At 39.3% G+C, this 144,179-nt stretch overlaps 2 protein-coding genes across 2 annotated transcripts; both read right to left on the bottom strand.

Moving 5' to 3' along the window:
- Positions 1-758: 758 nt before the first annotated feature.
- Positions 759-70,689, bottom strand: LOC124711895 (PHD finger protein 12). The gene is made up of 15 exons (XM_047242143.1): positions 70,020-70,689; positions 69,690-69,880; positions 69,395-69,464; positions 69,206-69,284; positions 68,908-69,117; positions 60,766-60,880; positions 53,885-54,017; positions 40,387-40,557; positions 38,785-38,904; positions 38,505-38,656; positions 35,370-35,557; positions 25,093-25,260; positions 6,742-6,824; positions 5,152-5,382; positions 759-3,723 (listed from the first exon to the last, which is right to left on the bottom strand). The coding sequence occupies exons 1-15, from the start codon at positions 70,065-70,067 to the stop codon at positions 3,511-3,513; spliced, it is 2,172 nt and encodes a 723-aa protein (XP_047098099.1). The 5' UTR covers positions 70,068-70,689; the 3' UTR covers positions 759-3,510.
- An 8,850-nt stretch (positions 70,690-79,539) lies between these two features.
- LOC124712397 (GATA zinc finger domain-containing protein 14-like) lies at positions 79,540-81,639 on the bottom strand. Its single transcript, XM_047242694.1, has 2 exons — positions 80,618-81,639; positions 79,540-79,936 (listed from the first exon to the last, which is right to left on the bottom strand). Exons 1-2 carry the CDS (start codon positions 81,637-81,639, stop codon positions 79,540-79,542), a joined length of 1,419 nt encoding a protein of 472 aa, XP_047098650.1.
- Positions 81,640-144,179: the final 62,540 nt, after the last annotated feature.

Consider the following 144,179-nt stretch of genomic DNA (forward strand, 5'->3'; position numbering starts at 1 on the left):
AAGAAAGAGTATAAGTCTGTAAGCTCAGCTACTATCTTCCATTTCTAATTTGCATTTTTAAAGACACAGTTGTATATCTGGACCTGTATGAAGAGTCAAATTTTAAATCTACCTCATGTCCTCTCAGTGCTTGATCTTTATAACATTCAATTAGTGAAATTTACCTTATCCAAGATTACAACTCTTCAATTATTTGCACCAGTCCTTTTTGGCATAGCCAATCATTACCAAATTTGTTACTAGGTAACAGCCTTTGCAAAGTTTACTGCATGGTTAACTACTAAAAAGTAAATTATTTCTATACTACACATACTGACTGAACATAGAAAACATGGCATTATAGTTATAATGAGTAAGACTGGTTAATTCTAACAGACAAATTGTGTGTACAGTTCATAATTAGAAAGTAAATGATCAAATAAAGGTATTTAACTGCAGCTATGGGAAAAAGCAGTTTCCTGAATCATATCTGTTCAATGATGTATCTTAGGGACAGTGTCATATCTAGAGAGAGAGAGAGAGAGAGAGAGAGAGAGAGAGAGAGAGAGAGAGAGAGAGAGAGAGACAGGGGGGGGGGGGGGGGCATTACTTTTACTGACCTCCAGCAACCATACTGAGGAAGTATAAGCAAATCAGACGTGCATGAAATCTTCATTCACCTTTGTAATAATGGATTCAAACACAGTGAGACAAATATAAACAACAGTGACTCAGGATGTTAAAAATCACAGTACTGATATTAAAAATAAAGATCCATATATCATATAAAAATTATATTTTGTTATTAAATATAAAAATAAAAATACATTACTTCTGGAAGCCTTAAATATATACTGATGCATAAAGTCACAAATCACTATCAGTAAAACAAATGTGACCATTATGGCTCCACTGCAAGAAACCACACACAGTCTCTCTACACATACAATGTCATGACAGCAGCCATCAACAAGGGAAAAAAATTACACACAAACATATTCATTCTTTTGCATTACTGTCGCTGTCTTTTGTGTAATATAACAAATAAACAGTAATACTGCAATCCATTAAATGTGATTTGAATAATATCACTGACAACTGACTAGGTCTACATAAGATATAGCTGCACAAGCATTTCATAACAGCACCAATCATTCCAACATATTGTAATAGTAGCAGACCATTTCTCTTCCCATAGGTTCAATGCTTTAAAAAGATAATAATTCATAATACAATACAAAATATATGTGAGAGTCCATTTTCCAATGACAACCCACTACATAGACAAATATTTTACAATTAGACACAATGCAACATTAATTAGAGATTTTGTCTCTGGCAAAATATACATATCTACACTGTCTCTATTAAGTAGAGTAAAGAAAACCTCTCAGAGGTGTATTACTTCTCCATCACTGTTACTGATGGACTGTATCATAAGTTACAATTAGCATCCAATTTTTTTAGCATAGTTTTGCCCTTCCATAGTTTTGCCCTTCCACCAGAGAAAAGTAAATAAATATAAAGAGTTTTTATAAATAAACATCTACATCAAAATATGACGACTCATTGAAAATCAGTCACTATTTTAATTCTTTCCATGACCAGTACAATTCAGTTTAAGAGTGCAATGGCACATAATTCATGATAAAACTGACGAGGATATGAAGTACTATGTAAGTATATTCTCGGCATGATTGAAACAAAGGGATTGAGTTATAGAAGGGATAAAAGGCCAATGACGAACGGGAAATGTTATGCTTCAAAATGAAGGATATGTCTAAGATACACTTACAGCAATAAACAAATATAAAAATAAGAAAACCCATGATATGTAATTCTGATTTTTCTATGTGCAGTTTAACTTTGATCAGGACAAAGGAAGAAACATAGTCAATTCCCTAACAGTTATCATTAAATATCACATTTGTTCTAAAATTGTGCAAATTCTTGTTTCTTTAGAGTATCCTCACCAGCCTGTTTACTGTGGCTCTCTCTCATAAACTGATCTTCAGTTCTCGTAGCCCTAGGGACTTATGAATAGGTTTCTACTTGTGAGAAAAATGCTTTAGTTTTGCCATAATTACAAACATGTTAAGGTATTTTCTTCGTGCAAATGGGGATGAGGTATAGATAAACACAAAAATATTATAATTTTATTATACTTGCTTTTTTAAAGACAAATAAAAAACTAATGGCACAATGGAATCTTATTTTCAGACATACAAATAAAAGAACAGCCAAATTTTTAATATGAATGAAGAAGATTAGTTATTACTCTCCACTTTGCACTAGAATTTTAAATGAACATTATTTCACATGTTTTTCAGAACAAAATTGTATTAATTCAGGATAGAGACCACAAATTAACACTAAAAGGACTGTCTCCTTCACCTCCCTCCTCCAAGTTTTTCCTCAGTAATTTCCAAAATTAATGCACTGTGACTGACACTAAAAATATGGACATTTAAAGACTTGTCATACTTTCTTTCCAGTGAAAATAAGTGCTAGTTTCACATAAAACAATCATGTAGTGACTAATTCTATTTCACCGTTTCAACAGGAAAATGGCTTCCTCTCCTATTAATATTTGTCTTCTTTCCATGATCTTTCTCAGCTATTAAATCCATCTACCATTTATCAGAATCTTGAAGGAAAAAAAAGTGCACACTTCCATTACACTACACTAACATATCACTGTTCAACATGGAATGACTGTCTAGGTTCCAATTATGACAGCTGACTGAATTATCTTACAAGAATCTCGTACATGACATTTTCAAATCATAGGATCACAGGCGTATAAGCACAAAATTCTGAAATACTAGTTTTTGCGCACTATAACTCCAGAAAAAACTGCTGTATGTATTTCTGAGTATGAAATGTAAAACAAACAAATTCTACAACAGTAGTCATTTTACAATATCAACTGTCAGAATTACAATCTAGTATAGGAAAGCCATCTTAATTCTTCCTGATTAAAAATAATTACATACATCTGTTTCTCAGCACTCTTACATATAACTTCTAAAGATATTGCAAAAAGTTGTAATTTTTGTTTAAAACTTCAGTTCTACTTATCTGGCAGTTCCTGGATTTCTAAACTATGAACTGTCCATTAAACAATACTTATAAATCTTAAAACTACAGCGTCATTGCACATAAAAACTTTATTTTAATTTCCACTGCGCCTGATGAAGAACTTTTCTTTTGAGTGAACATTATTTCTATATTTATAATTATATAAATATAACTACTGAAATTCTGGTTGCTGTTTCATAAGAAAGTCAAAGTTGCTATCACAGTTGTACAATCCACATTGCCCTATGCCCTAATGCTGAAAACAGCTACTCATATAGTTCTCCTGTTTCAGAGAGTTATAAAGTCCACAGAATCCCTTCAAGTACTGAAAACATATCTACACTCTGTAACAATAGGTTGATCCTTCATTTTAACAACAAGCCAATATATCAAACAAGATGACTCTGCTGACAATACTGTTATGTCCATTTTTAGAAAATTCCATTCAGATCAGGCCTCCATTCCTGAAATTTGTTCCTGTTTGACAGACTGCTGATCTGTATCCTTTGTCAGTGCAGCAGCTGCAGTGATGCTGAACACAAAATTTAGACAGCCAAACTTTATGAAAGAGCCGTGGTTTATCAATGCTGTCCCTTCCCAACCAGCTCCAGCATCTCCAATTACATCAGAGCTGCTTCCTCGACAACTGCACTGTATCTCTACCTATAGAAATAACACCAAAGAAATAACTTTTTCTAATTTCTCCTCAAACACTGATAAAAAATTAATTTTAATTACAGAGCTGTGACTAAATTTTTGAATAATAAGTTAACAATGTAAACCGGTATTCAATATCTACCAACTACAATGGGCAGAAAGCAAGTGTCTACTTGAAATGTGTAATAATAATAATAATAATAATAATAATAATAATAATAATAATATATTTGTATAAAAACAATTGTGTTGGTTTCTCTGCAGAAGTAGGTTGACTTTCACGGATATAAACCTGTCAGTGCTGTGGCATTCTGTTGTGGCTGGTGCTGAGATTGTGGTGGACTGTGCATGGGCCACATGTTACTTTGCATCCAAGCACAATTACGATTGTCACACAAAACAACTGTTTATGTGGATTCGTTATGGACACTGTAACAGACAGTCAACCCAAGACATCCATGTCAGAGGAAAATCAGCAATTGGTGTGGAAATGTTCACATCATGCCCCAAAAAATCAACTTGTTACACAGCTCATGACAGTGGTCTAACACAATACATGATGTGAAGATACTTAAAAAAAATGAGTATGAATTTCATTAGTGGAAGCTGCATTACTATTGGGAACTACCTGTTAAGATTGCGATGATCACATGAGATATTATGGAGAAATCATGGTAGACTAGCTCAAAGACTTTCCCCAGTTGTTTTCAAACATAATCTAGTGAGATGAAGCTGTGTTTAACTTGCGAGAATTTGTAAATTCCTATAATTCTCACTACTCGCAAAAGATTTTCTGCATGTGACCACAGAGAAAATGCAGAATCACCTCAATGTAATGGTGTGATGCAGTACAACATTAAAACAACTTATCAGTCTGTTTCTTCTACAAAATACAATGAACTCAGACTTCATCTTTACGCAAGTTGGAGCACCACCACATTTTGCAAACAATCAGTGTAAACAAATGGGTCGATAACCATTTTCTGGGATGATGGTTGGGTTGCTGTGGTTCTCGCAAGAGGCTAACATGAAGACTTTGTCTTACACTGTATGGCTACTTCTTGTGATGATGGGCAAAGGACAAAGTTTATCAGACCACACCATGTGTCTCTGGGTTATTTGTAAATTCGTATCCTGCATGTTCTCAACAATAAACCACAAAAGTTCCAGCAGAAGTCAGTTAAGAATATTCTCAAACAATTGAAGACACTGGTGGAAAATATTGGCACCTATATGGAATATACATTGTGAACTCAATGTACACATTCTGCTGATCATAATATATCTGGTTTCAACAAAATAGATCAAATATTTTGGGAAATATTAGCAGTTTCCAATAGACACTCACTTTCTGCCAACTCAGGAGTTAATGTTGAGCAGCAAGCAAAGTAGAGACTGAAAACTGAAACAACTTCAACTTCAAAAATTCCTCACCTTTCCTGAGCCAGCAATCATCTTTTGCGGTTCTGATTCTGGATCACTGCATACTTGAGTGTCTCTCTTCCTTCGTTTATGGACTACTTCTCGTATCCTCTGAACCAGTGGATGGACAGTATTTGATGATCCGATAGGCGCAGCCTTCTCCGAAAAGTCACATGAATACAGCACATTGTCAACCATTGTGCCATGTTCGCTGTAGTTCAGTAACTCGAACTGTTTTGTTGTCTGAAATTAAAAATAGAAATATATCTTAGTTCACTAAAAGAAAAAATGAGCCAGATGTTTTTTTGTTTGTCCCTATGAGTGTGGCTCAAATGAAAACATTAACTGCATGTTTCTAAAATATTTATTACATTTAAAATGAGTATGATCACATCACTTCTTCAAACAATCCCAAAAATGTGTTAGCAACATACTGCACTAATAAAAAATTTGAACTTATGGGAAGTCACTTTGTGGATGAGAGAGGGGAGGTTGTGGAACTTCAACAAAAGTTGAAAACATTTAGTACCAAATTGCAGGTTAAGACTATGTCTAATGCTTTTCTCTTGGCAAATTCTTTTTAGTCCCTTAGGTCTAGTTAATTGTACTGTAGCAATATAATACATTGAAACTAACAGAAAGTACACAAACACAGAAATGTTTACCTTATCCAGCCAGCCCAGGTGAAAGAATGTTTCTTACTAACAGGCAACTGTATGACAACCCCCCTTTTCCAGGATTAATATTTGTAAATTCTCAGGCTGCACATTTATTATCATCATTTGGAATTTTATGGTGACTTTCTTATTGTGGTGCTTTCTTTTAAGAGGGTATGTATAGGTCACAAGTTCTATAACTGATTCACTGACATTTTAAGTTCGCTTGAATGACAATCAAACCCACAAACAAATAAATCTAGTCTTCTAGTTACGGCTGTAACTACACAAACACTGTGTGACTCATCTAATTTGAGCAGAAGCAACTCCACCAACTAATCAGTAGCTGTGAAAATCACCGAGAGCAAGGTTGGTGCACAGAATGTGTGTGGAAGACACTCAGATTCCATGTTCTGTGTTACAAGTAGTATAGGGACTAGAATTGTCATGCAGCACACAAACATCAGAAGTGTAAAGTCAATGATATTTACTCCTCATTGCAGCCTATGGGTGACTCTAGAAGGCAATTCCTGACATCTGAGACGCTTCAAAGGACAGGTCTCATCCTTGGTACCGTTGCTCACTGTTCTTACAAAATTAATTCTCTTCAGTCTTAAACGAACACAGTCAACAACTGCAACCAAAACCAAAATTTTTCGCAAGTGACTCCAACAACTACATCCTACTCAGATTTATTCTGTTGAAATGAGTATTTTCTTTTTAATTCCCAATTTGGTAAGTCTAGATATCTTCTTAAGGGTTGGTTTTATTGGGTTACACATTTTACCTCGAAACTTTTACATCCTCACAGTGCACATGCCCCTTAACTGCACCAAAACTGAATAAAAATTAGGTAATTTAAATCACACTATATGCACATCATTCAAAGAATTAAATTTAATATCAATTGAACTTTCAGTTAGCTACTCTGACAAAAAGGACATACCTCATCAAAGAATATGCATGCATGTTTTGGTGAGACAAAGTTGCAGTGGCCATAATTTTCCAAGATGACATCCATATCTGCACCTGAGGATAAAATTACATTTAGTAAATTAGAGTATTAAAGCCACAGCTCTATAATGTAAATGAGCATTACGTGGAGAATACCATGCAGTAATATAAATATTAATAAATTTTGTCAATTTGAAATAACATACATTAACAAAAATAAAAAGGTAGCTTTTATCTACTGATTTACATTAAAGTTTCCCTGCCCAAATTTTATTTATGTAGAAAGAAAATAAATACCACCAATAAGAAACTGCCAGATGACATTGGCATGCCATCAATGGGCTGCAAAAGTTTGCAAAACTCTAAATTACTACATAATGTTCTCACGTAACAATTTTAAACGTATCAGTGAATCATAGTACCCATAGTTACCATAGTGAAAGCTCATATTGAACTCTTTAAACACATGTAGTCATGTTAAAGAAGTCAGGCAGCTTTGTGATGAATCATCATCTAATATCAACAATGTAGAAGAAGACAGACTGCTACTTATCATAAATAAGGCATGTTTGAAAAAACAAATATAAGGAAAAATAAAAAATAAAAGACCTGCCTGCAACTTAATGTGTCTTCTTTATGGTAAGCAGTAATCTTGTCTTTTTCTATATTGTTGATATTCCTACATAGAGGTCCATTGTTTAAATAACTACTAATGTTCTATAAGAACATTTATTTTCTCTAAATATTTACCTACATTGACTGAACTGTTCATGATGAAGATAAATGAACTCCCATCTGATACTGATAAAAGCTGAAATAGTTTTGTACACTGTTGATGCAAGCACCATAATTAAGTCCTATAGTGGCACCACAACAAACGGACTGAATGATAAATTAAATTTTCACCAAAAACACTGATTGGTTTGCAGCAGGTTCGGCTACAGCATACCACCCTGCAGACGAAAACTAGGTGTGGACCCCATGTGGGCTGAGGCTTGGCTCAGAAGTACTTTGTACAGTGCAACACTTCATTTAGCACTGCAGTGCAGCACTTCATTTAGCACTCCAGTGCAGCATTTATCCATTGGCACAGTTTCCTTCACTTCGGTAGAATTGTGGTGTCAGCATTGTTTGTGGTATAAGAGAAGTTCAGAGGTCTAGTGTCTGTCTGCCTAAAAAGAGGCAGCCTAGTGATCTATCATCACAAGCTGTTAAAAATGAATGAGAATGACAGACGAGGAGGATATGGATTCTCAGTACCTATACACAGTTGCATAATCGACAAATAGCACAAATTTGCTTTGGAACGACACTACAGCGCTACACAGAAAGAATTTAAAGAATTAGATGACAATTAAAGAGCAAAAAAATTACAATACTCAACAGACGGTATTCAACAAGGAGTCTTATGTGCTAAATTTGCAGGCATGGAGCATGGCAAAGAAACCTCCTATAAGGATAATATCAGGTGTATATTCTCAACCCTAACATTGGCAACTGTTCAAAAATTAAGCACACTAACAACAGCATAACATTATCTTAACCTTCGTATGAATTGCTGTTAGTAATCAAGCAGAATTTGAAAATAAGGGTGGAACCCACAAACATAAAACTTCAAATAGTAAGTAAAGCTGCCACCAACCCACATGTTGCTTTACTGTGCACAGTCCAATTTGGAGATAGTATGCCACTGTCTTTCTTCAACCTTTGAGCTGACTTAGCTAGTTAGTTGTACGGGAAAATATAGCTTAACATACGAAGAGCCAAGATAGACACAAAGCCACGACTACTACAGTAGTACAAGTTTATATGCCAACTAGCTCTGCAGATGATAAAGAAATTGATGAAATGTATGATGAGATAAAAGAAATTACTCAGGTAGTGAAGGGAGACGAAAATTTAATGGTCATGGGTGACTGGAATTCGACAGTAGGAAAAGGAAGAGAAGGAAACATAGTAAGTGAATATGAATTGGGGCTAGGAAATGAAAGAGGAAGCCGCCTGGTAGAATTTTGCACAGAGCATAACTTAATCATAGCTAATGTGGTGTCACCGCCAGACACCACACTTGCTAGGTGGTAGCCTTTAAATCGGCCGCGGTCCGTTAGTATACGTCGGACCCGCGTGTCGCCACTGTCAGTGATTGCAGACCGAGCGCCACCACACGGCAGGTCTAGAGAGACATCCTGGCACTCGCCCCAGTTGTACAGCCGACTTTGCTAGCGAAGCTACACTGACCAATATGCTCTCATTTGCCGAGACGATAGTTAGCATAGCCTTCAGCTACGTCATTTGCTACGACCTTGCAAGGCGCCATTACCCGTTAATATTGAAATTATAAAACATGTACCATCAAGAGCGATATTCTCCAATTATGGATTAAAGTTAAGTATTCCAAGATCTTTGTACTTTATCTGCAATTCTCAAGACATTGTCCTGTTCCAGACCTCACGCCAATCCGCGTGAGCTTAAAAGCGTGCATTTCGGACTCCTCTAGCAACACGGTGTTGGCTCTTCTGCCAACACTTCGGCTAACACTTGGTTCAAGAATCACGAAAGAAGGTTGTATACATGGAACAACCCTGGAGATACTAGAAGGTTTCAGATAGATTATATAATGGTAAGACAGAGATTTAGGAACCAGATTTTAAATTGTGAGACATTTCCAGGGGCAGATGTGGACTCTGACCACAATCTATTGGCTACTAACTGTAGATTAAAACTGAAGAAACTGCAAAATGGTGGGAATTTAAGGAGATGGGACCTGGATAAACTGAAAGAACCAGAGATTGTACAGAGCTTCAGGGAGAGAATAAGGGAACAATTGACAGGAATGGGGGAAAGAAATACAGTAGAGGAAGAATGGGTAGCTTTGAGGGATGAAGTAGTGAAGGCAGCAGAGGATCAAGTAGGTAAAAAGATGAGGGCTAGTAGAAATCCTTGGGTAACAAAAGAGATACTGAATTTAATTGATGAAAGGAGAAAACACAAAAATGCAATAAGTGAAGCAGGCAAAAAGGAATACAAACGCCTCAAAAATGAGATCGGCAGGAAGTGCAAAATGGCTAAGCAGGAATGGCTAGAGGATAAACGTAAGGATGTAGAGGCTTATCTCACGAGGGGTAAGATAGATACTGCCTACAGGAAAATTAAAGAGACCTTTGGAGAAAAGAGAACCATTTGTATGAATATCAAGAGCTCAGATGGAAACCCAGTTCTAAGCAAAGAAGGAAAAGCAGAAAGGTGGAAGGAGTACATAGAGGGTCTATACAGGGGCGACGTTCTTGGGGACAATATTATGGAAATGGAAGAGGAGGTAGAGGAAGATGAAATGGGAGATACGATACTGCGTGAAGAGTTTGACAGAGCACTGAAAGACCCAAGGCCCCAGGAGTAGACAACATTCAATTAGAACTACTGACAGCCTTGGGAGAGCCTGTCCTGACAAAACTCTACCATCTGGTGAGTAGGATATATGAGACAGGTGAAATTCCCTCAGACTTCAAGAAGAATGTAATAATTCCAGTCCCAAAGAAAGCAGGTGTTGACAGATGTGAAAATTACCGAACTATCAGTTTAATAAGTCACAGCTGCAAAATACTAACGCGAATTCTTTACGGACGAATGGAAAAACTGGTAGAAGCCGACCTTGGGGAAGATCAGTTTGGATTCCGTAGAAAAGTTGGAACACGTGAGGCAATACTGACCCTATGACTTATCTTAGAAGAAAGATTAAGGAAGGCAAACCTACTTTTCTAGCATTTGTAGACTTAGAGAAAGCTTTTGACAGTAATGACTGAAATACTCTATTTCAAATTCTGAAGGTGGCAGGGGTAAAATACAGGGACTGAAAGGCTATTTACAATTTGTACAGAAAGCAGATGGCAGTTATAAGAGTCGAGGGACATGAAAGGGAAGCAGTGGTTGGGAAGGGAGTGAGACAGGGTTGCAGCCTCTCCCCGATGCTATTCAATCTGTATATTGAGCAAGCAGTAAAGGAAACAAAAGAAAAGTTCGGAGTAGGTATTAAAATCCATGGAGAAGAAATAAAAACTTTGAGGTTCGCCAATGACATTGTAATTCTGTCAGAGACAGCAAAGCACTTGGAAGAGCAGTTGAACAGAATGGACAGTGTCTTGAAAGGAGGGTATAAGATGAAGATCAACAAAAGCAAAACGAGGATAATGGAATGTAGTCGAATTAAGTCGGGTGATGCTGAGGGAATTAGATTAGGAAATGAGACACTTAAAGTAGTAAAGGGGTTTTGCTATTTGGGGAGCAAAATAACTGATGATGGTCGAAGTAGAGAGGATATAAAATGTAGACTGGGAATGGCAAGGAAAGCATTTAGAAGAAGAAAAATTTGTTAACATCGAGTATTGATTTAAGTGTCAGGAAATTGTTTCTGAAAGTATGTGTATGGAGTGTAGCCACGTATGGAAGTGAAATGTGGACGATAAATAGTTTAGACAAGAAGAGAATAGAAGCTTTTGAAATGTGGTGCTACAGAAGAATGCTGAAGATTAGATGGGTAGATCACATAACTAATGAGGAGGTATTGAATATAATTGGGGAGAAGAGGAGTTTGTGGCACAACTTGACTAGAAGAACAGATCTATTGGTAGGGCATGTTCTGAGGCATCAAGGGATCACCAATTTAGTACTGGAGGGCAGCGTGGAGGGTAAACATGATAGAGGGAGACCAAGAGATGAAGACACTAAGCAGATTCAGAAGGATGTAGGCTGCAGTAGGTACTGGGAGATGAAGAGGCTTGCACAGGATAGAGTAGCATGGAGAGCTGCATCAAACCAGTCTCTTTGACTGAAGACCACAACAACAACAACAACAACTATGAAGAGTACATTTTCTGAAGTCGCACACATTATTTCACTGTCAGTTGCAACAGTTTCCAATGGACGGAGGCTTTAAAAATTACAGTAAAGTACCTTGGTTACGTCAAGGTGCATGCCTGGAATGATTTTTCAATTTAGAATCCTGGAGCAACTCAGAATTTTTCACATATGCAAATCATTGCCAGAGGTGAAATAAGTGATAACTGACACATAAAAATGCTTGGACTATCTGGGGAACAAACCGGAGACATTTGGATCTGTATTTTTGCAATTTAGCATTGAGTCAAACATTGTTCCCACTACTGAAAACATCACTCTTACAATGAAGGGGGGAGGGGGCTTTAAAAAAAATTGAAATCATTTCAGCTTGGCAATTACTGCTCTATAAATTAATTTTCCAACAGATACCTTATCTGTGCAAGTGAGGGGAAACTAAATTTAAATGTAGGGTGCGATTGGGTGTTGCATTAATTGTGTACAGCGGCACAGTGAAGCAATATTTTCATTCAGAGTATTTATTATACTTGTATTTGTGATAAATTCCACATTATAGTGGGACATCATAGATCTGGTGCATGGAACACAAAAATAGCCAAAAGAAACTGACGTGCAAATGACAGTGATACACTATGCCTTTTCTAAATATTTATGTGAAGTGACTGAATTTTTGCAATACAAATATGGAAGACATGTTAGTTTCATCTTATGTAATAATACAAGGAAATGGTTCAAATGTGTGCTTAAGGATAACCAAATGAATAATTCTTGACTGCGGAGAAGAAATTGGCAACAACTATGCTCTATCCTCTCATTCCTTTCCTAGATTTCACATATGCTTTGGCTGTAAGCAATACAACAGCTGCTCCCCAAATGCTGAGGAAATGAATGGCATTCTTAAAATTATATCAATGTCTTTACTTGGTTCAGTGGATGGATAGTCTGAAAATCATTTACACTATCTGCAGACACAGGGAAATGAATTCAATAGTCAAATATCATCTAGTTCAAATCCATCTATAAGCCACACTGTGTGACATAATAAAGAACGAAATGCAGATATAGAGTCAATGAAATTATTCCATACTTCTGAAGAGGAATTTGGCATTTTTAAAGGAGGTCAATTCTGAATTCCGAAGCAGACACAAAAGATAAATGATATTTCTTATGTCACGCTATGTCTGAATAGTTTCTACACAACTACAAAACCCAGTAAATCAGTTGGCTGAAACACTGTATCAGCATTTTCTATATCAAAGTGAACGCTGGGACTATAAACTAATGATTAAGGGCCTGTGCAGACAACACACAACCTCATGGTGCGGTCAGTGACAGTCATGGTGGACATTAACAGGAATCCCTGAAATGCATGCCAATGCACTGTGTTGGCTACATGGAAAGCTCGTTTGATGTGACGCCAGCTGGCTGCTGTTATTTATATTGAGAACAATGTGCTGTCATCCTGCCACAGTGAGTATGCAAAGCTTTTCATGAAAAAAAAATTTAAAGTTTATTTTCAGTTTATTTGTGCCCACAGTATCACAACATTTTAGAGAGGACAACATTTTCCATTTGGACTATTAAACATTTATTTATTCATCACCATTGCGATTTTGGCTTATTCTGTCATTTACAACTGATAGTACACTATGAAATGTGTAAATGAATCATTCTCAACAACTCTCTGAAATAGCAATCTGCAGCTGAAATGTTCCCAATTATTTTGTAACACAAATGGTTTAGTTTTTTTCTTTAACGTACTGTGTCAATACTTTTGTGGCCTACTTTCCTTTAAACACATTGCTGTCACATTAAGCAGAAAGAGTGACGAGTGACAAGGGACGTAAACTGCTGGGTTGAACTCATCTTGTCACAGAAAAAGACAGCTCTGTCTGATGAAGAGGACAAGTTGCAATGAAGACATAAAATACTGTTACCACCAGATTAGCAAAATCTTGCAATTTCTTTATGAAAAAGGACAACACTTTTGCTAGTTGGGATAAAAGATATGGATAATTATGAAAAACAGCAAGATAAATGGAAATGAATACTAGATGTGGCAGAATGGTGTCACATTAAGATATTTGGTAGCCAATTATAATGATTACTTTCTCACAATGGCTGCAAACATTGCATCTGATAATAAATAACCAATTATAGAAGTATTTTAATTTACTTTGGCAGATATTCTTTACTTTGCAGGCAGACTTTACTATCAACAATATACCCTCTTCAATGCTAACAAAAATCATTATGTCCCTCAAATTTGGTAATTATACAGTAGTGTTTTTAGAAGAGTTTTTTAAAAAAATTCTGACAACAGGACTGTCACTGAACTACCTTTGTAATCACCCAATGTCATAAGAGAGAGATTTCAAAAAGCAGCATTGATACAACTGAATTAAAAAATTCACAAACAACTGCAGATCATGTTCACTTCTTTACGTCAATTGGCAACATTTTATAGAATGTCACCTACAACACAATACAAACTCCTTTTACACAGCCTCTAAAGAGACAGCCATACATAATTATAAAAATTAAGTCCTGCCAGAGTGCTAAAATAGAAAAACTATCCTGCTGATACAGTCTGTGACCTTGTCAGATCTTTCAATTGTGTTGATCACAAAATTCTAACTGAAGTGCCAAAGAAACTGGTATAGGCCTGCACATTCAAATACAGAGATATGTTAACAGGCAGAAGACGGCATTTTGATAAGACAAGCGTCTGGCACAATGTTGAAGACTAGTTACTGTTGCTACAACGGCATGTTATCAAGATTTAAGTGAGTTTGAACGTGGTGATCTAGTCGCCACACAAGCGATAGGATACCGCATCTCCAAGTAGCGATGCAGTGGGATTTTCCCATACGACTATTTCACAAGTGTACTGTTAATATCAGGAATCTGTTGAAACATCTAATCTCCAACACAGCTGCAGCCAGAAAAAGATACTGCAAGAATGGGACCAATGATGACTGAAGAGAATCAGTCAGCGTGACAGAAGTGCAACCCTTCCGCAAATTGCTGCAGATCTCAGTGTCATCAACAAGTGTCAGCATGCGAACCATTCAACGAAACATCATCGATAGGGGCTTTTGGAGCTGGAGGCACACTTGTGTATCCTTGACGACTGCACGACACAAAGGTTTAAGCCTCGCTTGGGCCCGCCAATGCCGACATTGGAGTGTTGATGACAGGAAACATGTTGTCTGGTCGAACAAGTCCTGATCAAATTGTATCGAGCAGATGAATGAGTACAGGTATGGAGACACTCTCATGAATCCACGGACCCTGCTTGTCAGCAGGGGATTGTTCAAGTTGGTGGAGGCTCTGTAACAGTGGTGGGTGTGTGCAGCTGGAGTGATATGGGACCCCTGATACATCTAGATATGACTCTGACAGGCGACACACACATGAACATCCTATCTGATCACCTGTATCCAATCATGTCCATTGTGCATTCCGACAGATGTGGGCAATTCCAGCGGGACAATGTGACACCCCACATGTCCATAATTGCTACAGAGTTACTCTAGGAACACTCTTCCGAGTTTAAACATTTCTGTTGGCCACCAAACTCCCCAGACATGAACATTATTGAGCATATTTATTTATTCACATGCCTAGATCACTACGGCCAAACTGAGGAGCAAAACTCCAAGGTCATGGAAAGTGTCAGTACATGAAATTACAACATAAAAGTAATAACAGATAAAACAAAATGTTTATGAACCCAAAAAATGCCAAGCCACAAGTTTAAGTAAACACAATCAACAACATAAAATAGGAATTAGCTATTTTTTTAAAGAACTTCTCGACAGAATAGAAGTGACCCATGAGGAAACTACCTCTTCAGTTTTGATTTGAAATCACATGGATTACTGCTAAGATTTTTGAATTCTTGTGGTAGCTTATTGAAAATGGATGGAGCAGTATACTGCACACATTTCTGCACCAGAGTTAAGGAAGTGCGATCCAAATGCAGATTGGATTTCTGCCTAGTATTAACGGAGTGAAAGCTGCTAATTCTTGGGAATACGGTGTTATTGTTAGCAAGAAATGACAGTAAAGTATACATACATCTTGAGAGGCCAATGTCAGAATACTCAGACTAGTGAACATGGGTCGTCAAGAGGTTCACGAACTTACACCACTTACGTCCCGAAATGCCCGTTTCTGAGTCAAAAATATACTTTGAGAATGGGAAGAGTTAGCCCAAAATATAATAAAATATGACATAAGTGAATGAAAATAAGCAAAGTAGACTAATTTTTGTGTCGTATGATCACTTACTTCAGATACCATTCAAATAGTAAAAATGGCAGTATTAAGTCTTTGAACAAGATCCTGAATACAAGCTCTCCACGAAATTTTACTATCTGAACACCTAGAAATTTGAATTGTTCAGTTTCATTAATCATATGCCCATTATGTGAAACTGAAATGTTTGCTGTTGTTGAATTGTGTGTTATAAACTATAAAAACTGAGTTTTACTATGATTTAGTGTTAGTTTATTTTCTACTAGCCATGAACTGAGATCATGAACTGCACTATTTGAAACAGAGCCAATGTTGCATACAACATCCTTTACTGTCAAGCTAATGTCATCAGCAAACAGAATTATTATAGAATTACCTGTAATACTAGAGTGCATATCATTCCATTCTCAACACTGTGAATAATGACATTTTGTTGTCTGTTTTAAAGTAAGAGGTGAACCAATTGTGAGCTATTCCCCATGTCCCATAATTGTACAAACTTCTGGAGCAATATTTTGTCATCAACACAATCAAACGCCTTAGCAAAATCAAAAAATGTACATAGTGTTCAAAACCTTTTATTTAATCCATCCAAAACCTCACAGAGAAAAGAGACTACAGCATTTCCAGTTATTAAACCACTTCAAAAGCTGAACTGTACATTTGTTAGCAAATTATGTGATATAAAATGATCAATTATTCACACATACACAGCCTTTTCAATAGCTTTAGCAAACACTGATGGCATTGAAATAGGTCTGTAATTGTCTACATTATCCCTTTCTCCCTTTTTATAAAGCTGTTTTACTAAGGAATACTTTAATCGTTCAGGAAACTGACCATTCTTAAAAGAAAAATTACAAATATGGCTAAGTACAGGGCTAACATGTGCAGCACAGTACTTTAATATTCTGCTAGGCAGCGTCATATCCATGAAAGTCCTTAGTCCTCAGCAATTTAATTATTGACTCAATCTCCCCCTTGTCAGTATCACAGAGGAGTATTTCAGAAATCAATCTCAGAAAGGCATTTTCCAGGAGAGTTATACGATTCCCTGTAGAAACTTTTTATTTAATTCACCAGCAATGCTCAGAAAATGATTGTTAAATACTGTACTTATACCTGACTTATCAGCAGCATAAATATTTTTACTACGAACTTATTTACATCATCGATCTTGTGCTGCTGGCCAGACACTTCCTTCAAAACTGACCATATGGTTTTAATTTTATCCTGTGAATTAGCTATTCTATTTGCATGCCTCATACTCTTTGCCTTCCTCATAACATTTTTAAGCACCTTACAGTACTGTAAGCACCTTACAGTACTGTTTGTAATAGACTACTGTAGCTTGACTCTGACTATTTCTAACATTTTGATATATTCCCGCTTTTTTCATGGTATCCTTATCCCACTAGTTAGCTACCCAGGCTGCCTTTTCCTCCTAGTACCTCATTTAGAACGTTCTAATGGAAAGCAACTCTCAAAGAGGATGAGAAATGTGTTAACGAAAGCATTATATTTGTCATCTATGTTATCGGCATTATAAACATTCTGTCACTCTTGTTCCTTAACGAGGTTTAAAAAAACTCTCTATTACTGTTGGATTAGCTTACCTATATAGTTTGTAATTGTACGTGACATTTGTTTGAGTACAAAAGCCTTTTTGTGTTAAAATTTGTACACCATGGTCTGAAAGGCCATTCTCTCTTTACTAAAAGAATGCCAATCTAGTAATGAAAAATGAATAAAAATATTGTCTATGGCTGTGTCACTGTTCCCCTGCACCCTGGTTGGAGAAAAACACTATCTGCATCAGATTGTATGTGTTTAGGAGATTACCAATATTCTTCTTCTTGCACGATCATATACAAAATTAATATTGAAGTCACCACATGTAAATAATTTTTGGTACTTCCTATGAACTCTCTCTAGCTTGAGCAGAAATGCTCTGAAGTCAAGTGTTAGGGGACCTACAAACAACAACAATGAGAAGTTTGGTTTCACTAAATTTAACTGCCCTTGCACATCATTCAAACACTGTTCAGTGCAGTGACGTGATATGTCTACTGACTCAAACGGAATACTGTTTCTTATGTGCATGGCCACTCCCAACTCTACAAATTGTCATATTATTTAAGTGATGCTCCGATACACCAATAATGTCAGAGTTAACATCTATAAGCAGTTCACTAACTTTTTCTCTAATACTTCTTATATTTTGATGAAATATGCTAATTCCTTCTCTAACTGGATACCTTACCTTCTCTGTAGGTCCTCCTTAGTTCCTCTAAGCAGGTATACCTATCAACTGACTCCAATCTAAAAAAGGTGCAGCTCTACCACCAATTACTACAGGAATTTTTCCATGAGTGATTCTACCACCACCCACTACACTGTCACCCATAAGCTTTGCCAGCCTCTCCATCCCATACCAACTGAGGTGCAGGCCATGCCTAGTAAAACCCACTCTATTGATGGACTCAACTTGCACCACTGCAATGTGACCCATGCCCTCTGCCATCAGTGCCCTCTCCAGCCCCATGTTAACCTGCCTAATAGCAGCATTAAGATGAGGCTGATCATGGCACTGAAACAGTTGCACAAAGTGCACATTAGTGCCACCAGTTTGAGTAGCTATCATTACCTGGTCACCACCTACATCATATTCCCCATCCCTATCAAGACTATTTCCTGCTCCACCCACAATCAATACCTGATCCTCTTTCATAAAATTCCTAAATAACTCCCCTATGCTGTCAGTCCCTTGAACCACCCTTGCACTAGGCTTCACAATGTGGGTGACCTGGTACTCACTCCCCAACACTTCCTGCGACTGCTGGCCCACACCTCTACCGTGCGAACTACCTAGCAGCAGAACCTTCTTCTTTCTGCTAGAATTTGCAACTGACATAGGCTTCCTAACCGCCAAGGTGCTGCATGTTTCCTAACCTACAGCTGTGAGACACTGCTCTCCATTCAGCTCTGACAGTTGGTCAAATCTACTGCAAGGAGGGTCTCACTAGAATGCCCACTGGCTTCCCCACTGCATTCCCCCCAATGAAAATACTTTGAACAAATCCCACACCATAACCCACTACTCTCAAATCTATAACGAAGCCCATACTTCTCACTCTTGGTAAAATTTTAAGAGTTACGGAAAGAACTAATGTCTACATTACCTAAGTTCAATTGCAACAGTAGAACTATTTAAAGAACTAACAATAGTGGTCTCAAAATCCTCTCTCTACTAAGAAAGCAACAACTTTTATTAATACCACTAAACCACAATTAATATCAATACCACCAAAACTTCACACAATTTCTTAGCTGAAACCAAAAATTCAAGTGCCCACTAGAGCACTCAACATAAGTAAAACTGTGAATGAAAATCTTACTGAAATATTTCACTAGACACAATAAGAAAGTCAGCTGAAAACTACTGCATGAAATTTATCAAACGACTTCAACATGGAGACAACTCTAAAAAACACAGTGGGTGAATGTTTCCAAGAGTTTATTAACGTGTTATTTCGCCACAAACAGCAAGAGACACCACTGAAAACTACTAAATTTAATACCTCTATAACCATGCACAAAAAACTTTGTCAGAACTTAACTTTTAAGAACGGCTGCAGCTACAACTGCACGCCGCCAAATGTAAACACGCTTCTAATATTTGGACGAATAATTGAAAAATACTAAATTCAATATTTGAGTACAGTGCACAAACAACTTTGACAGTATGTAGCTTTATAACCAGTACAGCTGCAACTGCACAGCACGAAATGTAAACTCACTACTGAGGCCTGAGACTTGGATGACCGACATGAGCACACTCACGAATAACAGACCACTCGGGTCAATAAAATAGAAAGAAAGACTGAGATGAATGAAAAAGACACTAATAATTTTTTTTCACTGCAAATATTAACACAATTAAACTTTAAAGTAAGTATCTGAAGACTAAAACTTTATAAAATATTGGCGAGCAATTTCAACAGCAGTCCATTGCACGTGACGTCACACCAAAGGCGCCTTGCAACGTGTTGTTCACGAGAGGTCTCCACCCCCTCGTACTCTTACAGATTTATGGACAGCCCCACAGGGTTCATGGTCCTAATGCCCTCCAGTACTACTTCAGATATTAGTCAAATCAATGCCATGACGTGTTGCAGTACTTCTGGATGCTCATAGGGGACCTAACAATATTAGGGAAGTGTACCAGTTTCTTTGGCTCTTCAGTGTATCATAATGCTATATCGCTGATAGCACCACACTTGCACAAACCAAGTCGTACCTTCATAACAGAAACCAGAGTGTCACACTGACACACTGTGTCACAGGAATGGATGAACATAACATATAGGGTCCTATGAGGATTGATAGTGAGTCTGCTCTTGCTCTTAACATACATGATTGATCTTCCAATTTTTGAAGAATAGTGCAAAAATTGCAATGTTCGTTGATGATGCTAGCACACCAATCACGGAGCCAAACTAAACCTTATAAGACACAGCTCAGACTTAAAACCGGTTCACTGTACACAGTTTAAGTTTTAGTCTCACAAAGATTCATACTGTGTGATTTAAAACATAAAAATGATCTCCTACCACCAGAAGGCAACATTAATGATCATACTCTAAATGAATCACTGAGTGTAAAATATGTTGGAGTCAAACTGGATAACAAACTATAAGCGGCATTCAAAAAGAAAAACGAGCCGGAGGCATAATTACAGAAACCAGTACCTGTATATTAGAAGTAATGACACTAGACACTTGACCCACTGTCACACAAAGCAGCGAATGACTGTCTCGTAAAATTCCCAAGGCTGCGATATTAACCAGTTCCGCATGTACAGCTGGACGTCGCCATCTGAGGTGAATCGTTTGCCCCTCAGAGCCTTTATTGGCATAATCACTGGGAGAGAGGTCCGGACTGTATGGGGGTGGCTGAGAACCTCCCATTTGAATTTCTGCAGGAGTGCCGTGACTGTGTTGGTCGTATGAGGCTTTGCATTATCGTGGAACAGAATGACCTCACGGGCGAGATTGTCTGGTCATTTTGATTTGATCGCTTGGCGAAGAGTGGTCAAGGTTTGTGAGTAATGCTGGGCATTCACTATTGTCCCATGTTGCAGGAAGTGAATCAGAAGCCAGCTGTCTTGGTCAAAGAAGAATGTCAGTATAACCTTTCCTGCACCTATGTGGGCATTTGATGCGTGCTGCTGGTAGCTCTGTATAGTCACGTGATGTGCACGTGTGCCCTCTAGCAACAGGGCTGTAAACTTCCACACACTTGTCGGAACCACACCTCATGACACACGCCACGATATTACCCTCCTGTCACCGGTTTGTGCATTCCAGACACTGGCTCGTTTCTTTTTGAACGCTCCTTATAAAGTGGCATTAGTGCTTAGATAAGCACAATGAGATTAGGATTAAAAATTAAAAAATCATTGAAGTAAGACCTATATTTTTCCTTTCATTTGTCTGTCATGTACATGTTTAAATAAAACTCTATCTCGGAGTTGTAACACTTTTAGATTGCTGTTTTGAATATAAAACATTGCACGTCTACCCTGAAATTAACCTACTTTTAAAGTTCCTACGATTTGTTCATTTACTTCATGTTTTTGTTTTTAAACATTGCAATTACACTTTGGGCAGATATTGATGCTTTTCATACACATTTTCTGCATACAGTTTTTTCCCATTTCTCACAGATGCTGATGGTCTTGTTTCCTTTGCACCTTCCAATATGACTCTTCTTTTGCTTTTTATATTTTTCTGGTCCTACAGCCACTTCTTTGACTGACTGACTGACTTACTTTCTTCTCCCATCCTGCTCATAGTTGTTTCCCTTACGAGTTCATTTAACAGCTGAAGAATGAATCCCATCCTCTTAGGTTATTTGACTGTAGACAATGCATGCATTTATTGCTGCCATATCTAGGATAGTATGAAAGACATGTATGAGCTATTGCCTGATAGCAATCTTAGTTGAACATTTACGAAACATTTGGTCAATGACGTCCACACCATACTCTGTGGTGTTACAGATGGTATCACTTTTTGGTTTCTTCTTTTTTTCACTCACTGCTAGTTCAGGATGTAGTTGGCTGAGAATAATGGCATTCTTAGGGTCAAATGTACACTGCAGTTGACTTGGAAATCTGCAATGTATAAATGTAAATCTCAGATTATATCACCATGAAGTAGATAAACTCAGAAATCTGTGTTGTATAAATGTAAATCTCATAACTGTGAAGTAGATCAACAATGACTGGTAAAATTTCACAGATCAAGTCAAACTCAATTGGAATCGTCAGTTCATAACCTAATGGCAGTTACAAAACAATGTTTTTGTTTTGCACAAATGAGTTAAAAAGAAGTAAATAACAAAGAAGTCGTTATTAACACAAGTAATGTTAAATAAATATGTGACTTTTGCACACCTCACACTGTTGTTGCTCAATTTTTTTTTTTTTTTTTTTTTTTTTTACCTGTAAGGTTAGGTTAAGATATTATCGGTTATGTAAGTAATGAATGCAAATAATAACTGATTCCATAACAATTTGTAAATAATTTGAGTAGTTGAAGACATTTTATAGATGAAGCCGCAGTGTCAGACAGAGAAATTAGAAACATATGATGTCTGACAGCAGCCAATAAATACTGAAGACCTCTCACAAAAACGTTCTCTAGGCTTGAAAAGTATTAGCTACACAATTTACATTGAATTTTTAACTATGAAATACATGCTTAAACAGCTTCACTAACTGCACACACGTTGATGAATCAGACGAGCACCATGCAGAAGCAAGTTGCTCTGTAACTCTCAGACTGTAAAATAATAACTGCATCAGTTACTTGTGTTTTGATGGTTAACACAATGTGTTTTGAGAATTTATTCTCATTTTCAAGTGCACTAGTTTACATGAATAAGTTTGCATGTGTGATTTTCTACTTCTTTTGCATCTTTTTGCGGTTGGACTGCAATCGGAAAGCCAGACAAAATGAATCTTTGAATGTTTTTAAATGCTAATGTTAGAAATGTACTGCTTCTTTTCATCACATTTTCAGCTTTCAGCTCGTAAGCACAACACTTTTAATGTTCATGTCTACAAAAAAAACTTACCTAGTGTTGTTTTGATAGCCAATAGACATGTGCAATAAGAAACAAAACAAGGCACACTATTGCATCTTGTGCATGCCAACAAAGTGAATGATTATTGAAATGTCAAAGAAACAGAACTGCATAAAAGTATACCTCCATGCAGAACAGATTTCTTGTTTTATTAGATTGTCAGTGTATTAGTCTTACTGTAGTTTACGCTGTTTCTCACTTTGTAATCTTACCTACGATGCATCATTCAGTGTGTGGCCAATAATTGCAATTTACTTACTACCAAGGCATAGAAAGGTAATCCAAATGTACTTGGATGCCACTTCTGCAGCTATTCAAAACTTGAGCCCATATCTGTCAGCTTTGCTTGACATTAATTAATTAACCAGCACCTTGCTTTGTTTGGAAGCAACTGCTCATCAACTGTAATGTCTTCACATGGGCGGTAACAGCCACAGTATTTTTGTCCGAGCTTGTTCCATATTTCAGAAATAAAAGTCAACTTATCAGCAGGGGTGCTCTGATTCTGGAATGACTTCTCATCACAGAGGAGGAATCTGAAAAGTTCACAGAAATTGTGACATTCTATCCCTGATAAAATTGCGCTCCCATAATGCAACCAATGGCCATGTAAGGAAACACCTTTAGCACAAAAAGCACCTATGGTCTCCAATTCCTCCAACAATATGGTCTAAATGGTGCTTTTTATTTCTTCCCAAGCACATGATCTTGTTCGTTATTATTATAATATGCAGCATAAAAGATGCAGCATCATCCCATCAGAAAGAAGTTGGAAGGCAGTGATGATAGTCATCCACTACGTGGCATGAATATTCAGTCGGCGCTCTCTCTGTCTTTCCTTCAGGACATACAAAGCAGCCCCTCATCCAGGAAACAACATGTTAATGACCTCCCATTCCATTTCCAATCACCATCTTCACTGATTTGCATGTTGACTCTTGATACTGTTGTTTGAACAGTTACAATGGGGAGACATTTACTGATTACATCCCCTCAATCTTGCTATCTTCATTGTTACTTGTCTCTGGTAGGAAATCACCATTAGTACCTCATAATTCACTTATGGATACAATGACCAGCATTGAAATCTTTCCGATCATGTGTATATCATCATTCAAGGGAGTGATTGTTGATAAAAACAATATGCGATGCAAGTATCTTTCTAATTGTAAGAACAGACTATTCTAAAAAGGAGTCACTCCACAGGTCAATTGAACCCTCCTACTGTTCTGTGTATACCTAATGAAATTTCCATGAAATCATGAAAATTCAACCAACTGCAGTACAATACCGTCAAAAATAGAAGAAATGAGGAAGTCACAAATTTTGGTGAAAACACGTTAAAAACTGATATCATTAGCGGAAAAAGAGCGTTATCGCAGAAATAAAAGTTTCAAATGTGCCTTTTGACCTCTTTTGTTGTTCTAGTGTTAATGGCATTTGTTGCCTGTCTCAAATGAAAAGTGATTTACATAATATATAAATAAATTCCTTGTACACTTTGCCTCCACATTTAGGTTTCAGAGTGGAGTAATGTATTCTGGAGCGAAAGTCTTCCACAAACTTTGTGGCCATTAAGCAAAAACTGAGAATTTTATAAAAATCAAACAACAGTTAAAAACCAGCCACATCTACTAAAAATTGTCTGAGTTTTTAGGTTTAAAGAAAGAAGATTCCCATTAGAAACGCCCACTGCAAACAAATCTTTAATTTTGTGGCACATTTATTATTGTTCTAAATCAAGTGCAGTGTGGTTGTAAAGATGTTAATCTGGCAAGAGGAGATGAACAGCAGTTATTTAATGTATCTGAGAAAGTGGTGGATAATTTTGTTACATTGGACTTAGCTTGAGCAAGGAAATGGCTTGTAGCAATTTAACTACAGATCTTTATTAATGCACTTTCTAAGAACTGGTACTATTGTTAGTATATAACTTGATTTGTTCCACATCCCTGAATGTTGCCTTCATAACAGATCTATGGAAACAGATAAATGGAGAAATGGGTGATTGTTGTGGATGACGGTAAATTTTGACATATGTTTAACGGTTCAAATACACTAAAAATCTCATACTGACCTGTACCAATTGTCAGTGTCCTGTAAGGCATGGCACAAGGAGGACCTGTTGTGCCCAGTGGACAAAGAATTGCACGTGCTCTCACCATATGATGCTGAGTTGAAGCCCTGAGCTGACTAGCCAACAGCTGAGCTAAGTGGTCATCTGTAGATGAGTTAGGCAAAGAGGCTGCAAATATAAATTTCACATTAATATTGCAAGAGTTACAGAAAATGGAGGTCAAATTTATCTGACTTCCTCTGTCTGTTTTTGGCTGGTGTGAAAATTTTTGCAGCTATGTACTGTAAGAACTATTAATGATTGCACAAATCAACAGATACAAATTTTCCATTTCCCTGAGGCTTGATAAAAATCAAGTGAAGTCCACAGATGTTACTGTCCATTTGAATTTAATAACTCCTCCAATTGTGTTTCGATATTAATGGTGTCAAAAGAAAACTGATTATTTTTATTGCACAAAGATCTTAACTTTTTTTTAATGGAGTAAAATATGCAACTACATCTAATTTAGAGAAAATGTCAAGAGATATTTGTTGAGAAGTATGTGGTTTGATGCAAGGTGAACTGCAGACACACTTCTTCAGCATAAATTACATTAGTACATGGTCTTAATATCTCACGAGCCTTGTAGGGACTACAGTCTTTCTGCCCCATGATTAAATTTATCCACATGCTTTCTTTGCTTCCTTATTTGGGCTTGTTCCATTTAATCTACTGATACTTATTTACTATTTTTCATTGATTACTATGATCAACCATCTCCCCACATATAAACTGTTGCTTCACATGTAGCTCACCAATAGGTAACCACCTGTGCTGTTACGTATTCTGTGGCTTCCTTTGGCACTGCAGATGTAAACAGTTCGATCTTAGAAGATTTTCTTTCTAGCCTTGATATTGTCATAGATTAGCACTGAAAAAATTTGTTCCATTGCCTTGTCCATCTTTTGAATTAGTATTTTGTTTGTAGACAGCTCAGAAAGCATGTGTTCACTCAGTTTACACTTATTGTTCTAGAAGTGAAGGATTTGAAACAAACACTTCTTAAAAAGCTTTCGTATTAATAATTTAGGGGGAATGGAGACGACTCACCTAATAGCAGAAGTGCTGAGTTGCTGATTAGCAGACACACTGTGTGTATGGTACTCCAGCTTGACAAAAGATTTCTTCCAAAAGCTAACAAGTTTTCATTATCTTTTGTGTGTGCCTGTCAATGAGTCAAGGCTTCTTCTATTAAGCGACTGATTTCATTTACTTCGAAATTATTTACATTCTGCCAAAACTGTCCCTACTATATTTAAATCTTTTATGTTTGTACTTGTATAAAGTAAAAAGCTAACTAAAAGTCTATAGCCTGATCCTTGTGTGTCAGGATTTTGAGGAAAAAATTAAAATTTAATCATGAGTAAAAAGTTCAGCTACTGCCATAAAATTATGAGTAGGGGGTCATAGACTGAGCTTTGTAGTGATAGATTTCACAGGGCCAAATGCAGAAAGGAGGCTGGAGCTGCATGTAACGTAGAGGGAATAGAACGATAGACCAGCAGGATGGGAGATTCTGAGCACTTTAGGCACAATTAGAGGAAGCTAGACTTAAACTGGACAGGCTATGGACAGAGAGGGTGGAGAGATGGGAACCAGGATTGGCAGAAATGACACTGGGAAGAGAATCCATCCAAACAGTTTTAATTTGAATACTGACAATAAGTCTAATCAACTATCAATAATACAGTGGAGAGGAGAATTCAAATAGTTGAAAGATAAGGGAAGTCTTCCAAACTATTTTAAAGTTTAAAGTGGCAGAAACGACAACAAGTGTAGCCTTCTGCCATTTTGCAGTAGTCGCAGGCAAGGACTAGGCTTGCTTTGGGTAGGGAGTATCAAATCAACAGGATTTTTAACTCAAGCACAGGACTTAATGGGACATATGACTTACACATATTGTGTGAGGATTCTACATACAAAAATGAAAGTAAATAAATCCAAGATGTTTGCTGGCAAGAAGAAAAACTGGCTGTGGCTGTACATAAAATTTTTTTCCTGTATTTAAAATGATGCAAGAAAGTCTAACAGTCACTCACATGTAACCTTCCCCAGTTGAACTTCTCTCCAAATATTCAATTTTCAAAGGCTTGAATTACTAGTGCATTTAAGTTTTCACTTGCAGAGATACAGCAGAAGTTCAACGTAACTTCAACCCAAAAGTATCTCCGTAGTTATGTGTAAACACACACACACACACACACACACACACACACACACACACACACACACACACACACAAACAACTTCTACCAGCCCTTGTATAGAGACAATAAACTGCAAAACTTTAGAATGTGGACAACAGTTAGTAGAGTTCAAAGAGCAGTTCAGCAGCATCAAATGGGTTATAGTATAGTTAATAGAAGCGCAGCAAAGAAACAAAAATCAAACAAAATTAAAGTTAAGTGGTGTTTTATTATAGAGGAAAAAAAGCAGGGAGGCAAAAAAAGGTGCAGACTTTGCGGCAAACAAGTTTTTTTTTAAACAAAAATCCAGAAATTGAAGTAGTCACAGACTTTAAAAAATACACAAAAAATACTTTATGGAAGTCTTCAGGTGTATGCGCTGTTATTCTCACACAGTTATGAAAAGGTAGAAGGCCTCTGTAAGTGGTTACAGAAACACAAAATTACAGCAAACCCCACTAAAACATGATGACAGGGGTTTTCATGCAAAATTAAGACAAAATCTTCAGAACAATTCATCAGTAGGAAACTTCAGATACGATACTAGCAGTTACAGAGGTCACATGTTAGTGAAATTCTAGAAAAATAACAATATGTGTAACCTTAACATTGTGTATTGAACTGGGGACATATAAAGAACGGGGAGGCTTTGTCCGACCATAGCCCTCAGTGGTTCACAACCCCACAACAGGCCACAGCAATCCACCCACACAATCGGCAACCCACACCAAACCTGGGGTTATTGTGCAGTTCAGCCACCAGTGGGGCAATAGCAATTAATATTTTGGCAAAGTGTACTGCCAAACAGATGTACTTGATAACAATAACAATAATAATAATAATAATAATAATAATAATAATAATAATAATTCACTAATGCCACTAGCACTCTTAACAACTCTCTCATGTCTATGCACACTGCTTCTGACAGGTATTTTTATAAACAGTCTATATTAAAACACACAGTAATTGACAGTGATGTGGTATTTTGTTGGAATAGTCTGTATCGGCATTTGTTTACATGAATTTTGAGAAACTAATAACTTTGACTTCGGTTGTTCATCATCCGATATTCGCAGATTCAATTACACCTAGTCAAAACTGGAGACGTGTAAGCAAGAAATAACAATGTAGACTGAAATCTCGTAAAATATTTTATTCAGTAAACTACTGGGCTCTTTCTGTCGCAATTATAATAAAAATGCTTCTTGAACAAAATAAAAATATAACAAACATGCCTCACTTGTCTTTGTCACCATTTCTGTGACCATGAATTCAAAATTCTTATATTTCCCAGTTACAGGCATACCTCTTACGATTAAGTCCCAGTGTATATTCACAGCTACCATCTACAAAATTTCATGTTGTAAACCAATAAGAAACCAGGATAGAGCCCCAATGATGTGCATACTTTTAAATACTTTTAAATATTTGTAAAAAACAACCTTACAATTTTATTTTATGGTATTTTCCAGTTACAAAATTTACTGAGAACCTACGTGGAAAAACAAATAATTCTATTCAAAACCACTTGACACCTGAAATACATATCTGTCAACTCAATGGCCCTGTATCATTTATGTGTTTATGCAACTGTTTTAACTTAAGTTTCCTTAACCCATAAAAATGCCATACCTTAAATAAAATGAGGAAAATATTTGCTTGACATTACACAGAAAAAAAAAAAAAAAAAAAAAAAAATCAAAAAAGAAAAGCATTTGCAATATATATGCATATGTATAAAAAATAAAAAAATAAAAGTGAAAATCTATCCCCACAAATTGTAGAAATATTCCATCTAAAAGAGTAATGAATAAAAACAAAGATGAGGTGACTTACCAAACGAAAGCGCTGGCAGGTCGATAGACACACAAACAAACACAAACATACACACAAAATTCAAGCTTTCGCAACAAACTGTTGCCTCATCAGGAAAGAGGGAAGGAGGGGGGAAGACGAAAGGAAGTGGGTTTTAAGGGAGAGGGTAAGGAGTCATTCCAATCCCAGGAGCGGAAAGACTTACCTTAGGGGGGAAAAAGGACAGGTATACACTCGCACACACGCACATATCCATCCACACATGTGTGGATGGATATGTGCTGTCCTTTTTCCCCCCTAAGGTAAGTCTTTCCGCTCCTGGGATTGGAATGACTCCTTACCCTCTCCCTTAAAACCCACTTCCTTTCGTCTTCCCCTCTCCTTCCCTCTTTCCTGATGAGGCAACAGTTTGTTGCGAAAGCTTGAATTTTGTGTGTGTGTTTGTGTGTCTATCGACCTGCCAGCGCTTTCGTTCGGTAAGTCACCTCATCTTTGTTTTTATATATAATTTTTCCCACGTGGAATGTTTCCTTCTATTATATAGAGTAATGAATAAGGAAGACCAAAATTGCTAGTAGTGTACTGTGCAAATTATTACTTACCACAGTTCACTTATGTGCAACATCTGTTCGAACCTTACTCAATAACACTACTTTGTTTTCTGTAAAGCTTTATTTGTTTTGTGAATTTTCTATTACTAGCTGATTGCCAGTGTTTCCACAAATGTGCTGTATTATTTACCACAAGAATGCTTGGCATATATTCCTGAGACGTTCATAAAACAACCACTCTCAAACACAACTGAGATTCATCATTTATCTGAATGGCTTGGAAGTAGTCATCCTCTTGGTCTTATTTAGACTGGCTGACATATCCGCAACGGATCACTGAAAATGATGAGCTCAAATTTTCATTACTATCAATGTCACACAAATATTAGTAACACATACCAGTTTTATTGTAATGCTGTATTTAGCACAGCAGTTGAAACACTGGAAATCAGTAATCAATGTATAATGGCAAAGTCTATTGCCAAATAGAAGTTTTTAATAACAAAAATCATCGTTATTATTACTATTACCATTAACAATAAAATATTTCGAAAATCGCACTGGTACTTATTAACGACTCTCTTGTGTCTATGCACACTGCTTCTGGTTCTGTTTCATTCCATATATCCTACGATTTAGTGCACGATACCCAATGTTAGCATTACTTATTTCCTGAGCACTTCTTTTTCAAACTACATTTTGTGGCTTAGATGCACAAAACTACAGGGTGTTTGTAAATAAATATTGGGTTTTTAATGCTTTATAATATTTATTGCATTAAACTTATGGTTGTAAAGGATATGTCAAATGAAAGAGCAACTCAAACAGTTTTACCAAGAACCTTATAAATGTTCAATGTGAGCACCATTTGTGCCATATCCTGGTGGAAAGTATATGGGCCTTTCTTTTTTGGTGAACCTACTGTAACTAGCAGTTCTTACCTTGATACACTAAAGCAATGGCTCTTCCCTCAGTTGGAAGAAAATGAGCTAGAGAACTTCATTTTCCAGGAAGATGGTGCACCACCTCACTGGCATAGCGAAGTACGCAATTGGTTGAACTTCACTGAACCCAAGCGCTGGATAGGCCGCAAGGGGCCCAATGATAGGGCTTGCTTTGTATGGCCTCCACATTCACCCAACCTAACGCCATGCGATTTTTTCCTTCGGGGCCTCATCAAGGATCGTGTGTACATGCCTCTGCTACCAGCAGACCTCCCTGAATTAAGAAACCGGATTGAAGCAGCTGTTGCTACAATCACTGAAGACAAACTTATCAACGTTTGGGAAGAACTCGGCTATAGACTTGATGTGTGCCGTGTGACAAATGGTGTGCCGTGTGACAAATAGTGCTCATATTGGACACTTCAAAGGCTCTTGGTAAAACTGTTTGAGTTGCTCTTTCATTTGACATATCATTTACACTACTGGCCATTAACATTGCTACACCACGTAGATGACGTGCTACAGACGCGAAATTAACCGACAGGAAGAAGATGCTGTGATATGCAAATGATTAGCTTTTCAGATTATTCACACAAGGTTGGCGTGGGTGGCGACACCTACAAAAACAGCAGTTGACCGGCGTTGGTTGGTGAAACGTTGTTGTGATGCCTCATGTAAGGAGGTGAAATGCCTACCATCACATTTCCCACTTTGATAAAAGTCGGATTGTAGCCCATCACGATTGCAGTTTATCGTATCGTGACATTGCTGCTCTCGTTGGACGAGATCCAATGACTGTTAGCAGAATATGGAATCGGCGGGTTTAGGAGGGTAATACGGAACGCCGTGCTGGATCCCAATGGCCTCGTACCACTAGCAGTCGAGATGCAGGCATCTTATCTGCATTTGCACGAACAGTTCGACGACATTTGCAGCAGCATGGACTATCAGCTTGGAGACCATGGCTGCAGTTACCCTTGACGCTGCATCACAGACAGGAGTGCCTGCGATGGTGACCTCAACAACGAACCTGGGTGCACGAATGGCAAAATGTCATTTTTTCGTATGAATCCAGGTTCTGTTTACAGCATCATGAGGGTCGCATCCATGTTTGGCAACATCGAGGTGAACACACATTGGAAGCGTGTATTCATCATCGCCATACTGGTGTATCACCCAGCGTGATGGTATGGGGTGCCATTGGTTACATGTCTCGGTCACGTCTTGTTTGCATTGATGGCACTTTGAACAGTGGATGTTACATTTCAGATGTGTTACGACCCTTGGCTCTACCCTTCATTTGATCCCTGCGAAACCTTACATTTCAGCAGGATAATGCACGACCGCACATTGCAGGTCCTGTACGGGCCTTTCTGGATACAGAAAATGTTCGATTGCTGTCCTGGTCAGCACATTCTCCAGATCTCTCACCAACTGAAAACGTTTGGTCAATGGTGGCCGAGCAACTGGCTCATCACAATAGGCCAGTCACTACTCTTGATGAACTGTGGTATTGTGTTGAAGCTGCATGGGCAGCTGTACCTGTACACGCCATCCAAGCTCTGTTTGACTCAATGCCCAGGCGTATCAAGACCATTATTACGGCCAGAGGTGGTTGTTCTGGGTACTCATTTCTCAGGATGTATGCACCCAAATTGCGTGAAAATGTAATCACATGTCAGTTCTAGTATAATATATTTGTCCAATGAATACCCGTTAATCATCTGCATTTCTTCTTGGTGTAGCAATTTTAATGGCCAGTAGTGTATAAATGTAAGTTTAATATAATAAATATTATAAAGCGTTAAAACCCCGATATTCATTTATAAACACCATGTATATCTGTGAAAATTATCACACTAATGAGTACTTTAAAAAATCTGGATATAAATATATTAAATTAGGGATTTCTCCACCTGTTTGTGGCTACATAATGATGAAACTTTGCTTTGGCTATTTTCCTTTTTCATTTTTTGCCATTTTCTTCATCTTGTGTACCATTGTATACTAATTTGCTGATTGTTATGCCTCCTTTTACTTCTTATAACTTCTTCCTCACTCTCTCTTATATTTAATTAAAGAGCTATACATTTCCAAAGATGGTGAAACTATCTGCTCCTGTATGTGTCTGCTAACCTGCTGCTGCATGTTAGGTAGACTTGTTTCTACATACGTTCAGTTTATCTTTGAGAAGTTAATATGTTTAGAGATGATTGCTATATAATGGAGATTAACTCACTTGTTTTCTTCATCCTTATGCCCATCAAAAACTGGGTGAAAGAAGCTATAATTTCTCTGTGGCTATTGTCTTATAAAAATTACTTACTTGAGACCACTGGTCAATTTCAACACAATGGCCATTACTAATGATGCTCAAGAGAACAAGAATGAACCATACTATAAAGTGATAGTCATGTAGTTATGAATGCTAAAAATAAAACAGAACACTATATACACATACACGTGGCATTGGTAGAGTATACACACTGCCAAAAATAAAATCCATAACCCTCCTCCTTATACATGGATATGTATCTACTTAATACATAAACCTACACCTTACACATGCATAAATATGTACATAATACATAACACGTTAGTACAGATATGATTACAAAATATGTACACCCTGATCTATAACACAATACCTTACCAGCTGATTGTGCATCAACATAAAATGGTTCACATATTGTAAAATACAAATATGTTTGCTCTACTTGCACAAACATCAGACTGGCAGTAAAAGCACCAGTATATTGTCCTATTCAATGTGAAAATACCCAGACATAGCCTGTGTGTGTAACGTATGCAAATATGCCACACTAGATAACAAATTAATACTGACAATCAATAGAATGAGATGTAAGTTGTACACAGCGAACTACCTATGGGAACAACTAAATAAGAGGATAAAAAGAGAGAAGTAGACCACATGCTTATATCTGCAAAACATTTAAATATAACCACTATTAGTGAAGATTAACAGCTTACAACTACATTCAAATAATGTACAGATAATTATTATATAAATGCAGAATGACATTTGTCATGGGTAAATGCAACAAAAACATGACGTGTATAAGGGACACACAGACATGTATTTCAATATGTCTAGATTGTACAAAATTAGCCGTAAGTAGCCAATCTCAACTGCCTGTGGTTATGTGGAGAAATTAACATACATATGAGTATGATGTCCGTTGTTCACTTTCTTCCTTTCTCATGCAGTTGTTTTGGGATATGGTCAGCCTTAAATGTGCACAGAACAATGTTTTTGCATTCTGATGTGTTAGGGTATATTTATGAGCACAATATTACATTGACTTACCGTCAGCTAGTGAAGTTTTGTGTGCGAGTTTAGTGTCAATATCTTTAATATTTGTTTCCATACTATTCTGTGAAACATATTACGTATCCGTATAGATACAGACAAGGACTGTAGCATAAGAAGAGCTCTTGAGAAGATGGGAGAGGAAAATATAAAGAAAGATTTTTGGGTCCGTTTATGAGGTGGGGCCATGGAGGATAAGGAGAAACAAGAAAGAATTGTATAGAAATCCTGACTTGGTGACTGAAATTGAGCATAACAGATTGAGATGGCTGGGCATGTAGAGCTCATGTCAGAGGACCAAGCTGTTAAAAAGGTTTCCATAGGAAATCCAGGCAGCAAAAGGAGCAAAGGAAGAACCCTGAAACTATGGCTGGAGGGTGTGGAAAATGATTTGAGAAAGATTGGAGTCAGGAGATGGAGGAAACAGTCAGAAAATCGTCAGGATTGGGCTGTAATCATCAGAGAGGCTAAGGCCCTACATGGGCTGTAGCACCAAGGAGTACATAAGTAAGTAAGTATAGACAAAGAGTATGATTATCAATTTCACTCTTGACAGAACGTATCTTTTACCAATGTCATATATATGACCTTACGTTGACATAAGTTTCATTATTTTATCTGGATTATGAATAAAAGATCATGTTTGTTTGTATCACTTTACATTACGTTCTCACATGTGTCACTGGTATGTCCACTAGGCATATTTTATACTGCCTATAGGTGAGCGAGTCGAAATTGGGCAGGACAAACACATGCACGCACACACGCACAGAGAGAGAGAGAGAGAGAGAGAGAGAGAGAGAGAGAGAGAGAGAGAGAGATAAAAATGTTTCTAGTCTGGTTACTATCTTTCATTACCATCATCTTGACTACCCACTTCTTGCAATTCAATAGTTACAACAACGAAAACCTCTACACAACTCTCCTTCATGGGCATTTTGGTAATAGGCAACAAGCTTTGGCCTGCATCATTATCATACCTTTAAAACTTTTAACTACATTTGAACTTTATGTGCATATATAAACATTGCTTACAAAGGTGTTGAAAAATTGTGAAATATTACTGACAAAACTCTAACCTGAAATTTCCACACACTCTCTGCCACACTCTGTCATCTGTCTCCCAAAATTGCTATTGTTATTAAATAAATTATAATTAAGCTGTTTCTTTGTACTCATAATATCAGCAGTAGCCACAAATGCGAGAAGCACACTTTTAAATGTTCTGAAGTCTCATAATTACATATTTAGAACAGACATCAGTATCTTAAATAAATGCGTTCAAGGCTCTCTCTTTGGGATATAAATTTAAGAGTGTCTTCTTGTCTCAAATTGCTGAAGATACATTGCACTGAGAACACAACCCATAACATAAGAAAAACAACGTAAGATGTGAAGTACTTACATCCTGCTGTGAGGCCTTTGAACGTATTAGCAACATGTGACTTCTGGAGTCCATTGAGAACAGCATTATCGGTTACTTTAGAATTATCATCCTGAATGTTTTCAGGGGACTCCCTGCAACCTAACTGCTGAGGCCTAACAACAGATGTAAGTGGATGGCCTTGCCTTGGTTGTAAAATTGGTGCCGACCTGCAATGAAAATCAAGAGGGACAATATGAATAATTGTTGCCAACAAATGCAAATGAGTGAGCAATAGTTCTAACTTTGCCTTCTTTGTGTGATATCTACTGTGGTTCAACGTGAGTCAGCAGTTGCTACATGGAAGAGATATGGATTGAAGAATGAGAAATAGGGAGCTGGAGGGAAGAAGAGAAAAAAGTTGGGAACACAGAAGTGCCAGGTCATGAAGGTACAAGCATGATTCTACTAAATGATGGTGTCGTAGGATTCTCTGCCCATGTAAAATCAACAGCCAACATGGCTGCTATTACTTCTACAATAAAAATTCCTTTTGATACAGTCTTGAAATCTGTGGTTGATAAGAAAGAAACTATGACTTAGGCAATAATACACAGAAGGTCTCGCCAAAGCCTTCACAGACAAGCAGAAATAGTCCCCCCCCCCCCCCCCACACACACACACACTCTTCATACTTCTCTTTCTCATCACTGTAGTCACAGTTACTGGCCCATAATCAATTTCTGAAAATACAAAGTACTTGTATAGATACAAAATTTACTTAATCAAGTAGTGGCAGGAAGAAACACATACAAAGGCACTGAAATATGTAAGCTTTCGGAGCCCTTGGCTTCTTCTTCTGACAGAAGGACTGAAGGGGGAGGAGGACAGATGAAGGAAAAGGACTGGCGAAGCTTAGGAAATGAGGGATCAGAAAAGTCGCTCATATCTTTAGGTTTGGAGACACTTACTGGACGAAATGAGAAAGAAAGACTGATTATTGGGTATTACACACGACAGATTTGAAAATCTGAGAGCTTTCAAAGGTGGAAGATAGGGTAATAAGAAAGACAGAGATTATTGACAAAACATTGTGCACAAGTTAATAAGAGTGGAAAGTTAAGTGTACTGTATGTAGTTTGGGAACAGACAGGTCAGAAAATAAAAGATACAGAAAACTAAAAGGGAGTGAAGAAAGGAATAGTTACTAAGGAGCAATGCTGAGAGCAAAGAAATTATCATAAATTAAAGCCAGGTGGGTGGTGGCAACTGAGGACATAATGCCAGTTCTCACCTGCAACGTTCTGAGAAACTGGCATCCAGGGGAAGAACCCACATGGCATATGTGGTAAAACAGGCACCGAGGTCACGACTGTCATGCTGTAGAGCATGCTCTGCAACAGGATATTGTGTGTTGCCAGTATACATCCTCTGCCTATGTCCATTCATACAAATTGATAACTTGGTGGTGGTTATGATGTTGCAAAAGGTCAAACAGTGTTCTATCATTCTATCCATCTATACATTATAATAGAAGGAAACATTCCACGTGGGAAAAATTATATATAAAAACAAAGATGAGGTGACTTACCGAACGAAAGCGCTGGAAGGTCGATAGACACACAAACAAACACAAACATACACACAAAATTCAAGCTTTCGCAACAAACTGTTGCCTCATCAGGAAAGAGGGAAGGAGAGGGGAAGACGAAAGGAAGTGGGTTTTAAGGGAGAGGGTAAGGAGTCATTCCAATCCCGGGAGCGGAAAGACTTACCTTAGGGGGAAAAAAGGACAGCACATATCCATCCACACATGTGTGGATGGATATGTGCGTGTGTGCGAGTGTATACCTGTCCTTTTTTCCCCCTAAGGTAAGTCTTTCCGCTCCCGGGATTGGAATGACTCCTTACCCTCTCCCTTAAAACCCACTTCCTTTCGTCTTCCCCTCTCCTTCCCTCTTTCCTGATGAGGCAACAGTTTGTTGCGAAAGCTTGAATTTTGTGTGTATGTTTGTGTTTGTTTGTGTGTCTATCGACCTGCCAGCGCTTTCGTTCGGTAAGTCACCTCATCTTTGTTTTTATATATAATATCCATCTATACATACAGAAATAGAGGTCCCTCATTACTGTTTCTGTCTGCTTTTTTTGGGGGGGGGGAGGGGGGGGGGGGGCTAACATCAATAACTACTGGAGGGATTTCCACAAATAAACTGACTTATTCAAGATAAAGGTTTCAGTGTATAGAATTTATAAAGGTTTGACGGAAACTGCCTGAGCTACAATGAATTAAAGTCTGCCACTCCTGAGAAAATGATGAAATTGCCATTTAGTGGCGAATGTCAGATCTCATTGAAATCAGGACTGATTCCTGAGGGAGACTTGCAAGCACAGAGCTTGGTGGCATAAGGTTATCCAATTGCAACACTCAGTCGATACAAGCTATCTCAATTAGGAGGCTGGGGTGAGCTACTGGTGACTTCCCAGCAACTGGCACTGAGGGATATATTAGATACTGCAGACATAGCTCATGCCAAACTCTACTGAGGCTGGGTGGAGAGCGCTGCAATTGGTTGGCTGGCTGGCTGGCTGGCATGTGGCCGTATCTCATGCCAAACCGTTGCAGCAATCAGGTGGGCTGGGTAGTGTGATAGCTTGTAGCTCCCATCATTGTCATGAGATATCAATCCAAACACCAATTAAATACTGAGCAGATAACATTTGTGTCTACTGACAACTTTCCTGCTCTGCTTCAACTGTATAAGTTATATAATACTGCTACGCCAGAAAAGTCAACCGGCCGTAGATACTTAATGCTACCCATGCAAAGCTGGACCAGGTTGTTAGTACTATCTATACCACTTCTACATCCTCCTTCATGCTATTTCTTCAGTTGTCTACAACCTCCAGCTGCATACATATGTGCAGAAGGCAGGTTTTTTTGAGTAAGACGCAAGTCAATGCTTTTGTTTCAAGACAAATACAATGTACTAATGATTTTGTATCTTGTTGGATATTAACAGTTACCAAAAATATTTTAAAACAATTGTGTCATCTTTGGTCTTCTATTTATATATTTCATGGACTTATATTTATCGTCTCAGCAAGATTAATGAATACAAACACTTTTTATTATAACTAAGTGACATGTTACAGTTGGCAAGAAAATGATACACGTACCCATATCGTTCTGTTTTCAAGTGAGAGCGACTATGTGACTCTGATGAAAAATCGCCTTTTACTTTCTCCCTGCTGGCTATAGAACCGGAACAGCTGCCACTGCTTTCACTGCATGCAACAGTCATTTGTAGTGACATCACACTGCTTAGCCACTGTAAAATAAATAAGATAAATGTGACATACAAACCTATTAACAGAGTAGCAAAAAGTAGTACATAATAGTTATACATGGCAGCAAATATGCTACTTTCTACACAAGACTGTATGTGGGGTAACAAACCTGCTCCTGTTCATGGGGGGAAGCAAGGCGTGCAGCAACCTCTTGCTCCCTGAGGAACTGACGTAAAGATGGTATCATATCTGGTGGAGAACGATACTGTGCTTTAACAGAGTCTGGAACCTAATGGCACAGTAAACAATTCTATATTATCAGAATTGGAATAGTCGAAGGATTATACAGCACGAAAAAAATAATAATAAATAAATAATTGTAACTGGTGCATGAAAATACAGCAATGTTACACAACATATTGGAAATTTGTTGCAGCTTAAACAACTTACAGTAATTGTAGGTGCATGTTAGTTCAAAGAAGGCTAATTAACAAGACCAATTACCCAGACCTAACTTACATTAACAATATTATATTGGCAATATGCACACATGTAGGAAGTCTTTTATGATTTATGAAGGTCATGTGAAAATTTCCCTGCTTGGCAGAATATATATATATTTTTTTTTTTTTTTTGTGTATAATATGGACCTAGATCAACATTTCTCCATCTCCAAAATGTGGTGTTGGTCTGCCAAATTCTGAACAACTGCTGACATAACTATCCACCTACAAATTCTCTGGATGTGAGAGTGCCAAGGGAGTTAAATTTTACAACAAACTTCTAGAAAACATAAAAGCATTACTGAGATCAAAACATTCAAAACATCTTTTTAAAGTCACATTTACAGGATCACAGCTTTTACTTTACACTTTTAAATTGACTTGTCTAGAGTCATATACATAAACTGCTTTGTAGACAAAAGCACCAATAAAATACAATCTACAGCTTCTTTTCTACCCTAAAACAAACAGTATGGAAAGGTTCCTCTACTGATAAAGTGAATCTTTTTGAGATTTTGTGAGAGGGAAAACCTTTCATTACAGCAATCTTTGGTAGGTGCCTTTAAAAGTTCATCAACAATATCTTGTTTATGTGGTTACTAAATGTTCAACACTTTTTCTAGGTGGTGAATGGTTGTGTTTACTGCAAACACAGTTTGCTTAAATAAAATATTTAGTCCTTCTATAACTCTCGTTTGTATTCAGTTAAATACTACACTCAGGCACAATAATGCACTACACGCTACTTTCGTTGGGGAGAAATGTCTTCACAGCATTTAAATTATGACAATTCAATGAAGCTTTATGTTTCGTTTGTACAGCAACAGAAATATGTTAAATTTTTTTGTTGATGTTGTTGGGCACTTCATCATAGGTCAGGGGGAAAAAAAAATCAGGTTTTAACATTCCATTAACAATAATTATTAGGATTGAGCATTAACTTGGACTGGACAAGGAGGGCGAAGAAAATTGGCTGTGAATGGAATGGTTGTCACCAAAACACTGCAATATTTCAACAAGACATAGGCTCAACATCTTTGGACAACTGTGTCAGCTGTTGGTAGACACACTGCACTGCACTAGCTGCCATAGTGAACTGGAGCACAACCAACAGCTTACTGGTATGTTCCACCAACAGTTGACATCCTAAGCTGCAGCACATAATCAGAATGCTGCAAAGTTTTAGTGACATTGTGCTCATGAAACTCAGCAATGTTTATTATAGTAAGGGAGTATTAAAGAGCACAAGTATGAAACTATTTACTTACCCTGACCCTGTTCCTCCCAGATAAGTGAACTTTTATTCTGAAAGGAGGATACTGCCTGTGTGCTTTGCGCATGAAATTTATTTTTACAGCATCCTGGTCTATTGGGCCAGAATACTGCTCCCATAACTTCAGTCTTTCTGAAACTCTGCATGACGTTAGTAGATGTGAATCCTGTTGAGTATAACAATGACATTACAGAACTGCTAAAGAGTTAATATATGCAAATTTTAGACATGCAACAACAATTAAAAACACAGTAATTAATGTAATGCAACACCAGTTCTAACAATACGTCATCATATGGAAACAATATTTGAAACATCGAATCGAATGTTGGTAGGAGAGTTCTGGAACAAAAGATGTTATTTTTCCAATGTGGGTATTTGGAATAATACAATTAAAGAGAACACAGCTAAGAAATAAGGAAATGGAGTCTTGGAACATTTGAGATTTGGTATTACAGAGGAATGCTGTAGTAGTTGTAGTAGTAGTAGTAGTAGTAGTAGTGTGGTCTTACTAGTAGATGACACTAGTGGTATATTTGTCAAACTGAGCCCAATATCTGAACTTACAGACATTTAAACTGTATTTTGTGAGCTCAATGAGTGACAACATGCCTGACCCATATGAAGAAGAAGCCACAAGAATTCAGCACCGTTTGGAAGAAAGTAATTTTAGTAATTCAAGAGATAGTGCAGACTCTACCAATGCATGTAATTAATCGAAAAATGACGAAAAATAATGTATTTTTGACTACTGGAAATCTGAACACACACAACAAACTGCAGTGGTGCAAAAACATACTGATGAGTAGGGACCAGAAAAATTACCATTTTGTGATATGAAATAAATGCAAATTCTGCCACAAAAAGCGAAATTTTTTAATGGACACTATTTCATGGTGAATTGTATCCAGATGAACTATTTTATCAGACAGCTCGAAACAGCTTATTTTTGGCAAATAAATATCAAAAAGTAACCAATTTTCAGTTATTGGTATTGCAAATCATCTGGCGAAGCCCAATTAAGAAAGGTGAAGTATATAAGAACCTGTTTGCAAAATAAAAAGTGTATGAACGTAACACTCCCAATGATCTGATGCCATGCCAAACATGGGTAGTTGAATGGTCTATCTAAAATACATGCCATGTAATGTAACATACTACTCAGCTGTGGGACTTACCATTTTATAATAAACACACACCTACACTTGCTTGTTAACTTAAGTTCAAAAGATGGTACAATGTGTACACTTATAAGGTGAAAATTTAGGTCGCGCATGTTTTGAACTGTGGTCGTATCAAATACCGCTAGAGGTCGCGCCTGAACTATGTCATTAACAATATCCTGCCAACCTCTACAAGCAACTGAGTGACAGACACCCCTGAATACTTCATTTTGTGCATTGCTAGCTGTTCTGTTTTCTTTTCTTTTCTCATTTTGAAGATAAGTGAAACAAGTAATACTGGTCCACTCCGAATTTCAATTATGAACCTTACAACACCAGAAGAGATTGGCGATTCCTGTAACAATGTGTTCTGCTGTAGGCTGCTACCTTGCGAAAGAGAGGCAGGGCTTGTTTTCCCACACCGCTCCTCTCCCCACTGGCACTCAATGTTATAGTTTGTTTAAGCTCGCAGCCATCAGCCACTGTAGCCTAAAGTGCCCGCACTCTGTGCTATAGTGACTGGAAAACAAAATCTGTAACTTACTTGACAGCACGGAAATTCTTTCTGTTATGTTACAATGTAGTTATTGTACTCCCGGTTCTACTTCTACACTAAGTGCCTTGTCAGTTCTATCTGTAGCATTATGAAGCAAGCGTTGTGCGGCTATGAATTCCTAAGAAAATAGAAATTAATAGTCTGCTGCTTTTTTTAATCACCAAATTGGATGGGAAAAGACAAATAAAATCTAGAACCCCCTTAAATCGGTGATGTATTTAGTTTACCAGTGGAAACTGCTCTCGCTTTTTAATAGAACAATCTTTTTAAAAGGTTAACTGGAGCCAAACAAATTTCATAGAGGGAGGAAAAGGCATTGAAGCTTTTGCAAAAGCAAACATTCCAGTCAAAAACTTCTCAGTCAGCATGTTTCTAATTTTTTAAACATTCAGTTTCAAAGAACTAAGGCTTTGTGTGTCCTCACTCATGCAGTGTGACAAACTTTTAAATTTGTGCATCTAATCATTTAAATGATAATAATAATTAAAAAAGAAGAAACTGGCCCAAATTTTTCAAAAAAATAGACATGTATTTTACAAAAAATAGGTGCTATGCTTTCTGGTACCTATTGATGAGACAACAAAGCATGTTGCAGACTGTTCAAAGGCAAAAGACTAGGTACAGTGAAGTGAATCATCCTAAAAATGATCCCTGTACTGTGACATTTAAAACAGAAGTTTCAATTCTACTTTGGGACAAAAACTGACATAACGTCAAAACATATATCCATTTTTGCTGACAAGAGAAACAAACGCTTATGCAGACAAAACATAAAACACTGGTGTGTGTGTGTGTGTGTGTATGTGTGTGTGAGAGAGAGAGAGAGAGAGAGAGAGAGAGAGAGAGAGAGAGAGAGTGGGGGTGGGGGGAAGATATAGTGATTAAAAATGAGAACAATTCTGGTTTTCTGGGACTCTGGATGAACTGAAAGCCCACTTCTCTCACAGCATCCTTACGTACATGCCAAGGAAATCTTCCATCCAAGACATGTGACCAAGGAGAAAAATAATGAGACTACAGTTTTTATAAAGTATTGACATAAAGATTATTTATGACACACTAAGTATTTGTATTTTGAAACTGATTCACTAGAAACATAACATGATGAACTGAAGAAGTTAACTTTAATAACTTTGCAACTGCTTTGCAATTTCAAGAGAGTGTACCTTCAGATTATGATGATGATGATAGTTTTCAGGCACTCAACGAATCTTTTTTCATTGCTGAATTTGAAATGTGTACATTTTAAGTATAGACAAAAGAAGTCTTTCTGTGCGTAATATGCTGCTGTTGTGGAGTATCTCGTAAACATGCTTGTTGTTTTTTGACACTGTATAACAATGTAAATTTCAGGGAGGGAGTTGAGAACTGCTCTTTTGGTCAGGACATAATGGGACGGCTGACACCAACCAATGCCAACACTGCCCTTTCAATACTGTCTCAACTTAAAAATTATATTAGGCAAATAAGCCTAAACCACAGAAAATATTACTTTTAGTTAATTAAAATTATTTCTAATTTAAAATGATATATTAGGTCAAAGAATAAAAATTTAGTTATCGCATGCATGACTCCATGCTAACTTGACCATGTGTCCACACTTTGAAATAATTTTCTTTTAGTCTCAAAATTAACACTACATTATGAAATGAAGAGTAAATGGATAAAAGTACCAAAACATTGCCCAGAAACATGTAGCTGACTGATCAGAAATATAAAAAATGAGGAAGATCCAGCCATGTGATCATTACAGTTTGTCTTCGAACAACTTGTGGAGGAGTCGTGATCCCTCACAAAATTTTTGAACACTTGCTACACATGTCGAATAACAGATTACGGGGGCATATCTCTAGCCACTCCGACACCAAACAAAGGAGCCTAACATTGTGGATTGGCTTGTGTGCCCCAATGAAGCAAACAGCCACACCATTGGTGTAACAACATCGGAGGGGTATCTGTGGAGAGCATATGGTTCCACAAGAGTGTCAGCAGCCTTTTCAGTAGCAATATGGGCAACGATGTGCAGGACTGACTGATCTGTCCTTGTAATATTTACCACTATCGCCTTGCTATGCAGGTACTGTGAATGGCTAAAGCAAGAGGAAACTACAGCCATTATAATTCCTGAGGATATGTAACTCTACCACATGATTTAATGATGACAGGGACCTCTTGGGTAAAATATTCCAAAAATAACTAGGCCCTCATTCAGATCTCCAAATGGGGACAACTCAGAAAAAATAAATTTGGCATTTTATGGGTTGGCGCATAGAATGCGGGATCCCTTACTAAAGTAGGTGAGTTAGAGAATTTAATAATAGAAATAGAAAAGTTGAAGTTAAAAACAGTGGATATCACTAAGTGTGGTGACAGGCAGAACAAGACTTCTGTTCATATCAGTGCAGGGTTAAAAATACAAATTAAAATAGAGTCCCTGACAGGCACAACAAAAATACTCTCACAATTAAAGCTTTGGGCCATTGTCCTCCGTCAACAATAGAGAAACACATGCGCGCTGCCGCGCGCGCGCGCGTGCGCGCGCGCACGCACACATACACGTACACAAACGCAACTCACACACACTACTGCACTCTCATGCAACTGAAACTACACTGTGAGCAGCAGCAACAGTGCATGATGAGAGTGGCGACTGGGTGGGGGTAAGGAGGAGGCTGGGGTAGGGAGGGGGAGGGATAGTATGGTATCAGTGGGGGGCAGTGAAGTGGTGCAGGTTAGACAGAAGGCATGGGAGAGGACAGTGACTAACTAAGGTCACTGTCCTCACCCATCCAGCCCCTTCCCTGTTCCCATTCCAGACCTACACAGCCATCATTTCACCACCACACCCAGTCTTTTATTTCTCTCCTTTTCCACTACTTCCCCCCCCCCCCCCCCTGCAAACTCTCCCCTGCCCTCCGTCTAACCTGCAGCACTTCACTGTCCCCCACTCCCACCATACTATCACTCCCCCTCCCTACTCCAGCCTCCTCCTTACCCCCACCCAGTCACCACTCTCATCATGCACTGTTGCTGCTGCTCACAGTGTGGTTTCAGTTGCCTGAGACTGTAGTCATGTGTGTGACTTGCGTTTGTTTGTGTGCGTGCGAAGCGCGCGCACCTTTGTGTGTGTGTGTGTGTGTGTGTGTGTGTGTGTGTGTGTGTGTGTGTGTGTATTGCTCATGAAGGCCAATGGCCAAATGCTTTAATTGTGAGAGTCTTTTTGTTGGGCCTATCTGCGACTCAGCATCTCCATTATATGGTGAGTAGCAACTTTCCTTCTCATAATATTGTTACATTTCATCCTGGATTTTCCATTGTTCAAATTAAAACAGAGGTAAATTAGAATGTGACCTAATAATGAATAAGAAATAATAATGAAGAAGAAAAGAGGAAAGCAGGTGAACAGTTACGAACAACATAGTGAATACATTATCACAACTATGATAAGACACAGAGGCAAAACAAACAGTAGTACAAGTTTATATGCCTATTAGATCTTTAGGCAACTGAATACTGAACACTGAAAGAAAGTACGATGAGATAAAAGAAATCATTAAGATAATTAAGGCCAACAAAAACTTAGTTCTGATGGGGGACTGGAAGTCAACAGTATGGAAAAGGAACAGAAGTTAAAACAGTAGGAGAAAGAGGGCTGGGGCGAAGGGATGAAAGAGGAAACTGTATTGATTGGCGACTCCATGTTGTCTTGTGCACTACGACCAGATAACATGTATACTATGTCTATGCGATTGCCGTAAGCTTAGTGACAACAGTGCATCCCAATTTAAGTTATACAATATAGCACTGAAGATGGTCACTCAGTGACAGAAAATCGATTTTGCAATAGTAAAAAATATACGACCAATGCTGTCTCTTTTTTCAAGTAAAGAGGAAACTACCTGGTAGAGTTTTGAACAGAACTTTAATCACTGCTAACATTTAGTTTAAGACTCACGGAACAAGACTGTATATGTGGAAATGTTCTAGAGGCACTAGAAAGTTTAAGATAGATTATATAATGATGTTACAACGAAATCCAGACCATTAGCTGCTTACAGGCAATGCGGACAGTTGAAAATATAGATTATATAATGGTAACACAGATTCAGAAACTAATTTTAATTGCATCTCTCACCATAATTTATTGGTCACGAACAGCAGATTAAAAATGAAGAAAGTACAGAAAGGTAAGAAATTAATGAGACAGGACCGGGATAAGCTGAAAGAACCAGAAGTAGTTGAGAGTTTTAAAGGAAGCATTACGTCAACTAGCAATAAAGTATGTAGTTCGCACTGCTGAACATCTATTACGGTGGGTCTCTTTCAGGTTATCTTCTACCTGCAAAGTGAATCAAAATAGGAAAGCACTCACCACAGCACAGATCAGTGTCTGCTTCCAATGTCTTCCATGGCAGGTGAATAAAATGAAGAGTCAATGGTTGACAACAAACTAGCACTGGGGCTGAAATACACTGCTTTGCCTCTGTTTAGGAGCACAAAATGTGCATTAGAATCCCCAGCAAGTGGTAATGGCCAGAAGAGTTCATTAGCTCTGTCCTCCTAAGGTCATCCAGGAGTCTGAGTTCCTCCATATAAGTTTTGAATTCATTCATGTTCCACTAAGTTACGGAAGTCATCATTCAGTAACTGTTTTCTTTTCCACTGTCACGGTGAAGTGCAAAAGATGTTAGTTCAAAAGACAGTTGGGGGTTTTTACTTCCTGTGGGGGAACCCCTGCCCTTGCTACTGGAAAGTGATAGCACTCTGCGACCTCATGGTTTAAACATCATTCTCTCAGACTTTCTTAAGTTTTTTGCTGTCCTTTTTTTCTTGTATATGGAAGTTGTGGTGTTTATATAGGCAAGAATTCTGACTTTTTACCTTCTTTATGGTGACTACTTTTGTTTGGAAGATCTGCCAGTTTCAGAGCGTTTAAGAGCTCAGAGAAAGATGTCCGCTTGCAAGCAAATCTCCAAGAATACATATCTGTACACCATTCTGATGTTTGAGTTTGTTTGGATGTGTTGCATTAGTGAACACGTTTCTAAAAAGGGAATGGTCTAATGCGACATGACGAAGCTTGCACTGAAATTTTTTTTACAGTAAGAATACAGCAAAAGAAACACACTGCCAAATTTTAGCTGCTAAGGCACAGTGCAAGTATTGCTTTAAAAAGTGTTGAAAATTGCCAATTTCGTAGCTTGCCAGGCAGCGGGGAGAAATGTATACCCCTACTGTAGCTCTGCCAGATAGCACACACACAACACTGCAGGTGCACAGCCTTGGCTGAAAGCACGTCAGTAAACAGGTAACATGGCACAATGTGATCACAATTTATAAGATAATTTCAATTTCCTTTGGTAGTTTCTCTGACAGTTGTTCACAGTTACTATTCACTCAAATTTTTAATTCATTTAATATCCACAATAATTAGCAGTTGCTTTTGCTGAATCGCCGAGGGGTAACGATGGAGATAAATATGAATGAATTTCTCATTGTTTTTTTCTTTGCATATGCTTGCTAATAGCATCTGTCTTTGTGCAGGTTCCAGAGCTTCACAGTAATGTGGAATCCAATTAATATTTTCAACCCTATAAATACAGAATATGAAGAATGTGGTATGCAATTGAAATCATCTACTTCTCATGAAACCTGTGTATCTGTTGCTTATTAGTTTTAATTTTGACATTCATTCGAATGATGTCAACATTTCATTAGAAATCACGGAAACATTACAAGAAACAACAAATATCTCTGATGATTCCATGAATTGTGGTTTGAATGATGACTGTTGCGCTAATTAAAGTCCAGAGCAAGAACACAGTACCTTCCTAGCCCAAAGAAAACATGGACAGTAATAAAAAGCTCTCAGTGACAGAGAAAAGGCTGTAAATCTTTTGCTTAAATGAAGGAGAGAGAAAATACTAAAGTTAAGCAGTGTCAAAAACGGGTTTCATTTTGTACAATCCGAACATGAATTTTATAAATGGAAGAAAGATTTACATGAAGTATGAAATATGAATCAAAATTAAATTACCGAAGGACGTTCTACAGAACTGGAACCTCTGATCACAAGTGAGCTGAATATTACTGATTTCCAGGCTTCTTTGACCTAGTTAAACAGATTCAGGAAATCATATGGAAATGCAGGTCACAAAATTACGAAGGTTACTTCAAGTAAATGTGTAGAGAAAATGTCATTAATAGTTAATACTATACAGAAATCTGAAGCTGATGTGAAGACAAAGCTTCTTGTTATCCCCAAAAATGCTGTGTATATGTTTGGTAGCCAGGTTTAATCCAAGAACTGCAAGCAAACTGCACTTTCTCATTTTGAGAGGGAGGGGGGGGGGGGGGGGGGGGAGAGGGAACCTTGCCTGTGCAGCTGATGAATGCTATGACACATTTGTATACAACAATGCCAGTGATAAGTATCAGTGGATTACTGTTTCCACGACTTTATATCTGTCTTCAGGGATCTCAAGGCAAATTACTACCAAAAATTTAGAAGAGGACTGTTTGGTTGCCAAAATCTTGTAATCCACAAAAGAAAGATACGGAAAAATGGAGAAATAATAATTTTCAATATTGAATCAGAAATTTCTTCTTACCAGTTGTAGAAAATGAGTCATTGCTTTTGTTGGTCTCTGAGCTTCGACGTAACAAGACCTATCTTTAGAAGAACAATAAAAAGACTGTTAATATAATTCAGATTCCACCTGAAAGTGGAGCCTCGCTTGACGAGCACCTCCCATAACACGCAATTTGCATAACAAGCAAAACAAATTGTAAAATACGATACACTTAACGAATGATGTTCCACATTAATGTTAATTATGATTTAGTGTGACATTACTAGCCGTTCACTTGCGGTGGGTGAAACATTCAACAATATGAACATCTTTCATTGTCGGCAGTGGCATATGAACAATGTCTTTAGTATGTACTGCAGTGTGGGTTTAGCACTCTTTCTCCTACCGTCTTAGTGCAACTTGTGATCACACATTTTTCTAAACTTGAGTTCACAGAGAGTTTTTTTGTGCACAAGTTTTAATAACTTTTGTAGAAATGTCCCTGAAGATAAAGCTGCAAGAAGATGACCATAATAGATAGAAAATTACCTTAGAAATGAAACGTAAAATCATTTCAAAACACGAACATGGTGTGAGCGTTGCTGATTTAGCACACACGTACAATCAGTCTACATCAACTATTTGCATTATGCTCATGAACAAGGACAAGGTTAAGGAGCTATATGCTCCAAAGGGAGTGACAAGTGTTTTTCAACAACAGTTTCGTATTCTGGACGATGTCGAAATGGTGTTCCTTAGATGGATAAAATGAAAAGCAATTGTAAGGTGACACTATTAACGAAAACATCATTTGTGAGAAGGTGAGAATGATTTTCACTGACCTTGTTAAGAAGACATCAGGATCATCAACAGCCAAAGAAGTGTTTATGGGGAGCTGTGGGTGGTTCAAGAAGTTTAAGAAAAGAACCAGCATCCACTGCGTTGTGAGCCACAGTGAAGCAGCAAGCTCCAACACAAAGGCAACAGAGAACTTCAGCAGCAACTTCAAGATGCTTGTAGAGTCTGAGATTTATCTGCTACAACAGGTTTTTAATTGTGATGAGATGGATCTATTCCAGAAAAAGATGCCGAAGTGTACCTTTCCAACAGTAGAGAAGAATGCGTTGCCCAGTCACAAGCCAATGAAAGACCATCTCACACAGCTATGCTGTGCCAATACAAGTCGCGGTTTGAAAATCAAACCAGTGCTTTTTTACCATTCAGAAGCTTGTGAGCCTTCACACGATCTTTTTTGTTATTGGATCAATTAAGCGTTTCGTCCTTAGCTGGAAAACTATTTGCTGAATCTGCCACTCCATGTCTTTCTTGTTCTGGACAACGATACTGGCCATTCTCCAGGCCTACAACACCACCTCCTCAAAGAATTTCAAATTCATCAAGGTCCAATTTCTGCCTCCCAACACTACTCTGTTACTCCACCTTATGGAACAGCAGATTATCTCTCACTTTACGAAGCGCTACAACAATGCACTCGTTGAGCGTTGCTTTGAGTGACTGAAGCTACCCATCTCACTCTCAGGTAATTTTGGAAATATCACATCAACATTGTTGCCTGTGTCAAGATGATCGAAAAGATAAGGCATGGGAAGGGGTTACCAAGAGAACTCTCACTTCTGCTTGAGAGAACTCTCACTTCTGCTTGAAAGAAGCTCTGGCCAAAGTGTGTTGTAAAATGTGACTGAGAGGCATTTGGAGCCTGTAGTCAACGAGATTGTGTCTCTGGCCAAGAGCATGGGATTAGAAGTTGATAACAATGATATTGATAAGCCTGTGAAAGACCACAGTCAAGAAATTACCACTGAACAGCTTCTGGAGTTGCAGTGTGTTTCACAGCAGGAAGTTATGGAGAGGAGTTCTTCAGAGGAGGGGGAGGAGGAGGTGCTAACAGCAAAGCAGTAATCTTCTACCACAGTAAGAGAAATGCTGAAAGCATGGTAACTGGTTACATCATACACTGAAAATCATCACCACAATAAAGCAATGGCTACACGCACTACAAATTTATTTGACGATAATGCTGTGTCACATTTTGACTAACTGTTGAAGTGTCAGCAATAACAGATGACTGTTGATACTAGCTAGTAAAAAAGAATTAGTTATGTATCGTGAATAATAAAGTACATAATACTGTATGTACAATTTTCTTTGAATAAATGGCATGAATAAACAAAAATTTTTGTACTTTTTCTGCGTGGAATGCATTATCGTATTTTAGGTTAATTTATATGGGATAAACTGTTTTGCTTAACGAATGTTTCACATTAAACGTAAGTTTCTGGGAAGATTTATGCTCGCTATGTGAGGATTCACTGTAGTGTGATTCAGCTTCTCAATAAAAACATTGTTTGACACCGCAAAGCATTTTTCAGAAAAATGTCAGACAATATAATTTTCAATATCTCGTTTTCTTTTTCAGGTTTATCAGCGGAACAGTATTGTTCAAGTTCAGCAACTTGTTAGTTGTCAATATGCATCACATTTTGCTAATTTGATGAAGAATGTCTAGTATGCAGCACAATATACAGAACAACAGATGACGACATCTTACTCCATTCTAGTTCTGTCTAAATAAAACTAGTAATTACTATAAAATGCCTTGATGCATTCATTTTTCTTTAATCGGGGTGTGCCTGGTGTAAGCAAAATGTTTGTTACCATCATTCGATAGATACTTCGCATTTTGGTAATGACTACAGGGAATAAACAAGGAACTGTTTCATTCTTAACACAATATACACGATTCAAAAATTATCATAAGAACTGTGCTACAGGAATTGTTTTACAATATGTCTTATCAAAAAACTGAAGTCTGGATTGATAGAAATCGTTTGCAATTAACTTCATATAATGCCCTGATTTTCTTCCCTCTGCTGGTTACTTGTGTAACAAGTACATCTGCAACAGTTTAGCTGTCCATATGAACTGAAAGTTATCAAAAAAATTAATGATTTGAGAGGTTTTTGGTATGATTTATGAGCCTAAAATTTGTGTGTGTGCATTCTGGACTTTGCACTATGAGGCTCTACATTCTCTTGTCATGATTGCGTCTACTCATTCGCCAATTCGTGAATTAGGAGGAAGGGTTTACAAACTGCTGTTCTCAGCATTCCTTATGTGGCAAAAATGTGCAACTTTAACATTTTTCTAAAAAAATACTTGCAGTGTGCCTTAGCATATAAAATTTTGACAATATTTTCCTTTCAGTGTAGGACGACGATGATTTTGGTTTGTGGAGCACTCAACGGCATGGTTATCAGTGCCCTCATTCGGTGTATTCTTACTGTGTGAAAAATTTCAGGGTATGTTTTGACATGTCGGATTGGACCATTCCTTTGTAAGATACGGTGCAAAGTATGTGTGAAATGCTGGACACTGCACTTCCTTGATGACTTTCTTAGACGCACCACATGGAACTCTCATTATGGCCTTCACTTCCTAAATTTTTCTTTCCCCAGCATGAACACGACAGTTCATCATGGGATGATGACATGAACTACTGCTAAATTTTGGCGGAAATGTACAGGGTTCATTTGCTTCATATACTTTTGATCTCCATGTAACACACACACACACACACACACACACACACACACACACACACACACACACAGCTTTCCTGTTACAATCAACATCTAATATGGTGGCGTAAGGGTTATAACTTCGCGACATATAAACCCAACTTTAATATACTCTGGTATAATGGGAGAGTTGAATGTTAAAATAAATTATGCAGATTTTTCTACTGTCTCATTTACTTCCTTCATAATGTTTTCACCTCTATGATAACATTTGACCATTCTTCCTCTAATTCTTTGCGGTCAGCTTCCATTATAAAATCGAATGTGACTACCCCATTGTTGAAATTAAGGGTATTACACACTTCAGTTGCTATAGGACAGTTGCCCCCGGGCCCTCTTTTTATCCATAATAACTCTTGACACTTGCAGTGATGCACCTGTTTAGAGCAGTAGAGTGCCAATTTTAGAAGTTATCTGACTCCTTTCAAAGACCCAGCAACTGCTTCTTCAGCTTTGCAGAAAGGGGAGATCTTTCCACTTATATCCTGTTTCCAGAATGAGATTTTCACTCTGCAACGGAGTGTGCACTGATACGAAACTTCCTGACAGATTAAAACTGTGTGCCGGACCGAGACTCGAACACGGGACCTTTGCCTTTCACGGGCAACTGCTCTACCAACTGAGCTACCCAAGCAAGACTCACGACCCGTCTTCACAGCTCATATCCTGTTGTTTTATTTATCGCAATTTTTACTGTGTGTTTTCTCAGGAGGACTTTCCACTTGGTTGAGTGTTAGTCCTCCCTTTCTGCTGAGAATTTGGGGTTTGGGTTTAAGGTGTAAGGACTACTTTGGTCTCATGGGGTACTAAATATCGCCCAGACGGTCTTGCTTGCCTGGATAAGCCTCATACAATTTGGAGTGGAGTGGAATTGTTGCTCCAGGGGTTGCCCACTAGGAATTATCTTGTCTCAACAGTCAACCACCTTGCCAGACATGTAGCACCCCCCCCCCCCCCCAAAAAAAAAAAAAAAAAAATCACTCTCACCCCCCCCCCCCCCCCCCACACACACACTCCATAACAAATCCAGGCAGTTAAGCCTGTTAAGGCACACAACACTCCACTGTCACACTTCACTGTGGGTGTTTATGCATGTCCAAGTTTACAGTAATAAGAGGATTGGTAGCACTGATCAGCCTACAGCTTGGGAACCTCAGGGTTGCCAGGCCTGTACCCTGCAATTACTGGCTTAATCTATGAGGGAGGAATAGGGCAGACAGAGATTAGACTCACAGTACAGCCCAGAAAGTAGTACTGGAAATGCTCAGGACTCCACATTCGTCAGTCATGTACTCACAAATGAGTCGCAAGTGCCAATCACACAGCAGAGTTGGAAATTACAGCAACATCAGAACAACTGATGAGAATTCTGATGAGAAATATGTTCACTACATTCGTTCCTTTGGTTGTTACAGGAGAAACAAGAGGAAATATACGATATGCAGTTTTCACTGTCTCTACCTTTTTCCATGTAACAGTCGGCCCGCTACAGTTTCTGATACTGGTAATTAAGTGTCAATTACCACGGCCCACATTTTTCTCTCTTCTTAATCAACACATTTTTTACTTACAGTTAATACAAAAAAAAGGAATTACTACTTACAATGAAGTTCTGCGGGTGGTTAGGACACATCCAAGTTCCTGATGGTAATGATGTAAGAGGTGGATCCAAGCAGTCTTGATGAAACAGAAGGGGGCAGTAATCACATGCTATTAACGGTGCTTTCCGGCAGCTTCTGTAACATTTAATAACAAATATTTCGGAATTTATAATACAAGTTGCAGGAAGCTACAAAGATATACTCCTTTGTAAATGAACTTCAAATACATAGTAACTGTTGCTGTTCTGTAGCAATCAAATTTATCAAAGTGAAAAAACACAATATATTTACTACCATATTTGCTTTAAAAATAAATAAATAAATAAATACAAATTTCTGCTCTAAGTGATTCTGTTTTCCAATTCTTGGGTTAGTAGACCACTTGTGTTATAACCTATCGTGACTTATGAATCAATACTTCAGTATTTAAAAGTTCAATTTTGTGGGTGAGGAAAGGTCACACAGAGCTTTCTCCTGGACCTGCAGTAACGAAAAATGTTAAATTAACATAAAACACATCAGATACTGAGAATTTGCTTCTACAAAAAATTTGAAGAATACTGAATGTGAGCTTGAAGAAACAAAGCCAAATTGTACTAAAATTATTCAAGTACGACAAAGAAACCCTGAACTGGTGACAGAATATACCATGTCTTACACAGATTCTACAGTTACAATATGCTGCTAAAGTTAGAATGTAGTTATTCAATTGAATTGAATTTACCTGTGAGACTTCAAATAACCAACAGAATTTACTGACTGCAGGAAGTTTTTACTATGGAAATAAGAACTACATTGCAATGATGTTGAGTTTTGTATTAGTATTTTATTGACCAGTCTTGATCACTACAGAATGGTCTAGAAAAATGTAGACATTCTTTGACAATCAATGTTAACATAGCAAAATGACATACCATTACAAATTTTGCACGGGAGGGGGGGGGGGGGGGAAGATAATTTTACGTGTTCAAAGTAACACCCATTAGCAGCCAAACAACATCGACACCACTGACCTGTAGATTGAACTATGGCTATCAGTGTTGCTGGTGTGATACTCATTGGCAGCCAAGCAACGCTGATACCACTGATCTGTAGATTGAACTATGGCTATCAGTGTTGCTGGTGTGATAGTTGCACAAGATACCTCAAATGTTTTTTTAGCTCGTTCAGTATAGCTAGCTTCTGCTGATAACCTTCAAGATCCCCTATATGTAGAAGTCAAGAAGTGTAAGGTCTAAAGGCCGTGGTGGGTACTCAATAGTTATTCTTTGACCTGTCAATTGCACATGTAGATTTTCAAACAAGTAGGCTCTGACATCTCCATGGTAGTGAGACGGAGTGACAAATTGTAAGTAAAATCTTTCACTTCCATACACCTCTCACATAGCAGGTTAAACCAATGTTTGAAGGATATGAAGATACGCCTCACTGGTTAAGGTACCTTCAAAGAAGAATGTGCCAATCAAATCAAGCTATGACAGAACGCACCACACATTTACACCCAGCATATTAACTAATTTGTCCATGTGAACTTGAGGATTTTCAGTAGCCCAGTACACACAGTTGTGGCCATTTACAGTACTATTCAGTTTGAATTACGCCTCATCAGACAAGATAACCATCCCTGCAAGCCATCATCCTCACAAAGCGAAACCCTCAAACTACTGGATGTGCTCCATACTTCAATCCAGGCCGCCCTTTTTTCACAGTGTGCAACAATATTAGAGCGTACACTTTCCATTTTGCAACCTTCAGAATTTGCTGTACATTTTATCAGCTTAACCTGCTTTTGTGTGCACCCTGCTTCACAGATTTTTGAGGTGACCTAGTAAAATGTTGCTGCATAGCAGCAATGGAAGCTGGACTACTTGATGTTTTTGGTCAGCCAGACCTTTCCTTATGCACATCCAGAATAGTTCCATCGGCTTCAAATTTATCCTGAATACGATAAATTGTTGTATGTGTTGGAGGCTGAGTTCTATATACATAACACTATTGCCACTGTACCTCCATCACATTATCCTACTTTCTGTACCACTTCAATAAGATCTTGTATTGCTCAGATGACAATCTTACTTCATTCATCGTTGTACTGTAATCTGCTGGAAAATGTGGGCGAAGATCTGTTGGGAAAACAATGGACTATGCTACCATGCAAATGTAATGTCATTCTGTTCCAAAGATATTAACTAACAAACAGTGTCTAAATTTTTATGGACCCCTATGTATATACAAAACTGGACTGCTACTTTTTAATACTATTGGTATTTTCTTTATGCTCACTCACTATGGTGATAGCTTAAAAAAGCAGTACGCTGTACAGTATTAACACACACTCAAAAATATTGAATAGTAACATTGTATTAGATCTTTATCAAGATACTGAATCAGTATATGATAACGATTTATTGAAATTCTGTGTTAACACCAACAATGAATTACTCTATCAGATCCTGATGAGCATTGGGATATTCATTTGATTAATGTCACACATTAGAAACTGTTAAACTAACAAAATAGCATTTTTCTAAGACTCAAAAAAATATATTACAAAGTAAAAGAATCTGTCCAGCATACTAAAAGGGGCTAAAACTGAAGTGTGACAGGGGACTGGAAGCCATCACAGAGTAATGGACGAGAAGGAAATATGGTACAAGAACATGCACTGGAATAAGGGAACAAAAGGTAAAACTGTCTGATTAAATTTTGCACAGAACACAATTTGACCATTGTGAACTTAGGAATCATTGGGGGAGGGGATATGGGACATCTAGAAACATTGAAATGTTCCAGTTAGATAATATAATAGTAGAACAATAATTTACTAACCAAGTTGTAAGCTACAAAACATTTTCAGGAGCAGATAAGGATGCAAGCTGTTATTTATTGGTTATAAAATGCAGAGATCAGTTGAAAGAAATGCAAAAATTTTGGAGATTAAGGAGATTGGATATGGAGAATCTCAAACAGTTTTTGAGAATTTCATGGGGGACATTGGGCAACAACTAACTGAACCAGAGAAAAGGAATACTATAGAAGATGAACAGGTAGCTTTGAGGGATGAAATAATGAGGGTAGCAGCAGAAAAACTACGTAAAAAGACAAGGTCAGACAGAAATCCTTGGCTAGCACAAGGGATATTAGATAAACAGAGAAAATATTTTTTAAAATAAATAAAAACTAAAAAAAAACACAGTGTTTGCAAACTGACAAAGATTAAATGCTAAGTTGTGGAAGGTAGTATGACCATTGGTAAGGGAGATGCCACTTCCCTGAAAATTAAAAAAAACCTTTGGAGAAAAGACAAGCGTCTGTATGAACATCAAGCAGAGAAGAAGAGAAGGCTGAAAGGTGGAAGGAATATGTCTACATAAATCACTGATATTTTATGAGGTAGTGGATGAATATGAAACAGGTGATGCAATACTGAGAGAATAATTGAAGAGGACTGAAGAACCTGAATTGAAACAAGACACATGGAGTAGATAATATTCCATCATAATTAACAACAACCTCAGAAGAACCAACCATGAAAAAACTTATACCTAGCATGAAAGGTAATGTGACAAGCAAAATATCATCAGACTTCAAGAAGACTTCCATTACCACAGAATGCAGGTACTGACAGGTGTGAGTATTATCTCATCATCAATTTAATAAGTCTTAAATGTAAAATACTAAGAACTATTACTTACTGAAGAATGGAAAGAGCGGTAAAAACCAACAGGGGGGATCAAATGAGATTTTGAAGAAGAGAGATTAAAAATAAATAGAAAAAACGGACAATGCTGACTGGAACACACTCCCTGGGGATCTAAGGAGATCATGGATAGAATACATACAATGAAAGATTATCCACAACCTGTATAGAAACCAGGCTATTGTGCCAAGATTTGACTGACATGAAAAGAAGCAGTAATTGAGAAATGAGTAAGACAAGGTTGTACCCTACACCCCATGTTAGTCAAGTTGTACATCTTCCAAACACTACAGTACACAGAAATTTGGAAAGGAAACCTAGTTGAGGAGGAAACGAACAGCAACAAAAGTAAAACTAGGGCAAGGAAGTGTAATCAAATTAAATCAGCTGATGTTGAGATACTGAAGGTAAAGGATAAGTTCTGTTTTTTTTTTTTTTGGAGGGGGGGGGGGGCATAACTGAGGGTGGCAGAAGTAAAGAGGATAGAAAATGCAGTCTGACAATAGCGCAAAAAAGGTTTCTGAAAAGAGGAATATTGCAACATTTGATCTAAATTTAAGTGAAAGGAAGTATTTCTTGAACGTGTTTGTCTTGCATGTAGTTGGAAGTTCAGACAAAAATGGTGCCAAAGAAGAATGCTGGAGATAAGTTAGTTGTATTGGATAACTAACGATGATGTACTTAATCAAACTGGGTATAAGAAACCATGGCACAACTTGATTTTTAAAAAAGGCTTGGGTTGATGGGACACGTACCAAGACATCAATGAATAGTCAATTAAGTAACAGAAAGATAGGTGAAGAGTACAAACTGTCAAGGGAGACTAAAGCTTGAAAACAGTGAGCAGGTTTAAACAGATAGACGGTGCAATAGTTAAGCAAATATGAAAAAAACCTTGCACAGGAGAGACCAGCGTCGAGATTTGCAGAAAATCAGTCTTAGGACAAATGACTACAATGGTAACAACATGTAAAATATGATGAATTCAAAGAAGCATTAAATGTCATTATTTTCAAATGAATTCAAAGAAGCATTAAAATTACAGCATGTCATTATTTTCAAAAATGCAACTACTATCTGTCTTGCTGCGTAAAACATGACAGTTTCCTGTCCCATTCTTGGAATTGTATGTTCTGGGACGATGAATAGAGAGATGTGAGCAATTGAAAAACAGTCTGAAAACTATGACATCATCATTAGAAAATATTGCTGATTTATAGTTATGCCTTAAGTAGCTATTTTTGGCCATGGGTTTTTTGTTCCTGTAGAATAACTTAAAATCTAAAGCTGAGCTGAAAGCCTGATTTTTATTTATGCAGCAACTGACAGCTCAATGTCTCTCTACACATTGAATGGTTGCCTTTCTTCATTTAACAATTTTTATCTTCAAGACATTGGTTTAACATGTTCACAAAGTACTTGAGATGTAAATATCAATACAAAAGCTACAGTTTATTACATCTAACCAACTCCTCCCAGTACAATGAAAGTTATTTCAGAGGGTCTTAGCACCTGGTCTAATGCCCTGTCACATTTCCTAGTGAATAATTTCCTGATCTGCACACACTTGTGTCCTAAAAGCAGAATAAACAATGAGTCATCAACCAATTAATCATATTCTGTCCCACCAGAAACCTTATGCAGTTAAACAAAATGTAACAATGGAAAATCCAGGTTGGAATGTAACAATACTGTGAAAAGGAAAGTTGCCACTCATCACATAGCGAAGAGTCTGAGACTGTCACTAATAATAGCTTTAGGCCAGTAAGGCCTTCATCAGAATTAGATGGCAAACACATATACACACTCACGAAAATGCAACTCACACACACGACTGCAATCTCAGGCAACAGAGTCCACACTGCAAGCAGCAGCACTGGTACATGATGGGAGAGGCTGGGTGGCGGTATGGAGGAGGCTGGAGTGGGGAGGGGGAGGGATAGTAGGGTACGCGTGGCGGACAGTGACATGCTGTTGGGGAGTGCGGAGGGACGAGATGGAAAGAGAGTAGGGCAGCTATGTGCAGTCAGGAGGTTAGATGGAGGGAGCGGAGAGGTGAAGAGGGGGGGGATAGCGGAAAAAGAGAGAAGTAAAAAGACTGTTTGTGATTGAGGAACGAGGACTGTGTAGTGCTGGAATGGGAATGGAGAAGGGGTTGGATAGGAGAGGACAATGATTAACGAAGGTTGAGGCCAGGAGGGTTACTGGAATGTAGGATATGTTGCAGGGAGCATTCCCACCTGCGCAATTCAGAAAAGCTGGTGTTGGTGGGAAGGATCCATATGGCACAGGCTGTGAAACAGTCATTGAAATGAAGGGTGTCATGTTTGGCGGCGTGTCAGCAACAGGGTGGTCCACTTGTTTCTTGGCCGCAGTTTGTCGGTGGCCATTCCTGCGGACAGACAGCTTGTTGGTTGTCATGCCCACATAGAATGCAGCACAGTGGTTACAGCTTAGCTTGTGGATCACATGACTGGTCTCACAGGTAGCCCTGCCTGATGGGATAGGTGATGTTAGTGATCCGACTGGAGTATGTGATGGTGGGAGGATGTATAGGACACGTCTTGCATCTAGGTCAGCCATGAGCTAAGGGGGTTGGGAGCATGGGTTGTGTAGAGATGGACGAGTATATTTGTAGGTTCAGTGGCCATCGGAATACCACTGTGGAAGGAGTGGGAAGGATAGTGGGCAGAACATTTCTCATTTCAGGGCATAGCGAGATGTAGTCGAAACCCTGGCGGAGAATGTAATTCAGTTGCTCCAGTCCCAGGTGGTACTAAGATACAAGGGGAATGCTCCTCTGTGGCTTTATGGTGGGACTTTGTGAGATGGTGAGAAACTGGAAAGATAAGGCACAGGAGATTTGTTTTTGTACAAGGTTGGGAGGATAATTACAGCATGTTAAGGCTTCAGTGAGGCCCTCAGTATATTTTGAGAGGGACCGCTCGTCATTGCAGATACAACAACCACAGGTGACTAGGCTGTATGGAAGGGACTTCTAAGTATAGAACGGGTAGCAGGTGTCAAAATGTAGTATTTTCTGCAGACATTTACTTATTAAACCTGGCACTGATGATCTCAACCATGGTAAATTTGCAACTATTGAACATGTACAAAATGAACATGATAAAGAACTTTACTATTGTTGTTGTAAATCTTAACACTGATTTATTGGAGACTCACTTTCGACACTCAAAACATGATCTAACAGGTAGTGGCACGAGGCCATTGTCCAACTCATATGGCTTCTTCTTCACAGAGGAGGTTCTGCGTAAATTAATTCTATTTGCTCCTGGACCTACAGGAAAATGGAACATATTTTAGAATCTTACTAAATACACAAGTTAATTATCTACATTAAATTAACAACAATTTTTTCTCATTTTAGTTTATGGCTAGCTGTGACAGAGACCACACATGATGAAAACTATGAAGTTGCTATTAATAAATGACCAACAGGGAACTAGCTATAAATAACATTAGGAAAAGGATAGATTGCTACTTACTGTACAGATGATTCACTGAGTTGCAAACAGGTACAACAAAAAGACCATTACAAATTACAGCTTTCGTGCTTCCACAAAGAAAACACACACACACACACACACACACACACACACACACACACACACACACACACACACACACACACGCGACTGCTACCACTGGCATCTCCAACTGGGAACTGGCTGCATTTCCTTATATTATGGGGAGCAATGCGACTTCTGTGGAAAGTGGCGTTGGTGAAAGGGGGTGAAGGGTGGAAGGTGGGGGTGTAAGTTACAAAAATATTTCCCATATGGATGCTGTAGATTTAGTTACTGAACTAACAAATTCTGTTAACTGTAGAATCTTGGAATATCCCATGTTTTGTAATTAATCTTGCAAAGTAGAAAATTATGAAAAATCTAATATTTTTAGCAAACACTATTTCTATAATTGCTTTGAACCAAATCTTGGAATATCCAATGTTTTGTAATTAAGTTTGCAAAGTAGAAAACTATGAAGTCAAACACACACAAAAAATCTAATATTTTTAGCAAATACTATTTCTATAATTGCTTTGAACCAAAACTATCATTTTCAAGCCATATGAAAGAATACAATGACACTTCCACAAGCATCAATTAGGAAGGCAACAGAGAGAGTGCCTAACTACCGGAAAATAAGACTTTGATCAAACAATGGAACATTCAGGATAGAATGTACAATATTATGAGAAGGAACATTGGTACTCACCATATAGCGGAGAAGCTGAGTCGCAGATAGGCACAACAAAAAGACTCTCACAATTAAAACTTTCGGCCATTAAGGCCTTCATCGATACACACACACACACACACACACACACACACACGTGATCGCAGTCTCAGGCAACTGAAACCAGACTGGTGAGAGTCTTTTGTTGTGCCTACCTATCTGCGACTCGGCATCTCCGCTATATGGAAAATAAAACTTATTTTTTTCCCTTCCAAAATAGGCCCAAGAACTGAATGTGACATATATTGGCAGCAAGTGAGGCTAGGTACCTATAAGCTCCATTTCTTCAACATTTCTGTTTTGGATTAAAGCAATTAATTGTTAGCTTCCTCGTGAATTTTGAGTATTCCACCTGTACAGAGTTCAGTGAATGCATATGCACCTTCATTAAGAGTTGTCATATTGTTCATTCAAGCTTCAATTATTGTTGTGTTTAGTGTGGGTATCCATTTGTGTCATATCTATGTTGTGGTTTTATTTGCAAACTGTGGCTGAAAAACAGAATTGCAGTACTATTGCAATTTAAGCTGCAAGTGATTGCATATGCTAAAGAGCATGGAAACAAGGCTGCAGAAAGGCATTTTGGGTCATCTCCCAATTGGATAAACAATAAGAACTTTTTTAAAGAAAGCACCTCACAGTAAACATAATCTGGTAAGTGGAACTGATAAATGGCCAAACCTTAAAGTGAACTCAATACTTGGTTTTTCAAGAACAGACAACCAAGAATTTTAGTTTCTACAAAAATTATCATTCATCAACCGAAAGCAGTATCCACTATCCAAGGGATCACCAACTTCACTGCATCAACATCACAGTGTTCAAGATTTATGACGAGATACAGGCTTTGTATGCTGACCAAGGCGTCATGCCGACGTCAAGCGAGAGGCTTGTTTGTTTCAAGAATGTGGTGACTGCCCTGGAAAGTGAGGACTATCCTTACAGACATTTGTCCTGGAAGATGTAGCAGATAACTCTGCAGAAATTACACATGCAACATGGGAGGAAAATAAACTAATTAAAAAAACTGCTGCCTTTGACAGTTTCAGGTAGGAGGGCCGGAGATCCAGGAGGGATGAGCGTAGCAGAGGATAGGGCGGATGAGGGATTTATAGGTGTGGAGAATGGTGGAGGGGACCAGAGCCCACGTGTGGCCAGAAAGGAGCTTGAGGAGACGGAGTCGGGAGAGTGCCTTGGCTTGGATTGTCCGGAGATGGTGGGTCCAGGAGAGGCGACGGTCAAGGGTGATGCCAAGGTACTTAAAGGAGGGGTGGGGGTAGTGAGGGCGATAGGACGGCCATAAATCGTGAGATAGAAGTCGAGGAGAGGGGAGGAAGTGGTGGTTTTGCCTACAACGATCGCTTGGCAGCGTCTTGGTCTCATGACATAATATACAGTATAACGTCTTTACAAGACATACGAGCATACGACGCAGTGGGACCAGAAGAGTACAAAGTTCGTATGATTCGTATCCACTATTCTTCATGTTTCCTCCTGAATTGCGGAGACTATTGTACAGAAAATTAAGACTCAGTCTGGTATGACAACTCGCGTCGTTGCCAGCACGCTCCGCCATCCCACGCGCCGTTGGCGGCGGTTTTAACCGCGCCGGACAGGGCAGCGCAGCGCAGTGCAACCAGGTGGCGTTATCTGCCGCCGCAGATCAGTGAAAGCAGTAACACACCATCAGCATCTGAAGAAACTGCAACAACAACACATTGTAGAAGTGAAAGGTTGTGCACAGGCTGAAGAACTATGTTTAGTCCTTTACTGTGATTTTGCTGAGGACCGGTCTGTAATTCTCCCACAAGAAGAACCAGTGTATCATTGGGGTAATGACCAGATTTCAATTTTTACAGGAGTGACATATTTTCAAAACAAGACCACAAGTGTTGCAGATTTAAGTGATGACACAGGACATGACTCGGCACATGCTTTGCTAGAAACGCGCAAAATTCTTTTACTGCAAACAGGGGCACAGAAGATCATCATTATTTCTGATGGTAATCCTAGTCATTTTAAAAATTGTTACCAGCTGTTTGAATTGTGCCAACTGACTGGATATACAGTGCTACCGGTCATAGGAAAGGGCTTTGTGATTGTGTATAAGGCCTGCTGAAGCACCTGCTACAATCAATCTTTCCAGACCGGCAATTCAGAATGCTGAGGATTTTACAAGAGTCACGAAATCTTACACATCCACAGCCCTCATCGTTTTGTCCAAATAGGAAATCGAAGAATTCCATGAGCAAAAAAAAGAAGAATGGTCCAAACAAACCACTCCTGCGAAAGGAATTCAGAAGACACATTTTTGGACTCAAAGTGATGGGCAAACTCATATTGCATGCACTTAAAAGTGCAAGAAAGAAGAAATTTCATTCGTTCAGCCAGCACCTCAGAAACATCAGGATAATATTCAGATTCACAACCTGAGAAGGTTTTTTTTTTATGGTTTTGTGTGTGTGTGTGTGTTACTGTGACTGGTGGATTGCAGAGGTTATAGACACTAGTTATGAGTTAAACAAAATTGTTGTTAACTTTATGCTACCACATGGACCAGCTGCTGGATATAGGTTTCCAGCTGCAGGACAGCAACACCACCATCAGTGCTCACGTCCTGTTCATAATGTTATGAAGATTAAGTGCTCCAGTTCCTATTGGTTCAACAGGAAGGCACCACTCTATACCAAAGGAAGATACTGAAGCAGCGGAATATACTTTTAATTCATTGGCTGGCTAATTTCAGTACAAAACTGAGTGCACAGAAGTTGTATAAATTGAAACTTTTAGTCTTTGGACCTTTCACATATATTTTGGAATCATTTAAAATGAGTCTCTTACTGATCTTCCAAAACTAAAATTATGTTACATAAGGCTGGTTTTGATTTTTATGAGCCTGTTATGTAATAATGTGGCAATAAAACGTTTTATGTATGGCAAAAATTTCAATTGTTTATAAAACCTGTTCAACCTAAAAGTGGAAGCTCTCCTTTTCAGGGGATGTAGAACTTTACGGTACTATTCAACAGAAAAAAAAAATCAAAATTTTATGGATTCGCATTAAAAAAAAAAAAAAAAACATAAATTATTAAAAAAGTTCAGAATGCTATGGTAGAACTTTGACAGCTAAGTCTAAATGGAAGATTTCTTTGTAATTATAAAGCAATTATCTTTCAAATAAAAAAAACAACAAAATATCTAGAACTGTTCCAGAGATACAGCATTTTAAATTTTTTTCCAAACTTCACACCTTCAACGTGGTACACGCAGTGTCATCTTTGAAGGGCTGTATCTTGGAACATAAATTTTTTTGGAGAAAACAAAAAATTATGTGTTCCTTACCTAGTCCTTCATTTTAACATGTGCTAAATTCAATAACATCTGAGACTATGAAGATAAGATTTTTTTCCTAGCCTACCTGAATTGATATGGACTATGCCTGTATTATTATTTTGCATTGAGCCACTGGGGAACATGGGCCCCTTGTACTGAAATGAGAAAACATCACTGAGGAGCCTCTGAAAATTTGTGGATAGAGGTCAGACTTTTCTCATTTAAACTTTCAATTTCTGTGCTAAAAACACCATGGCCAGTTTTCTCCATTCTTATGAGTCACCTAAAACCATGCTTCAACTTACATGAAATAAATTCATTACCAAAATACAATATGTGCAACAGGGGGAAAGTGTACAGGTCTTCATTAGTAATTCCCCCCCCCCCCCCCCAAGCAGATTGCTCCAAGCCACATTTCAATAACAAACATCTATGTCACAACACACATTAAAAAAACACTAAAAAATTACTGAAAGTTAATGCTCACTTTTCTATGACCTGGAACAAAAACTAGGCAGGCTTATTACGCTACAAGTCAATTATAGCGTATTGAACATTATTTTCAATGTATTGATAGTGAAATCTCACATTTTTTATGACATACACATTTAATTTCTGTTTGCAAATTAGTAAAGTGCCTGGCTCTGAAAAGTGAAGATGTCACCACTCTTTCAGTAGCATGTTTAGTATTGGAGTAATTAGTTTATACTCCTGCTCCACCAGGGCAATAGTAAATGCTGTATGTACAATACTAAATGATAAAAATTCTGCTACTTTCTTTTCGATGCAGAAAATGAAGTGTTAAAACATATTGCCCCAAAACTTCTTTTAACCAAGTCGCAAGCCAAGCACTTTAGTATACAGGAATTAAAGAATGAAAGGTTAGGACGTTTGGGAAATACTAAAGAATGGGATACAACTCGTTGACTTTCAATCAAAGACATCATGGGTAAGCCATGGGTAAGCCACAGATGACCAACATTTAAAAGCACAACCGAATGTTCTGAAGACAGACATGGGAATTAGAAGACTTACAATGGGTATGACCTAAAACCAGAGCTAAAAACATAGCCACAACAAGAAACACTAACAAAAATATCAGCAAAACTTATTACACTACATGAAAAATACAACAAATTTAATACTGAAATCCTTTCATCAACTGAGAACAGGATATCTATGTTACTCATGAAGGAAAAATCAACCAACCAAACAAAGCAAAAACAACAACATACCCTGGGGAATACAGAAGCGTCCAATTCCAACCGTCTGCTCTGACCCATGACGTCACCAATATGGCGGAAACGACCATCCACAAGAACTCCAATATGGTGCCTATGATGTCATTACGTAAACATGACAACAAAGACGAAACTAGATCGAAAAACCAACACACACATCTTACTCCAAAAATACAATCAAACAAACAGGACAAGCATGGGAAATTGGGGGTTTATGGGTGGGAGCAAACTAAATATAAACACACACACACAAACACACACCACCATACCAAACGACACAAAACGACGAAATAAATCGACAACACAAAATTTCCCAAGCCCACTACACACAATATCCTCTGGAATCTGTCACTTCCCTTCACCTATACAGTTCAACTGCAATTGTCGATACTACATTATAAAACTCCAAAAATTACATCACCGCCACAACTATTGGCACCACAAAACCAACACCTTCACAAACAAGATTGAAATCAAACACTTCCTGTGACCTATACAGCACAACAGCAGCTCATGATACCAAAACACCCATAGCTATGACCACACGTTGGAATCTGACACTTCCCTTGACTTATATAGTTCAACAGCAGCTCACAATACCAAAACACACATAGCTACAGCTGCACATTGAAATCAGACACTTTCCTTCACCTATATAGGTCAATAGCAGCTCACGATGCCAAAACACGACCGTACATTGGAATCGGACAGTTCCCTTCACCTATATAGGTCAACAGCGACTCACAATATCAGAACACTGATACCACCAACCAAACAACACAGAAGTATCCCACCAACCATCATAACATGCAAAAAATACACCGAAAAGAATGACTACTAACCACAAAAAGTTACGGCGCTGAACTCTAGGTCAGCCACCACAATCACACACACATCACAATCTCTCTCTCTCTCTCTCTCTCTCTCACACACACACACACACACACACACACACACAATCTCTTGCATGCTCAACCTAGACCTCTCAAAGCAGGTACCACACCTTATGGAGCACCATAGGTTGTGCCCACGGCACTGCCACATGTAGCCGTCCCCGGTCCGAGACAACTTTTCACAACCGCATTTCCTGCCGACACACGCTGCACCTAATCACTTCTGCCAGCAGCCCATACAGTTGCAAAAACTTTAGAGGGACAACGCATTGCCCCCCATTTCTGCACGCAAACAAGTGCTGTTAAATTTATCTGTCATATCCATACCTAACAAAAGCAGCCACAAATTAAATTAAACAAAATAACACACGACTTATAGCAAACAGCACTACAATAACTAAATTGTTAACTCAATGAAACCAATTCCGTTCGTAGCACAGTCAAAACCAATACCTTGCAGAACAAGCAGCAACACCACAATGAACCCAATACACCACATAACACGCAAACCACAAACACACCACCAGAGGACACCACCAACTGCAACAAAACATCTATAAACAAAACACACTCATAAACTAAACTCCGCGCCATTGTGACAACACACACCATTACGTCACGGGTCAAAGCTGACGGGCGGGATCGGAAGCATCCGTTGACCTGATATCCTGTTCTTCAAATAACCTATACAGGTCAACTGAAGACCAGGACACTAGTATTACCAGTAGTGAATGGAACATGTACCTAAATTTTGTACCCTATACTGAAGAACAGGATACACATATTACTTATATCGATGAAAACAACATGTCTAACACCAGCAGTCTGTTGTTTTGTAGACAGATAATCTTTTGAGAGCAAAACTACAACTCCTACATTGGTATCCAGTACTTTGTTCATACAGATATGACCTATTGCATAGAAAACAACACTTCTAACACTGGTATCCTGTAACTTAACTGAAAAAGATAACACTAGTATTATACATGACGAACAGAATGACAAATCTGACACTGATATCTTATTCTTTACTCGTGGCTGATACATCGCTAAATTAAAACGTGCACACAAATTCTTTAAAACGATGGACAACAACAAAACATGCACAATTTCTTTTTTTAAATGATACGTTCATTTATTTAAACTTACAATCTGCTGCTTCATTTCCCAAGATAGACTAAGTGCTTCACTATCTATGGCTAAACAAATTATAATCTATGACTTAAATATGATGTCATTGGTCAAACCCAACAAGTTGTATCCCATTCTTCAGCTGACCTGACTTTTATATATTTCAAAAACTTCCAGAAGTATGAAAATTCAAAAAGGGTGTCCACCACAAAAATGTTATAGATAACAGAATAATTTCCTGGTATTATGATAATTATAAAGGAAAAACAAATTATAATCTATGACTTAAATATGATGTCATCGGTCAAACCCAACAAGTTGTATCCCATTCTTCAGCTGACCTGACTTTTATATATTTCACAAAACTTCCAGAAGTATGGAAATTCAAAAAGGGTGTCCATCACAAAAATGTTATAGATAACAGAATAATTTCCTGGTATTATGATAATTATAAAGGAATTACGTACCTTTATCAGTACCAGGAAATGGCAGTGGAACCATCAGCTCTCTGGGAAGTTCAAACTGCTTAGGGTTCATTGTTGACGCAGCCTTAATCAACACATCCATTGCACTTTCCTCATTTTTAACACTTTCAGATAATAATTTGTCATTCTCTATGGTCACATGCTCAGTTTCACTTCCATTCTTTTCACACTCCTTCTTGCCTCTGCATCTCCCTGCATATGCAACAACTTTTGAAATGCCAACTATGGAGAATATTAATTACTGAATTATAAAATCAGTAACAAAGGAAAGAAATATTACCTTTCACATGTTTAAAGACTTTATTCTCACATTTTGTGTTTAAAATACTGGAATTCACGGCAAGTCTCTCAGATTTATTCTAAAAAGTACAAAAAAGTTACAAACACTTGAGAAAATGACATTCACTGCAAGAATTTTTTATTCGTAAAAAAAAACATATGGTAATTTTACTTTTGATAAATAACTTACACCAGCAGTTCTGCAGCAATGACATAACCATTCACCAAGTGGAATGTCCGTGTCATCCAAGGGAGGGTCACTGGAAAGTGGTGAGTTTTGGTGAAATGTTGAACAGGTTACTAATGATGAGGTTAAAACATTTGTAAAATAAATTAAATACGTTGCTTATGGTGAGATTAACACATTTGTAAAATAAACTGCTGTTTATTTACTTAAATCCTTTCAACTACTACTTATGCATTCCTTATATTACATTTCCTAATGCAGCAAATATCCAAGAGGACAGAAATTCACTGTTACTCACTGGCACTGAAGATGAAATGAAGCTGGACATTTATCACAGCATAATAGGTCGCCACCTTCACCGCAAGCATCACAACAATCGTGATTATGTCCTTTCCCTGGTCTCTTGTAGTAGGGATGCAATTCTTTAGACTCTTTTTTCTTTGTTTTGACCTCTTCACTAACTGGAGGCGCTATCAAGGCTTGGATTTGCTAATTACAAAAAGAAGATATTTTAAGAATTACTTACTAACAATCGTTACTACAACTGACGGTACTGTAACGTGCCGTTCAATATATTACATATAACAGAAGCCATTTTGCAACAAATATGGCTGCATTCATTACTTACGGGCATTAAACCTCCAGAAGTGTCTAAATCATACTCTACAGTTGCCATTATATAATTGTTTGAACTTATACCATTAATGAGGAACTTGATTAATGAGAAAACTTCTGTGCACCAAACAGGTCCATTTATATAGTGACTCCACTACCCAAAAGTACTTTTCATCGCTGTACTCGTGCCATATGTATAAGTGACTTGATCCCACGCGTAATAACGTTTATATCATTCATCATGGAGGCGACACAACCAGAACGAATTCACATAACAGCGATTTTTCCTCATGGTAACAGACCTTGGAACACCCAGCGTCCAAGTAAACTAAGGATGGCAGAATACTCGACATTCTCTTGTTCACACGGAATTATTATTCTAGCGCATGCGCTTACGATCAAAGTTAATCGATAAGTCTTTGCTCTAGTACACGTATTTTTCACCTTTCTGCAAAAAATACACAGAAAGCAGCACAATAAACACATCCAAGACGCACCATATTATTGAACATCTGAAGAAATATTTTTTACGGCAAAGAGAAACCGTGTTTTTTGTCACTGGTAAAGCTGTTTGCTTCCCCGACACCTGAACGGTTTTTAAAAACATACACTTGTGCCGCACAGAACAAAATTACGTAGCCCATTAACAAAATAACCGCATTCCAACACAAAACATTCGGAGTAGTTTGTACACTACTTTACAAGACACTGACGTTTTACATCGATACTCGAATAACGAGACATCGATACTTCGATACATAATATAAGCCAGTCGACACTGGAATTCAAGCGGAATCTCTACCAATGATCAGCGTCATCGCAATAAAATCGTTGTGCATTGTTACGCATTTCTATATCTCTCTTTCGAAAAGTAAAATAATTTGTTTCGAAATACAGTAACCTTTGAAATGCTTAATAATTTTTAGTAATTACCAGAAAATTAATTTTACATGTTAATCGAAAAATATGAACTAGCAGTAGAGACCTAATAATCAATACCTTCTCTGAAAATATAAGTATCTAAAACATACTATGCGCACTGTACAACTCAAAAAAAATTTCATTATCATTAATTTATTTACGATAATCGTGACAGAGCTCCGTTGTCATGAAGAGCCACTTTTATGTAGCTTTATTTTTGTAGTTTCACGTTACGGGCTTTCACCCATCTACAAATGACGTTACATAATGGGACACCCAGCGCGTGAGTAGCTGCACCATCTACCATCTCTAGGAAAAAAAGAGCTTCACAGACCTTAAGGCCTATTCATGCTCGCCGTCACGTCACCTCAAAAAATTCCACAGCGCATTTCAAATGGTGGCGTTCACACAGTCTGTCAGTTGACCGTTACATCACGTCACGTCATCTCACCTCAAGATTTCCCTGGAAGAAAGGTTTGACAGTGACGTCGCCTGCTAACATCAAATGTTAATCTATATCCGCCACACTCGCACATATTACACCAGTGATTTTCATGATTTTGTATCCTCGTGATCATTATTTTTGTTATTTTGCTTTGTTTTCATCACAAATTTCAAATGTTCCTTGACGACTTGGAGATTTGTTTTTGTTTATTTAGAGTCGTTCCACAAGAGAGGCCAGATAGCTGAAAGTGACAAACGATTTGGGTTTTATAATGACAGACAGGGCTGACACCTACATTGTGTATAAAGAAGAACATAAGTGGATGAATCAATTTTCATTAAATAACCTTTTATTAAGTGCAACAGTTAGCTATATGAAGGAGAAAAATACAATTGTTGATGACATTATTCGTTACATAAGGAAAGGCAAGGTAAACAGACTCCATGTATTGCTTCTTAAACAGACGCTATGTATTGCTTCTCAGTATTGTATGCTGTGTTTGTGCATATTCACTATCAAATAAATATTTTCACTATCTAATAAATACCGATGTTTTGAAATGTTGTTTTACTTTCAGTTGTTTATCATACAAAATTGTTAAAAAATATTCGTCATGAAGTTTACTTTTGCCATTAATAAACTTGATCGTTGTTAGTTTCTCAATTTCGAGAATATACTCCGACTTTTTGTATCATGGACGGTAACTCATAACCTTAAGCCGGTTTCACACACGCATGTAATGTGCGACCACAGCTTGTTGCTTTTTGTAGAGGCATCATGAGCTGCCATTCACACAGGACGCCACAAATTCTACATGACTACATGGCTTTCAGGTTAACGTCAATTGAAGTCACATGGGAGGTTATGAATGTCATTGTTTTGGTTTTGCCATTAGAATGGTGAAAAGAGATAAATACAAGGAAGCCGAATCATAAATTTTGGCTCTGATGATAGATTTTACACATGGATAAATCACTGATCACAAACACATGTAACAGAAATAACAGCTGGAGATGAAAATGCTGTCTGCAGAGGCAGAGACACCATAGTCTTCCAAGACTTTAGAATGTTATAATATTCGTTGAGAAAGGGATTTCGAATAACAAATTTTTAGTTTAACAGCTGCCGCAACACACTAAGGAGCTGTTTACTGCACATAATCCGCAAAATATACAATGCTTGGTATCTCAAATCACGAAGTTCATATAATTCTCTTTTGTGGTTACATATATTAAGTTTATTTATTTTTCATTCAACAGTTTTTTAAGACTGTAGGATATGCCATTAATTTGAAAATATTGCCCCCCTCCCCCCCCCCCCACACACACACACACTCACTGCTGCAGAAAAGCAATTGTTGCTGTTGTAGTTCCAGAAGCTGAGAAAGTATACGTGCCGACCACTATTTTCACTTTTTTCGGTAATATAATGAAAACACACTGAAATTGAATGGATTACAGCAACAGTTACGACATGATAACTGCGATAGAATACTCGTGTACTGCCACTAGATAGAAGATGTGGAAGGAAAGTGGCGCAACAAAGTACACCCAAATTGGACTTTTTGTGGCATGACAAATGTTGCGTCTTTGAAGTTGTGCCACTAAAAGCTGGGAGTTCACACATGCAACTGGACAGCAACGGCAGTATTCCACTAGCTGTGGCGACACTGTTGTTGTGTATGTGACCCCAGCTTTCTTCCATTTGTCATGTGGTACTGGGCTTGTGATTTGGGCTGTGTCCATTGTGAAAACACCCTGAAGTTGACGTGATGTGATGGTTTAGTGTGACTCGGTTTGTACCCTACCCCGCAACACATACAGGCATCAACTCAGTATTAATTTGAAGAAAAACAGAATATGTGCTGGATAATGTGAAACCTCAAAATTATTTCTCCACTCACTGCAAAACTAATATGAGCAGCCCACTCCCTCCACCCAGCACAGATCCTGAGTGCACTCTTGCGTAATACATTTACGTCTTCATTACCACAATGTTTTACTGACTACATTTTGAACACAGCAGCTATCTTGTGCAAAATAACAATTCTTTTGACTATTACAAGTAGCAAGTGTTCAAAATACAGTCAACAAAAATGTACTAAACTAGAAAACTTGGCCGTGCTTCACAAACTGGTGTAGGAACTGAAGATACATCCTAACCTCCTCCCCCCCTCTCTCTCTGCCCATCTCCTCCTCCATTCTCTCTTTGTTCATCTCCTCCTTCTACCTCCATCCATTACCTCTTCTCCACTTTCTCTGTCCATCTACTCCTCCCCTTCTATACGTCCATATCTTCCCCTCCCTCTCTGTACACCTCATCTTTCCCCTTCTCTCTGATCCTGAGCCTCGTTTATTCAGGACTGGGAACTGAAGTCGCTTTAAGTGAATGAGTAAATCAGTTGGGGTCATTGATATACGGGGTATGAGAAAACCTCTCCAGCTGCCGGGTCTGTGAGTATATTAACTTCAATGACACTACTTTGCCTAGTTTTAATCTGAGAATGGGTAGGATTGTAAGGTTTTGAACATTCCGATTCTTTAGTAATCATAAGCCAAAAAGCCATACAAACAACTTTCCTATGTTCTGTAAAACTGACAGTGAGGCAAAAAACAAAACAGTGCATGGCTGTGTATACAATTTTTGTTTGAAATTACACAGAAGGAGAAAGCATATATATGTGCGAAAATGTTTGTCTAATGGTTTACATACCCAGATATCATAGTTCAACTGACTGTGAGAAACAAATCCAAATAGCAAATTTTCACAGCACAGCTCAGCATTTTTCATACTGCAGTCTGCTACGAAAGAAAACCCAAACATTGACATTTAAAACAAATGTATAGCTCATATCTGCCTCAATGTTCATTAGTGTATCGTCTAAAAATCTGAAGTATATCTGTTAAGAACTATACATTACATACATTAAAAATATATAGTCTATATCCACCCAAAGGTCACTAGAGTATCATGAAAAACTCCCACGTAAATTGGTAAAGAGCTTTTCGAGATTTTTGGTAACAACATTTCGTCCACATATATTACACATACATGTTATGTGTTACATAGATTAAAATATATATAGCCTGTGGTCATCATATGTTCATAAGAGTAATGTCTAAAACACTGAAGCTAATTGGTCCAGTACTTTTCGACATTTTTGGTAACAACATTTCTCCATTCTATATTACATATATATTTATACATGATATACATTGTAAATATATATCCTGTATCCATCCAAATGTGCATTAGAGTATCATGCACAAACATGATGTAAATCCTTTAAGAACTTTAAAAGATTTTTGCTAACAATGTTTATATGTATCTACATACTATACATGTATTTGAAATATGTAGTCTCTGTCAGTCTGATATTCATTACAGTATCGTGTAAAAATCTGAAGTAAATCGATCACATACTTTTAGAGATTTTTGGTAACAACATTTACAAAAGAACATTTCCACCTGAGACCTGAATAACACTTTAATCCTACTTGTTGAGGTCACAAAGAGAGCAGAGTGCTTCCATACTTTTCTCTATATTGACCTCCATGTGAGGGCACTGCTATGCTAAGAGAGACTGCATGTCTTCTTTAGCCTCTCCCATTCTTCACTGTGAATTGCAGCGACACATTGCTAATGTTTTTGGTACCAATGAGCGTTGCTGGTGTGGCGAAATAAATAAAAAACATTTTATATTTTTAAATTCCACGTCATTGTTGATTTAATCAGAGTTCTCACCTTGGACGTAGAATTAGTCCTTCTGCCACAATATTAATTCATTTGTCGCCATCGATGTTCTTCTCTTTGTTGACCGTGTGTACCATCATGAGTCGGCATCGGTTCACTTCACGAAGACGGTGGAAACCAAGGAATACAATGCTACGTTGCTTTAAATAATTTTCGTAACACTTCGATACTTTTCACTATTTTTTATTCACAACACAATAAGACTTGCTGTGCTCGTTGCACAAACCATAATTACCAACCATATGGCTGCCTTTCCGCACAGTCCAAAAATCACGTCCATCCTCCACAAAGCAACAATCGAAAGTGTCCCTTAGCTCCTTGGAGTATCAAACAAAAGAGAATCCAATGTGAACTTTACAAAGATTATAATATACATGCTTCTCAATTTATCTTTGGCGCAGCTTTTAAGATATTGTATGTCTCTGCATAGGAATGTGTCATTACAACTGCCCCCCTACTGTATACTGTCACTAGAAAATTTTATTTGATTGACAGGATACAGTAGTCGACCTTGCAATTGATAGGTTTGGGGGTCTTTTATTTACACACTTCATTTTTATTGTCTCATTTTCATGGCACTGTGAATTCTTTGGTATTTCTGAGTGTGTGTCAGTTTTTTGGTATACTTATGCTAATATTTACAAACCTTAATCCTAATATACAAAGTTCTGGTTAATACTGAGAAAATGACATCATGTAGTAAAGTTTGTACAATAAAATATACACTGAATACAACGTTACATACAGATGTTTCCTTCCTCATCAGAGGTGAAAATTAAGTCCTTGTATTGCCTTCTGTATTTATTCTGGGGCGACGAGCTTTGTTCGCTAGCCCGTGTTGAATATGGGCGGGTGATACGCGCGCCTGATTGTTTAGTCGTCCGTTAGCGGGCGACGTTGGTTGAATACGCGCGCCAGTGCACTGAATATACACCGACGTGCGGGTACCGTCGAGACTTCCGAACCTCAGTATGCGTGTGCTTTTTGTAGTTCCTTCCAGTACTTAGACTGGATACGACGAGGTACATTGGAATATGTGCCCCGAAGAACACACCACACTATGTGCGAGGCGGAGGACGATCCCGTCGATTCAGCTCCTGGTAAGAAGCGTACCATGTCAAACTTGTTTGGCATTGTCCTTTCCTACTGTGACGCCATGGGTCGTTTGACGATACAAGCTTCAATTTTCGATGTCACTTGTTTAGGCTCGCTGACACTTGCAACGTAGCACTACTTTGCACAATTTTAATTTCTACACACACCACTTTAACCGCGAGTATTGCGATCGAAACTTCCTTTTCACTACACCTTTTTTTTTTCTTCGCATTAACCCCTTTTACCTATTGTACTGAGATTCATTCCCCTCAATACTTCTGGTCAATGTACATAATTTGTAAGTCACGGGACTTGGAATGAAATACAAAATACATCACATACAATGGAATAACATATAATATATACAATACATTGTTTACATTAACTACAGGAAAAAACTATCGACTAAAATTGAAAAAATTTTTGACCACTCATAGTGGCTTCTTCGTCTTGGATTTTACTGACACACACACACTCGCCTTTTTCCATTAATCTGTTAGAAGGAACAAGTCCTTTGTTTTCCTTCTTGAACTCGAGTATAAGTTAAGGTTTACCTCCGTTACGTATTCTTCATACGCAACGACATGCATCAGCATGCAGAGAATACAGCTGTAGCCGCTCCACTGAAGCTTGGGAAGGGAATTTTCTACCTTCTACTTAGGGTAGTGGCAACGACTACGTGTATGCTACGGTTTTTTGCGTATAAAATCTGAAAATTCACGAAATAATCATTTATATGTAGCATAACCCTAATATGAACAGTGTTTTGTGCTTAAGCACGTTCTGGTGTGCTTGTAAATCATTACCTCTAATAAAATTTCCTACATTAACATAGACATATAAACATACAATCTTGAAGTTCAGGGTCTAGCTACTATTAATATGTACAGTGTTTCATAATAGCGGCACGCCCTTGTGTGCGTGTATCATTTTCAATTAAAGTGCGCTTATAGGCGTCTTGTGTTATCATGGGAGAAAAAATAGACATTTTAATGCATTGGTTGTCATGAAAATCTATGTACACGAATAATCACACTTTCATAGCTTCAGTGCAGCATGAAATTCTGTATGACTTTTTTTTTTCATAGTTTATTTTATAGACGATTCCCTTGCTTACAGGTTGTCGATCACACTACTTACCTGTTTCTCGTATAGCGGCGACATCATTTTCATTCTTTGTGACTGTAAATTGTTATATGTGTGAAAGATATAATTTTGACATGATTTTTCCTTTCATGTTTCAAGTGGGTAAAGTAATTCATACCTTCCTTTAGCATACATGAGTGAAGCATCGCTAATGTTGCACTTTGTATCAGGTTTTTCGCATTTTCTCGTAAACTCGTAGAGTCTTACGGTTTTAATTAAGTTGTTTCTTGACGTTAGGTATACCTGTTTATACGCGGTTGTCTTAGAGTTTGATTTTCCTTAAACACTTCTATGTTGTTTAGGTTCCGTACCTGTACAGAGCTTCTTTCGCCTTTCACACATTCATACATACGTTTATACACAAAAAAATATCTACCACTATAATATACACTTTGCTGGTGGGGCCCTTTTTCGGTACCCTGCACCATTCCGTCAATATTCCAAAATAATTCAGGGTGTGCTGAGCATCGTCCCCTATACTAATAATACTTACAACTAAATATTTCTTCTTACATACATAACTGCCTTACAGTCCATTAATGCGCAACATTCCCTATTTTCCTCCTTTACACTTTAGCTTTCGTACATGTACCCTCGTGTATAGCTTATATATTCTACAAAGTTGTTTGCTGAGTGCTTCAGGTCTTTCCTAACGTTAATGTGTGTCTCTCTCTCTATAAACCCTAGGTATTTGTTTTGAGAGCGATTCAGTTCATTACTCACGCTGCATAGGTCTGTTTATTATTACCCTATTTTAAAGCTTGTGTCACTCTTTTCCTTAGTCACAAAAATTCCCGCGTTTACCTTGTTGTTCATTCTGAAAATCGCTAGCTACTGTGTAATGTAAATGTATGCGTTATCTCCTTGATTTCCTCTTTGCTGCTTTTTCCCTATATGTAAATGTGTGCTGTTCTCGTGTACATAGCCTTTCTTCCGGTTATATATCTGCATTATTTATTTATTTATTTATTTTTCTTTCTCCTTCCGTACAAGCTAAGATTTTACTCAGTGTAATATAATATTACAATACCGTCCATGACCAGTATGTACTTGTATGTTCACTTTTATTACGTAATACCAGCTTATAATTAAATTTTCTACGTTACTATTTACAAGACTTGTGTACCCTTTCCTTTCTTGTTTTTGAATGACTTTCGTCTCTGTGTCTCATAGTAAGAGTGGTCTCAAAACTTTTAAACTTTCCGCGCATGCGCGCTTACGTACCACGACTGGACTGTAGGTGCGGGGAAAACTCTGCATTGTTGGTGAACATTATTCGTGATAGCCACCATCGTGTAATAGTCACGTGACGCCTGGACTCGACCGCGCATGCGCCTTTGCGCTTTGTATACGCTCAGCTGATCGGACATGGAAGGGGGGAAGATTTCTCCCCGCCTCGCTGCCTACAGCGCGGCCAATGACCTCGTCTTGACATGCAGCTATCGCGTGCTCATGAGCTGAGCGTTGGATTGCAACTTCGACGTGTGGTTTGTTGCTCGTCTCAAGCGAACAAACTCTGACCTTCGCTCTAATTTGTCTTTGTTCCCCTCTCTTAAATAACTGAGTTAGACTACAAAAGTACCGTATGGTTTATTTTATAGTGTTAAGACTCACAGTAACACATGTTTCATTAGGTGTGGTTAGCTATGCGTTTTTGAGCTGGCATACGCCCCCAGTTGTTCGCAAGTTTCTTAGGTTAATGATAGCAATTTTACTATGTGATCCAAGGTTGTACAATTTCAATTTTGCTAAAATAACATATAACCTTTAATGAAAAAATTCCTTGATGTCCTTGTGGGGGTATAACCCTTTCACCTTGCCCGTTCGTGTGTTACCTAACAGATAACATCCTGGATGAGGTTTGTCTATTATAATGAAAGGGCCATCATACAACAACTGCCACTTTTTGTTTAATGCCTTAATTTTAGAGGATTTTGGGTGGGTACGTAATAGTACTTCCTGTCCAATGTTAAATTCTGTAACCTTTCCTATCTTTTTGTTGTTATTACAGCCTGCACGAGGTCACTTACCTTGTCCGGTGCTTTCATCTCTTCTTCACATAGATCATCTTCTACGGTCGCATCCTGATCATATCTTAAAAATAATTGTCTAAGATGTAATGTGTGCTTGTTTGTGCCCCCTGTTGTAAAATCGGTCGGCCGGTGAGGGCTCATTACGACCGATTGTTGTTTACCGGGGGAGACAAAGGCATTGCTTCAGTACTGTCCGTTACCTCTACAAAGTGTACTGAGTGGTTATTCTGTCGCCAATTAGTTTCCGGGCCGCTGCGTGCAACATTTTCTTGCGACCGGCCGTCGCTATTCCTCCTTGGTCTATCATTCCTATTACAGTAACTATTGTAATTTTCATTTGTGTTCCGCCTTTCATCACGCGGGCCTGACCAATCATTCACGTGATTTCTATCATTTCCATACCGGCGTGGACCGTAATCTGTACTATACCTTCGGTCTTCACGTCTCTGTGGCGCCGAATTCCTCCGATTCCCGTAATTCCAGGTTCCATTATTTGGCCTTGTCGCATACGGATGCCAACTGTGTGGGTTTTGTCCACTGCCATTAAAATGATATCCGTTACCGTTGTTTTGATTGGTTCCGGAATATTCATTCCGATTACTTGTGCTCGGCTCTTCTTCGTATATTAGATCAATTGAGTCAAGCACGGAAAGAAAGTAGTCAAGGTCGTTTTCCGGTATGGTTACCAATTTTTCGCGTAAATTCGCGGGTAGTCTGTTTTTCAGAATTTTGAGAACGTCTACGTGCGGTATTGGATTGTTCCAATAGCGCGTCTTATTCAAGTACTTTTCGAAATACTTTCTCAACCCGCCGTTTTTTAGGTTGAACGGTTGTGGGTTGAATACCTCACGTCGCAGTCTTTCTTGGACCCCAACAGACCAATATTTCTCCAAGAAAGCCCGTTCAAATTGTTCGTAGGTGATGCACTGTTCAGCCATGTCTGTGGCCCACAAAAGTGCGTCGCCTTGTGTGAAGCCTACTACATATCTAATCTTCTGTGCCTCAGTCCAGTTTCTTGGTAAGACATTTTTAGATGCTCTTACAAATACGACTGGATGAGTTTTTCTGGATTCTGTGGAGAAAACTGGAAACTGTCTATGTTTCAACAGGCTCTCATCGACTAGAATCGTCGAGATGCAAGGCGACACGCCTACTGCCTGTTGCAGCACCGCGTTTGGCGAATAGCCATTGTTTGCCTGTGCCGGTGCGTGCACATACGCTGGACAGGGCGCGTGATGTTCTGCGTTATTTACATCGTAATCTGGCACGGGCGAATAAGTGTCGCGCTGCTTGTTGCTTGACGTAGGCAAGTCATTTGAAACATTCAGTCTACCAGCAATTTCCTTGCGTATTCTGTCCTCGGCTACTTTGATTTCATTACCTAATTTTTCAAAAAGTTTTGTTTCCCGGTCAGTTATTGATTCATTTACATTACCGTTTTCTAAAGTTTCATTTATTTTGATAATGTCGGCGTTGATACGTCGAGTCTCCTGTTTCAGAAAACCGACTTCTTCGTTAACTTTATTAACTTGGTCAGGTATTTCTTCACATGCGGACTGTACTCTTGTTAAATTTAATTGAATAGCCTGTACGTTTTCATGTATTTCTTTTTGTACGGTTTGTGTTTGATTGTGTGTTTCTACTATTTCTGACAGTTCCTGTTCCTGTTTGTTTGTAAGATCTGACAATTTCTTTTCTAAATCATTTGCCAATACATTGTATACACTATTGACGGTTTTGATGACTTTGTCTTCGATCTTTTGATCGATTTCATTGGTGAGTTTATTTAAGCGTTGATCGAAATGTCTGTGCATGTTCGCCAGTTTTGTGTTCGTTGTGTTGTGACTGATCTTTAAATCAGATAATTCCTCGCTCACGTTTGACATCAGACTATATAATGCCTCAAGCGTAACTGACGAAGCTTGTGTGTTTGTATTTCTGCCATTATTTGTTGCCATTGTTTCTCTGCCACGGTCTGATTGAATCGAAACCGGACTAGGTTCACTGATTTCACGCGAAATATTTTCATCTGATCTGGTAATCGATGCTTCATCGACTGTGCACAAGGTTTCATTTGCAAGTGGTTCGTTATTGTTAATCCCTGTGGAGTGCAATTGAATTGTATTTACTTCTACATTATGTTGTGCTGAAAAACTAATTGCGTCATCATTTACGTCACTATTGTCAGAATCGGTGACGTGTCCATGAACATTTGTTAAATTAAAGTTCTCCGATTCCATTGTGAAGATATTATTTTTATCTGTACTTTACTGTTAATCTAAATCTTTAAATTCTCTCGCAGTTGAATTAATAAAAATATCTCGCGATTGTTATTTGTTGCGCGTCGGAAATTTACAAGATGGCGCACTACGTCTTCTAATTCTGCGATTGTTGAACATAAAAAGTAATTATCAAAGTGTAATTGTGTGTTGCCACAAACACTACCAGGATTTTAATATGGACGGAAAAGGTTCTGCTTTAAGTGGAGCTAAGCCAAGGTGCAGCCACTGCATGCGTTTGCGCTTTCCTACCTTAATTACGGCTGAGCTGCGTCACTCACGATTACGTCAGGTTTGTAAATCCTTGTCCTTGTTCCTTCTGGTTATTGTGCCATCCGTTTATACAGTTAATACTGTTTCACTTTATTCATCATTTTCCATGTGCGTCATGTAACAGAGAAACAGTAATTAGTACAAGTACATTTGTAGCACAACAATGAAGTACTTACTCTTTGTTCCACCAGCACTGTCCCTGTCAGCGGTCGCCAGCGTGGCGAAATAAATAAAAAACATTTTATATTTTTAAATTCCATGTCATTGTTGATTTAATCAGAGTTCTCACCTTGGACGTAGAATTAGTCCTTCTGCCACAATATTAATTCATTTGTCGCCATCGATGTTCTTCTCTTTGTTGACCGTGTGTACCATCATGAGTTGGCATCGGTTCACTTCACGAAGACGGTGGAAACCAAGGAATACAATGCTACGTTGCTTTAAATAATTTTCGTAACACTTCGATACTTTTCACTATTTTTTATTCACAACACAATAAGACTTGCTGTGCTCGTCGCACAAACCATAATTACCAACCATATGGCTGCCTTTCCGCACAGTCCAAAAATCACGTCCATCCTCCACAAAGCAACAATCGAAAGTGTCCCTTAGCTCCTTGGAGTATCAAACAAAAGAGAATCCAATGTGAACTATACAAAGATTATAATATACATGCTTCTCAATTTATCTTTGGCGCAGCTTTTAAGATATTGTATGTCTCTGCATAGGAATGTGTCATTACAGTACCAATGAGCGTTGCTGACCGTGGTGTGTCAACGGAGTCTTTGAACAGTACCACATTCCTCCTTCCCCCTCCCCCCAAACCTCTGCACAGTCATCATGAACGATTGAATGCAGATGCAGAAGAGGGGGTCAAGAGGCAGGGAAGGTAACTGCAGCCAATGGTGCCTCCCTGCCCACACCCTGGTATACACTGCACGGAAGACTGTGAAGACAGGCCAGAGATCCAGTCACAGGGTGCATGCCCACATCCAGAGAGAGACGCTGCGGTTGCCTGTCCTACAAGAGGATCTTCTACAGCAGCATGATGACTATCCAGGGGTGTATCATCCACAGGCATCAGTTTGGGCAGCTGGGCAGGCGCCAGCATCGCTGATGCCAGTGCCGGGGGCAGAAGCTGCAGCGACGATGGTGGCAGAGTGTCGATCTCCATGGGCACCACAACGGAAGGTACCAGCCTCGATTGCCAGAGGGACAGTTATGACTGCAACTGAGGGTCTGAGCGACATGCTGGATCTGTGGACAAACATTCTGCCGCACAATCACTGACATACTCGCACGTGTGTTGCAGCTGCTTTTGATGGCTCTGCAGTAGCCCAGGAGCACCATGGATGACATAAGATGAACGACTGATTGCTTTGGCAATAGCTCCATACTCCCAATGCTGGCTCTTTCCCAAGACTTTGTAAGGATTTCTTTCTGTGGCTGAAATTTTGTCCGACCTTGTGCAACGAATTGTTTCTGCAGCAGTCACAGAAGTAGCAGTTCTGTCGGCGAATTGCTCTCACATGGGAAGGAGCAATAGGAGGACAGGAAAATTTCCAGTATCTGATTCTGTGTGTGGGAGGAATGAAGTTTTTCCATATGATTTTTGAATGTTCGAATGAACCATTCAGTTTCATGTGCGAATGAACCATAAGTGGTACATAACTGTTGGAAGTCTATTGACATGAATTGTAACCTATAGTCACAGACATTGACCTTGAAAGATTTTCAAGACAAAAACTGGAAGACAAAGATGATACCCCACTTGCAGTAGTGGTGGATGTATGGGGACAACAAAAGGAAACTTACTGTATGTGTCACTAACAACCATCCCATGTTCCAGAAATGATCTGTGAAATCAATATCAGATCCCAACGTTGCAATTTTTGCCCCATCTCACGTAGGACTAGCTTTGCATGACTGAACAAGGTCATCAAAGACCGATGATTTGTCAGCAAGCAGAATCATATTACAGGATACCAGCAGATCAGTAATTGCAAGTCAAGTGCAAATTAGTAAGATGTGTACACTGCACATTTATTATGTGACCCAGACAGTTCAATTCTTTCTTGAAAAAGGACCTCTTTGCAGCACCTTAAGCTAGCATCAGAAGGAACTTGAAGCAGTTTAAATTTGCTAAGCGCTCAGCAGGCGTACAAGTCACGACGAAAATATCACCTAAATATCTTGCACAAGAAGAGACTTTTGCTGTTAAGTGTATCAAGAATCGTTGATCAATAGCAGGAGTTACAGTACTTCCGAATGATAGTCATTGAAATTGGAACAAACCTAAGTGAATGTTTACCACAAAGTATTGCTTGAACTGTTCATCAAGTGGTAACTGTGCATATGCCTCATGCAAATATATTTTGGAAACTGTCTGCCATGTCTCAGTTTGTCCATCAGTTCCGCCAGGCTTGGAAGAGGAAAAGAATCCACTGCTGTTGTCTCAAAGTCTGTGAACAAATTCAAATTGCCTGATTGCTTCTTCAAAATGACAATGGACGATGTCCAGAGACTTGCAGAAACGAGCTGGATAATGCCATTGTCTTGCCGTCTTCATGGTTCCTGAGGAACTAGCTCAAGTAATGCATGGGGGACAGGTTGGGTGCAAAAAAATTGCAGATACGCAGTGTTCTTCACAGATAAATGTGCTTCAGAATCATTAGCCTGTCCTATACCTGGTTCAAACAGTTCCTTCTACTTACAACACAAGTCAAGAACGTTAGTGTGAGGAACAGAATTACTGGTTTGTAAAACATTGTTCTGAACACATAAATTGAACAAGTCAAATAAATGTAAGCTAATAATGTCTGCACTGTTTGTAGATTGGATACATGAAAGGAAACATACTTCGTCACTCCCTGAAAAGTTGATGGCAAAGTACACATACCAAGGACTGCAATTTCGTGGTCATTATAGGCAGATAAAATAGAAGCAGGCTGCTGTAGATGTGAGCCACCATTTCTGTCATAAGCGTCTTTATTTCTCAGGGAAATGGAACCACCACTTTTAAATTAACGAAAAGTTTGTTTGCCTGCTGGAGTATTGCACTGGAGGATTTCCACAATGCAGAAGTGTTTGGTTCAGTGTGCTCCTCAGTGAGAGGTGTGGCCCTTACCGTATGCACCTGTTGATAGTGTAGCTGTGGCCGCCTTGCACTTGCATGACAGCAGCTGTTGCCCAGATCTTGCTTGCCATGTAAATACGCTGACTGAATGTGACCCACATGTTCACACTGAAAGCAAGTTGCATTACGACATTCTGACCATGCCTGGAAAAACACTGAGGATTTGTTTTTCTACCAGTATCTTGCAAAACATGGTGTGTGGTATTAGATGGAAAGTTATTACTTCCACTGTTCTTACTGTTACTGCTGTTTGTCTGAGCTCTGTTTCTAATTACTTGACCATTATTCTCTACATGAAACTGAGTACCTGGTACACTACGAATAAAAGAAACACATAGAGCCTTAAAATCAACTTCTGTTGAGTCCACAGTTGTCTGAGATTCCACTATAGACAGAACTTGTTTTTAACTTGGGGTCTGGCTGTTTTAGATTTGTAGTGTGAATGCATGCATGTCAAACACTCTATGTAACAGCATCATGTGACATGACTTCACTATAATTAATTCCACATGGACACTTACACTTGCAATGTCTGATGAGATCTCTAAATTCTGATATACTCTGTTTGACTGACTGAGCCTGCTGCTGCATCAGACGAAAAAATTTTAAACCACATAGCTACTGTATGGAGTTCACTATTAAAATTATCATCCAACTATTTCACAAGATTATTGTCTGTGACTTTCTTGGAAACAGTTTTGACACATGATTTGACACAGAGGCAATACACATCAGGACCAATGTGGACAAAAACTAAGCACTGTGATCCATACCTGTTAATTTGCAGGCGACAAAGTGCGTCCTATAGTTCGACCATTCTCCATTTTGACGGTGGTATGGGCGAAATTTTTGAGCAGCTGCTCTCAGCAGTGCTATTTGTTTTTGTAGTATTGACTTCAGTTGGCTGACAGTGAGCAATAGGCGCTCAGTCTGCAGTGCTGAAACTGTGCAAGCTCAGTTGGAGACATTTCCTGTGGAAGCTCAGACATGGTGCAGTATGGTAGGACACACTAAAATGACAGAACAAAAACGGGGTGACAGCCAGAAACATGTGCACAACTCGCAAGCAGGGCAGGCAGCTGGTGTTATAAACGAGCATGTTAAGCTCCAGTTCTTGTCAGTATTTGTTAGGAATAGAGGAAACTGCATCTGTCCAACCATAAATGTGAGTTCTTTGATTGCTCTGGGAGATAGCTCATCTGAAGTACGCCATATGAAATACTGGAAATGGAAATTAAAGCCCATGCATTGGGGAATAATGCGGGAGATCCGCACTGCCATACTAGGCAAGCTCCTAATGGAGGTGGTTTGCTGTTGCCTTCCTCCAATCGTAATGGGGACAAATGATGATGATGAAGACAACACGACAAGACCCAGTCATCTCATGGCAGGTGAAAATCCTTTATCTCGCTGTGAATCAAACCTGGGACCCCGTGTTCGGGAAGCGAGAACGCTACCGCGAGACTACGAGCTGTGGACATATGGAATATTAGTTCGCTTTATTACATGAATGATAAAAAGTTTTATCTAACTTAATACAATGCTTTGCCACAGGAGTACCTGATAATTTTCAGCTGATATTGAACATTAAGGCATCACTTGATGCACACAGTTATAACTCTTCTCTTGAAGGACAATGTTCAACGTTTGCAAAACTACATTTCGATCTGACACTTGAATAACTCTTTAATCCTACTCAATGATGTTACAGCTTGAGCTGAGGCCACGAACTGGGAGAGTACTTCCATTGACCCCCACATGAGGACGTTGCTGTGTTCAGAGAGAGGATCTCTTCTTTAGCTTCTCCCATTTGTCATTGTGGATGCAGTGGGACATTGTTAATGTGCCTGGTATCGATGTGCATGACGACTGTGGTATGGCACTGTAAGCTATGGACAATATGACAAATTGTGTAGATTGTACATATATATTTGTATACCATATCCATTGAGAAAATATGTAATCTAAGTCAGTACAAACTTTTATTAGAGTATCAAATAAAAATCTGAAGTAAATCTGTTACCAACTATCCAAGGTTATTGATAATGTTTTCTCTTCATATAGGGTGTATATATTTATATACTACTTACATTCAGAAAATGTGTGACCTGTGTTGGTCCAGAAGCTTATAGGACTGTTGTACAAAAATCTGAAATACATTGGTAAAGAACTTTTCGAAATTTTTGGTAACAACAGTAAACAATAGCTTGTCTTTATATAGTAGTAAAGATGAATCACACCAATTGAAGATGGGTAAATCCCAAAACACTAATTTCCATTAATAAAGTTATAAAAAGTGGCTGGTTTTGTGTTTATAGAAGTAAGTTTTGTTATTGGAACAAATCTTGCTGAGCAGCTTCTCAAAACAGAATACCACGATTTTGCATTTGCATGATACTCGACTTGAGTGTAAGAAATAGAAAGCAGAAAAATAAAGCAAAAAAGCTTCGAATATTATCAAACTGGAAACAACAAAATTTTGGCAAAAAACTTGAATTCACAAATTGAAAACAAATATAGTAAAGTAAGCCACCCAAAAGAAATAGCAAATTTTGTGAATGTTTACTTCAGCAATAATGTTAATATATTACAACAGATATTTCCAGACATGTACACCTTACACACCCAGGACCAATCACCAAACTAAATGGAGGGAGAAGCGGCACAAGTTGTATGGCAATTCAAAAATTAAAATGTCGACGTGTCTATCTGAAATCTCGGTTTGTGACATTAAAGAATGCGCAAATACCACAAAACTTGCACTAACAAAAATAACCAATGAATCGTTCAAACCTGGCTGTTGTCCTCAGTACCAAAAGTAAGCAATTTCAATACCCATTCTTTAAAATGGTGATGCAGAAAACATAGAAACCTTGAGGCTAATCTTTATACTATCCTCCAGTTCCGAAATTATTGAAACACTAATGAAAAATACGTTAACTTTCAGCGTGAGGCTGACATAACATTACTGCAGTGGCGGGAAATAGGAATGTGCGGCGGAATGTAATTTTCCGTCACGTTAGCCACTGTCGAACATATATTTAAGGCTCCTGCAAACATCTGACAAGTCTGCAGGCTTAATAGTTTCTGCTGGAACCGCTGGATGGTAGCAGCGGAATCACTCGAAAAATTAGCTGTTTTTGAAATCGTTATCTCTACTTGTTTCATAGGCATTAGCTGACATTGGAGATCTCTCTGCTTCATGCGTTTTATGGGCTTTTGTTTTTCTTTTGTGTTCGAAATGTGCAGTGAGGAGGAAAAGCAACTGAAAAAAAAATAGTTTACAAAGTTCTTGATGGTCTACATATGATGAAAATATTTGATGACGATTCAGGTTACACATCATCTGAAAATAGTAGTAATTCTAAGCTTTTTTAAGATGAATTGCTACATACATTTATCATATCGCAATATTCACAAGATGACTGTTTATCATTTTATTGTCATAGATTGTATTGTTGTGAGGCATTCTTCTGCAGGTAAAGCAGGAAATCAATGTGATCATATGACTCCAGTGAGTGTAATATTAGACTACGTGTTTCCCCAAGTTTCAGATTGTATCACACCCTAAATTAGGCTTTCATCTTGTGTTTTACGTGGTTTTTCAAATTTAAATTCACATATTTGCTTATATATTTGTATGCTAGAACTCCTTTTCAATTTTTTGTCGATGATTATTACCATAAAATTGAAGTTTAATCTGTGTATTCAGATTTAACACTAGTAATATTAATATATATGTGTACAAAGTAGAAAGTCTAATAAATCTGAAAGTGTTTTGCAATTCCAACTACATATTTATACACAAGATTTACAATGTACAAAAAAAAATGTATTATAGCAAGTCCACAGGTAATGGCAGCTGACTACAAGACCAGCACTGTTGGCATTAATGAAGTACATAAATAAATATAACATTCTTTTTAACGAAAAACATCGTCTCACATCCAGAAAAGCTATACAGCATATCCTCTAGAAGTCATTCTTAAGGCACTGGAGAAAGGTGATCATATGAATGGAAATTTTCTGGATGTATCAAAGGCATTGGACACATTTGACCACAGAATTCTATTGCATAAATTAGAGTTACTAGAAATAAGATATATGGCTCTGAAGTGGTTTAAGTGATTCCTGGAAAACCAGGTGCAATGAGCGGAGATCTCATATACTTTAAAAGGATTTCTTGTTGCACACTTGTCAGATCCAAAATACGAGGGCGGTTCAGAAAGTAACCTCCGATTGGTCACAGTGCGGGTTGTGGGGGGAGTAGCGACGCCATCTGTGCGTTCATGCACTCAACAGGTCAGTCGGCATCAAGCCGTGGTCGAGTGAACGTCGTACCTGCGCTAGTTTAGTTTTTGTGGCAGTTTGAAATGTGTGCTGCAATAGAAAACCCCGACAAATGTGAAGTGCGTGCTGTCATAAGGTTTTTTACAGCCAAAGGATATTCTGCAGCAGCTATTCATCGTGAGCTTTGTGCCATGTACGGACCAAGAGTTATGAGTGAAGGAGTTGTCCGTGAATGGGTACGTTTACTTAAAAGTGGACGAGAAAACGTTCATGATGAAGAGAGGAGTGGTAGACCATCATTGGTGACTGACGAACTCGTTCAGACAGTTGATGCAAAAGTTCGTGAAAATCGACGTTTCTCAATGTCAGAGTTGTCTACTGGTTTTCCACAGATTTCTAAGACTCTCTTGTACGAGATAGTGACAGCAAGATTGGGTTACCGTAAGTTCTGTGCACGATGGGTGCCCAAAATTCTTACCGACCACCACAAAACTCAAAGAATGGCCTCTGCATTAGACTTTCTGTCACGTTATGAGGACGAAGGAGAACCATTGTTAAACAGAATCGTGACCGGTGACGAAACCTGGATTAAGTACGTGAACCCTGAGACAAAAGAACAATCAAAGATGTGGGCACATTCAAATTCGCCTACCAAACCAAGAAAAGCCTCGCAAGATTTTTCTGCCAGAAAACTGATGGCACGGTATTTTGGGATGCCAAAGGGGTGTTGTTGGTTGAATTCATGGAACGTGGTACGACCATTAATCAAGACGTGTACTGTGAAACAATAAAAAAGTTACGACGGGCTATACAGAACAAACGCCGTGGTATGCTGACTTCCGGTATCGTTTTTTTGCACGATAACGCCCGTCCTCACTCTGCTCGCAGAACAATGGCCCTTCTTGAGTCCTTCAAGTGGGACGTTATCAACCATCCACCTTACAGCCCAGACCTGGCGCCAAGTGATTATCACCTCTTCATGCATTTGAAGAAATGGCTCGGGTCACAGCGGTTTGATGACGACGAAGAGCTCAAAGATGCGGTCACAGGCTGGCTCCAGGCACAAGCGGGTGATTTTTATGCAGAAGGAATTTCAAAGCTTGTGAAGAGATACGATAAGTGCCTCAATCGCTATGGAGACTATGTAGAAAAATAGTGCAAAGATGTAGTTGTAAGATGTATATATTAAAATATTTTTATTTAACTTGGTGTATTTTTTTAAATCAACTGGAGGTTACTTTCTGAACGGCCCTCGTATATTAACATGGATGTCCCACAGGGAAATATATTAGGCCTAAACCTTTTTCTTATTTATATTATTGACTTTCCACAGAGTGTCAGATGTGGAGAGAAAATAATGTTTACTGATGAAAGCAACATAGTGATCACAGGGCAAACTACAAAACAGTTGAATGAAAAGTCTAACACACCTATAAAATGGTCAGTAAAAAAATGAAGTAGCTTAAATGTGAAAACTAACTGTATGTACTTATGATTAAATTAACAACACAATGATACTAGATGACAAAGTAACAATGATGTGTTGGAATGTGTTATGGTACCATATAATTGGAGTTAAATGCAGACTGCCATTTAAAATGGTCATAATGTGTAAAGGCTTTGGCAAAGAGACTATCAACCATATGTTACACTTGACAAACTGTTGCATTAGTGTGTAATATTTCATGCCTCAAAATGATCTATTTTGGATACATAGAATCAGTGCTCAGTTATTCAATGACGTTTTGGGAAACAAGTGATGGAACATACAGATTGTCTTCAAAAAAGGCTGTATTGATAACACTAAACAGTAGCAGTAGGGCCCATTGCACGAATTTATTCAAGAAGCTAGGACTGGAGTGACCTTCCCATGTGAATACATCATCTAGACTGTATTTTACATAAAAAATCATCTGTGTACTACATCAGTACATGACCATGAAACTAGATCCACGGTCTACTTATATCTAAACAGGAAAAACGAGTCAAAACAGAGAATAATATGCTATATATCAGCCTAAAAGAGTACAGCACCCTGTCACAGAAAATTAAAGATATAAATGAACTCCTGAACAAAAGTTGTCAAACTGTAAATGAATGTTGAAAATAGCTATAGATAGACACTTAATATTCGTAAATACCATAAAATGTTTATTATATTAAAGTTAATGCACTGTAAACGAATATTTAAAATAAATTTATGTAGCCACTTAATATTCATAAATATGATATGTATAACACATCAGTATATGACACAATTATAAATGTTGTAAGACAAAGCATAAGATCTGTAACAACTGTAATAATCTTTGTATATTTATTTAATAGTAAACACTGTGTCAACAATTGACAAAATCTATATAATTTGTATTGTTTAATGGATCAATAAGTATCAGCCGTCTTAAAAAACGACTTTTGCAGGTTGATATAGCTTACTATGACATCTGCCAGTTTACATGATCATAGTTCATGAGCCTGTGCCCAGCAGTCTACTCAAAAACCTAGTATATACCTTTTATCTGTATTTTGTTGAGGAGTTCCTTCATAACATTAATAAATTTATAAGGGTCACCACGTTTCGTTTTGTTTTCCTGTGTTTTTATTTTGTGGTTCACGTAACTTTGTGCAACCTGCTGTGCCACAGTCCCATAGTTAGAACACTGTAGAATAACAGTCATCACTTATATTTGAATTTGATGGGGATAGGCTAAACTCTGACTTCCCGATATCACTGATTTCTGCAAATGCTAATTTTTGGTAACTGCAATACTTAGTTGCGATTTGTCACAGTTTAAAATCAAATGTGACAAATTCACTTCTTGTATGACTTCACTCTCCAGCAACATTAAATGCGTTTTCTACGCTAAATGGCATATACTGTCAGGTGAAGAGTAAAAAAAAAGTGCAGCTTCTCGCCTGTAAACTGTGCAAACTATTGTAACAGTGTGTCATTGAAGTTATTATAGTTTAGGGGCTATAATTAAATCTGAGAAATACTGTGAACAAATAATGAAAATTGCATTCTCCTCTTGTTAAAGTCAACCCACACATTTAAATTTTCTTCCATGTAGTTACTGATAAAGTCTTGGTTATGTGTTTTAATATTGACGATATCCAAGTGAAAGAGAGGCAAGTACAGGTCTTCTAGTTTAAAGTCTATGCTGGAAATAGTTTAAATGCAATACTTGAAGATTCACTCAAAAGTTTAAATTGTATTGTGTTGAAAAAAACAGTCATTTTGCAAATACGCTACTGTTGAACTTTTCACAAAAGCTATGAAGTGGATCCCTTCCCCTTACGTTTTTCATTGTTTAAGTACAATATACAAGTAGGTCAATCTATTGCAACAACTTTTACTTGGCATTCAACATTCACATTCGTTGGCTCCACTACTATCAATCGAATTATCACCCTTCAACCCAAGCCTAACTTCAGTCTCCACTTCCCAACCTTGCACACTCCAGCCAAACATATTAATTCTGCTGCCAGGTAAAACACAAGCTGTGTACTGTTCATGAGCTTTGCTGCCATAGCACCTTCCAGTGTACTGAATATGTCTGCAATATGCTCATTCAGGTTAAGTGGATGGTTGTGGATGGTTCACATTGCTAAAACCAGAGTGTGAGTGTGGAGACCCCTTCCATTTGCCTAACAAACGAACATGTGATTCCTTTAAAGCCATATCCATGTGGATACACGAGGAGGGGGAGGGGGGAACTTAGTTATTGGGTTCCAATAAATATGTTGTGGAGCCCCTTGGAATAGTATAAGATAACTGCATCTTGAGGTGGAAGTAAAATCTGTATATACTCAGGATTTTTGACAAAGAGCATCATCTGAGATGTGGAACAGGCTCTATGAGTGATTATCGAAGATGCATAGTGCAGGCATCTGCAGGTTCCTGCTCATGTGAGAACCACTGACTTAAGGTCTGAGACTCCCCTCAGTTGTAATTTGCGGGAGGAGGAAAGGGTGAAAACAGCTGACCTCACTTGTTGGGTGTAAACGGAGCTTACCATTTTAATTACTGTACACAGTATTGGTCAATGCACTGCAATGTGCAACCAGGTGGAGTGTCTAAACAGAGATTATCGTTTCCATGGTGGTTGAGTCAGTGGATATTTGGACCTGTGCTATAAGGACTATAGATCTTTCAATGATATGTCTCATCAATCTACAGTTAAATCAGTTACACAGGTAGTAGAGTACATGTGGAGTGTGCATTTTTTATACTGTAAAAATTTCTGGACCGCTTAATGAATGGTTGACAGTTCATATACAGATAGTGAAACTGGATCGACAACAAAATATAGAGACGTAGAATATCAAGATTCTAGCACTTAATTGCCAAAGAATTGGTAGAAATGTTATTGAATTCATCACTCATCAGGAAACCGAACTATAGTCGAAACTGAGGACTCAATGAAGCTTCAACTAGAAAGTTCTTATACTATTAATGACGCAGGGAACATATATCTCAAAAATAGGTTAGGTTATTCGAGAAGGGCGTATTCATTTCACTAAACAAAATATTTTATGTCTAGCGAAAGTTAAAATTCAGATTGACTGCTAAATTGTCTTGATGCAACTAAATAGCGTAAGTCCACTCAAATTACTTCTCAGATGCCATTACCGCCCGCATCTCGTGGTCGCGCGGTAGCGTTCTCGCTTCCCACGCCCGGGTTCCCGGGTTCGATTCCCGGTGGTGTCAGAGATTTTCTCTGCCTCGTGATGGTTGGGTGTTGTGTGATGTCCTTAGGTTAGTTAGGTTTAAGTAGTTCTAAGTTCTAGGGGACTGATGACCATAGATGTTTAGTCCCATAGTGCTCAGAGCCATTTGAACCATTTGATGCCATTACCAGCCACCTGATTCTGCTATGATGACTGCATAATCATTCGAAGAAAGTCTACAGGCCATTGTATACAATTATTATGCATATGCTCGCTGCTAGTGAAATAACCAGGCGATCTTGTCATGTAATACTGAATGCTTTCTTCGTAAAATTGTCTAGAACAATTAGTTTGACACACCATATAACGGAAGTGTTTCAGACCTAGTGGCAACTAACAGATATGACCTGGTCGATACTGACAGTGACAGCGAGAAAGCAGAGATTAGCAACCACAACATCATTATAGTCACAATGACTACTGTAGTATGATTTAAAGTACTTGACATTTGACAGCTATATAGTGAGAAGGAGTCCTCCCACCACCAGCCTGTCAGTGTGAGATTGGCACTGTCAACACCGACTGTATTGTTTCTCCAGCTGTGTAAACCAACTAACTGCCAGTTCTCAAGTAAAAGACTTATCTCCAAGCAAAAATTGCACCTACTTCAAAGAAAAACGCAACTCTGGAACTAATTAAACTGAAGAGTAGATTTTTAATGTGCTTAAAGACAATATAGAGATATATAAATAACAAATTTCAGAATTTTTACATCGATTTTGTAGGAAATATAGACATAAAAGGTAATGTTCTTAACAAATTAGACACTGACGAAACTGCAAAAAAATGCCGTTTTCATAAGTTTACACATAGCAAGTGCAATGTGATACATAACTTTTGATAGTGCCATTGTCGATCAATGTTTTTTAAAAACGAATAAAAAATTATTTCCACTGAGTTCAATAGTTTTCAATAATAGACACATAAGATTTGAATCTGTTTACCAGAGAAGAAAATTTTATCTGGAAAAAATAAATAAAAAAAACAAACAGGAATTAAATTAATAATAGATATTTGACATATTAAGAGAGACTATAGAGATCTATACAGTATGCGAATTTCTGCATTTTGTGTGATTTTTGTAAGAGATTGAATCTTTAAGGAGATTTTCTATCATTGGACAGAGTGGAATGCTGTGATGACAGCCATCAGATAACAGCACAGCTCATCAGGTGAGGAACAACACACAGACCACAGCGCCGTGTCAGGTGCTCACTGGTTGCTACCAGCTACTCTGTTGTCCCAGCCACCTGCAGCCTGCAGCGACGCCAGACTAGACACAGATCCAGCGTTCAGTTCTTGGAGGGCAGGGATATGGGGGTGGGGGGGGGGGGAGCGGATTACAGTTTTTTAATGTTACTCCGTCTCTAACCCAGTTTTAAAACGCCACAGGTAACTGTGATTGTAATGCTGATAATGACAACAATAATAACAATAAAATACATGAAATGTTTTAGTCTAATACTAACAATTTTATTACATCTGTGATTAGTGGGATCATTACAACGTAATATCTAATAATTTGCAAAGGGGTGGGAAATAGCATTTGAAAAGCGCACAATCGAAAATTTGAGAAGTACATCTGTCATGCAGCTAACTTAAGAACTATAACAGCAACAGCAGGATAATACTGCAATAGATTATATCATCACAGACGAAGCAAGACGAAGATTTACAGATATTAGAGTAGTATCCCATGAGAGCCTTGACAGTGATCATTGCCTGTGGACAGCAGACTTGAAAAATATCTAAATACTAAAATCACAGAATGGGAAAACGCCAAAAATCAAGGTATGGGAACTCCAAAAAGTGGATAAGCAAGTTGGTTATCAGAACTGTATAGTAGCTCATACACCTAAACTGGGAGGGCTGAATGGACTAGACTATGGGACACTTTGGTGAAGGAAGTGGTAGGAGTTTATGGGACAAGAAGTATGGAAACGAGGGTAAAGAAAATGCCTTAGTGGAACTAAACAGTGAGAATAACAATAAGAGAAAGAAATCTTTGTGTGGATAAAGTGCATATGAACATGATGAAGTCAGCAGGCGTCCAGATTTTACAATGGCCACACAGAAAACACAATGCACACGGAAAGAAAACTAGGTGCCCACGGACGGGTGTAAAGGTGTTATAATTACTCTGTTTAAAAAAGGCAGTAGACAGAAACTTACTAATAATAGAGGAATGACCCTACTGCCACATAGGTTGAAAATTCCACATCATAGAGCGAATATTGAGAACAATAATGGCACCACACGTGGAAGAGAAGCAGTATGGCCTAAGAAATAACAGATCAACGGTGGCTCTAATTTTTAGTATCTGCATGCTGTCGGAACAATACTGGAAGGAATGCAAGAACTTGTTAATTGTGTTCCTAGATTAAGAAAGGCATATGACAGTTTCAAATAATGCGCTGAAAACCATCAGCTGTATCAACACAACTTTATTCCTGTACTAAAAACTTACAGTTGTAAGATATCCATGTATACGAGTATGTCAGTACAATGGTACTTCCCTATAAACTTGCCTCTGTATTGGTATTTTTCTGTATTTGCCTGTGTATCCTCCATTCTGTTTATTGCATTATTACAGACCTCCAGTGATGATGGTTCTGTGAACCAAAACCGGTAAAGAAATAAAGTTGTGTTGGTACAGCTGGTGATTTGCAATGCGTTATTTTAAGTACCTGACAGACTGTTACTTAAAGAAAATTGTGTACTGAGGTGACAAAGGTCATGGGATAGCGATATGCACATTTGGCGTTAACAGGATATGGCAGCAGACGAGCAACGCAAGTGTCTTTGCTAATAGCATGACATCACTTGCATCACCTTTCCTGGGCTCATGACCACATCCATTGGACCCTAAACTACTGGAAGACCGTAGCCTGATCAGTTGAGTCCCGATTTCACTTGGTAAGAGCTAATGGTAGGGTTCGAATGTGGCATAGATCCCATGAAGCCACGGAGCCAAGTTGTCAACAAGGCACTGTGTGCAAGCTGGTGATGGCTCCATAATGGTGTTGGCTGTGTTTATATGGAATGGAGTGGGTCCTCTAGTACAACTGAACCAATGAATGACTGGAGATGGTTATGTTCGCATATTTGGAGATCATTTGTAATCAAATGTGGACTTTATGTTGCCAAATAAGGATGGAATTTTTACAGGTGACAATGCCCCAACTCACCAGGCCACAATTTTTATACCAGTATTGCCCTACAGTATAAAAGCATGCTGTCTCACAGAGAGACAGCCATCAAGACTACAGATATGAGGAATGAAATTCCTTAGATCCACTAACTAGAAGACCACGATGGATTGTTTTGAAGAGCATTCTGAATAATTCGAGCGAATGATTTGGCTACCCAGATTGCCCAACATGAATCCCACTGAACATTTGTGGGACACAATTGAGAGATCAGTTCATGCACAAAATCCTGCACCGTCAACACTTTCGCAATCATGGACAGCTACAGAAGCAGCATGGCTCAAGATTTCTGCAGGGAACTCCCAATGACCTTTTGACTCCATACATACTCCGAGTTGCTGTTCTACGCCACACAAAAGGAGGTCTGACATGACATTATGTGTTATCCCATGACATTTCTCACTTCAGTGCAATCATATATGTTACAAGGGAAAAGATATGCGAGTACCTAAGGAAAACAAAATTACCTGAAGGACTGATAAGGAAAATACAGGTGATGTATGACGACTGTTATTAGCTGTGCACAAGTTGGAGGGGGATGATCCTTCATGACTTCAGACAAAGAGTGGAATTCAGCAAGGTAATGTGCTGTTCCCACTACTGTTAATCATCGTTAAGCCTGCTGTAATAAAGAACATCAAGAAAAGTTTTGGTGAACTTAATGCACTTGTCTTTGCTGATGATGTCAGGACCTGGGGTGAATCAGAAGTGGTAGTTCAGACCAGAGTCAACGTGTGGAAACCCCAGGTCCTGGAATACAATCTCCACACTGACAAAACCAAGGCAGTTGTGATAGCAGTCAACAGGGATTGGCATTCCACAAGTGTGAAATTAGGAGACCACCTGCCAGAGCGTGCGGACAGTTTTCTTCGGAAGCATATTCTTCAGTGATAATTTGACTAGGTAAGAGATTACCAGCAGAGTACAAAAGGGTTCTGAATACTACCAGCACGGAAAACTCTTTCTATGGGACGATATGATGACGGAAATAAGCAAAATGAGTGAGGTTGAACAGCTATTTTATACCAGTATTGGCCTACAGTATAAAAGCATGCTGTCTCACAGAGAGACAGCCATCAAGACTACAGATATCAGGAATGAAATTCCTTAGATCCACTAACCAGAAGACCACGATGGATATGTTAAGAGATGAGGGAGAAAACCACTATCATCATGTCCCTTTTAGACCAAATTAACACATCCAAACTACGGCGACAAGTGGATATACGAGTATGGTGTCGGCTACAACAACAGCGACAATAGATCTGGAAAAAGAAGTGGAAGGAAAACGTCCTATAGGAAGACCCAGAACCTGTTGGATGGATATGATCAATGATGATTTGGCTGCCAGGAGGATAATGGATGACGTGTTGTGACAGGTTATACATGGTGTCCATAGTCAAAGTTCCACTTTCAAGAGACTGTAGAAACAGAACCACTGCACAGGATGATATCAACTTTGAACAGCACATTACTGACACAGGGGGAACCGTTATGAAACAAAACAAATATTTAACGAACATTTGACAAATAGATGGCACTGTTAGTATCAGAATATGCATAATAACAGATGTGTTGCACATGTCTGTTCTTCATTTTGTGTTTGAGACACCCAACATGACTGCCAGTCTGAAGGATCGTAAGCTGCTGTGAAGCTCTTTTACAAGAACTATGACTGCGCCAGTATCCCTGAAGAAATTCCAGACACTCAAGAGTATGAAGAAAAGGCATTTGTTCGTTTCTGCGAAAAGTCTCTAGAAAACGATTACAGATTTCTAAACTACAGATTATAGTGAAGTGCAATGTAGCAAGTGAGAAAAGGAGTTGATCCAACGCTTGTCAAAGATGTTTGGTTTGTGAGGCGCTCAACTTTGCGGTCATCAGCGCCCATACAAATTCCCAACTTTTACACAGTTCAATTTTTACACAATCCAATCCAGCCACTGTCACGAATGATGATGATGGTGATGAAATCATTTCAACACAAACACCGAGTCCCCAGGTAGAGAAAATCCCCAACCCGGCCTTGAATCGAAACTGGGACCTCGTGATCTAGGCAGGTCAAAGATGTGCTCACGGCACTGCAGGAGGAGTCGAGCGCTGGTGTGCAAACATACAATGCAACGAGAATTGCCCAGGTGTAGACATCCCTGCAGGTATGGTACATAAGATCCTACGAAACATCCTGCATTACTATCCATCCAAGTTCAGGAGTTGTTTCCCGCTGACAGGCCAGCAAGACAAGCGTTCGTTCTGGAATTTCTTTCTCTAATGGAACTGGACAATGAGTGGCTATGGAACATTTTGTGGTCAAACGAAGCCTGTTTCCAAGGACACGTCAATATGCAGAACTGCAAGATATAGGCAACTGAAAATCCGGATGCACATCAGTCGATAGCACTTCATCCTGTGAAGGTGACTGTGTGGTGCAGGTTGATGGCATCGTTTATATTAGGGCCGTATTTTTTCGAGTAGCTGAGCCCTGCGGGTCCTGTTACTTGTACCATCACTAGTAGACGGTATGAGAGTGTTTTGCACGCCAATGTCATTTGAACCTTTCAACAGCGTGAATTGTGGGTAGAGTAATTTTTATGTAAGATGGCGCACCTCCACACATAGCACAACCACTGAAGCAGCTGCTGCACAGGCATTTCCGAAATATTCTTAATCTATGAGACTTCTGATTGTGGGGTTATCTGAAACATTTTGCACATAGCTGCGCTTCAGCAACTGTGCACGCAAAAGCTTCAATGGATTAGAAATAACAGCCAACCAGTCGCAAAATCTAGGTACTTTTTCAGTACGTATCATACTTGGTAGCAAGATTACGACATTGTGGGTGGAACAAAGATAGTAACTTTGCAATAAGCAAAATTAAAGGAAATTTTCACAAAACAAATTAATGCACTGTACTCAAGCAGAATCACATTATCTGCAGCCAATGTGGGAGTCGTTGACGCTGTCTAGTGCATGTCACCCACTTAATCACCATTTAAAATACATTATATAAAATCAGTAGCTATCTACCGTAGGGCTGTGTCTTACAACTTTTTAAAATATCAAATATTCGATGCTGGATACTTTTTTAGGCAAAGTGTTCTATAGGACAGAACGCCTTTTGGTGGATAAATATAAATTCAAGATAACTTTTTCTACTAATAACAATCTAAAGAAAGGTCTTGTAAACACTATCAAAAATGTTGGGGGTCAGTTGCCAAATTCCGGCATTTGCAAAATGATCTGCAGTAACTGTCCCAGTTACTATACTGGACAGACTGGTAGAGCAATGAAAGTGAGATATAAAGAATATCCATTGGAAAAAGGTAGCAATGAACTCAACTTCACCTTTGAAGAACATTGTTTATTGCTCATAAAGCAATCTTACACAAAGAAATAAAAGGGTGTAAATTAGATTTATGGGAAGTATTCGAACAAATAGCTATTTTTTTTTTTTGGGTCATCAGTCTACTGACTGGTTTGATGCGGCCCGCCACGAATTCCTTTCCTGTGTTAACCTCTTCATCTCAGAGTAGCACTTGCAACCTACGTCCTCAATTATTTGCTTGACATATTCCAATCTCTGTCTTCCTCTACAGTTTTTGCCCTCTACAGCTCCCTCTAGTGCCATGGAAGTCATTCCCTCACGTCTTAGCAGATGTCCTATCATCCTGTCCCTTCTCCTCATCAATGTTTTCCACATATTCCTTTCCTCTCCGATTCTGTGTAGAACCTCCTCATTCCTTACCTTATCAGTCCACCTAATTTTCAACATTCGTCTATAGCACCACATCTCAAATGCTTCGATTCTCTTCTGTTCCGGTTTTCCCGCAGTCCATGTTTCGCTACCATACAATGCTGTACTCCAGACGTACATCCTCAGAAATTTCTTCCTCAAATTAAGGCCGGTATTTGATATTAGTAGACTTCTCTTAGCCAGAAATGCCTTTTTTGCCATAGCGAGTCTGCTTTTGATGTCCTCTTTGCTCCGTCCGTCATTGGTTATTTTACTGCCTAGGTAGCAGAATTCCTTAACTTCATTGACTTCGTGACCATCAATCCTGATGTTAAGTTTCTCGCTGTTCTCATTTCGACTACTTCTCATTACCTTCGTCTTTCTCCGATTTACTCTCAAACCATACTGTGTACTCATTAGACTGTTCATTCCGTTCAGCAGATCATTTAATTCTTCTTCACTTTCACTCAGGATAGCAATGTCATCAGCGAATCGTATCATTGATATCCTTTCACGTTGTATTTTTATTCCACTCCTGAACCTTTCTTTTATTTCCATCATTGCTTCCTCAATGTACAGATTGAAGAGTAGGGGCGAAAGGCTACAGCCTTGTCTTACACCCTTCTTAATACGAGCACTTCGTTCTTGATCGTCCACTCTTATTATTCCCTCTTGGTTGTTGTACATATTGTATATGACCCGTCTCTCCCTATAGCTTACCCCTACTTTTTTCAGAATCTCGAACAGCTTGCACCATTTTTATTGTCGAACCCTTTTTCCAGGTCGACAAATCCTATGAAAGTGTCTTGATTTTTCTTTACCCTTGCTTCCATTATTAGCCGTAACGTCAGAATTGCCTCTCTCGTCCCTTTACTTTTCCTAAAGCCAAGCTGATCGTCACCTAGGGCATTCTCAATTTTCTTTTCCATTCTTTTGTATATTATTCTTGTAAGCAGCTTCGATGCATGAGCTGTTAAGCTGATTGTGCGATAATTCTCGCACATGTCAGCTCTTGCCATCTTCGGAATTGTGTGGATGATGCTTTTCCGAAAGTCAGATGGTATGTCGCCAGACTCATATATTCTACGCACCAATGTGAATAGTCGTTTTGTTGCCACTTCCCCCAATGATTTTAGAAATTCTGATGGAATGTTATCTATCCCTTCTACCTTATTTGACCATAAGTCCTCCAAAGCTCTTTTAAATTCCGATTCTAATACTGGATCCCCTATCTCTTCTAAATCGACTCCTGTTTCTTCTTCTACCACATCAGACAAATCTTCAGCCTCATAGAGGCTTTCAATGTATTCTTTCCACCTATCCGCTCTCTCCTCTGCATTTAACAGCGGAATTCCCGTTGCATTCTTAATGTTACCACCGTTGCTTTTAATGTCACCAAAGGTTGTTTTGACTTTCCTGTATGCTGAGTCTGTCCTTCCGACAATCATATCTTTTTCGATGTCTTCACATTTTTCCTGCAGCCATTTCGTCTTAGCTTCCCTGCACTTCCTATTTATTTCACTTCTCAGCGACTTGTATTTCTGTATTCCTGATTTTCCCGGAACATGTTTGTACTTCCTCCTTTCATCAGTCAACTGAAGTATTTCTTCTGTTACCATGGTTTCTTCGCAGCTACCTTCTTTGTACCAATGTTTTCCTTCCCAACTTCTGTGATGGCCATTTTTGGAGATGTCCATTGCTCTTCAACTGTACTGCCTACTGCGCTATTCCTTATTGCTGTATCTATACCGTTAGAGAACTTCAAACGTATCTCGTCATTCCTTAGTACTTCCGTATCCCACTTCTTTGCGTATTGATTCTTCCTGACTAATGTCTTGAACTTCAGTCTACTCTTCATCACTACTATATTGTGATCTGAGTCTATATCTGCTCCTGGGTACGCCTTACAATACAGTATCTGATTTCGGAATCTCTGTCTGACCATGATGTAATCTAATTGAAATATTCCCGTATCTCCCGGCCTTTTCCAAGTATACCTCCTCCTCTTGTGATTCTTGAACAGGGTATTCGCTATTACTAGCAGAAACTTGTTACAGAACTCAATTAGTCCATCTTCTCTTTCATTCCTTGTCCCAAGCCCATATTCTCCTGAAACCTTTTCTTCTACTCCTTCCCCTACAACTGCATTCCAGTCGCCCATGACTATTAGATTTTCGTCCCCCTTTACATACTGCATTACCCTTTAAATATCCTCATACAGTTTGTCTATCTGTTTATCTCCAGCTTGCGACATCGGCATGTATACCTGAACAATAGGTGCCCACTTCATGTTAAATCCATTGCTGTGCATGGCCTCCACATTAAACTCCACATTGAAGTGTTGTTGCTGTTGGTCTGCTGTCGATTCTGATTAGAACAACCCAGTCATTGAACTGTTCACAGTAACACACCCTCTGCCCTACCTTCCTATTCATAACGAATCCTACACCTGTTATACCATTTTCTGCTGCTGTTGATATTACCCGATACTCATCTGACCAGAAATCCTTGTCTTCCTTCCACTTCACTTCACTGACCCCTACTATTTCTAGATTGAGTCTTTGCATTTCCCTTTTCAGATTTTCTAGTTCAAGTTTCTGACATTCCACGCCCCGACTCATAGAACGTTATCCTTTCGTTGATTATTCAGTCTTTTTCTCATGGTAACCTCCCCCTTGGCAGTCCCCTCCCGGAGGTCTGAATGGGGGATTATTCCGGAATCTTTTGCCAATGGAGAGTACATCATGACACTTCTTCAATTACAGGCCACATGTCCTGTGGATACACGTTATGTGTCTTTAATGCAGTGGTTTCCATTGCCTTCTGCATCCTCATGTCGTTGATCATTGCTGATACTTCCGCATTTAGGGGCAATTTCCCACCCCTAGGACAAGAGAGTGCCCTGAACCTCTATCCACTCCTCCGCCCTCTTTGACAAGGCCGTTGGCAGAATGAGGCTAACTTCTTATGCCGGAAGTCTTCTTACTTAGAGGAAAACAATAGCTACACTTTAAACAATCAGCTTCAGCTTGCACATAGGCCTTTCCTGGAAGGCTTTAAGCCTCTTCTTATGGCCGGGTAGCCAAGTTTAGACTTGTTACTGGTCTCTATGTAATGTTTGTTTTCCTCAGGATTCTATGTTTATTAAGAAGACATCTCCTGATATTTTGTCATCTACAGTTAAGTTGTTGTTCAACATTTTAGTAATGAGCCATCTTAGACCTATTGCCCTTCCCCCTTTCTTCATTTTTAGTGTGTTTTTATTCTGCCAATAACATTGTGAATTCTAGGCATGTACACTGTTTAGTGAGGATTGCTTGATTATTTTACTGGCTATCTTATAACACCCCCTCCCTCTTCTAATATACTTGTTCAAATACCATGATTTATCAGTATGAAGACTCCCCTTAGCTTTACAAGCGAGGCTGTACCACCTCTACTAGGCCCCCTTTCTTTTCCCAATTTGCATTTGTCTTCTAATATTTGCAATTTCTCTGCCATACTGTGTCCTTTTACAGTAGTCCAGCATGCCTGTGGTCAACTGGACTTCTTATACAGCGATAGCGGTCTTTGAAGCGGTTTTGCTTTGATACTTGTGCTTGTTATGGTTGTGTATTCATGCACGTGCATCTGGTGCGGTTTGCACGTTTTCTAAAGAGTCTGCTCTGTTTACCTGAGACTACAGGCTCTTCACTAGTCATATGACTTTAATGACACACTTTTTACCCCATTTCATCTCCCTCTTTTCAACTATTTAGTAATATGCTAATTCCGTTAATAATATGTACTAATGAAGACACATGATGCTCATTGCAGCTACATGCATGTAGGTTGCACAGGGGCACCACCTACCAGAGGTCACTTAAGGCTAGTACCTCTACTTTTCAGCCAGTAGGAGCATGCCACTAGCTCTGAATGTGACATGTTTACGTTCCATAGGATCTAATACCACGTTTTTTATTTAAATGTCAGTTTTATACAAATATTTCCAGTAGCACACTATATGACGTTGTATCCAGCATCAAACATGTGATATTTTAAAAAGTCTTAAGACAAAGCCCGTCAATAGATGGCTACTACTTCCATATAAATGGTGATCAAGTGGATGACATGCACTACTAAACATCTCCTTACAGTTCAACACAAAGCCCACAACACACCTTGCCTCCTGTCCGGCCAGACATGAGGCTGCATATTTCCACCATCATTCACACCTACAACTCCTTGATCCACCCCATCCTTTGTTATACTGGTGTTGCTTGGATTTCCACCCCTCCCAGGTTCTATAAAGCCGTCCAATTCCTAGAACGCCACACACTCCGCCTCGCCTTCCATATCCGCCTTCAATCCCCCACGACCTCATCCCCTTCCCCCACCTTCTCCTTTTCCTTGAATACGTCTGCACCCTGTATATTGTCCACCAACTCGGTACCCCCCACCCCCTGGTGTCCCCCTTTGTCTCCACCCATAGACCGTTGCTGCTCCCCGAGACACTCTGATCTGTTGTGGAACATGCTGTTCCTTGATTTCAATTTGTGGACAGCGTGCTGATCATGTCTTGTGCCACTCTCGTAACAATTAGAAACCGATGTCGTTTTGCTTTTTATGCGGTTTTTGGCACCAGGACAATTAAAAACCGGTGTCAGTTTGCTTTTTGTGCGGTTTTAGGGCTCAGGACAATTAAAAAACGATTTTTGCCCTCCGATGTAGTACGATCTCACCGTGGTGGATGGGCTTACCCAACCAACACCGCCACAACTGTCGACTTCCGAAATTGTACAATCATGCACATTGAACAGTACAGACAGTGTAATGTGCAACCCAAACCATAGCCGACGTATTGCGCGTCATCTACCATTTGTAGCCAACCTCATTAACGTTAAGATGCGTGCAGGGCCATCTATTGCTAAAAGTTTCCTTTTTTTTGTTCCTCAACGTTTACCCGCATGTGAATAATCTGAGGTTCAAATTTGACGTCACTCTAAGCAGTGGTTCTCTGTCTACAGAGTTTTGTTACTGTAACTTTAATTATGGACACACTGAAGGAAGAGTCAAATTAACAGGACATGGGAAACTGGGATGGTACACTGCTGATGTTGATGACGGTGAATATCAGCAAACTCTCACAGCTTTGACAATGTCGTAATTTACAAAATACAAAATCACTAAAAAGTATAATTGTGAAGCCAGGTCTGTAGGCTATGGCTACATAAGCGTATAAAAAATGGGAGACTAATTTCTTTCAACTGTTGAATTTTGGAAATCATTGTTTCTATTATTATCTTATTAATGAGTATTTCCTTATGCAACTTTCTATGATTTGCTAGTTCTACATGTAAGCTCGTGTACCATACGAAATTTGTAGTTGACAGCTTGTGAATGTCACCTTGACCTAGCTAGAATGTTGCTAGTGAGTTCGCAAGCCCATCCACAAGGGCAAGACAACTGAAACACATCCGGTGTTACAAGACATGGTAAGTTCTGGAATATTTTTCGTTTTTGGAGCTCTTAATACCCATGCTACTTTCTTCTCTGCAAATCAACTTCGAAATTTGGAATTCAATATATAAGAAATATAAACATTTTTACTGAAATGTTTTTCGAGTTCATGACACCCGTAACAACCCTCCGCCCTCCCTCTTCCACTTTGTTGTTGCAACTGTATGTGACGTGCACAGCACTGCTTCTTGCGAATCAGCAGGCAGGGTGGTACTTTTGTAACTTTTCCGATGCTTCTATTTCCACACAGATGTAAAAATCTATACCAAATCTCCTAGGCTGCATCTCACTGGCGAGTGCATGGCTTCCTAGCTCATTCGGTCCTTCCCCTGAGTGTCCATGGTCTGTAAGTGAGCCAGCTGCCTTGCTTCTTCGGTCCTGGTGTTGTAGTTTTCCACGTAGTCACAAACTGAGTGGCGTTGAAAAGAGAATAGTGTGTTCATTGTTGTATTGGCATCGTAACTGTGTAGCAGAAAGAACGGTGTGACGCCTGTGCTGTCTTGCTTCACTGTATTGTATGTTAATGTGACAACAGGCAGTATTGTATCTAAATCACTCTGTTCCACATCAGTGTACATAAAGAGCATATGGGTTATCGTCTTATCAAAGCGTTCTGTGAGGCCATTCATGTGTGGATGCTAGACAGTTGTCATGCTGTGGGTGATGTCACAATGTGAACTTACTCTGATACTACTCGCGACTGGAAACTTTTCCTCGATACTAGATCGTAATAAGGGGTGCTCTGTACTGGAAAATATTGTCTTCTACAAGGCAATTTTCAATTTCCAGAGGTTCGACAGCCGACACAGCTTTAGTGACAGCATAGTGGGTGAGGTAGTAAGTGATACTATTATGCATCGATTCCCATTTAGCGATACCGGGAACCTCTCCAAGAAGCTGATTCCAGTTCAGGAGAATGGCGCTGCTGCAGGCGGTATTTTTGGGGAAACTCCTCTCACAAAGAGAACATTTTCAAAATTCACAAACGTGTCATTAGAATAATATTTGGTGTCAGTCCTAGATCATCATGCAAAGACCTGTTTAAGAAACATGGTATTCTAACTACTACTTCTCAGTATATATACTCATTGATGTCCTTTGTCATTTCCAATATGTCTCTTTTTACACGAAATAGTGCAAAACATTATTATAATACCAGAACCAAAGTACTATAAAAGCTTAATATTAGTACAAAAAGAAGTCAAATACTGGCCCCGGCGGAGGTTCGAGTCCTCCCTCAGGCATGGGTGTGTGTGTTTGTCCTTAGGATAATTTAGGTTAAGTAGTCTGTAAGCTTAGGGACTGACGACCTTAGCAGTTAAGTCCCATAAGATTTCACTCACATTTGAACAACATTTTGAATCAAATACATGGGTATTCATATATTCAATAACCTACCAGAGCATATCAAAGGTCTTGTAAGTAATAAAGATCGGTTTCAGAGTGAACTAAAGAACTTCCTGTTGGCCAACTCCTTCTACTCCATCGATGAATATCTTCACAAGAATTATAGCTCATAACTCTCTCTGCATTAGAATTGTACAATATTCATGTATCTAAGGAAAAGAAACAACCAATTGCCCTAGGGTAAGAGTTGAAACGTCCCCTTTGAACAATTTATACAAGACTGTGCTTATACTGACACACAATGTTTTTAGCGCAACGCAATCTGGCTTTCAAAATTCCCTACTAAAGAATGGCCCTGACTAACATTAAACTATACCTTTCACAAATCACTTACCTCACAAAAATCTTCGCTGCTCAAGCTACTGCAATACAGCGAGCGCCACTACTGCCAGCTAAGTAAAAGATTCAAACTATGGAAGGCACTAACTACTGATAGGGATAGTTAGCAAATGAAAGATATTAGTAGAGAACAAACAATGTATTTACCTTGATATCATCTTATATAAATATAGCAGTTCATGACAAATTACAAATCTCCGCCATCTCTCTCCCCACATCCACCACTGCTGGCGGCTCACTTCCAACTGCGCAACGCTACGCGCTGTTCACAGCCAGCTGCCTAACACTACAATGGCGAGTATTACAACAATGCAAAGCAGCCACAGACTGCACACAGCACAGCCAGTGATTTTCATACAGAGGTGGCGTTACCAATAAAAAAACCTAAACAGCCTACTTACATAGCCCCCATGCTCCCCACAAAAAATTTTTACAAATTGGATTGGGCTGTGGCTAATACAGATTTGAAAAAAATTTTTCATAATTACAATAACAAAGAAATCAAATGCATACACTTATTGATACAATGTTGGTCAAAAGCTAAAAATTTCTCACAGTCCATAAAGACAGTCCTCATCATTCGTCACAGTAAAATTGCAGTGTTTTTCTCAAAGTCTGACCAGTAAAAGACAATGCACACAGACGTAGTGGATTTCCATGCAGTCTTGAAGAAGTAGTGTTGTCCTTCCAACGGAAAGACAGTGCTGACTCGACATGCAGACAGGTAATGGGCCACAACAGAGTAAACCCACAGCAGAGTCAGTCGACGTTTTGAAGAATATTGGTAGTTAGGTCATCACAGAGCAGACCTACTGTAGTCCTGGTAGAAATTACGGTACTGGTGGGCCACCAGAGGTGCAGACCCACTGCAGTCCTTGTAGCAATTGGTGGGCCATCAAAGATGCAGACCCACTGTAGTCCTGGTAGAGACAGCCAGCGGCCATCTGTTGCAAATGTGCAGGTGCACAATCACCATCGAAGAGTCTTGCGGACAATATAGCAAGTCCATAAACCACCACTTGTGCACTCACAAAGTTTCTGGAATTGTCCTTAGATCCAGCAATGCTGTTATCCAGTCCCTTGCTGAATCATTAACACACGTGCAAACACTATCAGTCCCTACTTCTCACATATTGTCCATGTACTATGACCAACAGAAAAGTGTGCAGTGAAATGTTACTTAATTTGAAGAACTGGTAACAATTACAATTTGGTAACATAAAAATACAATAACAAAGGTACAAAATACATCATTAAAGAACATAATAATACAGATAACATTTGTAGTACAGGCTTTACAAAAGAATAGAAATGAACATATACATCAGTGTTACAGGAATTATGACATGAGTACAAAAATAAAAGATCAGAATCACTTTCGAAACATCAACTTCACACATGAGCATTAAAACAAAACAGGATAAATAATGTGTAAGCATATTTATAAGGTAAATAACATATTATTAATGCCAATTATATTCGAGGATAACAGTATTCCTCATCATAGTGAATGTAGCTTAATATTAAAAGAAGAAAAAATTCTATGAAACTACACAGAGACAGGAAGAAAACAAATACACAAGGGTACACAAACACATAGTGGGATAACACCAATAGGAAAGGACAGGGTTCGTTTTCAGTGTAACATGTGGTACTGCAGTCCAACCCAAAACTTCATATATCTTTCCTCTTATTTCATCCTTTGTTTCCACCAAAAAAATTCTATCTAAGCATGCTTTCTGTATTTATATGTTCACACATTTCTTACCTCAACATTTATTTCCAAGAAAATCCTACCTAAACCTGTTTTCTGTACTTTTTTTCGTATAACTTCTGAATGCATTTCTTCCTATTCATCGCAACTCATTCTCTTAGAGGCTACCCCCTCTTAAGCTAACTTAAATCTACTGAGCTCAGATGCTAAACTAAGGAACGAGGGAATGCAGCAGCACAAAATAAGTAACACAAACAACAATGACCAAAAAAATGGAAAGTTGCAAAGCAAGCTACAGTAAATCTAAATTAACTGAAAAAATGCAAAATTACAACTAATATGAGGCAATGCTCGGCAAACAAAAAAATAAATCTGGCTTAGCAGAGTAACACAAATTAAAGTTCAGTAGCACTATGCCTGGCAAACAGCAGCTTATATCGAAACATGACATAGCTCAAGCAGAAAAAATATTACAGTAAAGATAACAATGCAGATAAGGGAAATGTATAATCACATCTTAATGTCTAAGTAATTAAAGTGGTGCACCACAACAACTTATTGTAAAAGAAATATTACCATGTACTTGAAAAGAATATTATGTATGCAGTTACTGTTACTAGTCCCTTCTTATTGTTCTTTCCTTTCCAAGTGCACATTTTTTGAAGAATGTGGATCACAAAATTATTATTTAATAGATCTGTTGACAGAAAGTGTTCACATTAGCAAATGCATTTAATTTTATTTTATGAAACCAATGCTGCAACACAGCTGGAAAACAGATGTCAAATGAAATAAGCAATTACGCAAACCAAAGCATACAAATATCATTCAATAGTCATGTGGCATTTCGTAAGTCAGTAGCTCTCAACTCTCGTAGAAAGACACTTGTCATTATCAGGTTTGCAGATGTAAGAATATTTCCCATCAATTCATAAGCATTTCAGTAAATATCATAAATTACGAGCTCCACAGTATGCTTTCGACAAGGAAATGTCAATAGCGAGTATAACGCCCCCCCCTTTTTTTTTTTACCTGTGCCGCTGAAAGGCTAATGGCTTTTTTTTCGGGTGGCTGTCGCCCAGGTGGGTGCCCGCGACGCATTACGTGCAGGTGGTCACTTAATTTTCTTACGGAAATATTTACGACAGCAGTTTCCGCTACAGTGACAGTCTCATATAAAATGTTTCACTGGTCAAGAATTTGCGTTGCAAATGTATAGAAACAGAATGCTATTGATATAACAGTGTCCAAAAAATTTTCGCCACCATTGTGATACATTCACACATGATTCACACATGTACACACATTTCATAATTCTAAAGTATGATTCTTGGTTTCCAACATCCTTTTCCATAAGTCAGAGTCCCTAATCACTATTCATTACTCCTTACCTTATTACACATATATATATATTCGTCGACACGTCAATCTTGCGACGACACTTCAATATTTCATCATAATAAATACATAGCATAACCAAATTCCTCATATAGCACCAGCTTATTAATCATAAACATACCTCAGCAGCATAATACACATCGTCGTCATAAAAAATAACATCATAACACCTCAGTCAAATCTCAAAATCGTCGTAGCTTTCTGCAATAATGTCAAAACCTAAAAAAATTCTCTGCTCATGTCAAAAGTGTCATCTGCCTCAAACGTACTTTAAAAATCATGATCCCATACCAAATACATCATCCAAAGCTCTCATAGTATCACAATGGTTCCGAAAAAATATGAGCATTTCACAAAGTACAGACAAAATACAATTTCATAATTGTGAAGTTATCCAACTGTGTAATTGGGTAAACATCTGTCACTGATGTAATAAAAAAATGTTTATCTCTCAGTTAAATGATCAGATAGCTGTGTAATTCTGTGTTAGAGAAATATGGTACCGATGTGTAAAGTTGTATAAGCAAATACCATATTAGCTAGGGTTCCTTGTGGTTGCCACACACATGGTACACAAAGTAGGCGTATACCCCCCTGAGGATTAATGTAATTATACCCTCAGGTGTTACAGATTACAGCAATGAAATGAAATGTATCACTGAAAACCTTTGTATCATTGTACTTCAAATATCTTTAAAAATAAATGTTTTAAATACAAAATTAATCACTCAAATGCGTGTCCTGTAGCGCTAAATGTGCGTCTTGCTGTAAGATAATTCTGTGGAAGTGTCGTACTTATCGTCCTCCGAAAGCTAAGTTCTGCAGAAGTCAATGTACTTACCTCATGATAAACAAAAGTGAAATGCTTTATGTATAGATATCTTAGTTATTACGCTTATTGCCATGATGAAGAAAGTACTGTGCTGTAACGTATTGTTGTGCTACGGAAAAGGCAATCTCGTTGTAGCTATACCACAAAAGTTACTACTAAAACATGTTTTACTTTGCAGAATAAAACAGAAAAACTGTGCAGAAATAAAACAGAAACACTACAAAAGCAACATTGTAAATTGTCACTCATTAGAAGCGTCGTGATAAAACCGTGTAGTTGTCACTTAAACTAACCACTGTGTCGTCTGGTATCTCACAGAAAGTACATTAAACCCAGAATGTATTTTCAAGTAAACCAAAATGTTGCATTAAAATCTCATTAGCAGTACCAGTATGTGTCCTAAGTATGTAAGCCTGATAGTCGTTACTTACTCTTCCTAGTACGCAGAATTTCAGCTTGAACGCAATTATCATGCAGTATACGTCGGTAATTTTTCACAAGGTTAGCGTCAATGTTATTTTTCTCTGAGCCAGCCGGCGCACGTGGGTGCCCGCGGCGCGAGTCATTGTCTGTCTCTTTGTTGGCGCGCGTCGTTATTGGGATTAGGAGACCTAACTTCTACAAATTCACCTTGCCGAGAAGGCTCCGCTCTGTTTGAATCCCGCCAGTTCTGATGCAATTTAGGTCTGTCGTTACGATCATATCGTCTGTCGTCATGTCGGTAGATTCCATAGTTTCTTTCTTGTCGGTCACGTGGTGGAGAATTTCTCCCTGAATCGTAACTGCGCGTTGAACTGTTGCGTCTGAAGTTATTCTGTCTCCCTTGATAATAATTATTTTGGTTCCCATATTGTCTGTTTCTCTGATTGTCTCTGTGATAGTCACTACCGCGGAGAGGTGATCTTTCCCTGTAATTATTACTACTCTGCCAACGGTTGTCGTACGGGTGGTGTCTATTTTGGTCACGATTTGCGTTGTAAGAATAGACCAGTCGTGTCCGGTTATTGTTTCTGTCGTCACGGAGATGTGACGGATGTGACCTGTAATTGTTGTGTCCTTGTTTTCGCGTTCCGCGATTATCAGTGTCAATTTCTAGTTCTTGTAACAGTCCCTGAAAAGCTTCAATGTCGTCTTTGCAACGTCCTGCTAAAATAATATGCCGTAAATGTTCAGGTAATTTGATTAAGCAAATGCGGATGAGTTCTGAGGGGCTGTATGGGTTTGACAGGTACTGATTCTTGTGCAACATGTCTTCAAAATATTTCACAAGACTGGAGAATTCAGATTGCTCGAAATGCTTCATCATTATGATGCCATGTTTTATTCGGTCTTGTGTGGCTTGAGACCAATATGCTGAGAGGAAGGCATGGTAAAATTCTCCTTCACTGTGGCAATCGTGAATGACCGATCGCATTTTTACAGCTGGTTCATTCTCTAAGTAGCCACACATAAATTCTAATCTGTGTTCCAACGACCAGTTGGGAGGAAAACAATGAGAGAATTGATGGAGCCATGCTTGTGGATGAATGTCGTTGCCAGAATTCTTAAATGTTTTGAATTTACGTGTAGTAATGAACAGCTTATAGTCAAAATCATCATGTCGGCGAGTCGTATATCGGTCATTGTTAGGCTGTGTCGGCCGTTCCATCTCAAAATTCAGTGCACATTGCCAATTTCTTTCATAACTTCCGAAATGCCCTGTGTTATTATTTTGCGGCTTTTCCGTGTTTCTAAGTCCCTCTTCCCGTGTTGGAGCGCCAGTGTCCTCTGAAATACGTAATTCTTGTATTACCTGTGTCAGCTGATCTTGTACTTCCCGGATTTCTCTTTGGTGTTGTGTATTAATTTGATTCTGATTTTGTTTGAATTTTCTTATTTGTTCATACTCTTCTGTGTCAGTGAAGGCTACGGGTCTTGTGTCATTCAGATCATCATCTACCTTTGTAGATAAGTTAGTGACCTGATACGAAAGTTCGGCTACTTTCTCCGATAGTGTCCTTATTTCTTCAGTGTGGTTTTCTGAACCAAGTTTCAGAGTATCTACTGTGTCCTTAAAGTTTTCCTGAGTTTTTGCAAGTTGCGTAACCGAATCGGTAGATGCAACTGAGTCAAATTTAGCTTGCAAGGTCTCATGATTTTCATGAACAATAATTTGCAGTTCTTTTATGGCTGCTTCGTTATTCTGTAATGCATTTTCATGCCGCGAAAAAATAGGTTGAAAATGCTCACAAATTTGTGTTTTTACGTCATTACAGACTTTTTGACATTTCGATTCAATGTTATGTAACTCAGTAGTTAAATCTTCACGTGTTTGTTCAAGTGTTTGTTCCAATGAGTCTAACTTTTTAAGATTTTGTTCCACTGTGTCTAACTTTTGAAGCTTTTGCTGTGTTTGTCTCTGATTTTGTTCCATTGTGTCTAACTTTTGAAGCTTTTGCTGTGTTTGCCTCTGATTTTGTTCCATTGTGTCTAACTGTTGCTGTGTTTGTCTCTGATGTTGTTCCATTGTGTCTAACTTTTCAAGCTTTTGTCCCATTTGTTGCATTAATTGTAATAACAATGCACTGGTGTCTGAAACATGTTCCTCAGTGCTTTTCGGCAGTGAAGTTGCACCGGCAACATTCACATTTTGACAAGTGGAAAATGTGTCTTGACTCATTTGAGAAAACGGTGGGAACCCAAAACCTGAGTCTGCAGTATTTGCAATATTGTGTTCTGTCATTCCCGATTCCTGAGGCGAGCTGTTGCCGACCAATCGATCGATAACGCTTCCCTGTTCACTACCTGTTTCACTGTCTACACCATTGTTTGCCGCCCGCTCCATTTCCCTATGCGCAATCACCAAATTACTACTTTGAACATTAGTTAATTCATTACTCTGCGGCGCTAACACACTGCTTTCGTCTTCACTGTCATTTCTCAGTTTACTTTGGAGCCTAGTATTACGTTTTTCACACGCCATTATCGTCACAGTATTTCACACGATAACACAGAAAAGCGCAATTTGGAGAGCAAAATAAAATAACATAGCAATGGAAATAATGTCTACTTAATTGCCAGCGCAGCTGCGAAATACTTGGTGCAAATCTACATGCATGCCACAACTGTTTTACTGTACAACAATGAAAAACTACAACTACAAAGGAAATTCTCTCTATAATTACGCGCTAGCAATAAACAATAGCTACACTAATTACACAAACTACAAGAAAAAAATCAGAAGATTCCAGTGAGGTATCCTAGGCTAAGGGTCGACATATGAAACGTCCCCTTTGAACAATTTATACAAGACTGTGCTTATACTGACACACAATGTTTTTAGCGCAACGCAATCTGACTTTCAAAATTCCCTACTAAAGAATGGCCCTGGCTAACATTAAACTATACCTTTCACAAATCACTTACCTCACAAAAATCTTCGCTGCTCAAGCTACTGCAATACAGCGAGCGCCACTACTGCCAGCTAAATAAAAGATTCAAACTATGGAAGGCACTAACTACTGATAGGGATAGTTAGCAAATGAAAGATATTAGTAGAGAATAAACAATGTATTTACCTTGATATAATCATATATAAATATAGCAGTTCATGACAAATTACAAATCTCCGCCATCTCTCTCCCCACATCCACCACTGCTGGCGGCTCACTTCCAACTGCGCAACGCTACGCGCTGTTCACAGCCAGCTGCCTAACACTACAATGGCGAGTATTACAACAATGCAAAGCAGCCACAGACTGCACACAGCACAGCCAGTGATTTTCATACAGAGGTGGCGTTACCAATAAAAAAAACCTAAACAGCCTACTTACAGAGTGGCACATGCTTCCATAACTGGCATTTCTTACAGTGGCTCATATAGTGTCTTACAGCAGCTGGCATCCTTGTGTTTGTGTCCACTTTTGTATCTTTTGTATAATACTGAGATATCATACTCGTGAATCCATAGGACGCTATTAATGGTGCCCTAAAGATTCATTTCAAAGCCATTTTTTTCACCCTTGCACTCCACATCAGCTAAATAAAAATAAATAATATAGTTGTTCTATATCGAATTTTGGAGTTAAGCTTCAAGCTTGGGCTCTAATAGATTTTGTATAGATCTGACCAGTGATACCTGCATCTGATTCTGTCTACAGTCCTCACGAATCCCAGGTGGCAAGATGTTGGAGTATCGTGGAAATACTTCAGGATAGATGGCCCTCAGTGATCTCGGACGACGAACAACCGTTTCCGCCACATTTTATCACAGTTACTCTTATGCAATGCCTATTAATTAAATGAATTCTCCCTTGGTCGGTTACTCCTCCTTCAACTCTTCTATGGTTTTCAGCAGTGCTGCATCTTCCCTCTGTTCAGCAGCAATGTCATTTAACAGAGTGATGACTGAGATTTCACACACACTACATGTGTTGCACCAAAGGATTGTTTGAAAGACAGTATATATCTTTGTGATTGCATCCGCTTTTGTATATCTTTGTGGTATCTACTCCTGAAGCCTCAGCATGATATTTATGATGTCCTAAAACCTCATTTAAAAGGCATTATTGTCACTCTTGCACACTATATCAGTTAAATAAGACAAGATATTAAAGTTATTCTGTATGGAATTTTGGAGTTAGCATTGTACAATGACACTTAAAGACACTGTAATATAGTTTGTGATTTCCTTTATTAAATGCTACAGTTAAGCAGAAATTATACTGCCACCAGAAATCTTATTCCTTCCTTATTCAGATCCACTAGGCAAGTGCGTAACAACAATGAAGTTGCGAGAATGTGTATAGACTGTCAGTACTGCATTAATTTCCCCATTTGTAAAATTAAATAAGCTGCTGTCAAACTATGCGTCATCTTCCTCTAATTACTCATATATCTTACCCGTGCATCATATATATTAGAAACATCATTCACCTTCATCACATAAATCAACATTACGTTCTAATAACTCCAATGGCAAAACCTTCAACTACCAGAAAATCTTGAACATAGAAAGTTAATATAATGTATGTGATAAAATACATATCATGTTCTCGTGGTTCAGGGCACACATCACTTAGAACGTGAACACACATATCATGTTGCCAGAGTTGCTAGGTACATAATGAAACCATACTTGACATCATGTTACTGTCAGGTTAGCTGTGCTTTTAGCATACAACACCAAATTATTAGCTTTGTATATTGAGTTATAGCATTATTATTACTATTAAACTTTCACAGATATATCACTTGCATTTTAAGGAAAATGCAGGATTTTTTTGTAAATAAGAACCAGAGGTTGTACAGAGATTCAGGGAGAGCATAAGGGAGCAATTGACAGGAATGGGGGAAATAAATACAGTAGAAGAAGAATGGGTAGCTTTGAGGGATGAAGTAGTGAAGGCAGCAGAGGATCAAGTAGGTAAAAAGACGAGGGCTAGTAGAAATCCTTGGGTAACAGAAGAAATATAGAATTTAATTGATGAAAGGAGAAAATATAAAAATGCAGTAAATGAAGCAGGCAAAAAGGAATACAAACGTCCCAAAAATGAGATCGACAGGAAGTGCAAAATGGCTAAGCAGGGATGGGTAGAGGACAAATGTAAGGATGTAGAGGCACATATTACTAGGGGTAAGATAGATACTGCCTACAGGACAATTAAAGAGACCTTTGGAGATAAGAGAACGACTTGTATGAATATCAAGAGCTCAGATGGAAACCCAGTTCTAAGCAAAGAAGGGAAAGCAGAAAGGTGGAAGGAGTATATAGAGGGTCTATACAAGGGCGATGTACTTGAGGACAATATTATGGAAATGGAAGAGGATGTAGATGAAGATGAAATGGGAGATATGATACTGCGTGAAGAGTTTGACAGAGCACTGAAAGACCTGAGTCGAAACAAGGCCCCCGGAGTAGACAATATTCCATTGGAACTACTGACGGCCGTGGGAGAGCCAGTCATGACAAAACTCTACCATCTGGTGAGCAAGATGTATGAAACAGGCGAAATACCCTCAGACTTCAAGAAGAATATAATAATTCCAATCCCAAAGAAAGCAGGTGTTGACAGATGTGAAAATTACCGAACTATCAGCTTAATAAGTCACAGCTGCAAAATACTAACACGAATTCTTTACAGACGAATGGAAAAACTAGTAGAAGCCAACCTCGGGGAAGATCAGTTTGGATTCCGTAGAAACACTGGAACATGTGAGCCAAGACTGACCTTACGACTTATCTTAGAAGAAAGATTAAGGAAAGGCAAACCTACTTTTCTAGCATTTGTAGACTTAGAGAAAGCTTTTGACAATGTTGACTGGAATACTCTCTTTCAAATTCTAAAGGTGGCAGGGGTAAAATACAGGGAGCGAAAGGCTATTTACAATTTGTACAGAAACCAGATGGCAGTTATAAGAGTCGAGGGACATGAAAGGGAAGCAGTGGTTGGGAAGGGAGTAAGACAGGGTTGTAGCCTCTCCCCGATGTTGTTCAATCTGTATATTGAGCAAGCAGTAAAGGAAACAAAAGAAAAATTCGGAGTAGGTATTAAAATTCATGGAGAAGAAATAAAAACTTTGAGGTTCGCCGATGACATTGTAATTCTGTCAGAGACAGCAAAGGACTTGGAAGAGCAGTTGAATGGAATGGACAGTGTCTTGAAAGGAGGATATAAGATGAACATCAACAAAAGCAAAACAAGGATAATGGAATGTAGTCTAATTAAGTCGGGTGATGCTGAGGGAATTAGATTAGGAAATGAGGCACTTAAAGTAGTAAAGGAGTTTTGCTATTTGGGGAGCAAAATAACTGATGATGGTCGAAGTAGAGAGGATATAAAATGTAGGCTGGCAATGGCAAGGAAAGCGTTTCTGAAGAAGAGAAATTTGTTAACATCCAGTATTGATTTAAGTGTCAGGAAGTCATTTCTGAAAGTATTCGTATGGAGTGTAGCCATGTATGGAAGTGAAACATGGACGATAAATAGTTTGGACAAGAAGAGAATAGAAGCTTTTGAAATGTGGTGCTACAGAAGAATGCTGAAGATTAGATGGGTAGATCACATAATTAATGAGGAAGTATTGAATAGGATTGGGGAGAAGAGAAGTTTGTGGCACAACTTGACAGTGTGCCAGATAGACCCGGAGATGCATCACTCTTTGCAAGAGTGTAACACTTTGTCGTGCTCATTCATGTAAGCATTTCAAATGCTTTGTGTTTTAGTTTTTTATCAATACATAAATCAGAAGAGGGAACAGTTTCCCACAAGCCATACACAATTTCATGCAGTGCCTTCATCGCACTCGTTTTTCTGTCTCCACAAACAGTTGCTGCTAACTGCCACTTTTTAGACTTTTTTTGAACTGTGAAATACACACGATTGTTAACGCGAAAATCATGCTACTGTGATGGTGGTTCAGAATTAAGCCACGAGATGACATTCGAATGATGCTAATTGGTGGCGGGAAAATCCAAATGGCGTCACAAAGTTAAAGCGACTTTAACTTTTGTGACATGGTTAAAATTTGCATAGCTCGAGTGGCATCACAAGAATTTGGGTTTTTCCACACGCATCCACAGTGGTGCCACTCGAGTAGCGGTTAGGTGGAGTCACTTTTCTTACATCTGCAAACCTAGTTTCAGTTTTGCACATGCACCATAATAAGGCATCTGCAAAGACGTCCTCCCTTGGTCGAAAAGATGCCAAATACTAGAAACGCTCGCTACTTATTAGTGCCCTGTCTGCACTAAGTCATGTGTCAGATCTTCGTAATTGTCTTAGTCAAGGTACTGGACGTCGGCACTTTCAGCAAATAGTGAAAGAGAACGGTTTCCAGCCAAACGAAGTTGAGTGATGTGATATAAACGTGATCGTCTTACATGCAGAGCCGCAGCTGGTTTGGTAAGATCATTCCCAAGTGGCATAGCTTGTACAGCATAGAACTTTAAAGTATAATTTTCACCTTTTACTTCTAGCAGTTTTTTCTTCTGCAGTTTAATGTTTTTAATTATCTTTTAAAAGCAATTTATTTTGCAAATTTTAAACATGGTATACCTTCTGAAACTCCTTTAATTTTCAACTGAAAGAATAGTCAAACTTTCCATTATTTCAACCGATGACTAATGCTATGTATTATAAAGCCACAGGTTATATTATGTAATTCAATGCTGTGTAAATTTGCGCCAGGCGTTTATGGTTGGTGTTCTTCCTGAGTTACTTTGTGAGGATTCACGTGGTAACTGTCTTGAATACATGGGAACTGCGTTACATACTAGTGGTCCATTTGGATTATGTTTACAATACCTGCTTTAAACATTTTGGAGAGGAGGAGACCTGGTGAAAGCGCGTTTAGCGCTTCTCACGACTACTAAGTTTTTGTATAGATAGTTTGTGTATTTGAAACTTGTGGGAAATGAATAGTTTAAGACAATGGCCTAGAAAGATAGGCTCCATGCCGTAAGGTGGACTACATGCGGCAGAACACTCGCCCACCATGACGCCGAGGCGCCATGGCGTCTATGTCTGCTTTCCGGCCTGTGCCCCAGTGCTTACCTCAACCAGGAACATTTTAGCACACACGGAGGTAACGCCATGTAATATCACGTCGGATCTCCTTTTACCCGGCGTAGTACAGCAACTCGACATGGCATGAACTCCACAAAACGTTGAGCCCTGCAGAAATATTCAGCTACACTAACTCTACAGCCCTCCATAATTGCGAAAGTGTTGCACATGCAGATTTTGTGCACGAACAGACCTCTTAACTATGTCACATAACTGTTTGACAGGGTTCGTGTTGCATGGTATCGGTGATCAAATCATTCACTCGAACTTCCCAGAATGTTCTTCAAACTAATTGAGAACAATTGTGACCTGGTGACACAGTACGTTGCCATCCACAAAAATTCCATCGCTGTTTGGGAACATGAAGTCCATGAATGGCTGCAAATGGTCTCCAAGTAGACAAACATAACCATTACCATCAGAGGACTCAGTCCATTGCATATAAACACACCCCACATCATTATGAAGCCATCACCAACTTGCACAGTGCCTTATTGACACTCGAACCCTACCATCAATTCTTGCCAACTGAAATCAGAACTCATCTGACGAGACCACGGTTTTCCAGTCGTCTAGGATCCAACCGATATGGTCACAAGTCCAGGAAATACCGCAACAGGTGGTGTTTGTGTTGTTCGCAACAGGTGGTGTTTGTGTTGTTACCAACAGCACTCGTGTCGGTCTTCTGCTGCCATTGCCCATTAGTGCCAAATTTTGCCGCCCTGTCCTAACGGATACGTTCGTCGTACGTCCCGCATTGATTTCTGCGGGTATATCACGCAGTGTAGCTTGAATGTTAGCACTGACAGCTCTTTGCAAATGCCACTGCTCTCAGTAGTTAAGTGAAGGGTGTCGGCCACTGCGTTGTCCATGTGAGAGCTAATGCCTGGAATCTGCCGTTCTTGGTACACTCTTGACATCGTGGATCTCGGAATATTGAATTCCCTAAAGATTTTCGAAATGGACTGTTCTATTCGTCTAGTTACAACTACCATTCCGCTTTCAAAGTCTGTTAATTCCCGTCGCGCGGCCATAATCACGTCAGCAACCTTTTCACATGAGTCATCTAAGTACAAATGTCAGCTCCGCCAATCAACTGCTCCCTTATACCTTGTGTATGCGATCTACCGCCATCTGTATATGGCACATGGCTATCCCATGACTTTTATCACCTCAGTGTAAAGAAAATGTGACTGTAGTAACTATAACAACTCAACAGACCTGTTTTTAGAAGTAGAAGTATTGGTCGCCTGGCTAAGCAGGTAATCGCTGCATCGGCGAGTTTGGCAAGTCGTCAAGCCGTCAACAACCACTGTGCTGACTTCTGCAGCGAGGCTGCCACTGCTCTGCCATCATCTTGACAGGTCCACCTACCGGGGAGAGGGAGAGGTCCAGCCACTGACTGAAGGACCAGGGGTTGAATTGAGAGCCTCAGACCCTCAGATCACAACATGTTGGTGATAGTGTCAAAGACTGTACAAACACAGACATAGATTACGAGCAACTTACCCCCTGCATTCGCTGGAGAATGCCGGTTTGATGAGGAGCTTCCTGGTCTACAGCAGCCGCTACCAGATCCATGGCCATGAATGACAGATCACCACACCTCCTTCCAGCACTAAGCCAGTACATTTTTCCAGGCGTGAGAAATTGGCACAATGTATGTGTAATCACTTCTGATCTGGTACCTGCCACAAAAGACACTCAGTCATTCAGGAAGGGGACATCTCGCTGCAGCAAACCTGTCATGACTCACATACACCGCCACGTTCATCAGACGAAATCTATGGATTCCTTTGAGGACAAACGAACAGTTTAAGTTCCAAGCACTTCCATCCCCTCCACTTTTCTCTGTAGACCAATCAGCAAAAATATCCCCACCTCGCCCAATAATTTCGCTTTTAAAGCTAGCTTGGTGTTGGGCGACCCCATTTTTAGCCAGGCAACACTCCCAGGTGGAATAAAGACACGTAATTACAATTAAGATACCTAACCAAAATAAGCCCTGCAATATAATTAGTTTGGAGAAACGCTGTAAGACTACTAAACTTAGTCGTGCAAGAACCCTATGCACAAGATCCGGCAAGACTTCCAGGCAGAATAAGAAGATACATAACTCATGGAATATTAATGTGTGACGTCACCATAAGACTCGTAAATAGATGCAGAAGTAATCCAAAGTATATACTTCCTCGCCACGCACGTACGAGACTTAGCAATGGACACAGAACAGCAAAAATAAACTCTTTCTACATATAAAGTCAACAAATGATGGAGATCACCATACCTGTCTCGCTATACGACAAAAAATTGCCACCTTTAAAATTGAACACTGTCTGTCGATTAGCATGTTCTACAAAGACCAATTAATCTACCACTAAAATGATTCAAATTGCGAACTACAAATGCACAATGACTGCTGGAGGAAACAGGCTGTGAATACCTGATAACAGTAGAATCATCACTATTTCTTTACGATTCCTACAATCCACAAAACGCTCCAGGCGGCTGAGATGTGTAGTCAGAACATTACTCTTGGCGCAAATGTCCTGGAGTCTGCAGACTCAGAATGCGGACGGCAACTAAGTGTGAAACGGCCTACGCAGGCTGATAAAGGAAAGAATCACGATAGCTCCACAGTTCAGGCTCATCGTCTATCGAAAAATAGATTCTCCAAAGACCAACTAACCTACCACTAATGGCATTCAAATTGTGAGCAACACACGAACAATGACTGCTGGAGAAAAAGGCTACACATTCCTCCTAACAGTACAATCACCGCCATATTTGTGCCGAGATGAAGTGCGTTTCTATCGACTACCCAGTCATGGCTGCGGGCAGTGACTCCTGCAGGAGCCAGATTTGGAGTACAAGCCAACAGAGACATCAGTCACCTCTCCTGCTAATCCCACAGGAAGATCAATCTCAATGGCTCCAAGCAATAGCACGAAAAATCACCCTACGCGAACGATAAATGGAGGGAATCTCCGACATGTGTGTGTCGTGTCGCTGGTAGTAACAGTCCAGAATTCCTTCCAACGGCGTGCAACAACTTTCATTAGGTAACTCATGTTGCCTCTTAAGACAGTCGCACTGCGGCCAATACGAAACGATATCTGAGCAGCGCACACACTAGTCATGGCATCTGTAATCGCCAGAGACGGTTTTGATAAGGCTGCCACCGAGCGCCAGAGGAACCTGTATGAATAAAATCTTTCTAATATTATTTTTATTACGTGTCTGTGAGGTTTTTGATTCACCCATACAGTTTTGTCATTACCAAAAAATGCGCTGTTTAGTAACAAATATACGCCCTGCTTCCATTATTTACAATTATTTCATCAACCTCTTTCTCCAACGGTCATTGTTCGCGTGCTGCCGTCTATCTGAATCCCACTGATGATGGGTTAGTTGGTCTTTGGAGAACCAGTTTATCAACAGACGATGCTCATGAACTGTGCAACTATGGCGATTCCCCCCTTTATCAGCGTGCGCAAGCCGTTTTACACTTATTTACTGTCCGTATTCTGAGTTTGCAGGCTCGTGGACTAGGCATTTCATTTACACCAAGAGTAATGTTCTGACTACACCACTCAGCTGCCTGGAATCTTTTGCGGATCATAGGAACCCTGAAGAAATAGTGATTTTACTGCTATTAGGTACGCGCAATCAGCTTCTTCCAGCAGTCGTTGTGCATGTGTAGTTCGCAACTTGAATCATGTTGGTGGTAGATTAATTGGTCCTTGGAGAATATGCTTATCGATAGACAATGTTCAGTCTCAAAGATGACTCTTTTTTATTGTACAGTAATCTCTGTCATTTGTTGACTTTCTATGTTGGAAAGTTTATTTTTGCTGCACTGTGTCCATTGCTTTGTCTCGTTTGCGTGTGGCGAGGACGTATGTACTTCAGATTATTTCTGTCCTGACATCTCGGATATTCGGGAATCCAGCCGGATGTTCGCGTCGCTCTCGCACTATATTTCAACAGCGTGCCTCACTGTCTTCTTCAGGCTTGGGTCGATCGAATCCAGTATTTATGCCTGGAAGGAGCTGGGCGGTAATCGGTCCGCGCCAAGTCGAGTGGTCCGTCCGTGGTCCGCGCCTGCCAGACTCGGCTTCAATGGACCCCTCCAGTCGTGGATGTTCCGACATACCTAAAAAAGCACTTGGGTTGATACGTAGCTGAAGAGAGTGCTTCCTCTTCAAACCATTCCGCGCCCGTTTTGGCCGTCCTCAACGGTTGTGGTCGTCATCTGAGATGTTGTGTACTCTGTCTCATGACTGTTACTATCATTTCTACTTCTGTTTTGTGCTAGGCGCTCCATAATCGGTCCGCGCCGCGTCGTGTGTTCCGTCTGTGGCCCGCGCCCGCCAGATGCGGCTACATTGAGCCTCTCTGGCCGCCAGTGTTCCGACCGCCGTCCGCGCCCAGCCTGGCCGTCTTCTGAAGTCGAGTTCATGATCTGGGGTGTGTCAAATCTGGTCTGTAATGTCCGACACCTTGTCTCATGGCTGTTCTCTCGGTCTCCACTTCTATTTTTTGTAGAATCCCAGAGGGTCCTGCGTTGAGTTTTCACAAGCTCAAGCGCTGGATTCCAAGCAGTGCTGATTTGGTATCCCAAGTGATGGTTGATTAGATTATCTGTGACATTAATCTCAATGGTTTCTTTAATGACACTGTCCCAAAATCTTGAGGTCTGTGTCACAATCTTGGTGTCATTGTAATCCATTGAATGGCCAAGTTCCAGACAATGCTCTGCTATGGCTGATTTAGTTGCCTGTCTGAGTCTGGTGTGTCTCTTGTGTTCTTTACACTTGATGTTCACAGTTCTGGTGGTCTGGCCAATGTATGACATCCCACACTGGCATGGTATGTTGTAAAACCTGGCTTGCGTATCCCCTGGTCATCTTTTACATTCCCCAGCATAGCCCCAATTTTGGTGGGTGGGCAAAATATGCTCTTGATGTCATATTTCTGGAGAATACTGCTGGATATCTATAGAGGAGTACCCATTCCTACTGAACACTGATCGTAAGTGTTCTATTCCTGTGGCCAAACTATCAGGATCTGACAGAGTTTGTGCTCTGTGGACCAGTGTTTTCAGCACTCCATTCTTCTGTGCCAGATGGTGGCAACTGCTGTCTTGTAGGTATAGGTCAGTGTGCGTAGGTTTGCGGTAGACACTGTGTCCAAATGTGTCATCTGCCTTTCTCTTTACTAGAACATCCAAGAACGGAAGTAGTCCAGCCTTCTCCATTTCCATTGTGAACTGAATATTTGGATGGCAAGAGTTTGGATGTAGCAGGAATTCATCTAACTTCTCCCTACCATGGGGCCAGATGACAAAGGTATCATCCACATACCTGAAAAAGTACTTGGGTTGATATGTGGCTGAAGAGAGTGCCTCCTCTTCAAACCTACATAATCGGATCCTCCAGAAGTTGTTGCACCTTTCTGTCATATTCTGTTTTCTCTAGGATGACTGTGAAGTTCCCCTTGTCTGCAGGCATCACCACAACGCTGTCATCCTCCTGGAGTCGCCTCAGTGCCACCCTTTCATCACCTGAAATGTTGGATTTGGGTGGCTTGGTCTTGGTGAGCGCCCTGCAGGTCTCTCTTTGGATCTCTTTGGCCACACTGGAAGATAGCGTGTTGGCCACTTGCTCTACTGCACTGAAGAAGGCGGCGGCAGACACGTTTCTAGGGGTCACTGCGAAATTGAGGCTCTTGCTTAGTACTTTTAAGGTGGTCTCATCGAGCTGGAGAAAGAGTCCAGGGCACTGTTGAAGGAGACAAGCCTGCCTGGACAAGTCATCAACAAGCTGCATCCCAAAGCGCTAGCGCCACTTACACTGTATGGACTCCTCAAGGTTCACAAGGATGGGGTTCCTCTGCGACGTATTGTCAGCAATATTGGCGCAGCAACCTACCCTACTGCGAAATACCGAAGAAGATGTTGACACCACATGTGGGTAAATGTGCACATTACATCCGGAACTAAGAGGATTTACTGCAGTGGCTGAGCCAGCAACATATCACAGACAGTCATCATGGTTAGTTTCGACGTGGTGCCTCTCTTCAGACAGTACCACTGAAGGAGTCACTGAGGCTTATTGGAGAGAAGTTCACTGGGACTATCCTTGACTTATTCAGCCATGTACTGACCTCGATGTAGTTTCTATATGGGGGTCAATTTTACGAACAAACAGAAGGGATGGCAATGGGCAACCCTCTATCACCAGTGATGGCCAACCTATTTATGGAATGGTTTGAAGAGGAAGCACTCTCTTCAGCCACGTATCAACCCAAGTGCTTTTTTAGGTATGTGGATGATACCTTTGTCATCTGGCCCCATGGTAGGGAGAAGTTAGACGAATTCCTGCTACATCCGAACTCATGCCATCCGAATATTCAGTTCACAATGGAAATGGAGAAGGCTGGACTACTTCCATTCTTGCATGTTCTAGTGAAGAGAAAGGCAGATGGCACATTTGGACACAGTGCGTACTGCAAACCTACACACACTGACCTATACCTATAAGACAGCAGTTGCCACCATCTGGCACAGAAGAATGGAGTGCTGAAAACACTGGTCCACAGAGCACAAACTCTGTCAGATCCTGATAGTTTGGCCACAGGAATAGAACACTTACGACCAGTGTTCAGCAGGAATGGGTACTCCTCTAGAGATATCCAGAAGGCACTTCAACCTGCCAATCAGCCAAAGGATCCAGAAAAAGAACCAGAAGAGGCAAATAAGATGGCATACCTGCCATATGCTGGACCTATCTCTGCCAAGATCAGCAGGATTCTCCAGAAATATGACATCAAGAGCATATTTTGCCCACCCACCAAAATTGGGGCTACGCAAGCCAGGTTTTACAACATACCATGCCAGTGTGGGATGTCATACATTGGCCAGACCATCAGAACTGTGGACATCAGGTGTAAAGAACACTAGAGACACACCAGACTCACAGGCAACTAAATCAGCCATAGCAGAGCATTGTCTGGAACTTGGCCATTCAATGGATTACAATGACACCAAGATTGTGACACAGACCTCAAGATTTTGGGACAGTGTCATTAAAGAAACCATTGAGATTAATGTCACAGATAATCTAATTGACCGAGACTCGGGATACCAAATCAGCACTGCCTGGAATCCAGCGCTAGAGCTTGTGAAAACTCAATGTAGGACACTCTGGGATTTTACAAGAAATAGGAATGGAGACTGAGAGAACATCCATGAGACAAGGCGTCAGGCATGGGAGACCAGATTTGACACACCCCAGATCATGAACTCGACTACAGAAGACTGCCAGGCCGGGCGCGGACGGCGGTCGGAACACCAGCGACCAGAGAGGGCCAATGTAGCCTCGTCTGGTGAGCGCAGACCCCAGACGGAACACACGGCGCGGCGCGGACCGTTTATGGAGCTCCCAGCACGAAACAGAAGTGGAAATGATAGTAACAGTCATGAGACAGAGTACCCAACATCTCAGATCGGGTCTGACACACCTCAGATTACGACCACAACCGCTGAGGACGGTCAAAACGGGCGCGGACGGAAGTCGGAACATCCGCGACTGGAGGGGTCCATTGAAGCCGAGTCTGGTGGGGGCGGACCACAGACGGAACACTCGACTTGGCACAGACCGATTATGGAACGCCCAGCTCCTTCCAGGCATAAATACTGGAATCTATTGTCCCAAGGACTAGTCTCAGGTAGCACCTGAAGAAGACAGCGAGGCACACTGTTGAAATATCGTGCGAGAACGACGCGAACCTCCGGCTGGATTGTTGAATATCCAAGATGTCAACAGATCACTGGGAAAGCATGAAGTATTTCTGTCCTATCTACAAATCCTACACTGACGCCACACATTAATACTTCATAAGTTATGTCTTCTTATTCTGCCTGGGAGTTTTGACAGATCTTGTAAACAGTCAGTGTTCTTGCACGGGCGTGTTTATGAGTCGCATCACTGCAAACTAAAAAAAAATTTGGGTTTATTTTGGATAGGTATCTTAATTATAATTATGTGTATTTATTCCACCTGGGAGTTCTGCCTGGCTAAAAAAAGCTTTGAAAACGTTATGGTTGGAGGGAGGACGGGATATTTTTGCTGATTGGTCTAGAGAGAAAAGTAGAGGGGAGGGAAGTTCTTAAGCACTTAAAGTTTTAGGAACGTTTGTCTACTAAGAAGTTCTCTGATGAGCCTGGAGGTGTCTGTGAGTTATGACAGGTCTGCTGTAGCGAGATGTCCAGTTCCTGAATGATTGAGGGTCTCTTGTGCCAGCTACCATATCAGAAATGATTACACATACACTGTGCAAATTTCTCTACGATGCCTTGGTAGAAGGTATGACTTAATGTTGATCGGAGATGTGGAGGTCTCTCATTCATGACCATGGATTCTGCAGTGGCCATAGCCGCTCGAGATGTTCCACATTGTATCGGTATTCTCCAGTGAATGCATGGGTTGAGTTACTCATAATCTATGTCTATATTTGTACCTGTCTTTGATATATCCACCAACGTGTTAGAATCTGTTTACCGTAATTACCACAGGCAGAGATCCGTCGGACAGGACTGATACAGCAGCAGTGTCAGCCAACAGGCTGGACATGATTACGCCACAACTTTCTCGTCAATTGCTTGATTGGGTAGTAGTGTGAGCACAATCATACTCGAAGCATTGGTGTGTACAGCAGGGTGACTGTAACTAAAGTTCCAGTTTAAACGGAATATTATGGATGAAATGGGAAACGTTATGGAAACACAAAAAAGTTTAACGAAAATTGTACCACTAGATGGCAGGTAAGAGGCAGAATATGCTAAGTAAAAGACGCAAAGTATATGTTCCTTAGTTTGCGGTCTTGAGACACTCGGCACGACTGTCTCAGTGCAGGAACGTGCACTGTGACTGTACGCCAGTAGCCCTGCAGATATTCCAGACACTCAAGTGTAAGAAAAACGGCGTTGGCGGATGTCTGCCAAGAATCTAGAGGAAATGATTACGAAATTCGAAAAGACAGCTGCTTTTAGAGTGCAATGTGGCATAGTAGGGAAAATTATTGATCCGACATCAGTAGAAGATTCTTTTTTTTTGTTTTGTTTTGAAAGAATACACTGCCGTTTGACTGTGTATCACTGTATTTATCTTCTAACTATCAGACTTCGGTTTTTTGCCACTATCGAGTACAATGCTAAAAGCAACAAGTGATATCTGTTAAGGCAGATAACCAAGCGCTGCATCATTGAGAACTTTTTTGTGGAAGTAGACGCAGCTTCGAAGGAGTACTGGAGTGTTGGTGTGCACACATGAACTGAGCCGTGCTGCGAACTGCTCAAACTGTATATTAGATTAGTACTTGTTCCATAGATCATGAATACGACACTTCGTAATGATGTGGAATGTGTCAGGTTAATAATAGGTGTATATGCAAGATATTACATTACACAAAATTTTACATGACACTTAATATTTTTAATTTTTTTATGGGGAAATTACCCACTTACTATATCCAAAAATTCATCTAATGAGTAGAAGGAGTTGCCATTAAGAAATTCTTTTAATTTCCTTTTAAATGCAATATGGCTGTCTGTCAGACTTTTGATGCTATTAGGTAAGTGACCAAAGACTTTTGTGACAGCATAATTTACCCCCTTCTGAGCCAAAGTTAGATTTAACCTTGAATAGTGAAGATCATCCTTTCTCCTAGTCTTGTAGCCATGTACACTGCTATTACTTTTGAATTGGTTTGGATTGTTAATAACAAATTTCATAAGTGAATATATATATTGTGAGGTTACAGTGAAGATCTCTAGCTCTTTAAATAAGTGTCTGCAGGATGATCTCGGATGAGCTCCAGCAGTTATTTTGATTACACGCTTTTGTGCAATGAACACTCTTTTACTCAATGATGAACTACCCCAGAATATGATGCCATACGAAAGCAGAGAATGAAAATAGGCGTGGTAAGCTAATTTACTGAGATGTATATCGCCAAAATTTGCAATGATCCTAATAGCACAAGTAGCTGAACTCAAACTTTTCAGCAGATCCTCAGTGCGTTTTTTCCGGTACAACCCCTCATCAATGCATACGCCTAGCAATTTTGAATATTCTACCTTAGCTACCGATTTCTGATTGAAGTCTATATTTATTAATGGTGTCATTCCACGTACTGTGTGGAACAGTATATACTGTGTTTTGTCAAAGTTTAATGAGAGCCCATTTGCAGAGAACCACTTAATGATTTTCTGGAAAACATCATTTACAATTTCACCAGTTGATTCTTGTCTGTTGGGTGTGATAGCTATACTTGTATCACTGGCAAAAAGTACCAGCTTTGCATCTTCATGAATATAGAATGGCAAGTCATTAATAGAACAGCAGAGGACACAAGACCGAACCTTGCGGCACCCCATTCTTGATTGTTCCCCAGTTTGAGAAATCACCAGTTTTTTGCATATTATGTGTACTGCTTATTTCAACTTTCTGCACTCTTCCAGTACGGTATGATTTGAACCATTTGAGCGTTGTCCTATTCATACCACAGTACTTGAGCTTATCTAGAAGTATTCCATGATTTACGCAATCAAAAGCCTTTGAGAGACCACAAAAAATCCCAATGGGTGACTTTCGGTTTCTCAGAGCATTTAATATTTCATTAGTGAAAGCATGTATAGCACTTTCCGTTGAAAAATATTCCTGGAAATCAAACTGACATTTTGTTAAAACTTTATTTTTACAAAGGTGTGAAGCTACTCTACAATACATTACTTTTTAAAGAATTTTGGATAAGGCAGTTAGAAGAGAGACTGGAAGGTAGTTGTTGACATCAGACGTATCCCCTTTTTTATGCAGTGGTTTAACGATGGCATATTCAGTCTATCTGGGAAAATACCCTGCTTCAAGGAGCTATTACGTATGTGGCTAAGAATCCCACTTATCTCTTGGGAATGAGCTTTTATTATCCTGCTGGAAATGCCATCAATTCCATGTGAGCTTTTATTCTTGAGAGAGTTTATTATCTTCCTAATTTCAGAAGGAGAGGTGGGTGGAATTTCAATTGTATCAAATGGTGTGGGTAAGGCCTCTTCCAATATCTGCCTTGCTTCTTCTAATGAACATTTAGATCCTATTTTCTCTACAACATTTAAAAAATGGTTATTCAAAATGTTTTCGACTTCCGGCTTGTTGTTTATCAAGTTTCCATTCACTTTGATGGTGATGCTGTCATCCTGTACTCTTGGTTGCCCTGTCTCCCTTGTAATAATATTCCAAATTGTTCTGATTTTGTTATCAGAGGTATTAATCTCAGACATGATGCACATGCTTCTGGACTTTTTAATAACCTTTCTTAATGTAGCACAGTAGTTTTTATAATATTTGGCTGTTTCTGGGTCATTACTCTTTCTTATTGTTAGATACAGTTCCCTTTTGTGGTTACAAGATATTTTTATTCCTTTAGTAAGCCTAGGATTTTTGCATGGTTTCTTATAATTAGATTTAACTACTTTCCTGGGGAAATAGTTTTAAAATTCTCTTACAAGTGTATAATGAAATAAGTTATATTTTAAATTAGCATCAGGTTCCTTGTACACCTCATCCCAGTCTAACTGCTGAAGATTTTCTCTGAAATTTCTAATTGTTGAGTCATTAATTGAACACACAACTCTGGAGGGTAGTTTTGAATTACTGACTGGAGCTATGTCATATACTGAAGTAGCTGAGCATCATGATCAGAGAGGCCATTCTCAACAGGACAAGAATTTATGTTTTTAAACCTATCTTGGTCTATAAAAGTGTTATCTATCAATGTGTTGCTGTCCTTTACTAACCGAGTAGGAAAATTAATGACAGATGTCAAACTGAAAGAACCAAGCAAGACTTCCAGGTCATTCTTCCTATTACACTCTTTCAGTGAATCAACATTGAAGTCCCCACAAATAATAATTAGCTTTCCCCTATCTGACAGATAGCACAAAGCATCCAAATTTTCCAGGAATTAATGAAAGTTTCCTGAAGGGGACCTATGCACTGTTACAATTATAAAAGAGCCCTCCTTCAGTTTAAGTTGACAGGCACATGTTTCTATATGTTGCTCTAGACAAAACTTTTTTGTATCTAAGCTTTCTACACAGTGATAACTTTTGACATAATTGGCAACTCCTCCTCTCACCTTATTCTCTCTATGCATATGTGCAGCTAGTTTATAATCACTGATATTTACCTTTTCCATATCAGACACAATGTGATGCTCAGACAGGCATAGTATATCTATTACATTATCAGATTCAATGTCATCTAAACAAACCAGGAGCTCATCAACTTTATTCTTCCATTCTGGAATATTTTGGTGCAAAATGGTAACATTATTTTTTACTTTACTTTTGTGAGAATCTACTTTTTTCTTTACTCCACCAATATTTTGGTTAAATATGGTAACTTATTATTTACTTTCCTGTTGTGAGAATTTTGAGAGTTTTGGACCTCTTTAGCACCTGCCTGCCTGAACTTCTCATTGGGCACTGATATTAGTCTAAAAAAGAGGTACATCCATGAGTACTAGTGTCACCCCTTATGGATTTTGCCAACAACCCTGCCAGTTTACCCTTCCCTTTCCTATTGAGGTGTAGGCCACGCCTTGTGAAATCCCCCCCATCAATAACCTCGACAGGACCCAATCCAATGTCTGACAGAGTGGCCGCCCTACGCAACTGATCCAACTCCATATTTACCCTCCTGACAGAGCGGTCCAACTGGGGCTGATCATCCCGCACGAAAGCAGGCACCAGCCCAACATTGGTATGGGTCGTTGCCGAGGCTATTTTCACCAGGTCACAATCAATACTGTAGCCATGATCCCTATCATTACTGTTTCCCACTCCACCCACTATCATCACATGATCCTGCTTTGTGAAACCCTTGCACAAGGAACCTATATCCTCTACCACCTGGCTAAGACTTGCAATTGACTTGAAAAAGTTTGTGTCCTGGTACCTGTTACCTAATTTTTCCTACAAAATCTGGCCCACACTTCTTCCATGGCTGCTACTTAGCAACAGAACTTTCCTCTTACTTTCTAATTTTTTTGAAACAGTTGGTTTCCTAGTGAGATTATGTTGCATCTAAACTACATCTACTTCGACTGGAGCCTCTTCCTTACTTAATTGTGATAGCAAGGTAAATCTATTGGTTGTACCAATTGGGAAACTGTCAGACACGCAAGCACAGTCCATAAAATTGTATGAATCATCCTGCATTGCTATCCATATAATATTGCCCCCATTAAGGATTTGCTTCATGTTAATCTACCTGTAAGACAGATGTTTGTTCTAGAATTTCTTGCTTGCATATAAATGGACAATAAATGGCCATGTAGACAGAGACAGCCCATTTCCCTCAGTACCTGCTCCCCTTTATGATCAGCGAACAGAACTTCAGCATAATTCATTCTTAAATGTGTTAAATCTATCTTCAGTTCGAATGTACATCTGTACAATTTACATCTTTGTGACTAAAAGGCTGCAGTTTTACGTTCCCTTTTTTATGTAAATGCATAATTGCCGAAATAAATCCCTTTGTTGCTTTTTATTGTTATTTATTACATTATAATTGGAAACAACAATGATTGTCGCAATAAAAATAAATAATGGTTGGTAGCGGTTTTCATTTTCACTTTTGTTTACTTGCCTTTTTACAGGATCATAACTCCTTCAAAAGCAACAATGAGTTTTGAAAAATACGATTCCATTATTGTACAAAATTTCTCTTTCTTTCAGTTTCCATTGTCACTTTGTGTAAGGTAGTAATGTGTCGAAATTTAATATTACTTTTGCAGTAAATTGCAAAATTACGTTAATATTTTCAGATCTGATGTGTCTTCTACTGGCTATAAAATATTTTTGTGCAAAATATAGGAGCATCAATGAAAAACAAAAAGAAATATTTCATTTCTCAACATTATCAATAGACTCAAAAACAAAAATGCACTTTCCAAGATTTCTTGACTTCAAATGGCAATTGCTACATCGAATAGGAAGTCGCAGTTAGCATTTGACTAGTGTAAAACATTTGTTGATGCCTGAATCCCTCTCATTCATTTTGAATGGGGCATCTAAAACCAGATTTCGACTGATTTCCCAATGCCGCTTCTGGGTTGTCGTGTACATGCTTCAAAATCGATTCTTGAAATGCGCTTCTATAATCCGTCAATTATAAGAATAAACCTGATGTAAAAATTGCACTATGTATTCTTCCGCGTTTGCTGGAACCTCATTGGATTTCCGTTTCACGTAGGACTGCTCCCAAGCTGTCTTGGGTACTGTCAAGTACGATAATGAGAGTGTGTTTTGTGTTGTGCGTTACGTGCACATCGACTAGCAATAATAAGGGACAACAGCTTTACCGGCGCATTTAACTTGGATAACACTGGCTTGGTCAGCTGGTACAGCTAGCCTCCAGTGACGTAGCCAGCTGCAGTTCACACGTAAAAACAGACGAGCAGAGGAGAAATACAGCCTCAAATGTCATTTAATTTTGAAGCAGAGTGAAATAATACACTGAAAATCTCCCACAATACGCTCCTTAGACGACTAGACGAAAACCGCAACAGGTTATCGTTTTTAGCTAACGTACTGTTGTAATTAAAAACAATAATGATGAAAATTCCTAACTTAACCACAGGGTATTTTTTCTGCATAAGCTGCATGTAACGTAAGAGAGAATTGAAGGATTTCACCATATTTAAGCCACATAGCTCCTTCCTCATCCGAATCCATTTCAGTCATGGAAGTGTTACTGGCTACATTGATAGCGAGCCTATCAACAACAGCATCCACTAAGCCAACCAGGAGCAACATGTTCTCTTCTTCTTTTGACAAGCCGTTCTATATCCCGGCAGCGTTCGGCAGTGACGTGTGAAAAAGCTGCATGCTTTAGTTCCAGTACGTCTTGCAGCTTAACAATCTAGTTACTTTTCAGACCAAATCCCGCAGCTTGGCTCCAGATAAGTTCTGTTGGGTTCATAATGTAATGGTACAATAGCAAATGTAAAAATGCAGCATTTGGATGATGTGCTCGATGCTGTGAAAATGATTATTTTTGAAGTTTCTACGATACTTACGTACTGCTGTGGTATAAATCGATGGACATAGTACTAATAAAGAGGGTTTGATCATTCAGTCTTGCCTTAAAAAATTAAACTTATATTTTCTTAATTTAAACAACTTTTATGAACAGTTTTTCATAAAACATCGATAATTAAGAATTTGTAATTGAAATGGAATAATTAAGAATTTAGCATTCGCCTAATTAACCATAAACCAATTTTTAGACGATAATAATTGAGTGGAGACACTTCTAATCTTATTCCACTCCGTCATCTTGCACAAAACAAAACAGGTTGACAACATATTAAAATTCATAGAAAATATAGAAAATGGTTTAGCTATTCCAAATCATTAAAATTCGTAACACTATAAGAAATGGAATACTATTTGCAAAATTAATTAGAGTGCATGGTCATAAAAACAGGTAGATCAAAATACGCAAATAAATAATTAAATAGAATACACATTTTATATAACCTTTTCATAATTAATACTCTCGCCATGAGAGTCCACTTAATGCTAAACAAGAAAATAATATTCAGCAGATCGAAAAAACCATAAATATTGACAGTAGAATTCTTTCAGCGGTCCAGGAAGAAAAACAATTCCGCCTTCCGTACTCGCAAGTACAAAGAATGCCGACAGCGGCACAAGAGCCGACAGCGGCACAAGAGCAGACAGCGGCTCCGCCTCGCCAGTATTGTTGCGCCCGCCTGTGCGGCACGCTTGATCTCACTCGCCCGCGTAACGGCATTTCCAGAACGTCCGTTTCACTGAATTTTTTAGGAAAAACTCACTCCCGAGTAATCTCAAGGAGTCCCTTAATACTATCACAGTGGATAACTCAACACTGTCCATCATCACACGCATGTACTAGCCTGAAACTTAAAACAGCGTCTAAGTACATCGGCAATGACTAATAAAACACACATTCATGAAACCTAACAGCTAGTTACAAAAGCATATTTACATTCCTTAATCTACTGTGACTCAGCTGAAAACTTAAACTAGCAGCTTGGATTTTTCAGTTGGTTAAAACGTCTAATCAAAAATTAATTACTTGTTAATTACAAGTTCTTTAATGACCTCTAGGTCAGGCAAAAGCATCGCAACATGGCACATCCTTAAATCTTACACTCTATATTACATACTGTACAAATTACCCATTGTGCGGTATTAATCGATCCTAGGTTGGTACAATTTCAAGTCTACAATGTTCCGTATACCTAATAGTTTTCCAGAGCTTGGATACTCTGAGCAATAAGCATTTGTGTGAGGTATACCAATAACTTTATATGGTCCATTATAAACAAACTTAAATTTAGGGATTTAATGGTCTATCTCGCTCGATTTCTCATGAGCTTTTACAAGTACTAAGTCTCCGATTGCAAACTTAGCAAAACGCGCTTTAGCGTCATGACGACGTATGCGAGCATCGGCTTGTAGCTTCATTACTTCTCGCAAACGATCTTTTTTCACACCAATACTAATGTTAATCCGTGGAGGGAATTTGATTATCTCTTCCACTAAACTTTCTACACTTTTGTCAATGCCGAGATTCCTCACTTTACGGCAGTTCAAATTCATACCTACATCAATACCATCCGGCCAGTTAACAATGTGTATAGGCTGGTATTGCCTATGCACACCGTCTCCTGCCTCGTCAAAATTAACTACTATTGTTTTATCTTGTGACGTACATGTCAAAGTTTTGCTTTCGCAATTAATCACTGCACGGTACTTTAATAGCCAATCTAACCCAATAATTACTTCCGTAGTTAAGTCTGGCACGACGACAAACTCTTGTTCAAATCGTGCCCCACATATCTCGAAGTTGACAAAAATCTGTTTTGTGACCGGTTTACTGGCCTTCCCAGTAGCACCGATAATTTTCACTCCTGTAACTGGCATAACTACGATGCCAGGTCTGTCTTTCAGTAACTCAAATATTTTCCCAGATACAGCACTCAATTCCGCACCGGTGTCAATCAACACGTTTAGTTGTAGGTCGTGCATATTAACAGACACTACTATCTGTCTACACTTGTCCTCGACTGTTTCTTTATTTTCCCACAGTAAATCCTCGTCTATATCCAGGTCATTCCAGAAAAAACCATCCGGCTTTGATCCCAAATCCGGCTGATCTGGCGGCTTTTTCAGCCTCTGTTCACATACAGTCTTAATTTCAACACGTTTGTCCTGAGGCTTTGTCTGTAGCTTCGCCTCCAATACCGAAACCTTTTCCTGTAACTCGTCAACTAGCGAGTGTTGCTTTGCTATCAATTCACTAATTGTCACCTTCGTTGATTCCTCTTTAGCCAGATTGATCTCATCTGCCAATCTACCTGGAGAAATGTGCCGAGTAGTATCTGCAATTACTTCCTCTAGATCTGCGCAACCCACACTGTTATCGTCTGACCGTATAACGTCAGCTCTAACTTCATACACGCTGTAATCCATGTGCTTTTCTACCAATTGTGTCCGGCTATCACTAAAATTTTCGTAATCTTTCTCCTTAATACTCTCGCAATGTTTATACTGGAGGTTTGCGTCGGATGGGTCGGCTACTTCTACCAGTGAAACTTTCGGTAAGGTCTGCCGGTTAGGGCCAGAACTTTCCGTTACTACTTCAACATCCAACTCTTGCGGGACGAAACACGACCTATCTTGCTCGTGCTCCCCATTAACATCAACTATTTCTAGTAAAGTCTGCCGGTTAGGGCCAGAACTTTCTATCACTTCACAATAACTATCTTCCTGCGGGACGAGACGCGGCAAATCCTGCCCGCGCTCCCCATAAACACTTCTCCCGTACAGGCCCCTATAATCTCTTAGTTCGTCGTATAAGCGACCGAACTGCCTTAACCAGACCTCATCCCTCTCTGCATCCCCTCGCTCGATGATGGACGTTTTATCCGACATCTGATCTTCTCTCAACACTTGCGAATCATTCTTAAACTCAATCTCCAGTTTCGCTGTGGGTATTACAGCTGCCACTTTATAATCGTTTTCCGAAACACTACTTAAATTGTTCTCACTGACAGAGAATGTATTTTCTACTGCCGTGTACACAGCTGATCTACTTGTGGGCGCACTCCGTTCTCCTAACACTGGCACACTCTCCCACCGTTGATTATTCCACACGGAATTTTCATAACGACGACACCTGGGTTTTCTCCTGCTATTGGGCCGCCAAAATTTCTCCACGCCCGGTCGGCCCCTCACCGGCGCGGCTAATGGTTTCCCTGTCTCGTCCCAGCAGATACGGTCCCCGGATGCTGCTGAGGCGGCTGATCACACCCTCTGGCGTTATTACTATTCTGTGAAGCCCGTATCACGTTAGTACGATACTGGTTTCCGTCATTCCTGTTATTATTTGCATTGTACCGATTGTTATTATGGTCCGAACCATTATTGTTATTGCTGCCATGGTTGCGGTATGCATTATTCCCATGGTTGTCGTTGTTGTGGTTGCTGTGGTACCCGTTGTTGTTACCACGGCCTCTACCACTGTCGCGATTATTGCGCCAATTGTCCTCGTCCTCCACTCTTTCCAGGAAATAATTTATTGTTCTGTAATTGCTTCCTACGTAGCGTTTTGTATCATCTGGAAGCTTTTTGTCGAGTTCCCAGACTATTTCGGATTCCGTGCGGCGATCACGCAAGTATTACAACTTGCGGATCCAGCCCTCACAAAACTCCTTCATCGAACCGCGCGAATTCGCATCGAAAGGCCTCGATACGACAAATTCGCGCCAGACACTTTGCTGTTTTTGCTCTGACCAGTATTCAGCCAGAAACAAATTTTTAAATTCGTCAAAAGTCAGGTCCGTAATGTTGAGGTTTAAGCCCCAACGCTTGGCATCACCAGCCAACACATCAATAATCGCATTAATTTTTCTCCCATTAGTCCATGATCTGGGTAAAACTCTTTCACAATTCTTAATGAAATCCGTCGCGTGTATACCGCCTTTTTTCAAGGGGTCGAACCGCTCCTCTTTCGTCAACAATTCTCTGTTTTTCGTCAAGTTTCTTTTCTAATTCCGACACTCTCGTAATTACTTGGCAAGTGGTTGTCGCAAGCGTTTCTACTTCCCTTTTTTTCTCTTCGCAGGTATTAGCCTGCTTCGTCACTTTGGTATCTACTTCGGATAGTAAAGCCTTTAAAGTTTCCACCTTCTTTTGATCCTCTTTTTTCACTAATTGAATTTGTTCCGTCACCTTATTCTCGATGATCGGAGCAACTGATTCTCCTACACTTTTCTCGATTCTGCTAATTTCGGAATAAAAACGAGTATTTATGCTCGCAATTTCCGCCTGAACGCCTATCATTTCCTGTTTAAGATTACCGATTTCGCTATTAATCACAACAATATCTTCTTTGATTTTATCAACTTTTGTGTTAACAACTCCAACATTGTTGTTAACAATATTAATAGCTTTGTTGTGACTGTCTAGCTTTCGTTCAATTTTTTCAGACTGAGCTTCTTGCTTCGCCGATTGACTCTTGATTTCGTTAATCAAAACATTCAATAAATCAGTTAAATTCCCGGAAACTACCGGTTTTACTTCCGTAGCGGCTTCCTCTTTAATTGTCCCCCGTATTCGTCATCAAGGGATTCGCATTTGGTTTTCACTTCCGACTCCGAAACATTTTCTAAAGTGTGGAATTCCATTTCTGCTCTTTGTTGCGTTTCGGCGGTCGCGTCTTTCATGCTAGCCGCCTGCCCCTGAACAATGGGTACCGCGGTGCGCGTTTCCCACTGTTCGACCGATTGTTCCGTATCCAAGTCTACCAAATTTTGGCAATTGTTGCCTTCACTCATTTTAATAATTTTCAATATAAACGCCAAATCTCAAATACAATTAGGATTACTCCCACTACTTATTCTCGCTGACGTAACGGCCTGTACATAACCAATACTTTGTTACGAGATTTGTACAATGCAAAATTCGTGTCCAGAACAACCTCAAATTTGAAGACTGTCCTGTCACCAGGTCGCCACGTGTAACCTCCCCCTCACTTATCGACCTTAATGACAGTGAAAAATGAAACCGCGTGTACCTAATGAGAATTTTGGAAAAGCAATCGTCACCGAAGTTAACCTGTCGGTAAAGAGGAAGGAAAGGGTTACATCTAAATGAAAGGAAAAATGCAAGTGAAACTGGTGGAAATTAATTTTGAAATAGGGATAAAGTTAATAAAGAAAGTAAATGTGCGGCCGTTACGTTAACAATCAACTAGCGGTAATTAGATATTTGAGATTTGGGGGAAATTACGGTCGCCAGTCCTATGGACAATTACTACACTCCTGGAAATGGAAAAAAGAACACATTGACACCGGTGTGTCAGACCCACCATACTTGCTCCGGACACTGCGAGAGGGCTGTACAAGCAATGATCACACGCACGGCACAGCGGACACACCAGGAACCGCGGTGTTGGCCGTCGAATGGCGCTAGCTGCGCAGCATTTGTGCACCGCCGCCGTCAGTGTCAGCCAGTTTGCCGTGGCATACGGAGCTCCATCGCAGTCTTTAACACTGGTAGCATGCCGCGACAGCGTGGACGTGAACCGTATGTGCAGTTGACGGACTTTGAGAGAGGGCGTATAGTGGGCATGCGGGAGGCCGGGTGGACGTACCGCCGAATTGCTCAACACGTGGGGCGTGAGGTCTCCACAGTACATCGATGTTGTCGCCAGTGGTCGGCGGAAGGTGAACGTGCCCGTCGACCTGGGATCGGACCGCAGCGACGCACGGATGCACGCCAAGACCGTAGGATCCTACGCAGTGCCGTAGGGGACCACACCGCCACTTCCCAGCAAATTAGGGACACTGTTGCTCCTGGGGTATCGGCGAGGACCATTCGCAACCGTCTCCATGAAGCTGGGCTACGGTCCCGCACACCGTTAGGCCGTCTTCTGCTCACGCCCCAACATCGTGCAGCCCGCCTCCAGTGGTGTCGCGACAGGCGTGAATGGAGGGACGAATGGAGACGTGTCGTCTTCAGCGATGAGAGTCGCTTCTGCCTTGGTGCCAATGATGGTCGTATGCGTGTTTGGCGCCGTGCAGGTGAGCGCCACAATCAGGACTGCATACGATCGAGGCACACAGGGCCAACACCCGGCATCATGGTGTGGGGAGCGATCTCCTACACTGGCTGTACACCACTGGTGATCGTCGAGGGGACACTGAATAGTGCACGGTACATCCAAACCGTCATCGAACCCATCGTTCTACCATTCCTAGACCGGCAAGGGAACTTGCTGTTCCAACAGGACAATGCACGTCCGCATGTATCCCGTGCCACCCAACGTGCTCTAGAAGGTGTAAGTCAACTACCCTGGCCAGCAAGATCTCCGGATCTGTCCCCCATTGAGCATGTTTGGGACTGGATGAAGCGTCGTCTCACGCGGTCTGCACGTCCAGCACGAACGCTGGTCCAACTGAGGCGCCAGGTGGAAATGGCATGGCAAGCCGTTCCACAGGACTACATCCAGCATCTCTACGATCGTCTCCATGGGAGAATAGCAGCCTGCATTGCTGCGAAAGGTGGATATACACTGTACTAGTGCCGACATTGTGCATGCTCTGTTGCCTGTGTCTATGTGCCTGTGGTTCTGTCAGTGTGATCATGTGATGTATCTGACCCCAGGAATGTGTCAATAGAGTTTCCCCTTCCTGGGACAATGAATTCACGGTGTTCTTATTTCAATTTCCAGGAGTGTATAATAACTGAAAAAGAAAGGTTATTACACATATAATTAGCACTAGAAGCGTGGCAACTGAAGGTTGACACGTGTAGTGTGAAAACTGAAAGTTTGTCAGAAGTAATAAATTTCGCTGCACTTAATTTAGCAAAAGAATTAATGAAACCGGAAAATCGAAACTTAATTTAGTGACTGAAGCTAATAGTGAGCTTTCTTTCTGAAGCACATCGAAATACAGTTAGTCTTGGGCTACCTCAACAATCATTTCTAAAGCTACTTGAATCTACGCAATTTAGAAAGAAGAGATTTAACTTTGAACTTGAATTAAACGATTCTGAACAATTAATAATAGTAAAATTTAGTACGTACCAAGCTGAGCTGCAGTCACAGGTAAGCCAAAATACGGTAACAAAACTCGCACTCTTAATTTGTGCTTGTGTAATCTAACTATTGTAGCCAGCTATGAATACTTAAATTGAACTTTGAAATTAAAGCAGTGAAATGGAATTATGCTGGCGTTTGAATTTCAGCGACACTCGGGTTCATTTCGGGAAAGGAAGGGACCCTGCTTGGCAATGCAATTGGGACAATGAGCAACAAAGGTTCATGCCAAGTTGCTGTAATTTTGCGAGGCAAATGGAACAATTTGAAAAGCTGAGGTCTGCCATACAGTTCTGAAACTTTACGTGCTTTTAGTCTTCCTTGTTGGTTGATTGAAGGTTTGAAGCCGTCGATCGAGGAGGTGGCGACAGTCACTCATTGTCGGCCGTCGCTGTTGCAGAAGCTGGATGTTGGCGCGGCTTCTTCTCGACACGGTCACCAGGCGAAACGGGCTCTTGATGTGCGCCAGCTAATGCTTCCCGTCCGCGACACCATGTCAGAAACTATCATCGCGAGTCGAGCGCAATTACATGCTGCCAAACCCCGAAAGCGCGGCAACTCGCGGGAGCGTCACACAACATACCTGCTCCACTCGCTACTCCAGCCAGACCCCCCCAGCTCTGCCCGCGCTCACCGCGGCAGAGTTAACACTACCAAAGATCCTACGCACTTTGAGTCTTCACACGACCTATCGATGTAATCGTTCGATAGCAGTTTTCCCTAGGCAAGACCCAGCGTAAAAATACAAATAATATTTACGAAACAAACCAATTATACATCGACATAAACGCATAAATATATATATACAAATAGTAAAACAATTACAATATGTAAAGACACAGAAATGTCATATATTCAGGTAACAAAAATAAGGAAAACAAATTATAGTACAATAGGTGGAAATAGGAGGATATGCATTTCCGGCGTTACAAACTGGTTCCAGGTTGTGGACACACTGTAAGTGAAATGGACGTAACAATTTCTCTCGAAGGATTGTTCTTACATTCGTCTGATTCATCCCCATGTGACGTGCAATTGCACGAGTGCTGACTGAAGGATCCCGCTCCACATGCTGCAAGACAGCTTCCTCAAATTCTGGCGTTCTTACTGTGCGACGGCATCCCTGTCCAGGTAATCTGCTAAATGACCTGGTCTCACGCAGACGTTGGTA

The sequence above is a fragment of the Schistocerca piceifrons genome, chromosome 8 (genome assembly GCF_021461385.2).
Source record: "Schistocerca piceifrons isolate TAMUIC-IGC-003096 chromosome 8, iqSchPice1.1, whole genome shotgun sequence".
In the NCBI taxonomy this organism is placed as follows: Eukaryota; Metazoa; Arthropoda; class Insecta; order Orthoptera; family Acrididae; genus Schistocerca; species Schistocerca piceifrons.

Excerpts from the sequence above, each read along its gene's own strand:
- LOC124711895 (XM_047242143.1), bottom strand. The coding sequence starts at position 70,067 with ATGGCAACTGTAGAGTATGATTTAGACACTTCTGGAGGTTTAATGCCC. Across the intron at positions 69,465-69,689 it reads TCATTTCATCTTCAGTGCCA|TGACCCTCCCTTGGATGACA; the intron begins GTGAGTAACAGT and ends ACCACTTTCCAG. Across the intron at positions 69,118-69,205 it reads AGTCTTTAAACATGTGAAAG|GGAGATGCAGAGGCAAGAAG; the intron begins GTAATATTTCTT and ends TTGCATATGCAG.
- LOC124712397 (XM_047242694.1), bottom strand. The coding sequence starts at position 81,639 with ATGGAATCGGAGAACTTTAATTTAACAAATGTTCATGGACACGTCACC. Across the intron at positions 79,937-80,617 it reads CATCACGCGCCCTGTCCAGC|TGGACAAAACCCACACAGTT; the intron begins GTATGTGCACGC and ends TTTTAATGGCAG.